This window comes from Lagenorhynchus albirostris, chromosome 2 (assembly GCF_949774975.1).
Source record: "Lagenorhynchus albirostris chromosome 2, mLagAlb1.1, whole genome shotgun sequence".
In the NCBI taxonomy this organism is placed as follows: Eukaryota; Metazoa; Chordata; class Mammalia; order Artiodactyla; family Delphinidae; genus Lagenorhynchus; species Lagenorhynchus albirostris.
This window is the reverse complement of record NC_083096.1, coordinates 1,459,628-1,596,934: the sequence shown is the minus strand read 5'-3', so window position 1 is coordinate 1,596,934 and position 137,307 is coordinate 1,459,628. Positions and strand designations below refer to the sequence as shown.

At 61.6% G+C, this 137,307-nt stretch overlaps 4 protein-coding genes across 8 annotated transcripts in view; all 4 read right to left on the bottom strand.

Annotated features, from left to right (window-relative positions):
- Positions 1–1,831: 1,831 nt before the first annotated feature.
- On the bottom strand, positions 1,832–45,920 carry KIF21B (kinesin family member 21B). Of its 2 annotated transcripts, XM_060126513.1 has the most exons (35): positions 45,256–45,920; positions 32,736–32,958; positions 32,292–32,474; positions 30,430–30,579; positions 30,204–30,338; positions 29,807–29,974; positions 29,400–29,515; positions 28,729–28,924; positions 27,462–27,651; positions 26,568–26,631; positions 26,288–26,488; positions 25,873–25,954; positions 25,501–25,594; positions 24,572–24,763; positions 22,450–22,649; positions 19,260–19,367; positions 18,770–18,838; positions 18,168–18,400; positions 17,910–18,057; positions 17,623–17,817; positions 17,437–17,538; positions 16,199–16,364; positions 15,964–16,015; positions 15,736–15,793; positions 14,814–15,019; positions 14,661–14,735; positions 12,962–13,075; positions 11,285–11,323; positions 9,450–9,586; positions 8,481–8,661; positions 8,197–8,361; positions 7,878–7,995; positions 7,076–7,246; positions 6,339–6,538; positions 1,832–5,368 (listed from the first exon to the last, which is right to left on the bottom strand). In XM_060126513.1, exons 1-35 carry the CDS (start codon positions 45,918–45,920, stop codon positions 5,311–5,313), a joined length of 5,454 nt encoding a protein of 1,817 aa, XP_059982496.1. In that variant the 3' UTR covers positions 1,832–5,310. The 2 variants fall into 2 exon arrangements, with proteins under 2 accessions (XP_059982496.1, XP_059982506.1); XM_060126523.1 differs by lacking the exon at positions 11,285–11,323.
- A 12,792-nt stretch (positions 45,921–58,712) lies between these two features.
- Positions 58,713–119,155, bottom strand: CACNA1S (calcium voltage-gated channel subunit alpha1 S). 2 transcript variants are annotated; one of them, XM_060126491.1, is made up of 44 exons: positions 118,844–119,155; positions 117,178–117,283; positions 104,983–105,122; positions 102,842–102,984; positions 102,552–102,704; positions 99,910–100,115; positions 98,516–98,619; positions 96,728–96,873; positions 96,198–96,279; positions 94,250–94,410; positions 91,996–92,221; positions 91,311–91,518; positions 90,291–90,411; positions 89,868–89,982; positions 89,295–89,388; positions 88,542–88,611; positions 85,770–85,902; positions 85,059–85,188; positions 84,067–84,126; positions 82,749–82,855; positions 82,248–82,335; positions 81,888–81,995; positions 79,759–79,811; positions 79,399–79,545; positions 78,948–79,149; positions 78,400–78,558; positions 77,002–77,112; positions 76,197–76,280; positions 70,430–70,486; positions 69,515–69,643; positions 69,327–69,392; positions 68,580–68,671; positions 67,831–67,990; positions 66,749–66,876; positions 65,650–65,746; positions 65,276–65,378; positions 64,422–64,523; positions 64,055–64,179; positions 62,579–62,707; positions 61,644–61,894; positions 60,430–60,515; positions 59,627–59,718; positions 59,353–59,448; positions 58,713–59,236 (listed from the first exon to the last, which is right to left on the bottom strand). In XM_060126491.1, the coding sequence occupies exons 1-44, from the start codon at positions 118,993–118,995 to the stop codon at positions 58,985–58,987; spliced, it is 5,574 nt and encodes a 1,857-aa protein (XP_059982474.1). In that variant the 5' UTR covers positions 118,996–119,155; the 3' UTR covers positions 58,713–58,984. The 2 variants fall into 2 exon arrangements, with proteins under 2 accessions (XP_059982474.1, XP_059982483.1); XM_060126500.1 differs by lacking the exon at positions 70,430–70,486.
- A 631-nt stretch (positions 119,156–119,786) lies between these two features.
- Positions 119,787–120,988, bottom strand: ASCL5 (achaete-scute family bHLH transcription factor 5). The gene has a single exon (XM_060142007.1). The coding sequence runs from the start codon at positions 120,986–120,988 to the stop codon at positions 120,446–120,448; it is 543 nt and encodes a 180-aa protein (XP_059997990.1). The 3' UTR covers positions 119,787–120,445.
- A 15,382-nt stretch (positions 120,989–136,370) lies between these two features.
- TMEM9 (transmembrane protein 9) overlaps positions 136,371–137,307 on the bottom strand; it is a 14,040-nt gene continuing 13,103 nt past the window's right edge. For all 3 annotated transcript variants that reach the window (XM_060126478.1, XM_060126473.1, XM_060126466.1), the window contains one exon: positions 136,371–137,307. This exon is cut by the window's right edge and continues 302 nt beyond it. The gene's annotated coding sequence lies outside the window, so the exon portion shown is untranslated.

Genomic DNA, 137,307 nt, shown 5'->3' with positions numbered 1-137,307 from the left:
GCTTCCCCACCCCTAAGTGCCTTGGCTTCTTCAAGACTTGAATTTGGAAAAACCACCTTTTGTGGTCAAAGTCTGGGGGCCGAGGGGGAGTCCGCTGGGTGCAGTCAGCTCCGGGTCCTCCGTCTTCTGGTTTCACCCCTCCCCGCGGGTATGCAGCTGGCGATGCCCCGTTGTCACTTCCCGCGGTCGACAGTAGGCTCTGTCCCGAAGGGCAGAATCCTATGTGAAAGATGGCCTGTGGGGAGCAAGGGTGGGGTGAGACCGGGTGGGAGGCGGCGTGGGTGGAGCTGGGTCAACCGGCCAAAAACAACCGGACTCCGGAGCCACCGCTGCTCCCCGGGGCTGGGAGGCTCCCGTGCCCGCCGCGGGGCCGGGGGGATGATCTCCGTCACTGGCTCAGGGTCCCCCAGCTTGCCAAGCCCCTTCCTTGTGAGGACCAGGACCCTCTAGGGAGGAACCTTCCTCCGCCCACGGCGACCCCCTCGGCGCCATCACCTGTCACCAGCCGTGGGTCCGGATCAGCAGCAGGGCCCGTGCGGGCGGAGGAAGCAGCTTGCTTTGGTATTTGGAAAACAAAGCAAAGAGAGACCCAATTGTCTTCTTAATACGGACCTCAGAAAGGAAAGCTTCCGAGTGGTGGGGGAGGGAAGAAGGTGCAGACTGGCCCCCGAGGTGGTGGTGCAGGGGTGGGGGGGCGGGGGGCGGGGCAGGGGGGATGTGTGGTTTTCAAAAGGAAAAGGCAGGTTTAGATAGTTGCTGACAGCTCATCACTCGACCCGCCAGGATGGCTGTTCTTTCTTCATTCACTCCCACTCTCCCTCTTTAAATGTTTGCTCAGCACCTGTGGCCACAAGGCGCTGAGGGAATACAGAAAGAAACAAGATGAAGTCAGGACTGACCTCCCCAAAAAGAGGGTACACTTTATGGTATGGGAATTACATCTCAATAAAACTGTTATGAAAAAGTTTTGATAGAGCTAAACCTGACGAAGCAGAGATTTGCACACACAGCTAGTGCAGAGCATCGGGACTATGGACCCTGAAGTGCCTACACTCCTAAGTTATATGAGCATCACCGATGCCTGGAAAACCGCAGTTAACGAACAGGATCTAGTGAGTTACAAGCACGAGAGCAGCTCCGTTTTACAGCAACAACTCTGTGTCTTCCGGGGTGAAGACCACATTACAGGGTTGCTCGGCGTCTCATAGACGTTTTTATGTTAAAAATGGGGCTTTTATGTTCAAAAGAATGGGACGTCTAGGCAGAGCACAGAGGATTTTTAAGGCAGTGGGAAAAAGAAAAGGGAATACGAGTTTTTAAGACTGAGAAGCCGTGATCTGGAAGCAAACGTCACGCCTTCGGTGGAGCCGTTGGCACGTGTGACCGTTTGTGTTTCTGTCCCCTCCTCCTAAGCTACGAGGAACAGAACCGCATCTGGGGGGCAACCCGCACGGCGCCTCCCGCCCGATGGAGCGAGAGGAACGGGTGTCAACCATGACTGCCCTTAGCAGCTAGGATGCCCGGCAAGCCGCTTCCTCTGAGATGTTTCTCATTTCAGAAAATGCAAACGCCGCCTGTCACACAGGTAGTGAAAACCCGATGGATGACGCCTGGAACAGTGTCTGGAATGGAGCAGGCGCTCAGGAAACACCGGTGCCCTTGCCTCCAGCTGCGCACCTGTCCCAGGAGGGGACACAGGGCCTGGCCCAGATGCCTGGCCCCGCCCGCCACCAGCCCCTTCCCCCAACCCCTGCCCCAGGGAGGACCACCAGCCCAACATCCGTAGCCCTCAGGGTCACACCACACACCATAGACAAGGGTCATTCGCGTTTTATTTATGACAGCTTCTTAGAACACTCACATCTGGTCCGGGAACAGAAATGTACAGCATGAGGTTTAAATAACTTTCATACACTATGTACAGTCATCGGCAGACGTACAAAACATATATACACCTGTGCTGCCACCCAGCGGAGGAGCTGAACCAAACGCAACCCTGCGCCCGGGCAGGGGATAGCTAGAAAAGAGCTGGTGGGCAGGGCAGGGCTTCACGGCAGGGGTCTTCTCTGACCCTCGGCTCTTCCCGGAACTGCCCCTGCTTCCCTGCAAGGCCCTCGGGACAGGAGTTCAAAGGGCTGAACTGGGGTGTGGTGCAGCTGGGAGCTCCTCTGATCACTGGGGGAGGGGGAGTAGAACAAAGATGTCTTAGAAGAATCAGAACTTTCCCTGTCAACTCTATCTTTGCACATCAGAGGGTTGGGAAGGGTTTGGGAGCCAAAAGAGGAGGGATTGTGGGGGGTGGCAGCCAAGCCCTGGCTGCTTGGGGTGCAAAGGGACAGAGGCGCTGGGTTTGCGCCACTTGGCGGGAAGGAGCTCAGCACTCTGGCAGGGCAGGCCCTGGCCACACAACACGGTGGTGAGCACACCGGGCGACGTGGGGATGAACGACCAGGGGGTGTGCCGGCACCCAGCCCAGACCGCTTCAGAGGACGCCCGGGAGCCAGGCCCCGCAACGGTGGGAGAGGCCAGGACTCCCTGACCGTACAGCAGCCCTGCCCGCGTCTCCGCCACCCCGGGTGGCGTGAGCAGGTCCTGGCGACAGTCCTCCCTCCGGTGGTTTGTGCTTTAAACTCCCTCTGCCCGAGCCACCCGGCCCCTGGCGGGCAGCAGGGCCGGACCATGCCTGGACCCACAGATGGCCTCCCAAGGGGTGGAAGGCGGCACCCGGACCGCCTCAAAGGCTCGGGCGTGCTGGCCTCTCTCAGCCTTCCCCTCTCCTTGGCAAGCTCGAGTCAACTCCAGGTGCCTCGGAGGAGCCAGCCCTGCAGATGGAAGCGAACGCTGGCCTGGTTAACGTTGAGCAGAGGCCTGGCCCAGGACCGCGCCGAGAAGGCCGTGGGCAGTGGCCGGAAGACGGTCCCGTCAGGGGCGCTTGCCAGCCAGCTTTGAGAGCTTTCCCGGGGCTCAGCCCCGGGACAGGATACGGGTCAGTGGGGCTGGGATGGACCTGGGATCGAGCATTCAACAATTCGGGATGTCGGGGAAAAAGGGCGCCACTCCGGGGCCCCCAGCCCTGCAAGCCTTTGGGTGGGCACAGCAGGGCGGAAGTAGTAGGATGCGTCCCGGAATCAGGACAGGCCGCGGGCCGAGCCCTGTCGGAGCGAGGGCAGCCCCTGAAGCGGGCGTCCTCGGTCTCCCGCTGGGCAGAGCCTCCTGGGAGGAGCCTCCCGGCCGGGTTTGCCCAGGCCGCCTGCCACCAGCCCTGGCTTGTGCTCAAATCACAACCATTTTGTGCTTCCACATTGAGGATGCTTGTGCATCGAGGGGCGCTGGGGGCCCCCCAACCATGTACCCAGTCCATCCCCGAAGGAGCGGGCAGACTTCAGTGCTCTGGAGCACAGCTGGGAGAGGCTCCCAAGACCTCAAGTTCAGAGTCAGTGCTTCCCGCCAGGACAGCAGAGCCAGCCTGCCGTGAGGTAGCTGACCCACGAGAAGCAGCAGGAAACGGGCAGGGCCTCTGAGCACCTCTCGCGGGCCCAAGGGCCCGTCTGTGCAAGGACAGGCCTGCGGCCGCTGCCCGCTGGCCCCAGGCCGAGGCCTCCAGCCTTGTGTTTCTACAGCTTGTAAACAGTCACGCAGATTCTTCCTTACAGGAGGCAAGGGTGAAGCTTTCTGTTGAGGTGGGGGGAGGGCCGGGGCCCGAGAGGAGAATTGCACCCACTTCTGAGCGGCCGAGGGGGCTCCCGGCACCTCCGCGATGGCCCAGCAGGAGGGATTTCCAGTCCTGAAGACACTGTCCCGGCTCTGGGCGTGTCCCTGCTGCACGTCTGCTCCCCCATCGTCGACCCCAAGTCCAGCAGGGGGCCCTCACAGCAGGACGGCTTTCTGAGCTGGGGGGCAGCTCGGAGCAGTGGGGACAGGGCGAGTTCTGCCCTGGCCACGTGGGGAGGGGCACCGAGGGGAGAGCACAGGGCCACCTCCGGAAGATCCAAAAGTCACTGCGTCTTCTGAACAGAGCTGGGGCTCCCGGCGCTCAGACTGAGTGAGGCCAGGAAGCGCAAGACCAGTTAAGCGTCAGAGAAAGTGTGTAAAAAGAAAAGGAATGCGGATTGAACAACATCCCGGGAGCGGGGAGTCCACGGCCCCCAGGAAAGGAGAAACTCAGTGGAGTCCATCCTCACCGCTGGCCCTACAGGGAGAGACCCTGGCCCGTGCCAGTTAAGGCTTGAACGCAAGTCTCCTGAATAACCAGGGAAAGACGCCAGGGGCTCTGCCTGGCCGGGGCGAGATGCAGGGGGGCTGGGGAGGGGCCAGGCCGGGCGTGCCGTCCAAGCCCCTTCATGGTGGACGGTCTTCCGAGCTGCTTCCTACGTGGCCCACCCGGGGTTCTGGGAGTGGGGACAGCGGGCAGGAGACCCCGCGGGTGAGAAGACACATGTGGCTCTGCGGGCATGGCTGGTGTAAGGCTGCCCGGGGCGGATGCCAGGCCCCGGCGTAGGAAGGCACTGACGCGCCAAGCGGCCGGAGGCGGGGGCACTAGAGCGGCCCCCGGGTGAGGTCGGGGACGGGCCCAGGCTGCAGAGTCAGAGGGGAGCCGCCCTCCTCTGCAAAGCAAATGGAGGGCGGGGGGCGGATCCCCTCCGGGACTGCTGGCCCCTAAGAGCTGAAGGAACAAGCTTGTGGGAAGAAACTTCAAGTCAGTTTCCAGGAGGCAACAGCAAAAATAAAACTAAAAAATAAATTAAATAACTGAAGGACGCTGACCGTCTCCCCAAAGGAATCTTTCTAGCAGCTCCACCGTGGCCCCAGCAGAAAGGGACCCAAAGAATTGCTGGGGTCCACGGGGAGTGGCCACTGGTGGCCGAGGGGCTAAGGTCAGCTGCAGGGCCAGCTGCCTGCACCTGGTTTCCATGGTTACCTGAGGGCTATCTTTCTGGGCTCAGAGGCAGGTGCAGTGGCTGGGCCAGAGGATGTAGGGGAGGCCTGCTGGCCGGAGGGGCACTGAGAGGGCTGCCCCACCTCCCGGACAGGCCCCCCGGGGCCAAGGCTGGAGGAAGGGCGTGGCCAGCGCGGCAAGAGAACCCGGGACAGGTGGGGGGTGGGGGCAGGCTGCGGGGAGAGAAATGAGGGGAATTTGGCTTCACAGCTTAATTAGCTCCCCGACCTCCCTGTCCCCAAGAGGCGGGGCCGGGAGGGGGCAGTGTCCCGTGGGAAGGTCGGGGAGAGGAAGGCGGGCAGGAGGCCCACAGCCTCTGTCCCCCGGGCGCCGCCCCGCTGGGCCGAGGGTCAGGCTGTCCTCTGAGCTCACTCCTAGTGGGGGCCGCTGGGTACCAGGCGCCGGGCACTCCAGAACTTCACTGTCAGGTCACTGGGCGGAGCAAGAGAGGGCTGGTCAATTCCTGAAGAGGCCACGGCGGGCCACATCCCCCAACTTGCCAGGCAGGGCTGGGACCCAGGGGCAAGCGCTGCTTAGGCCGAGGGCGGCTGCAGGGGTGGAGGGGAGCTGGGCAGAGGGAGGGGCCTGCGGTCACCAAGGCCCCACAGGCTTCTGAGCACGGCTGCTCTCCGTTGTTGCTATTTTGTTTTCTTGTCCAGGCCTGAATGCTCCCCCTCTGCTCTCTGCCCCCTGGCACCCCTCTCCTGGGGGCCTGCCCCCCCGTCCATGCTCGGAAAGAAGAGGGGCAGGCGGGGCAATCTCGGGGCAGGCAGGACACGGGGGGAGAGAAGGGAGAGGAGTAAAACAATCTCGTACCGTCAAGAAGCAGCTCAGATCGAAGTGGAGAAAGAGGGGAAAGGCAAGAGGGGGAGGATGGGGGTGGAGAGAGGAGAGCGGAGGGGCGCGGAGGTCAGGGCAGGGTGGTGGCTCGGCCCTTTATGGCCAGGACTCGGCGCGGGAGGCAGGGGGTGAGTCCAGGGACGTAATTCCACAACTTTACCCGGCAGTCACTGTGGGGGGAGAGGCAGGGGGAGGCGGGAAGGGGGAGGCGGAGACAGGGAACGTGGTCGGAACAAGAAGGAAAAAGAAGAGGCCGTCTGAGCAGCTGCCCCTGGGACAGAGGGCCTGGGCGTCCCTGGATGGGACCAGAGCTGGGGCTGAGGGAGGCGGGCTGCTCTGTGGTCTGAGATACCTGCACAGGGGTCCAGGCTGCGGTGTCAGGGGCAGGAAGGGCTGCGACACGGGGGGTGGTCCCAGCCTGGGGCCCAGCACCCCCCGTGGGCGCTCCGTGAAGGCGGGCTCAGGCCAGGGGCGCCGCGGGGTCTGCTCCATGCCCTGGCCGCGGGGACAGCGCCCGGGACAGGGTGGAGAACAGGAGCAGAGCTCTCTGCCCGGCACCCACCTGGAGGCGCTGAAGATGTGCCTGGCGTTGGTGCACATGGCATTGATGGGGCTGTCGTGGCCCTTGATCTCGCCAATGGGCGTGAAGTTGTCGACGTTCCAGACCTTGATGACGCCTGCGCGGCAGGCGCTCAGCAGCATGGGGCGGCCCGGGACGAAGGCCAGGGCGCACACCCAGTCCTTGTGCGCCGTGGGGATTTGCTGCGGGAGGAGCGAGCCGTGAGGGCGAGAAGAGGGGAGCCCTGCCCCAGGCTCTAGAGGTGAGTCCCTCATTCCTGCTCCCATGCTCCACCCTGAGACCCTGCACTGGTACAGAGACCTTTAGCCCTCAGAGGGGTCGGAAGAGAAGGAAGGGGGAGACTGGTCAGACCGGAGGCTGAGAGCAGACCCTTCCTGAGAGCTGCTGCCTGAAGGCAGATGGTGGAGGCAGGAGAGGGTGCCGGCTGGCGGCGGGGGGGGTCACTGGGGGGAAGAGGGTGCCGGCCGGGGGGCACTGGGGGGAAGAAGAGGGTGTAGACCGGGGGGGCACTGGGGGAAAGAGGGTGTCGGCCGGGGAGGGGCACTGGGGGGAAGAAGAGGGTGTAGACCAGGGGGGGCACTGGGGGGAAGAGGGTGCCGGCCGGGGGGGTAAACACAGGTGGGGAAGAGGCTGCAGAACTGGCAGGCTTGGGGGCTCTGGGCCAGGACACAGGGCCCCCAAACCCTGCCCGGGGACCACCTCTTCGCAGCCCACTGCACCTGCATGAGCTCCTGCTGCGCCAGGTCCCACTTCTTGACGCCGTTGTCCCGGGAGCCGCTGAACAGGACGTCCCCCTGGATGGCCAGACACTCGATGCCGTCGTAGTGCGGGGGCTCGAAGTTGTGGGTGGGGCCGACGGTGCCCGTCACACACTCACCCAGCTGGAACATCTGCGGAGGAGGGGCAGGAGGGAGGCTGGGCGCCTCACCAGGCTGTGGGGGGGGGCTTCCCGGGGGACAGGAACTGGGGGCAGGGAGGCGTCAAGGTGGGTTTGGGGTGTGAGCCTCCTACTGAATTTTTTTAATAAATAAATATAACACTACTTGTACTTTAAATAAAACCATTCATCATAACCCCACCGCCCTCTTTCCCTTTTTATCCACTGCTTCCCAGTCTCCGACCCTGTACCTACGTTTGCAATGACACAACCAGGGAGCAAACAGCACCAGGGCTGACTTGTGCTCTTTGTGGGTTTTTCTCTTATTTATCGCGTACTCAGTTGTGCTGCCTCCCGTCCTGGGGGTTTTCCCTAATTTTCTTGCCTGTTGTTCTACCCATAGACACTTAGGTTCTTTCTGATTTTTCAGCACATGTACAAGATCACGCGTCAGTCTTGGCCTCCTGCACAGACCTTGCTCCTTGGGGGTGACTTTTCAGCATAAATCCCCAGGGGTCTCATTATTTCCCATGAGTCCCAAGGCAGTGGAGGGAGAGGGCCAAGGTAAGGAGAGTAGGAGGAGAACAGAGCCGCCACCGAGCCCGGCCTCAAGGTCAAGGTCAAGGTCAAGGACTTCTCCGTACCTTAACGTAGTGGTCCTTGGAGCCGGTCACCACCAGGTCGTGCTGGCTGGCGGTCTGGGCGACCGTCAGGCACATCACAGGGCCGATGTGGCCAGTCAGCTTGCCGACGGGCTGGAACCTGTAGGGGAGGAGAGGCCCAGCCGGGGGTGCGGGGGTTGGATCGGGGGGACCCTGGGGTGGGGTTGGGGGTCTACCCTGGGGTGATACGCCGGCCAGGGGACTATCCCCCCTCAGAGCGAGATGGAGACCCAGGCACGAGCCGCCTGCAGCCTGGGGCCGCCCCGGGGATCCCCCGCCCCTGCCCGGGCCCCTCCCCGACCTGTTGAGCTCCCAGATGCGGACGGCGTTGCCCGAAGCGGCATACAGCATGCTGCCCGAGGGGCTGAGGGCAATCTGGTTGATCTGGTGCTCTCCCTGAGCGCTGGTGATGGTGCGGGTGGACGCAGCCGCACAGGCGTCCCCTGAGACCACCTGGCCTGAGGACCTGCCCGTGAGGAAGAGAGGCAGGGTCAGAGGTAAGGGCTGGGCTGTCCCTCGCGGGTCTCCTGGGCTGGGTCCTGGCTCCTGCCCTGCCCCCAGTGCGAGCCGGGCGAGACGACTTACGTGAGGGTCCGGACGCACTTGGCCGAGTCTCGGATGTCCCACACCTTGATGTAGGAGGTGGACACGGAGAACACGAGCCCAGAGAGGCTGCAGTACTTGATGGAGACCACGTTGCTGGGGTGACCCTTCAGAGCTGCGATCTCCTGCCCCGTCACCAAGTTCCACATCTTACAGCTGCGGTCTGCGAGAGAGCGGGCGTGAGCGGGGGACAGCCATCACAGCCGGGGCCCGGGGAACTCCCGTCCCCACAGCCACCGGGGCTGCCAAGGCCAGGGGAGGTGGTCCAGGGTTGCCCAGCGGATGGGCTCCGGGTCCGGGGGTGGAAACGTGCTCCTGCCTGCTCCCGTGGCGCACGGACGAGCCCGGCACTTCCCACCAGGGCTTCTCGGGCAAACGCCCACCAACGCCAGGTTCATGGAGAATCGCTGCGGCGCCGGGGCTGGAGTAAAGCTCCCGTGCCTGCCAATCGCCGACCAAATTAACGAGCGATGGCAAGCAAGTCTCAGGGGGAGAACTTGGAACCAATGAACCTCACCTCGATTCACAACCCTCTCCCTCCTGCCACGCAGGTGGGTGTATACACACTTCCCACTGTTCTATTAGCTACCTCCTGCACAGCTGCTCTTCCTGCCGGAAGGTAACGTTTTTCTGACTGTCGCTGGGACTAAGGAATCGTAGGAAGTGCGCAGCCCTAAGTGCTGGGGTCGGGGAGGGGCTGAGATGAGCAAAGGCGGGGCACCTGACACGCTTCCTGGAGTTCCGGAGGCAGGTCTGGAAGGAGGTACTGGATGGAGACCCCAGAGCCAGCTAGGAGGGGAGGCCCGGGGTGGGGAGCCCTGAGCCCCGGCAGGAGACCCCACCTCCTCAACCTGGCGGCTGTGATCCCGTCTCCTGGGCAGCCCGCTCTGGCAAAGGGAGCGGGAGGGCGGGAGGCCCTGACCCCACCTGGCTGGCCCGGGTTCCGCCCACCTTTGGACCCTGTGAAGAGCAGCTCATCCGTGGCGTCCAGGCAGAGGATGGGCTTGGTGTGGCCCTCGGCCATGGAGACGCACTGCAGCGGGGCCGTCCGCGCGCCCCTGGCTCCTCCGACCGGGGTGATGATGCCCCTTCCCGGGAGAGAGGGAGAGAGGCGCCCGTCAGCCCGGGACCGCGGCCAGGCTGAGCGAGGCTCCCAGGTGAGGGACAGGCGCAGGGGCACTTGGGCTGTGGCAGGGGCTCCAGCCACAGCCCCCCAGGTCCGAGAGCCGCGCAGACAGGGGACTGTGGTGCAGCCTCTCAGTTGCCATCCTGAGCACTTCTGGGGAGCAAGCCCGGCCGGGCACGGCCAGGGGCCAGGACACGCGGGAGTCTCCTCCGTCGCCTGCCTGACCCAGAACCCAAGACACACACGCCCCCAGGCCCCAGCCGGGTGGGGCAGAGGCCCCAGAGCTGGATGGGCTCCTCCGGCACCTCGGCGTCCACAGGGAGGGTGGAGGAGTGCGGAGAGGGAGGGCGCCCAGGCCGCCACGCCGGGGCAGAGACGCGCGCATGCAGGCGTGCACGTCACCTCCACCTGGGCCCCTTTGGACCAGTGTGGTCAGATCCGTGACTGTCATCTGCAAAGGGCTAAGTCCCTCTGGGGAGCCCTGCTCAGCTCTGTGGGAAGAAAGTGCAGGCCCCTGTGGGGAGCGGAGCTGGCATGGCCCCCTCCTCCCCACAAACACTCAGAGGTGAAGGACGCCTGTCCTGAGCGGACCTGAGGACTTCGCTACACACCAGCCTCCTAGAGGGCCTGAGGAGGAGGATTTTTTTTCCCACTGAGGGTCTCTAGGAAGGAGCCCCTGGCCAAGCCACGTGCACGTCTGAAACACGGCCTATTCTTTCCAAAGACAGCGCCGCCCCTGTGGCCGAGAGCGTCTGACGTGACCAATGTCCCGCCCTGCCCGCAGCTGCTCAAGAGCCGCCGGACTCCACCGGCGCCCCCACGGACGGCGGCTGGACAGGCCCAGCTGTCCCCGGTGTCGCAGGCACACGAACAGCCCTGCCCCCCAGCTCCCCGCTTCTGACGCTGGCTTGGGCCCAGGGGAAGGAGCCGGGGAAGGAGCCCAAGACAGCAGTGGGAAGACCCCAAGTTACAAGGATAACCCTCCGCCCATGGGAGGGGCCAGGGGGTGAGCGGGTGGGTGGCAGCCTTGCAGCCAGGGGCGTCACCCCCGGGGGCAGGAACAGTGAGTGGCGGTTGCCCCGGAAGAGCAGAGGGAGCCCTCAGCCCAGGGTGGCCCTTTCCCAGCCGGGGCTCAGGCCCACCAGGTCCTGGGACTTGCCCCTTGTTACGGGCAGCGGGGGCGGGGGGGTGCGCATGCGCGCGTGTGTGCGTGTGCGCGCACGTGCGCGCGTGTGCGTGTGCGCGGGGCTGGCTGAGGGGAGAAAGGTCTCCTGGTACTCCTGGCCTTCGGGCCAGGAGTCGTGGGCAGGGCCACTTCTCTTTCAGAGCCAAGGTCGGTGAGGGAGCCCCCGACACAGCTGAGTAAAAGCCGGGACGCTGAGCCTGCGCGACCCTCCAGCAGCCTTCTTCCAGGGCTCCGGCCCCCCAGGCTCCCGTGCCCGCCCCTCCCACCCGGTGACAAGCCACCAGAAGCCATGCCCTCCAGAGCCCCCAGCTCCAGCCTGGCGCAGTCAGAGGCCACGAAGCACCCACGAGAGGGGAACCAGGGGTGAGAAGGGCGGGAGGGGGTCTGGGGCAGCCACGGAGAGGAGGGGCCGCATGCTGAGGCCAGGGTGCGGGGAAGGGGGACAGAAAGGGAGCAGCGAGCCATTCTGTGTACCTCAGGACCTCCGACAAAGAGGAGTCGCTGTCATCAGACCTGGGGGCAGAAAATTAGCTGGATTAGGGGGAGAGAGGGACACACACGAGGGAGCAGAGGCGGCAGCAGCGTGGGGAGGTCAGAGGGTGGTTATTCTCTGCAGGGGGAGCGGAGAGAGGAGAGGAAGGAGGGCCTGAGGGCAGCGGAGAGGAGGTGGGGCAGGCCGGGGAGCTTGGGGCGGGGATGGGGGTGCGGAGGGGCAGAGGGGACACGGGCCTTGCTGGTCCCAGGATCGATCTCGGCTGCCTCACTGCACAAGCTGGGGGCCCCCTGCCCCCTGAGCGACGCTGCGCCTCCTCCCACCCCTCCCAGGAGCAGGCCTCTCCCAGCAGAGCTTCAGAGACCTGCTGATCCCCAAGCACGGGCCCCACAGGCCGCTGGACGGTGCCCGGCAGCTGCCTCTGCACACACATGGGCCCGACACCCGGGCCACCGGGCAGGACCGGGGTCTGGAAGCCCCCGGGGCTGGGATGCCAGGGTCCCACCCAGAGCTGCTGAGAGGGACCTGTCAAGGTGTGAAGGGCCCCTGGCCGGCATGGGGGTCCCCTGGCTGGTGTGAAGGGCCCCTGGCTGGCATGGGGGCACCCTGGCTGGCATGGGGGTCCCCTGGCTGGTGTGAAGGGCCCCTGGCTGGCATGGGGGCACCCTGGCTGGCATGGGGGCACCCTGGCTGGCATGGGGGTCCCCTGGCTGGCATGGGGGCACCCTGGCTGGCATGGGGGTCCCCTGGCTGGCGTGGGCTGGGCTCGGTGCCGTCTTCCCGCAAGGGGGGCCACGGCAGGTTTGGAGCAGGAGCGATGTTTTGCCTCTGTGAGGAGAGGCGATGCAGGCAAAGGAGTAGCACTTTGTAGCCTGGGCTCCGTCAAAGGACAGAGGAGCTGTCGGAGCCGAGAGGAGCCCTCCGGGGGCTGCAGAAGGTTGGGTATCGGGGGTGCCCAGCAGTGTGGGGGGCCCGGAGGGGAGCACGGGAGGGCGGGGCCTCTCCCTTCGCCACCGCAGAGGCCCACAGGTCAGAGATCCCAGGTGTGGGCCCAACTCGGCTGCTTTCTAGGTGTCCGGGGGCCTCTGAGCCTCATCTCCTTTGTAAAGCAGGGGAGGCAGTCCTCGCGGCTGGTTTATATACTCCGCGCGGAATCACGTGTGGGCCAGCCGGGGGCGGCGCCCACCGCACTGGGAGGTGAGTGTCCAGCGAGAGCGCTCAGTAGGGGTGAGCTGAAGCCCCACCATGTGACAGAAACGGGGTCTCCTTCTGCAGGGACCCTCCACAAGGGCGCTGGGGCGTGGCCTGAACATTAGCGGGGGTGGGCGTGTGTGTGCGTGACTGAAGCGAAGGGAGGGGCTTCAGAGAAGAATCAGCAACAGCAGAGAAGGCAGGGGCAGCTCTGTCTGGGTAGGCCCTCGGGGTGCCCGACTGCCTGGGCCTGGCCCCGTGGCTTCCTTCGTGCCCTCTCCTGCGGTCCCCACACGCTCAGGGGACGGGAGGGGTCCACGGGCAGCACAGAAAGGGCAGAGGTGCCGGGAGAAGGGCCAGCGCAGCACACCTAGCGTCTCCCCGCTGCCCGCCTGCCTGCGGCCAGGACCCGCCTGCAGCCTCCCTGTCCCCTCTGTGCCCCCCGCCCCCCGGCGCCCGGCTCTTACTTGTCCAGCGCCGACCCCTGGCTCTGGTTACTGGTGAGACGAGAGAAGACGTTTCGGTCGTTCCGGGGCCGAGTGGGAGGGGACGAGGGGGGCGTGAACCCCACGTCTGTGGACCTGGCAGGTGAGCAGGACAGAGCGGCAGCCGTCAGTCACCGCGCCTCTGCCCACGGGCATGCGCACGCGGCGTCGCCTGCACCACCTTCCGTCTGGTTGTGCGGCCGGCAGGGCAGGGGGTCCTACGGCCCAGCTCCTGCTCGGCCCCCAGGGGTTGGTCCTCGTGATCCGTGGGTTCTGCATTTGGGAATTAATTCACCTGCTCGCCAAAGCCTATCTGTCAGCCCCAAACAACACCCGCAGGGTTCCTGGTCATCTGCAGGCATGAGGACCCAAGTGCACATCTTCCCAGCTGAGGTCAAAAGAGGTGGCCCTACTTCCCTCACAGTGTACACAGCGCCCTTTCCAGTCTATTTAGTGCCATGATTTTCAAATGTTTGTGCTTTTGGTTGGTGAGTTCAGTGTTTAAAATGGCCCCGAAGATGGTGCTGCAGGGCCACCTGGTGTCCGGAGCTCAAGGAAGCTGGGACGTGGTTTACAGAGAAGATACGTGTTAGATGAGCTTCGTTCAGGCATGAGCTCTAGGGCTGTTGGCCCTGAGTTCAATATTAATGAGTCAACGGTACATATTGGATTAGGTGTCTTTAAACAGAAACTCACATGACGGGTTGGTGAAAACGCTGGGACCAGAGGCTCCCAGGAGCCCAGCCCTGTATTTCCCGGGAACAACGGCTCAGGATTCGCTAAGTCGTGTTCACGGTGACTTGACAACACAACTGCCACAAACAGCGCGACCTGATCTCCAGGGAAGAGTCCAAGGCCTCGTGACGCCACCCCTTCCAGCACCCACGGCCCTGCTCTTTGGAGGGTGGTCCTCAGGCTCAGCCCATCCTCCCTCCCTTTGGAGGGTCATCACGAGACCAGCCTGCATTCCCCCCAATTGCAACTCAGTGTGTTCTCTCTGTCACGGGGGGGGCGGGACGGTCTGTGGGGCCCCGGGCGCACAGATGCCCTTGCAACTCCTCCCACCAAAGGCCCATCTGCAGCCGCGGGCATGGGCGGCTGGACCGGAGGGAGGGACAGGCGCATGTCCCCCTCCCGACAAGGCAGGTGCATGAGGTCACCCTGAGCCCCTGCCCTTCTACTACTTCGCTGTGTGACCTGGGGAGGCCACCAAACATCTCTGAAAATTAAGGCGACCCTGAGAGGCACCGGGATGCCCAAAGAAGCCCGTGGGGCCCCATGAGTGAGTGGCTGGCCGGCTGGGGACTGTCCTCGGTCCTGCGTCCCCTCCCAGGACTGTCCTCGCTCACCTACACTCCGCCCACAGGACAAGAACTTGAAAGGGGCTGAGGCCTTCCAAGGACCCCTGGCCGTGAACGGGGCTGAAGCCCACTGGCCCCGTGCCCAGGCCAGGCCACTGCAGATCCGCCCACGCTGAGCTCACGGCAGCCGGCAGTTTTTAGCAGCGGCCTTGGCCACCAGCTCCGGTGCTTATGGAGAGACTGTTTCCTGAGCCGCAGCTGACGAAGTGAGGAAGGGGTCGTGGGGGGGGGCGCGAGCGGGGCCGGATGAAAGCGTGCAGGACGGTGTACAGTGGGCCTCCCAGCGATTCCTGCCCCCAGGGTCTAGAACGAGTCCTCACCTGATGGGCTGCCCTCGGTCATATGACTTCCTTCGGGTCAGAGGGGACGTCTCCGCTCCTCGAGACTGCCGGGGGCTGGAATGCAGGGCCCAGTGAGGCCCGGGCCCACCTACCGGGCCCACCCACGCCCCCACCACTCAGCTCCCTCCTTACAAAGTGCTCCCTCTGCTGGGCAGGCTGATGGTCCGAGAGACCTTGTCCCGGTAGTAGGGATCTCGGATGGAGAAGCCCACTCCGTCCTCTTTGATCTCCACGAGGGAGGCCAGGGACTTGGTGATGTTCTTGGTGGACACCTCCAGCGGGGGTCCCAGGCACTCGGCAGACACGGCCTTCATCTGGGCGGACAGCTTGGGCTCACCCTGAGACAGGAAGGGCTGGGTGGACCCACTGCCCAAACACGATGGCACGGGGAGCTGGGGGAACTCCAGCGGGGAGACGCGCCGCCGGCCTGAGGCAGAGGAAGTGATGGAAGGGCCCCGGCAGACATGACCCAGGCACGTCTCCCGAGGCTTCTGGAGAAGCCAGACCGACAGGAAATGCCTCTGCTGCCCTTCTTTGGACTTCGCAAACAGAATGGCAGGCTGACCTCTGCTGCTCACCAGCTAATCAGTTACTCAGAGGCTATGCACAGGGCGCCGCTCCCAGTCTGCAGGGCTCTCCCTTCTCTCTTTACTCAGTCCTGTTTCGTGGTTCCATCTAGTCTAGCAGCTGCTCCCTCAGTGTCAGACAGACTCCCTCCCTGCTGAGTCAGCGATCCGCACGCACAGTAACTAGACATCCAGGGTGGGTCTCTGACTCACATCAGGAGGCAGAGTCTTGGTGGGGAAGTGGGTGAGTTCTGACAGCGAGGCCTCGGGCTATGATGATGTCATTCCACCCACTTCAAAAGGAATGGGCTGTAACGGGTCACACATCTGGGCACCCCGACCCTTTCCAGGTCAGACCCTTCTTGGCCACCGCATCCCAGATGGAGGCAATACTGGGTTGGGGCTGAGGGTAGGGGTAGAGCCCCAGGAAGGTGGGGAGCAGGCTGCGGGGAGCCCCCCGCCCCCAGCCGCCTTCTGGTGGGGCTCACCTTGAACTTGAAGTCGTCATGGCTGGTGGAGCCTTTCATGGTGAATGACTGGGAGAAGCTAAGGAAAAAGCAGAGGAGGGCCAGGATGCCGACCGCTGATGTCCCGGCTCCCTGGGACTTAGGTTCATGGGTCCCAAAGAGCCCCCAAGCCCAGGCTCAGCCCTCGACCCCCCGGCAACCCCCCAACCCAGCCCCAGGCACATGCTCGCTCCCAACCTGGAAACTCACCTCCCCTCCGAGAACTCAGACACCTCCTCATCTGTGCTGGCGTAGCCGTTCTCTGCCGGGGAGGAGGGAACCGAGGGGTGAGGCCCCACCGAGCCCTCCCCCTCCCCCCCACCCCTCACCCTCTGGGATCGGACTGCGGCTTCCGGGGAGCCTAGGGGAGGGAGGGTCTCTGAGGCGGGAGGCAGGGAGCCCCGGGGGTGCCTGGGGGCCCCGAGGCCTGCCCCCCGCCCTGTACCCTGCTGCACGTTGTGGATGAGGGCCTGCAGCTCGGGATGGGCCTCGGCCTTCTCGCGCAGGGCGTCAAGCAGCAGGTGGTTCTGGGAGGGGCCCGCTATGTCTGTCTGCCTCAGCCGTCCCTCCAGCAGCCGGATCTGGGCCTCCTTCTGGGCCACCTGCAGTCCCTGAGGGCAGGGAGCGGGGAGGCCTGGGGTTACCCCTCCCGGCCTGGGGCTGGGGGGGCCCCCGTCACTGCCCTCCCAGGATCTGCTCCCAACCAGACGCCTCCCCGCTGGCTCCCAGGCCCCAGCCTGTGCCCATCGCAGACCTGTGATGCACCCCAGCCCCCCTAATTTCCCCCGCATCCACGCTGGGGGGCACACTCCCCGTCATGGGCAGAATCGTGTCCTCAGAACGCATGTGTAGGTGCTGTAAGCTCCAGGACCTCAGAACGGGACTGCGTTTGGAGACGGGCTCTTCAGGAGAGCATGACGTTAAAATGAAGTCTCGAGAGGGGGCCCTAACCCCTGTGACCGGTGTCCTTATAAGAGGAGGAAATCAGGACACAGACACACACAGAGGGAGGACCTCAGGAAGGGCGAAGCTGAGTCTACAGGCCCAGGAGCGAGGCTCAGAGGGACCCGCCCCGCCTACACCTCGATCTCTGACCCCAGCCTCCAGGACCGGGGGCAGCAGACGTCTGCTGTTTAGGCCCCCTGTCCGCGGTGCGGGCCGCCGCAGCCCCGGCGGAGGAACACGCTCCCGAGTGGCGAAGCAGGGCTGCGAGAGCTCCCTGGGCGGGCGAGGGGTCGAGGAGGCCAGGCCCCTCTGCCCCTTCCCCGAGCTGCCCCGCAGGCAGCGGGGACAGGGGACCGACACAGGCCAAGGGATGCCTTCTGTTCCTGCACGATGCCACTGACCCCACTCCTGGGCGGAGCATGTCTGTTTGTTCCTGTTGCCCCACCGGAAGCGCGCGCGCGCACACACACGCTGCCCCCTCCACCTCCGCGGGCTCAGGCCCGGCCCTACTCTGGACGGGCTCGCACCAGATGCCAGGGTCGCCCCCGCTGGAGGCCCTGCTGTGCGACAGGTGCCACGCCAAGCCTCTGGCCCCGTCATCTCGTTAAAGCCGCGCGCGCAGCAAGCCGTCAGCCCGCTTTGCAGCCTCGGTGCTCGCCGGCGCCTGTGAGGGACGCTGCCGGGCGCTGTATGCTTCGCCTCAAGGGCGGGTCCCGGGGCTGCCCGCCGCCGGCCTACCTTGTCGATGGACGCCTTGAGGAAGTTGTCTAGCAGGAGGCGGGCTTCGGCCAGGGAGCAGGAGCTGATGACCACCGACGTGTCTGTGGAGTCCAGCTCCTCCTGGACCGGGAGGCGGAGGGCCCGCGTCACCAGGGCTGCCGCCCCCGGGCCCCGGCGCCCTCCCGCTGCCCCGCCCACAGGCACCTTGGTCTCCTCCAGCTGCACAATGGTGGCCTGGCAGTCGCCGATGCTGTCGTTGATGTAGTCGATGTTGGCCGCCAGCACCTCGATCTCCTCTGCCAGCTCCTGCAGACCCTTCTCCTCCTCCGGGCTCTCGGCCTGCAGCCGCTCCCGCTTCCTCCTCAAGGCCTCCTGCAGGAGGGACAGCTCCTCCCTTTTCTGGGGGGAGGGAGGAGGCCTCAGGCTGCTGCCCAGGCCCGGCGGCCCTGCCCGCAGGGAGGAGGGACGGGGGGGGCGGAGCTGGGGGGCACCTTGATGAGCCGCTCCATGTCAGCCTCCAGGTTGGCGATGGCCATCCTCTGCATGACGATGTCGACGATCCTCCGCTCCAGCGACTGCCACTTGAGCCTGGCGGCCTTGCTGAAGCTCTGGCCGGCCCCCTTCTTCTGGAACTTCTTTCTAGGGGGGCAGAGGCAAAGGGGCGGGGGCAGGACCACCCTCAGCCGCTGCAGCCGACGGTCGAGGGGACCCTGGCGCTTGCCTCCCCCAGGTGCTCCCGGCCGCCTCACCTGGCAGGGCGGGCGCCAGACACGGGGGGCATGGGGTGGTTCTCCAAGAAGTGGCTGATCTTGTGGTCCCACTGGCGCACGATGGTGGAGACGGAGCGCGCCCCCGACTCGGCCTCGGACGAGGTGGTGCTGGCCGACACCTCGGCGCCCGAGTCCAGCACGGGCGACTTTGGTCCCACTCGGCCCGCCACCCGCTCCGACATGGGCTTGGCCAGACGCCTCAGTGCAGAAACCTGGGGGCCCAGAGGAGCAGGACCCAGTGGACAGGGTGCCCCCAGCCTGCGGAAAGGCCCAGGTTGGGGCGCGGGGCAAGGAGAATACAGGGCCGCTCCGTCCTGGCCTGGGTTTGGGACTGAGAAAGGTCCAAAGGGTCTTCAACGTGAAATGGACACAAAAGAGGCTCCCTGTCCTTTTGAAAAGTTAGCCACTGCGGCAGGCATCTGGACCAGAGCCTGCAGCCCACCTCAGCACTCTAGGTGAGAAAGGCCCTCCCACGGGGGCCACCCCAAGTCAGCACGTGGCCAGAGGGAGCCGGGGCCACAGGGGGGTGCTCTCAGGACAGGGGGGCAGGGCAGGGGCTGTGGGGGAGGGGCCATGCTCACCTCCTGGGTTTTCCTCCTCAGGACCATTTCCTGCTGCCGCTTCTGGGACTCCAGAGCTCGGATCTGAAACTGTGGGTGAGAGGACAGGGTGGGGTCTACACCCGGGCCCTAAGCCCGTTCCACCCGGGCTGGCCCTGGAGGTGAGCGCCTTGTGCAGCTAAAACTCGCCGGTAAAGGGGACCCAGCATTTGGGTCTCTTTCTCCACGAGGACACGTCTCTCGGCCTCTTCTCCCCACCACGGGTGAGGAGGCTGGAGCAGAGGGCTGGAAGCTGTTGGTGATCTGGGCAGGGTCCTACCCAGCGGTGGGCTCGAGGCCTGGCTCGGAAGCCCACAAGGACCGGGCTGGGCTCCTGTGGCTGTCCTGCCCTCCCGCATAGGGCCGCGCCTCTCCTCGAAGCACCACCGTCACCGCTTAGGCCCGCGTGGCCAGGAGGGGCGGCCAGGCATGCGGGGGACCGGGGGCCCGGGGAACCTCGAGGTGCCCTCACCTCCTGCCGCCGCTGCTCCTTCTTGAGCTGTGCGATCTCCCGGTTCCTCTTGGTCTCCGCCAGCCGCCGACGGTGTTGCTCTTCCCGCATCTGCTTCATCAGGGCCACCTGGGACGGGGCGGGGGGTGGGGGGGGTTGAGGGGAGGCCCGAGGCCTGCGTGGAGGGGCTGGCTCGGAGGATGCCAGGCCGGGGTGGAAGCCACCAGGTGGCAGTGCCTCAGGGGGTCTTGCCCCACGTTGTCCACAGGAGTCGGAGGTGTCCCACCACCTGGGCAACCTACCGAAGGAAGCGGCCTTACTGCCGGCCCAGCCACGCAGATGGGACCACTCTGCAGGGTCCAGCCACAGCCCCCAGTGCTCTGCTCACAGCCCCTGGTGGTCCTCACGCAGAGCCGCTGCCAGTGCCCAGACATTCTGGGACCAGCCTAAGTTGCTAGAGGCAAGTGGTCCTGCCTGGACGGAGCAGCGTCCTCTCTCCCACCCGCAGCTGAGCTGCCGACGGGGCGCATTCCCAGGCCAGGTTCTCACGGTGACGGCGATAAAAACCAGCATCATTTACTGAGCCCACACTACATGCCCAGCCCCGTCCTAATGATGATCAAACACGACAGGCATTATCACTCCTATTTTATAAATAAGAAAGGAGCCTCAGAGAGACAAAATGACTTAAAGTCAGAAAATCAGTAAGGGGTGGCCGGACTCCTGGCCCAGGTCGCTTTGCTTCAAAATCCAGCCCTTACCGTGGCCGTGGGGATGGTACCAGGCAAGGTCAGAGCAGAGCCGGCGACCAAGCACAGAGCCTGGAGCCGAGCTCTCGGAGGGCCGGCCAAAGGCTCAGAGAGCATCATCTGGGAGGCCAGAGGGGACCCGGCACAATGGGGAGCCGTGCGCTGGGTCCCTGGAGCACCCACCCCCCTGGCCCCAGAGCACAGAGTGCTAAGTGCACAGGGGTCAGACTCCTTCCATGGGACGGCGCCATGAGAATCGGGTGCGGGCTGTCCCTCCTCTGCCACCGAGGCCTCAGACGCACCAGGAATGTCACCAGCCTGCCCTGAGGACAGTTAAGAGAGGAAACGGCCCGGGAGGGAGGCTGGAAGGACTGCGCTGGCTTCTGCCTAGAAGGCAGGCTGTGTCGGGGGGGGGGGAGCTACAGCGGACCCAAGCCCCGCCCACAGGGAGCTGCATGCACACTGGGACGGCGGCCCTCATGGAGCCGGGGCCAGAGCCTTCCGGGGGAGGAACGTGTCTTTCTGGACAAAGGTCCATCTGTCCAACTCTGCCTGTGTGGCCAAGTCCCAGGGAGGTCACCACAGGGGTGGTGGTCTCAGAACGGGTGGGAACGTTCCAGGCAGGTGACAGCACAGCACCTGAGGCCAGCACTGCTCTGGGTGTCTCCTCTCCTTAGGACAGCTCTGTAAACCGCAGGGCCTGCCCCTGAGCTGTGGTGGCAGGGTCTTGGGCACTGGCTCTCGTGGCATCTGGTTAGAATCCTTGACGGCTGCCTTCGGTGCTTCTGACAGGAGCCCTGGGCCCCTGCTGGGCACCCCGGGACAGCCCAAGGGTGCTCTTTTCAGCCTCTTCCCTAGGCTCACAAGAGCACAGTTAGCCGGGCAGAGCGGGGCCCCCGGCTGAAGGGCTGAGCAAGCTGAGATTGAAACCCGGGAACACGCAGGGACCCTCTGTCCTTCACACAGATCCTGGGCATTATTATATTCTTTTTTCAGGCTTCAGAGCCATAGAAAGCTCCTCCCTCATACGGATCTACAGCAGAGTCACCTCCCGCTAAGATGACGGCCGGCCGGCACCAGCCAGGACCGCCTCGAGAGGTGTTAGCCAGGGAGCCTCCAGGGAGACAGAGTTAGGACGCAGGCAGAGCCCCCAGAACGCTCCAGGAGCTGCAGAGTGTGCAGTGCAGCCTCCAAATGGGGACAACCGAGGCCCTGGTCCCTCCCTCCTACCACCAGAGGGCGCCCGCCGACCCAAGTCCCCCTCTTCCTGCTGCAGCCCGGATCAGCATCTGCTGGTGGAGGTCCCAGGGGCAAACCAGCTCCCTGGGGCCAGTGCAGGACGGACAGTCTGAGCAGAGCGAGACTGCCCCTTCTCCACCCTGGACAGGCTGATGGGCCCTGGATGTGTGGCCCAGGCGTGGCTGGGGACAGAGCCTGCCTAGGGGAGGTGGCTAGCCTGATGGCTGAGGGTCCACCTGTCAGCATCTGCATCATCACAGCATCATCTCTCTCCGCTGCACACCGGTCAACGCCAGCCCAGTCGGGCGGTGAGGACGCAGTTACTACGGCACCGGGTGGTCCCCTCTGTGGGACCTGTTCCCAAGGCCAGCTGTCTGCAGCTCACTGGGGTCCCGTCCCAGGGCCTGGCACAAGGCTGCGGGGAGCTGGGGCACATGGGGGGCTGGGGCCAGGGCAGGAACACGGACCAGGCAGCCAAGGGGACAGAGGACGTAAAGGCAGCACGGATCTGCGGGATCAGGCGGGAATGAGGACCCAGCCGGACGGGGAGGCGTTAGAGACAGGAGCCAGACTTGAGCGCCCCGGACGACGGCAACTGGAAAAGGGTGGCGGCAGAGAACTGAGTCTGAATCCCAGCGCTGCCCCAGGAGGCGGGAGTCACTCTCCGAGGAAGTGGCAGTGACACCTGAGCTGCTTTCTCCAGCTCCACCTCGGGACCCAATGCGGTCGCGGTGCTGGGGGACTGGCGGAGAGCCACATCCAATCATCACTACGTAATTATTATTATTATGAGAATAGGCTGATGTGGCACAGGTGGGAGGCCTCACGTGCACTGCGTGAGGGGCGGGGTCCCTGGGGACCCTCCCCTGCCCCTCCAGGGGTAAAGGTGCTTTCACCCTGGACAACGCACTAAGAGGACCGGGTCCAGGACCAGGATGGGGCTGAAACAGGCAAATCGTGTGTCAAGACAAGCAGCCACGCTGACAGCAATGTTAATGTTTAACATGATAAGTAGGTCTGAAACTACACCCCTGCCCCCCCCAGCCCCCTTTTGACGCCTTCATTTCGGCCCCGCCCCCACTCACCCCAGCCCCGCCCCTACCTAGGCTTTCTTCATCTAGGCCCCGCCCCCGCTCCACCTTGGCCCCGCCCCACGTCCACTGTGGCCCGCCCCGCTCCACCTTGGCCACGCCCCAGCCCCAGCCCCCCGCTCCGGACCCCACCTTGGCCTTCTTCATCTCGGCCACCTCGGCCTGCAGCTTCTTGAGCTCCCTCTCGTAGCGAGACTGGTTCTTGAGCAGCCGCGCGTGCTCCTTCTGCGCAGCCTGCAGCTTCTGCAGGTCCCGGTTCATCTCCCGCAGCCTCTTCTCATAGTCCGCCTTGATCTTGTTGGCCTTCTCCTCCGTGTAGCACTCCATGGTACCTGCGTGCAGCGGGGCAGGGTCTGCGCAGGTCCCTGGGCCCCAGTGCCCGGGCAGCCTGGGCTCCAGTGTCGGCGCGTGACGTGGGCGAGTCACACCCTCCTCCGCCCGTTCCTTCGTGTGAACAAGGAGGGGCTCGGACTAGACACCCAAGGGCATTCTAGGGACCTCGAAAGGGTGATTTCATCCTGAGATCTCTGAGCCCCTGCCTGTCAGCTTGCCATGAGGGGCCTGAGGACCACTCCCGCTGGCTCGGTTCTGACCCGTGATTGGAGGAAAGGGCCGGGACCAGTGGGACGGGGAAGAATTAGCAAGAGAAGACAGAGTGAGTGGGCTCGGGGAGAAGGAGCGACCTGGTTCTCCATCCTTGACCTTTCCTACCTGAACTGCCAACGTCTAAGAGACATGGCAAACTAGCAGGTGCAAACCCACCTCCTCGACCTCCACCCCCTCACCCAGCAGTCCTCCCCATCTCAGTATCTCATCACGTCCTTCCAGAAGCTCCCTCCCTGGAGGCATCTTTGGCTCCCTTCTCTTAATCCCCCACCAACCAATCAACAAAGGCTTTCATTTCCACCTTCAAAATGGATCCGGAATACGACCACTTCTCGCTTCCTCCTGTCCAAATCATCTCTCACCAGGACCTTTATAAGAGTTTCCTAACTGGTCTCAAGCTTCCACTTTTGCTTCCCTGCACAGCAGCCAAAGCGACCTTGCCAGAATACTTTCAAAATTTACATCACAGGGCTTCCCTGGTGGCGCAGTGGTTGAGAGTCCGCCTGCCGATGCAGGGGACGCGGGTTCGTGCCCCGGTCCGGGAAGATCCCACATGCCGCGGAGCGGCTGGGCCCGTGAGCCATGGCCGCTGAGCCTGCACGTCCGGAGCCTGTGCTCCGCAACGGGAGAGGCCACAACAGTGAGAGGCCCGCGTACCGCAAAAAAAAAAAAAAAAAAAAAAAAAAAAAAAATTACATCACACCCCTTAAAACCCCACACTTCCCATGTCCCTCAGAGAATAAGACAAAAATCCTTAAAATGACTGACACACCTGGTCCGACATTTCTCCTCTGATCTCCTTGACTCTAGTGTCCCCTCTCACTGTGCTCCAGCCATCAGGGCCCTCGTCATGCCACCAACACGCCCGGTGCACGCCTGCCTCGGGGCCTTGGTATCTTCTGTTCCCTCTGCCTGCAATGCTCTTCTCCTCACTCATTCTCTCCAGCACTGTCTCACCTCCTTCAAGTCTTTGCTCAGATGCCAGCTTCTCAGCAAAGTCTCCCACGACCATCCTTCTCAATACGCCCACCCCCTCCCCAGCACACCTTGCCCCCTTCCCTGCTGCATTCTTCCATGACATTTATCACCCCCTGCCATGCTATAGGATCTGCCACTTATCTTATTTACGTCCGTCTCTCCCCACTAGAACGTGCGTTCCAAAATCTCTAGCATCTAGAACAAGGACCCTCTGCAAGACGCGCTCAAGGCATGTTTGCTGAGTAAGTGAACGAACGAGTGGATGAGTGCGTGAGTCACGGGATGAAGGGGCTGAGAGCCATGTGAGGAAGATAACATTGTGAGAAGCAGACTTGTAAATGCGATCAAAGGAGACACCCAAGGAGCAAATTCAGGAAGAAAGGCTGAGGGAGTTCACCTTCATGGGCCTGGAGACAGGATTCTAATACTTAAGGCGATGGTAAAAATAATAGAAATGATAAACTGAGAACGCAACAAAGGAACCAGAGTTGGACACAAGGACTTTCTGACTGTGGGTCTAAGTGCACACAGTCCAAGGTCAGAATGCCCCGCCCAGAGGCCAAGGTAACCCGGTGGTGCCCTTCTGACGGGGAGGGGCCCGGGGAGGGGGTGTGTGGCGGGTACGGGGCGGGGCTTCGCGGGGGCGGGGCTTCGTGGGGCGGGGCCTCACTGAGGTTCTGCAGCACGCGGTCCCGCTCCAGCTGCGTGTCCCGGATCTTGTTCTGCAACAGGATCAGCTTCTCCTCGTACTGGTGCTTGAGCGTCTGGAGCCGCCGCTGGCTGTTCTCCAGCTCGTCAATCAGCTTCTGCTTGATTTCGATCTCGCAGGTCAGGTCGGCCAGGTCAGCCTGGTAGTTCACCTCTGTGGGGGCAGAGACAGGCTGGACCGGGGGCCGGGGGCCAGGGGCGTGGTGGAGGGGACGGGCCTTCCCCTGGCCAGCCGTGACCACTCAGTGACCAGTGGCGAGAGGAAGTGACACATCCCATGGTGGGAAGGTGCTGCCAGGTGGCAACACCCTTAAAGAGCTGCCCGGGAAGTGCGGGCCTGGGCCAGGGAGCTGGGGGGTGGGGGGACCAGGCGTCCCACCCACCTCTGCTGTGCCCCAGAGGCTGATGCCCACTCGCCGTGGGCGACCTGGGAGCCAGCAGGGCTGGAGGAGGGAGAGGACCCAGAGCAGCCAGCAGGACTCTGGGTCGGAGCAGAGCTGAGGGACACACGTCCCGTTTAGAGGAGTGGGCTGCAGACCAGCCAGACCTAGGTCCAAGGCCCAGCTCTGCATCTCCCACACGGGGAGGCCACCAACCCTCGTGAGCTTGCTCTTCAGTGGTGACAAAGGGAGGAGACCTAACACCTCCGTCCAGGGCGGTAGTGAGGATGCAGAGGCCAGGCCCGTGAAGGGTACAGCTCACCTCAGTGCCCGGCACCCGCGGGCGCTCAGTGAGAGTTTGCTGCTGCCATCGCGTCCCTGTTGTTTCTGCTACTACTGGTTTCACGTCTCAGTTCGGCCGGGACACCCGCTGCCGCAGCAGTTTCTCTGCGCCTGCGTGGCAGGCAGCCCCGCCCCGGGCAGCCCCACCCAGGAGCACGCACGCACGCACCCTTGTCCTCGGGGTCGGAGTCCGAGTCCACCAGGCTCTCCTCGCTGCCCGAGTCCTCGTCCTCACGGCCGCTCTCCTCCGGCTCCTCGTCCTCCTGGGCACCAGGCGCCGTCAGAAGGGTGGGCAGTGCGGGGTGCGCGGTGCTGGCGGGGCCTCCCACCCACGCCTCCCAACAGCCTGGGCAGAGCCCCTCTATGGAAGCCTCCCGCCCCCATCCCCCAGCTGGGAAGAGGGGCTGAAGGATGGACGTCACGTGGTGACCAGTCAGATACCACGAGGCATAAGGAGCCCCTCCCCGGCGCAAAGACGTCATGGCGACCCGCACCCCGGCAGGGACATGGGGGCGGCCCGAGGTGGGCAGGGGACCCTCACCTCCTCGGCCTCATTGTCATCGGTCTCCTCGCTGTTCTCCTGTTGGAGTTTTGCCCTCTTTTTGAAGGCTTCCTTCTCTGGGCTGCCCAGGAGTGAAGGGTGGACCGGTTAGGGTACTGACCTGCCTTCAGTGTGTGGGTGGGGCGGGGGGATGGGGGGGCAAGAGTGCCTCGTCTCTAGGGCCTTGTATGGGGCTGGGCTCCGGTTCTGCAGGGATCCACTGCTCTTCCCTGGCCCCCAGCTCAGAATGAACCCTGGGGGGACTCCACCCTCCCTCTCCTCGGGGAAAGTCCAGCGTCAGAGGAAGCCGGGAGGCTTCTGCCCACAAATGAGACCGGCCCACTGAGTCCCCAGGCCACCCGGGGTTCGCACAGCCCCTGCTGGACACAGGGTCCTGGGGGGAGCCTCCCCTCACCTCTTTCTCCGCTGCCTGACCTCCTTCTTCTTGAGCCTCTCCAGGTCCTGCTTGGCTCGGCGGATGACCTCAGCGGCATCCTCCATGGAGCCGGTCGGGACGACCGGGGACGCGCCCAGGGAGTAGGGACCCCGGGTCGAGGCCCGAGAGAGGCTGCGACGCAGGGACTCGTTCATGGCCTCGCTCTCCAGGAGCTTGGTCCTGCGGAAGGGAGGGTGGGGGGCGGGTGAGCGGCACTGCCTCGGCCCCAGGGCGCCCAGGTGCGCAGGGGCTCACTCACCGCAGGTCCTCAATCTCCCGGATGTAGTTCTGGATCAGAGCACCGATGGCCTCGCTGCCGTCTCCTGAGGGGGTGGCAGGGAGGAAGAACAGTGAAGATAATAAGTACAGCAAGGACCTTAGCTCCAAGCTGGTGGTCTTATATCACTGTCTCCTCCAACAGGGCCTTTTTCAAGGAGGAATCTATCAAAGAGGGACTTGTCTGTGGGCGCAGAGACACACAGGCGCAGATGCTAACGGCGAGACTGGAAACAGGCAAACATCCATCAATAGAGGCTGTTATGATAAATTATTCGTCGCCATCACATATGGAACACTGTGCAGCTGAAGAGCATTAAGTAGGCTTGTATGTTTTTAGTACGGAAAGATCCCAGGACTTCCCTGGTGGCGCAGTGGTTAAGAATCCGCCTGCCAATGCAGGGGACACGGGTTCGATCCCTGGTCCGAGGAGATCCCACATGCCGCAGAGCAATGAAGCCCGTGCACCACAACTACGGAGCCTGCGCTCTAGAGCCCGCGAGCCACAACTGCTGAGCCCGCGTGCCACAACTACGGAAGCCCGTGCGCCTAGAGCCCATGCTCCACAACAAGAGAAGCCACCGCGATGAGAAGCCCACACACCATAACGAAGCCTAGCCCCCGCTCGCCGCAACTAGAGAAAGCCCGCGCACAGCAACGAAGACCCAACGCAGCCAAAAATAATAATAATTTTAAAAAATATACAGAAAGATCCCTACGGCGTAATGCTAAGTGGAAAGGGAGTCACAGGACAGTACATATGATCACATTTTCAGAGAAAGAAAACGCCGCCCTGCACGCCCCACGTCCCGGGCTGGGTGGGGGGCGGAGGGCCCAGCCCGCCCGCGCCGGAGCCAGCCTGGTGCTCCTGACTCACCGGCCTTGGCCAGGAGCAGGTTGGCCTCCTGGCTCATGAGCTGTGTGACACGGCTGTTGATGGCGTCGATGGCCTCCTGCATGGCCTTGACCCGCAGGCGCAGGGCCCCGTTCTCCTTCTGCAGCATCGCGTTCTCCCGGAACAGGTCACTGTAGCCCTCGGCGCCATCCTCCCCGATCACCCTCTTGCCCTGGGAGGAGGGGCGGGGCGAGGGGTCAGGGGCGGGGAGGTGGGGTGATGATACTCTTCCCCGCCACCCCCGCCCCGGCGCCTCCCTCGGCGAGGCGGCCCTGCCAACCTCCCAGCGCTCAGAAACCTGCCGTGGCCCCAGTGACAACAAAAAGTCCACATTTTGTGACCAGCCACTGCAGGCCACTGTGTTCTCACTCCACCTCCCTCTCTACTGCTCACCTTCCCGCCTCCCCAGACACGAACCCGAGGGTGGGAACCCGAAGGGCCCCGGTGGGTGGCACGAAGGAGGACGGCAGTCTGGGTGTGAGACTACAGGGAGGGGTGGAGATTGGAGCACAGAGTCGCCCTCAGTCTAAAAGGCGCAGCCACTTGGGCCACTCCAGCCAGCTCGGCTCCAGATCGTTACATCTTTCAGAGTTTTAAAGGAAAACGGAAACTCCCTGATTTTCAGAAAGCGTGACAACTACGTTGCATTCTTTTAAAGCAAAGGGCGAGTCAAACCAAAACCCACTTGTGTGCTAGGTTCGGGCCAGGGGCCACAGCTGGCGACTTTTGCCTTAGTCGCACAGAATGGGACGCACCCCCTAAGGCACTCGTTTTTCCTGTCTCTGTTCCTTTGCACGCGGCTTGTTGCCATCCTAGGACACCTGCTCCACTTCCTTTTGCTGGTGTCTCATTCATTCCTCAAGATCCATATAAAAGGTCCCCTCCTCCATGAGGCCCTCCCTGACCACCTGAGCAAGGAGGGCCAACCCTCTCCTGCAGCATCCCCCAGGCACGCTGGACCACTCACGTGGCCCCCATCAACTCTCCTCACTCTGTGCCGCAGCCTAGAGTCTTACCTGGTCCAACACGGCATATTCAGCAGACGGGAAACCCCAGCAGAGCGTCTGCCCTACACATGAGATCTATGCAAGCAGGGGTGTGCTCTCCCTTCTCTCATATTCTAAGCCCTGAGGGCTCCGACGTCGTATGCGCAGGTCACCCACCAGGTGAGCCTGGCACTGGGCGCCGCGGCTGGCACATGGCGATGCCCAGGGCGCGGGGAGGCCGGGTGGGGGGGGGGCCCGCTCACCGCCTTGTACTCCATCAGCTCCATCTGCAGGCGTGCAATCTCGGCCCGCAGCGCACTGATCTGCTGGCTGGTCTTGTCCTGGTTCACCACCACCTTGTTCTTGATGTTGCGGGCTCGGTTGGCGTATTTGAGCGTGTTGAGCGTCTCCATGAAGTCCCGGTCAGAGGGGCTCACGCAGGCGATCATGATGGTCTGGCTGGGGAGCATGGGGGAGTGGGGTGGGGAGTGAGGGAAGAGGGCATGGCCGGCCCAGGAGCATCACTTCAGAGCAGATCCCGCTCCCGCCTGGAAGCCCTAAGGACCTGGGCAGGACCTGGGCAGAACCTGGGACGTGGGGATCCGGACTACCTAGCCCAGGTTTCCACTCCAACAGTGGTGACCACAGCGAGGGAGGCCGTGATGTGTCATCGCCGAAATCATGGCCCTGTGTGTGTCCTTAGCGCCCCCGTCTATTTTCCCCTTTGGGCTCTAACACCTCCTTTAGGACTATCCCTCCCTGCTGTGCAGATGAGAAAGCTGGGTCCGACCGTAGTGGCCGACGGGCACCTCGAGGCCTGCGGCCCACAGGGGCGGGAGGGCCCCCTGTCCACTGGGCCTTCTGCCTCCAACCCTCCCACCAGTGTGCCCCTGCGCCTTCACCCCTGCCCCTCCCTGGAGTGGTGGGCAGGTACCTATTGCCGCCCAGTGAGTCCTGGAGGAGCCGGGTGAGCTTGGAGTCCCTGTAGGGCACGTGCACCACTTTCTTGCTCTGGTCCCCCAAGGCGCTGATCACGTTGCCCAAGGCCAGCTGCGGGAGACCACAGGCGGCGCTGGCTCGAGAGCACCCAGGGAGGGAGGGGGTGGGACCAGCGGCTCGTGAGCCGCAGGACCTGCCCCGCTGACCCCAGCAGCCCTCAGGCTCCCTGAGGGTTTAAAGGCAGATGTGTGATGGTTGGTGACGTCAGGCGGTCGGGGACAGGGGGAGGGGGAAGGTCCAGAGGCCCAACAGCAGTGACACACGGGGCTCCGGCCAGTAGCCGGCCCGAGGGGGGCCTGGGGAGGGTCTGAGGCTGAGCCGGGCTGGCCGCCGCGTGCCTACCAGGCCGCAGTTGATTGAGATGCCCTCCTTGGCCCGCTCGCCTGTGGCCCCCGTCCGCTTCAGCCGCTCTGAGCCCGCCAGGTCCACGAAGTGAAACTTGGCGGTGAGCGTCTCATACTCGCCCGAGGGAGCGGTGCCGTCGGGAAGCCCGGTCACGGCCTCGTTCACCTGCAGGGAAGCGGGGCGTGTGACTCCCGGCCCCCGCCCGCCTTGGGCTCCTCTGCTCTCAGCCCCTGCCCTCGGGATTCGGGGTGCAGCGTGGCTGGGGGGCTCACACACACAGCGCATCTGACTGCGTGCACGTGCCGGTTTTCCCCGCCTGAGAAAAGGAAAGGTCCGCAAGCCGGCAGGCCCCGTCCCCACCCCGCCCTCCGACACGCGGCCGCGGGCTCCTCACCAGGTCGGGCCGGGCGCACAGGCGCATCTGGCACACGTGGATGGTGAAGATGGCGTGGGAGCGGGAGCTCTGCACGTTCATCTGGGTGCTGGCCGTGGTGCGCGACAGGGCGCCCTGCTTCAGGCACTGGATCAGCTGGGGAGCGCAGACGTGAGGACCAGCTGGCTGCAAAGCCCGGCCCCCGGCCCCCAGCCCCCAGCCCCCGGGCGGCTCCTCAGATGCTCACCTCCTCCTGGGAGCTGACGAGGCGGGCGGTGACGCCCGTGGTGTAGATGCCGCCGTTGGCGTCCTCGTGGATCTTGATGTTGGACCTGCGGTGGCGGGCGTCAGGGTCGCGGGCGCTGTCGAAGAGGTCGAGGATCTCCTCGTTGTAGAGCTGTGCGGGCGGAAGACAGCCACTGGGTGCAGGTGGGTGCGGAGGGGCCCCGGGGGCTCTCTCTTGTGTCACAGGCCAGCTCTGCTTTGCAGGTGTGGAAACCAGGCTCTGGGAGGCGACCTGGCCACCCCCGGTCCTCTCTGGGCTCTGGCTCCGGGATCTTTCCCCTGGACAGTGTAGGGCAGCTGGGCCCCGGGGAGGGCTATCCTGAGAGCCCTTCCACTCCCCAAGGAAGTGGCACCCAGCGCTCAGCCCTGGTGGGGGGCTAAGGACCTGGTGGGGACAAGGGGACTCGAGTCCTCACGTGGACGAACAGCATGTGACCGTGGTTGGGGCAGAGCCTGGGATGTTACAGGGCAGGAAAGGGGGGTGGAGGTGTGGCTCCAGGAGGGAGGGGGGTGGAACTCAGTGGAGAGCTGAGCAGCGCCCTGTCCTATCCCTGTGGTCCCTGGGGGCTGAGGAATGCGGGATGGAGAGCAGTCTGGGGACGCCACCACGGGAGGAGGCCTGGCCAGGAGCAGCACCCCATTTCAGAGGGTCTCAGGCTTGCACACTCTTGTGTTTGGAGTTGCTGGCAGGGAAAGTTTCACCTGCTGGCGTTTGCACCATGCAGGGGGCTGGGGCTGGAGAGCAGGAGGGATGGGGCAGCTGGTCAGTGGCCAACAGAATCCCGAGGGGGGAAGGGGCAGGCCACAGCCCTCGGACATCCGAGGCTTTGATGGCTTTAAAGGGACAGAAATACCCCACAGGAAGGGGAAGAGGAAACGGCAGGGACCGGTGCAGACATGGGGGCCTTGGTGTCTGTCTGTCTGCTGGGACAGACGCATGGCATCATTTAACCCCTTGTGGGTCACCCTTTGGCATGGGTTTTCTAGGTACTGAACTGCTCTTTGGGGCTGAGCCCAGGGTGGCCCCACACCCAGCCAACGTCCCAGGGCCGTGGGTCCGTGGGCTGGAGTTCGGACACTGGGAACTGGCGCTGCCCGGTCCAGGTGCGCTAGAGCAGGAGCCTGGGGACACCGGGCCTCACGGGAAGTACCCAGGCCCGGCGGCCTTCCTGGAGACGCTTCTGAGAGGCCCCTTGGCAGGCCAGAGGTCCCCTCCCCACCCCCAAAGCCCCCAGCTGCCACGGTCCCTGGGCTCGGCACCCGGACATCCTCCCAGGGAGAGGCAGGGCCAGATGCCAGAAAGGCCCCTCAGGAGGACCTTCCTGCTCTGGGGTTAGAAAAGGCTCAGAGGGTCAGGAAGGACCTCAACCAGAAAGGGACAGGGCAGGCCGCTCTGAGGCTGGGGAGGGCCCAGCAGAGGCCAGAAGGGGTGAGAACTAGAGTCTCACCGTGTGCTGGGCAGGTGCTTCCTCATCATCCCCTGAAACCCCTAGGAAGTAGGTGTCGTCACCCCCATTTTGCAGAGTGGTGAAACGACTTGCCCAAGGGCACACATCTGGTACGTGTCGGAGCTCTAATCAGTCAGGGTTTGAAGAGATCCTACAGGTTCTCACTGACTCAAGCTCCGTCTGAGGCAGGAAGCCCCTTCAGTGTCCCACCATGTGGCCCCCCGGCTCTGGCGGGGATACTTCCACAGCAGGAACCTCCGTCACATGCAGATGCCTCCCTGGCTCCCCAGGCTCTTCCTGCGGCCCTGGCGGGGAGCCCAGCTTCCAGGTCTTGCTACCCCCGTCTCCCTCCAGCCCACCCACGAGGCCACGGTACCTCCAGGAACTGGGCGCTGACTTTGAACTCGGGCCCGGCCACCCCCTGCTCCTGTGCCCGCCGCTTGCGCTCAGCGATGCCCCCGAAGAGGTGCGCGATGGCCCTCGGGATGATGCCCTGCTCCTCCTCCGCCATCGCCACGTCGAAACCGGTGCCCATAGTGTACGTCTTCCCGGCCCCCGTCTGCGTGGGCAAAGATGGAAGGAGGGTGGCACCCAGCACCCTGGGGGCGCCAGCGAGCCCCGGACCCCGGCTGCGTCCCCTCATTTACCTCCCAGCCTGGGTCCCTGCCCGGCCTGGTCCCAAAGCCGCAGCCAGCAACGCAGCAGCACCCTCGGACCACAAAACCGCAGCTGCGTCTCAGCTGCTCTGAGCGCGGCTCTGCCTCCCATCAGACAGGGAGCCCGGGGCAGCAGTGACTGTGGGTGGGAGGAGGCAGCTTACCTGCCCGTAGGCCAGCACCGTGGCATTGTAGCCCTCGAAGCAGCCCTCCACGAGCCTGCTCACGCAGGTAGAGTAAATCTGCTCCTGCCAGGTGTCCAGGTCGAACACAAAGTCATAGGTGAAGGCCTTGTCCTTCCCCAGGAGGACCTGCGGCTCCCCCGGGGTGACTGACGTGCAGATGTGGCAGCCCTCAATCTTCTCTTTTGACAGCTGGGGCCGGATCCTGCCCGGGGTGGGGGGAGTCCTGGGTCAGACCCAGCTGCGGGGGGACTGCAGCCACCGTCCTCCCCGTCCTGCCACCAAGCCTCCACCCCCCCAGGCCCCTCCTGCCCCACAAGCGGGAGGAGAAGGAAGGAAACCTAGGATGAGGGCAGCTTTGTAATACTACGCTAACAATAACGGCAATAGTAACGTCGACACCCCCCGAAGCAGCAGCTGCTAACATTTTATGAGCACTCTGTGTATCCAATCTACGTTCAAGGTATCTTACCTAAATGAATTCATGTATTCGTTACCATAAACCGGCGAGGGATGTATGATTTGCCTGATTTTACAGAGGAGAAAACAGGGGCTGGGAGAGTTTAAATGACTTGCCCAAGGTTGTGTAACGGACCGTGACAGGTCTGACTGACATGAAAGCACACGCTCCCGACTGGAGCGCGTGAGTCTGTCCCACGGAGCGGGGGAGAGAAGGCAGCGGGCCCCCTTCCGGGGAGGCAAAGCCCAAGACCAGGCAGGGGAAGGAAGGGCGAGGCCTGGCTGCTCCCCCGGGGGCTACGTTCCACAGGAGACCTGCGCCTCTGCCCAGGCCTGCGGGGGCTGCAGGGATCCCGCAGCTCAGGACCCGCCCCCCTCTACCAGATGCCGGAGGAACAGTCACAGGCACAAGCTCTTTCCTCTCAGGGAGCCAAGGGCGCCAGACCAGGCACAGCCCTGCGGAGCAGGTCCAGGCAAAAGTTGGAGAAAGGCAGGGGCACCAGCCACAGAAGGGGCCGCATCCCGGACCCTGGGGGCTCCCCGCTAAAGAGGAAGGCAAGCGGCATCAGGGCTAAGCCGGGGGGGGGGGGGGCGCAGCCTTGGACAGGGCCGTCTCCATGCGCCGCCCCTTCCCCTCTTCCAAGCAGCCACTGCCGGAGGAGGTCCCCATGGCAACCAAGTGTGAGTCAGTGAGCATGCGTGTGTCGGGATTGGCGGGGAGCGCCTCCTGATGCCTAAAGTAAGGCGGGGGGTAGGCTCCGCGCTCATGGGCTCACAAAGCCAGCCCCTCTGCCGGCCTCTCACAATGAGCTACTTGTCAGCATCCCTCTCCCTAAGCCAACATTTACTAAGAGAAGAAAAGAGTGCGAGGGCCAGGCCGGCAGGCGTCCAGGACCTCGGGGCGCCTCGCTGCAGAGGCGGGCCCTCCAAGCCGCCATCCTGTCCCTGTCCCCGGCTGTCCAGCCCCCGAGGCCCCTCAGAACTGCAGGCCAGGTGAGGTGCTCACCTGGGCCTGCTACCTGCACTTTGCTGCGAGGGGGTTAAAGAGGCCGGGGGAGCAGGTGGTTAGAACCCCAGGTCCAGTTCACACCCATGGATGGTGGCCTTCCTTCAGCAGCCTTTCCCCTGAGGTGTGGACAGGTCCTCACACCATGGAGGCTGCCAGGTCCGGACGTCCAAGGAGGCTACCACCCCCTCCCCTCATCCAGCTGTTCCGGACCAGGCTGAAGTGAGAATCTAGCTTCTCAGTCTCCCCCAGACTGGTTTCTGGCTGGGAAGGGAGCTGTGGATTCCACCCATCCTTTCTGCACCTGCAGACCAGAAACCTGACCTGCCAGTAAGACGCCCAGGCTGCAGCGCTCCCACCTGCACCGCCGGTGGTGGCGGCTGACACGCACGACCACACCGAGGGGGACGCTGTGGTCCCCACCATGGACGAGGAAATAGATGGCGCCCGGCCAGTCGCAGGCAGCAGGGGCAGCAGGGTCTGAGCCCGGGCGGTGCATGCTCTGCTGCTTCGATGCTCCCGTGCTTCACGTGGCTGAGGGACAGGACCCAGCATGCCAGGCAGTGACCTCAGAGGGGACCGGGCCTCAGGCAGGAAACCAGGAGCTCGGGCCCGGGGGGCCCAGGGTGTCCAGGGCTCCCAGGGGGACCAGGGGCCTGGCGGGGGGCAGCCTCTGAGGCCCCTCCAGCTCCCACAGACGCCCTCCCTGCCACGTGGGCTGCTTGCGATGGGATTTCTGGATCCAGTTCAAACACCATTTAATTACCACAGGCAGATGGCAATGCTGGTGATTGGAGGAAATTGAATCAGGGTCCCGGGAGCCAGTGGGAGCAGGGGAGGGGAGCAGCAGCCCTGCCGGGCAGAGTCCGTTGACAAGGGGCCAGCTTCTGCCCCACCCACCAGCCCCCAGACCAAGAGGGCGGCCAGAAGAGCAGCCTAGGGGACGGGGCGTAGAGGAGGGACCCCAGGTGTCACGGGGTCAGCCAGCATTCACCCTGGGACCCTCCAGAGCCTGGCACATCCTGGTGTGGGGTGCTCTGCAGTCAGAGAGCCAGCCCCATTCTACGCACCAGTGTGCTTGGCAGGTATGAAGGGTGAGTACTGCTATGCAGAGAATGGGGTACCAGCTGGGGGACAGAGGACACGGGCCCAGGATGAGTCACTAGTTACCAAAGCCACTGACCTGGATGAGGAGGGGAGTGTGTTAGTCCCAGGAATGGGCCTTGAATGAGTAACCGGAGATGGCGGCAGAGAGAATGAAGATTGCATGGATGCTTTCCACGTGCAGGTGCCGGGCCAGGCACCGGCCACGGACCACCTCACTTAAGGGAGGTGATGACCTAGGGAGTTCAACGCCCATTGTCCAGAGAGGAACGTCGAGGCTTGAAGCAGTTGAGTCACACACAGTAAATACAGGGAAGCTGGGCGTCTGAAGCCTGCGGCTTCTCCACTTGTCCAGCTGCCTCCTGCCCGGGAAACTCAATGTCTAGGTGGATATATAAACTCCCTCCACACATCACCATTAGGGGCAGGAGGCAGCCGGGGGGAGTCCTACCACAGCCTCACACATGCGCCAGGCTGGGCTCCGGCACCCAGCCTTCAAGGCACAGTCCAGCAGGGGCGGGCATCCTGGGGTGCCTGCCCACCACACCCTGCCCAGTGGAGAATCTGAACCCAGGCCCTGCAGGCAGGAGATAAAGACGGTCCCTGGACAAGCCCCTGCCCCATCCTCCTGTGGTCCAGGAGCCCCCGCTTCCTCCTGTGTCATCTGGATGACCTCTTCCCAGCTTTAACTTTCTAGGAACTCCATCGCCCTCCCCTCCGGCAGCTCCTGTCCCGGCCCCGCCTGGGGTGAGGTCACTACTGTGGGCTGCCCTGAGAGCTAGTGGCCCTCCGCCAGCATCACCGCCCCAGATGAGGGGAAGGAGGCTGCTTCCGGCTATGCAGGGTGGCAGGATGGCAGGATGACACCACTCCCAGCCCTGTTCCTCCCTTGGGGCGCGGGCGGGAGGTCAGGGGTGGGAACCAGGTTCCAGGGTCTTGCCAGTAAACCATGGACGCTGGGTGCTGTGGGCCAGATGCAGGGCCGGGGTGAGGTGAGTGAGGTATTTGCCTCAAGTGCAAAATTTAAGGGAACATGAAAAAAACTCAGTAATCAATAGAGATCATGATTTAATGCAATGTTTGGAAACTCAAGTTGGCAAACCGTGCTGTCTGTTTTTGTCAAAGTTTTGTGGACCCAACGTCCAGTATCATTTCTGTCCAGAGACCCCCCTGAATGTCACCCATGGGCACCTCACCCCAAGCCCCATCTCCCCCAAACCTCCCCATCCCTTCTCCAGGTCCTGCAGGGGGAGGGCGGGCGGACGGCCCCACTAAGAAAGGCCCGGAATCTCCCAGAACAGAGCCCGGTCTATTCGCCACTCGGCAACCCGCAGAGAGGGCGGTGGGAGGGGCGGGGGCGGGGGCGCGGAGAAAGGGGCGGAGCTAGCTCTTCGGAGGCGGGATCTGGCCCAGGGTCCTCGGTGCGCAACGGGGCGGGGCTGGGGTGCTGTGGTGGGTGATTTTAGTATCTGTCCACACACGCTGGCGCAGAGGGACTGCGGGCGCTCGTGGCCGCCCCCTCAGAGGCTGATGCTCCAGGCGGGGGACAGAGGCCGCCAGCCCGAGCCCAGGCCTGCGGCAGCCGCTGAGCTCAGCGGTCCCTGGGCTCTTCGGGGAGCCGGCACAGGGCGGAAGGGGCGGACAGGGGAGACAGGCAGGCCCGGGAGATGCTGATACCGCCCAGGAGGAAAAGTCCCTCCCTCAAAGGGTAGCCGGCCGGAGCCCCACACCCCACCCAGTCCTCGGCGACATCACACAAAGCCGGCCAATCATTGGCCAGGGCTCCGCCCAGTAACCTTGGGCTGGGGGAGGGGCGGTGGGTGTAGCTCAGCTTCTCAGGTGAAATCCGTCCTGCCCGATCAGCTGCCTCCGGTCCCTCCTCTGATCCCCCATTGGCCTGCCCCCAAATCTTTGCCCAGAATTCCTAGGGATGCGGCCCCCAGGCTCTTTCCCCTCGAAGAAGTCTTACTTTTCTCTAAGAGGTAACAGGCCGTGATATTAAAATAACTAACCAAGAACTGTTCCAGAATCCTAGAAGATTCTTCCAGCTGTGATGTATGGTCTGATTCCTGACACCCTTTTTTGCTGGGACCTGGAACCCCATTACCTCTCTGCTGACTCAATTCCCCAGTAGGTAATAACCCCGCACTTAGGGAGTAAGATGCCTCTTTGCTGGTCGCTGTACCTGCCACACTTTGCACACGTTCTAAGGGGGGTATCCCCCCCGCCCGCCCCAATTTACAAATGAGGGCTCAGAGAGAATTAACGCAGCTCAAGGTCACACAGCTAATTAGTAACAACGTCTTCTAGGAAGACCACCTTTCCTGGCTGTGGGCCTGAAGATTCAGTGCAGAAGGAGGGAGAACCAGCCCGCATGCAGCTGCCCACCCGTGAGTAATGTCACTCTGGGGGCTTCCAGCTGGGAGACACCCTCTCAGGCCTCACCTTGAAGTCTCTGAGAACCACAGACCCGGAATAGAATCTCCCCTCAGATGGCCACGGTCACCCATGTGACTAGTTAGTCCCTTTGGAAAAAGCCCCAGGGATATAAGCCTATCTGCTCTTTTCTCCTTCAGGACCCCCTAACACCTTTCTGGAACCCTGAATAGGAGCCCCTGGGCAAGTGGGTCAGCCCAGGGAGGCCCAGAGAAGTAAGGACACCCAGCGCCCCGTCTTGGGGTGTGCTGCTCCCAAGGTGGCCCAGATTTCACGGCCTCCCCTCCTCAGGCCAGCCCACAGTCGGCGTGCATGGCTTCATCTGGAGCTGGGCTGTCGTGGCCTCCGTCGTGTGTGTGTGTGTGTGTGTGTGTGTGTGTGTGTGTGTGTGTGTGTGTGTGGCAGGGGACACCGAGAGGAGCCCCAGGACCTCCTGTCTGCCTGGCACACCAGATCACTCAGCCATGCCATGACCTGCCAGGGATCACCTCGTCCCCACCAGTGACACAGCCAGACCAAAGGGGAAATCAGCTACAGCGGGAGGGATTCAGATAAGCTGGCAGAAGGAACTTCCCGCCTGCAAAGGCTGTGGAGCCCTGGGAAGGGGAGCCTGGAAGAATGTGCAACCTTCCTCCTCTGGAATCAGGGTCACTGATACCACCCGAGCCTCATCTGATAAGGACAGTGCCTAATATCTTTTGAGAACCTATGCGTGGAGCTCCTTTACTTGCATGAACACATGTCATGTGTAAAGACCCATCTTTACTGAGGCCCAGAAAGGAGAATCTGAACAAGCCCGAAGTCACACACTCCTAATGGTGGAGGTGAAATTCAAACCGAGCCTGACTGTGCCCAGTCTGGCCTCACCCTCTAAGCAGCCCTGGCGCGGAGAGAGGTGGGCTGGAGAAAGATGATCCTGCTGCCAGCTGCCAGCAGGGCTGAGAGCTGTCTGCTGGGGAAGCATTTTCCCATTCCGTAGTGAAGAAAGCCAAGGCCTGGGCCGGGCAGGCAGGGGGCTGAGGACGCAGAAGACTGCTTCCCTGCGTGAGCACGGCGCCCACCTCCCTCCGCGGCACCCACTTTACCAGGCGTCCTCTCCTCTCCCTCCTCCTCCCACCGTGGCAGCCTGCCAGCTCCGGGAAGGCGGCTGGAAGCAAAATCCCTGCTCTCTCTGGGGAGTCTGCCTCCCAGACACCCGCGGGGCTTTAGCCGACTTAGCGCAGAGAAGGCGTCTTCCCGTGGGGGCCAGTCCTCTCTGAAGCAGGGTGGCAGGTCCAGCCTGGGGTGCTGGCCCTTTCAGCTGCAGGGGTGCAGTGTGGGGAGCCCCGGGACAGCCAGAGGGCCCTGGTGTCCCCCCACCGGCCCTTCTCCTGGCCTCCCAGACCCTCCCCAGCCCAGCCATCCTGAGGCTGCCGCAGGGAAAAGACTGGCTCTGAACCCCCAAACAAGAAGGCTTTGTATGGCGGGGTCAAAGGGCATGGGTTTACAGAGCTCAGCCTGGTGAAAGGGGTCTGCAGCCCCCTCTGCCTACTTCTGCCCTCACACATCTTCCCGGGAGCACAGGGAGTGGTGCAGACACTCAGAGGGAACCTACAGGAAACCTGGGGCTCCGCACACCGACCCTCTTCCCTCCTGAGGATGCCCTTAACCTCTCTCTCTCTCTCTCTCTCTGTTCATCCAGGGTTCTGGCCACTGACTTCTGAGGAATGCCCAGACAGGCCGTCCAATGGGGGAGGGCGCAGGGAGTCTTATCCACACCCCCCCAGGGCATCGGGATCTCAGCTGGGCCCAGGCACCCCTAGAACAGCCGAAGCCGGCCCGGGGGAGGAAGCAGGCGGGCGGAGGGGCTGGGAGGGCAGGAGCTGGAGCGAGGAGGGGCCGAGGGCGGCCAGACCCGATCCGGAGCTTCACAGGCCCCTGCCTGCTGTTGGCCACACGAGCCTGCAGGCCTGTGAGCCTATGAGCGGCAGCTCAGGGCCTGGCCAGAGGGCGTTCCCAGCTCAGGGAAGCCCGCTCAGCTGTGCTCCGGCATCCCGGGGCATCTGGCAGGGGTTTCCCATGACCTCCCAGGAGACGCGGCAGAGCCCAGAGCTGTGCCGGCATCTGCATCTGGTGGGGGACAGCTCAGTGGGGACTGGGCCCTGGGGACACTCCCCTGCTGAGGAATGCACAGCAACAGGCGCCTGGCCTGAGCCTCTCCCCACCCCGCTGGCCCTGGTCCCCAGCCGCCCTGCCAGGCTCTCCTCGGGGCACCTTAACTCCAGCCTCAGGAAGGACCAGTCCGGCCTAGAGGAAGGACTGGTGGCCTCTGCCACCACTCTGATGGCGGGCTTCCACCGAGGATGGCAGAGAGGTAGGGGCTCAGGCATCCGGGGGTCTGGGGATGGGGAACCGTGGCCCTCCATCCCTTCCACCCGCAGAGCAGCAAGGGGAGAGAGGGAGTGCTCCAGAGGACAGGACGCTGCAGCCAACAGTGCTGCCACGGGCTGTGGGCTCCGTGGCCCCTGCCACTGAGCTCCACTGCCCCATCCCCCTGGGACAGAGAATTAGCCCCCGGGGTCGAGGCCGAGCATCCCCGCCCCAGCAGGAAGCCCGGCAGCCTCTCAGGGCCCCGCCTCCTCCTAAGGAGCTGCTGGGCTAGAGGTTAAAGGAGACAGGAGCCCACGGACACTTGCGGTGGGGGTGGGTGTAGACTTGGCTGTCCTGGAACTTCCCTAGAGGGCGGAGAGGTGGCACTCAGGCAGGAAAACAAATTCCATGGGCAGCTGCGTGAATCTCAGGACAGGGGAGAAGGGTGGCTCCCACCCAGTGGTGGGGGGGAGGAACTCCCCCAAACTAGGAGCACGTGGGGACAGGCAGCCCACAAAGAAGGCCCAGCCAGCCTCACCTGCCACATCTGCGCAGCCTTGTGTGCCTCCCCGAGTACCTTCCCGCGTTCGCGGTCACGGCCATGACGTGCGGAAAGGGCTGGAGGAAACGGAGGCACAGAGGTGCCCAGAAAGAGCGAATCAGCAGCCGGATGACGAGGCCACGTGGAGCAGGGTGAGGAGCACGTGCTTGGAAGCAAGGGTGCCCCGGGTCCAAATCCAGACGCCTCCATTTACGGCTGTGAGCCTGTGCCCATCTCCACCATGCGCATGACATCCGCCACCTCGCGGGCTTCCGTGGGACAACGCAGGCGTGACACCTGGCGCTCAGTGAGCGTGCAGGAAATGACAGCGCCCAGCCCCGCCCTCCCTGCTCAGTCCTTCCATCACAGCGAGCTTCCTGCAATCAATCATCAATCAATCAATCCAAGGGCTGGAGGTGAATTCCTCTTTTTACCACAGTCACTGTGGCTTAACCTAGAGAGACACCGCTTAGATACGCTTTAAGGGCTTTTTTTGGTTTTTTTTGCGGTACGCGGGCCTCTCACTGTCATGGCCTCTCCCGTTGCGGAGCACAGGCTCCGGACGCGCAGGCTCAGCGGCCATGGCTCACGGGCCCAGCCGCTCCGCGGCACGTGGGATCTTCCCGGACCGGGGCACGAAGCCGTGTCCCCTGCATCGGCAGGCGGACTCTCAACCACTGCGCCACCAGGGAAGCCCAAGGGCTTATTTTTAAAACATTTCATTCGCACTTAGCTTCTCAAGAGTCGCCCTTTAAGGACCGGCCACCTTCTACTGCATCCAAACCTTTCCTCTTCACAAATGGCCAAACCAGCACAAAGCGCTGATCCCATTCTACAGTGGGTAAAACTGAGGCCCAGAAGGAGAAACAGAAATGGGGCCCCACGACCCAGCCAGTAACCGACTTCGTGGGCCCCAGCCCTGCCCTCTGCCCGCAGAGCTGTAGGAATAAGGGCGCCAGGAACATGTCACCTCTGCCACTTCCTCAGCCCCTGCCCCCACCCCCCTTATGAGGTCTTCAAAGGCTGAGAGCCAATCAGGCAGGCTGGCTGGGGCGGGGTGGGGGGCACGCTTCCGGGGCCTGCGGTTACTACACTGCACTTCCTGGTGATGACATAAGCCCTATTTCTGCAGCAGAAGCCCGCCACCAGGACTCTCAGGTCTCCACTGGCCACAGGAGGCCCTGCCTGGGCCTCAGTTTCCCAGGTCTGTGAACTGGACAGGAGGGGCCACAGGCGGCACTGGTTGGCCCTGACTGGCCTTGGACTCCACCAGAGTGGGGGCAGGGGGCGGGGAAGGGGGTTTCTGAGGCACGGCATCCCCACCCTCACTCAGTTTTTTCTGTCTTCAGTGTCTTTGTCCCAAACCACCGATTCTCTTGATTCAAAATTTAGACGGACACTGAGACTTCAGAGGAGCCTGGATCCAGGGGAATAACTGCAGCTACAGAACCCGAGCGAGAGAGCAGGGGTGCCACCTGACTGTCCCGGGGCCCCTGGCTGGTGCGCCCCATGCCCTTTCCAGCACCTGCCTGACCCTGCAGTGTCCAGGGATGGATGTGGAACCGGCAGAGCCCCCATCCCCACCCTAGCAGACTAAGGAAGGAAGCTTAAGGAAACCAGGCAAAGATAAGGGGGAAGGGGGTTAGGCCACCCTGAGGGCTCCCCGAGGGCTGGGGGCTCAGAGCTGGGGGCTTGAAAGGGTCTTAAATAAATGCACCACGTGACTTGGCTTCCTTCCCCAATCTCAACTTTGCCGACTGGCATTTCTTAACAGCCACCCCTTCCCCTTCTCCCCCCACTAGTCAGGCCTATATTTCTGCAGCCTGGGGCAAGTCAGCTGTCCCCAGGGTCCCCCCCAAACCCCGGCCCCAGGTAGAAGCAGGCCCCTAGGCCAGCCTCGGAGCTGAGAGAGTCCTTATCGTACGAGGGGATTTATGGATAAACGTATCACTGGGCAGGCTGGAGGGGCTGGCCTGGGAGTCTCGGTGCAGAGCTCGGGGGCAGATGGGCCAGACTCCAGGGTGGCCTGGGGTGGGGCTTTGGGGTCTGCTCACACGCACACCTTCTCCCCTTATCCCACAGCCCCAGGTCCTGAAAGTCGCCTCCTCTGGCTCTGCACCCCCTTGGCCTTCCCCGTGGCTCCGCAGACAAGCCAGCTTTGATCCTCATCCGGAGAGATTATAGGGCCAAGAGCCCTGGGCCTAGCACCTCTTACCTAGTCTAGCAGCTCCCGGACCTCCACCCTTACACATACACACGACACCCGACCCCCACCCCGCCACCGCCCAGACCAAGTCTGTCTCTTTCCCGGCCTCCCTGTCTCAAGAGTTGGACCCAGGGCTTGCCATTAGTTATTCTCAGTTAGATATAAGAAAGGGTTTCCAAAAAGACAGCTCAGCGCGTGCTGGGCTAGGCTCTTGGCAATTCCAAATCCCTGGGGCTTCCCAGCAATGCTCTACGCTATTCCAGCCCACCACCCAGTCCTTTAAGTGGGACAAGCGATTGCCGAGGGTGGGGATGGGGGGTTGAAGGGGACCCCAAAGCCCGGAGAATTCTCCCCTACAGCCCCCCAGTGGCACCATCTGCTCCCCGTCCCAGCCCCAGCCCAAGCCAGGTCCTGTCCTCAGCTTTGTGATTAGAAACTGGGCTCTGTCCAGGCATTGTCTGCCCTCCACGGCCAGCTGCGCACGGAGGTCTGGCGTGTGCCTGGCTGGGCGCTTGGGCTGGGGTGGGAGGGGGGGAGTGGGTGGGGCCTTCACCTTCCAGGAGGGCCTGCAAGCCCGGCTCTTCTGATGCTCAAATCTCCCCACCCCTCCAACCAGATCAGCAACAGAGGCAAGGAGTGGGGGCGTCCGGCTCCCCCCAAGGCCATCTCCATGGAAGCAGAGATGACGCCTGTCACTGGCAGAAGCTGGAGCAGTGGGCAGGCACGGTGCCCTCTGGGCGGGAAGGGTCCCGGGAACTTCTGGCGGTGGTGGGAAAGGAACACCAGCTCTTCCTCACTCTGCACAAGGTGCCAAGGCCATGGGCTTTCCCACGTCTTACGCTGCCCCAGTCTAGCCTGGGGGCCCTGCTGGGAGGGGGGGGGGCTTTGTTCGGCTCTCTCGGGTAAGATGGAGTCTAAAGGAAAGCCCCCTGGGAGGGGCACCCCCAGTGCCCTCCTTCCCAGGCCCGGTTCAGTTTCCTTTTATGATGCACCCAGACTCTCCCACTCTGCTGCAGCTGTCTTATTTACGTTTCCCACTCCCACACTGCCACCCACACCGTGCCCTCGCCCTCGCCCCTCCAGGGGATCCTGCCACACAGTCAGCCACGCAGCAGCCTGGCCCCGCCCAGCCAGCCCACCGGGCACCTTTGGGGCTCCTCTTTGTCTCAGGCTGTCCGGAGCCAACAAGTCTGTGCCCAATGATGCTCTGAGTGCAGTGGGGGACGTGGGGGGAGGGCACCTCGGTCTCCCTCCCTCAACCCCAGAGCTGTGGTCAGCAGTCCCCGGACCCTCTCCGGGCTGCGGAGGGCTGACCAGGTGGCTGGTGTGTGTGTGGAGGGGGTGGTGGCACCTGCCCTGGGGTGTTTTCCATAGTCATCTCCGAGTGACTGCCCTGGAATCCTGGAATCTGGGTCATCTACAACCCAGGGAAACCAGAGACCTGCTCAGACCCACCCTAGACCCGGTCTCAGACTCCCACCCCCATCACACAGGGCTGAATGATGTCCTCCACCATCCCTTCATTGGTGATCAGTCCCAGACTGGCACTCTCCCACCATCAGACCCCCTCAAAGAGAAAAGCCCAAATCAAAAACGGAGGGGTGACATGGCGTGAAGTGTCCCCACCCAACACAAAGCCCCGCACCTCCAGGTGCCCTGTCCTCTGCCCACCTCACTTCTGCCTCTATGTCCCTTCAAGACCCAGGTAAGTCCATGCGGCCCTGCCCCGCTCAGTTCTGTCTGAAGGCCTGAAGATGGGCATCAGCGTCACAGCATCCTGCCCTCTCAGAGGCAGAACCTCGGAGACACCCCATCCTCCCTTCCCAGCCCCAGCCCCTCTTGGGACAGGGCCGGCAGGGTTCTCTCCAAAGCGGCGGACTCCCCAAGGAGGGCCAAGGCCCCATCCCAGCCCTTCCATTCGTGCAGCACTCGATCTTTGTCTGCGGAACCGGCCCGGGGGCGACGTGCTGCCTCCCCAGCTGGACCATGAGCGCAGGACCAGCCGGCTAGGGTGGATGCAGGGAAATTTCCCCCCATCCACTGTGCCCGCATGAGACAGCAGCCCGTGGGGAGGCGAAGAGGAAACACACAGACGCTCCGGCCTGGGCCAGGGCTGGGTGTGAAATACCGGATTTCCTTGTTTATTCGATTTTCTGATCATTAAGGGCTCCCAAGAGGGGCCCGAAATTACCACCCAAACAAAGCCACCTCCAGCCGCCCGCGGGGCCGCCGATCCCTGCGGGGGCCGGGCCAGCACGCGGCGCCCCCCAGCCTGGCCAGCCCGACCTCCGCGGACGCCGACTGCGGGTCGAGCGGCTCCCCGGGACCCCCGGACCCCCGCCCCGCGCCCACGCGAGACAAAGCCGAGTCCTCCGCGCACGCGCCCCGCCGCCCGTCCTACCTGACGGCCACCTTGACGCAGCAGTCCCCCTGGCCCGCCATGGTGCTTCGGCGCCGGGTCCCGAGTCGATCAGGGGCGGGGGCTTGGGGGCCAATGCCCCGGGCGGCGGCTGCGGCTGCGGCTGCGTCTGCGGCTGCTAGAGGCGAGGGCGCGGGCGCTGCGGACGGAGGCTGCGGCGGCTGGAGGTGACATGCTCGCGGGCGGCCGGCGGAGGGCTCACACGCGGCCGGCGGAGGACCCCCGGGGCCGGGCCCGCGCGCCCCCTCGAGCCATCGGGCGGCGGCGCGGAGCCAGCTGACAGCCCGGGCGCGACCCGCTACCCACGACGCGGCTCCCGCGCGCGCACCTCCAGCCCGCAGCGCCTCCCGCCGCCGCACGAACAAAGGGGGCGGGGGCCGGCCCGGCGGAGGCTCCGCCCCCGAACCAGTCCCGGCTCCGCCCCTAGCTCCGCCCCCGAGGCTGATGCACCAATCGAAAGCCCGAGCCGGCAGCAGGGGCGGGGCGGAAGCCTTTAAAGGAACCCCTCGCCTCATGTCCACGCGTTTGCTGAGGGCCTGGCCGGGTGGCCTGGGGGGCGCGGAGGGACGCGGGCCGAGGAGCTGACCGCGCCGGAGCCTCGGACCCCGGAGCCGCAGACCCTCAGCCTCGGTGGGACCCCAGCCCATTAATGCGGAAGCCGGTACGCAGAGAGGGGAACTACCGAGGTTACACAGGAGTTAGTGGCTAAGCCAGGGTAAGAACCCGGGTCTCTGGGCCCAGCGCTTCTCTGCAAAGGGTCCCACAGCGCCTGGCGGTTTGTATTCTGAAAGCGCCCGGAAAGCCTCCCTTCTGCATTTATTCCAGTGAATTTGCCAGCCTTTATTGAGGGGGATTCTTGCTAGTGTCTAACTAAAATTCCCTCCACCTCCACCCTGCACCCTTCCCTACAACTTTAGGTGAACCCTAAAGTTCATCTTTGGGTTGATCCCCGGCCAGACGGCCCCTCCCTTCTGTGAGACCACGGAGGCTCCAGTGACCTTTGTGACCCACAGATGACCCCTCTCCCCGCCTGGCTCACACTCTGCTTGTTGTGGCCGCGGGGGCAGAGGGTCAATGTGGGAGGCCCGAGCTGCCCCAGGGAGACAGGGAACAAAACGGGCACTCAGCTCCGGGCACCTGGGTAGAGGTTGTGCGGAGGTGAGTGGGAAGGGGGTGTGGAGGGCAGCTGCCTTCGCTTGGGTATAAAGGACAAGGGGAGCCCTGGGAAGTTGAAACACGGGGCAGTGATGGCGGTGGCCAGTGCCGTGGGAAGTCACAGTGGCCTTTCCAGGCCCTCTGCCCTCCATCTGAGCCCAGCCCCATCTCCCTGCCCCCAGCTCCCAACATTGGGGCCATTCACGGGGCCCCTCACCAGCTGCCCTCCCCGCCCCCCCCCCCCGCCCACTTCAACCAGCTCCCTCCCTGGAAAGCGCCCAAGAGGAGGACCCAGCTGCAGCTCCAGATGTGGAAGGAACGCTCTAGGGGGGCGGGGGGGCGGCGGGGGAGGAAGGGGAGTCTGACTCCAAGCCTCTTGCATCACCCACAGATGATGAAACCATGCCAGAGATTTTGGAGAGGGTATGCCTTTCTTTCCCTCCCCCACCCAACCCACAGATAACTGCTCCGTCAGTAGCCCAGATCCCAGTTTGGTTTGACCTACTATGGTCAAACCAAAAAATAAAGATAATTTCTAGGGCACATTTCAAGAGCAAATCAGCGCCCCCGACTCCCTACCCAGTCCTGATGGAAGAGAGCAGCGCCCGCCAGCAGTGCCCCAGGGTGGAGGAGGGGCAGGGGAGTGGGGGAGCCCGGGGGGCTCCTGCCCCTTCCACTAGCATTGGAACCTAGAGGAAGGTCTTTCTGGGGCCAGCAGGTAGGTTCTCCGGCCAGAGCAGGAGGCCAGCAGAGTGCTGAGTGAGATCCTGCACATTCTCTTCCAACCAAGATAAGGTGGGGAGGAGACTGACAGTTAGGGACCAGCTACACAAACGAGGTACTTTACATGCGCGTTCTCATTTCACGCTCATCACCTTGTGAGCTAGGCTTTATTCTTTTGCAGTTTTGCCGACAGGGACACTGCGCCTCACCCAGCGTATAAGCAACGGACCCAGGATTTGACCTCATGTGTCGGGTTCCAGGCTCCCAGATCACCTCCGAGCAGCTGCGCAGGGAGCACAGCTCCCCAGCTTGTGTTCCAGGCTTGTGCTCTCGGATGACAACGTTGCATTTTTTTTTTTTTTTTTTTTTGACAACGTTGCATTTTGCAAAGCTGCTCTCCTGCCCACCAGACTCTGGGCTTCTCCGGGGCCCGACTCTGGTTTCCTGCCTCCAGAGGTCCTCTCTGACTTCCGAGAGTAGGTGACCTTCTGACTCACAGTTTCACTGCTGGGAAATGGCGCCAGAGCCGCTGTCTCCCCAGCCCCCCACCCCCCCCATCCCTCCAGGTCACAGGGTGTCGAGCCAGGAGGAGCAGGGAGGCACATGGGATGGAAAGTCAGGCCTCCTAGAGGTCAGGGCCTCAGGGAGGCTCCCTCCTGGGCCACCAGGGAGCAGCAGGGCAGCTAGATGTCCAGACTCCTGGAGCTGCTGTCCCGAGGCGAGAAGGTCAGATGGGGATCCAAGGGGTAGTAAGGAGGCCTAAACCACAGACTGGGCAGATTTAGTTACAGGGCCAGGGGAAGCCCAGGAGGGCGCCCGCCCTCTTAGTGGGTGTCCAGCCTCAGCACAGCCCTGCTTCCTCCTCAGGTGTGTTCTCAGCCCACCCCCTCCTCCCGCTGCCCCTCTTTCCTCCCCTCCTTCCCAAACCCTGAGGCTTCTCCGCATCAGCTGCCTGCATGCGTTATCTCCCCCCCTCCTACGCGCGTGCGCACGCGCGCACACACACACACACACACACACACACACACACACACACACGCTACCCTGTGTTTGGCCCCATCCTTCCCCCTACTGGACTGCAGTTTGAGCCTCAGCTCTTGTCCCGAGCCGAGGCCCTCCCCCAGGCGTCTTGGACCTCCGTCATCTCTCCTGACGGGAGCGGTGGGCGTCTGGGCAGATGGGACCCTGGGGAGTTGTGAGGGGAGCTCCGCGGCAGGAGGCTCCCGGGCTACTGCGGTGACAATACTCCGGCAGCACCTGGGGGCAGCCATCTGGCCCAGATCTCTCAGGTCGGCCTGGTTCTCAACCCTACAGTAGCAAATCAAAACACCTAAGAGATACCCTCAAGCCCTAGAAAGCTCCCCGACGGTGGCCTTTACTTCAGTCCCGTTCTGTGGTTCTTCTTTAGCATTCGCACCAGGCCCTGGCATTTGGAGGAAGTATCTGAGCGTCGACCTGGAGTTCTGGGCGTGCAGGGTACAGAGCTCCCGGCCTCCAGCTGCAGCCCCCAGCCTTGCCCAGCTGGGTTCCTGGGAGATCAGGCCTTAGCCCACCCTGCTGGCAGGCGGCCCAGCCGGGGACAGAGCCCAGAGTCCTGCTCGCCAGCAGGAGCTCCGAACCCCAGAGAGGGCCTACTGGGGTGCAGACGTGGGGACCTCTGCTCAGCGAGGGCACAGCCTGACTTCCCCTTTTATGGAAGGAGACAGACTTAGCCATAGAGGAAACCAGAGTTTGTTATAAATAGCAAGAAAGAGAGAACTGCTGTGGATTACAAATACCCAACAGTCTCTTTAAAAAACAACACACTACTTTTGGTTTCAGATGTTGATGAGGGTTTAATACACAGCGTAACCTCAAATACCAGGTCTTCGTCCATTCCTCTCTGCAGTGCTTTCTAATACAGTGTTAGAGCCCAAGGCGGGAGCAGGTGCGGGCAGCCTCAGTGTCCCAGAATCCTAGAGTCCCTAAGGTCATCTAGTTCAACAGCCAGTTCCTCATCTTCAGGTGAGGAAACTGAGGCCCAGAGAGGTGAAGAAACCTGTCCAGAGCCACACAGTAAGCCTCTGAGCTGGCGCCAAAAGCCCCAGAGGGGGCAGTTTCCACCACAGCGTGATAGGACCCGAAGGCCGAACGCCCGAGCCTGGGCTGTGTGTGAGCTCACGACTTGTGTAAAAGTAAAGTCTGCACAAAATAGCAGAAGACAGCCTGGAAGCCGGAGTCACAGAGATGTGGGTCAGGTCCAGCTCTGCCACTTGAAGCGGGGTGACCTGGGCAGGTTCCCTAACCTCAAAACGAGGACGCTCACACGCCCCTCATCGTGGTCTATCATGAGGTCAAAAAGGGGTAACCTGGGTGGACCACCCAGCACGAGGCCCTGCACAGCAGAGAAATGAAGTTCCTTCATTTCCCGTAGAATCTCCGTCCCTTCTTTCATGCGCCCCTGTCCTCTGACTGGACAGAGGGCGAATTTGTCACAAAGACTGACAGGAAGTCAGAGATGACTGTGGGTGAGTCTGGGAGCAGGGGGTGTGGCGGTGAGGTCTGGTGAGTCTGGGAGCAGGGGGTGTGGCGGTGAGGTCTGCCCACCCGAGGGGGTCCTTGTTGATCTGGGAGGAGGAGAGTTTCCGGCCTCTGCAGGCTGCTGGGTGGAGGGGCCCCGGTAGCCGGGTACGTGTCTGCAGAGGGGGGAGACCCCTGAAGAGCATGGATGCCCCTGGGCTCAGCCTCCCTGGGGGCCACCTGGAGGAACATCTGAATTTCATTCTACTCGCCCCAGGGCTACCCCGTGCTGAGGGTGTTACGTGTGTTTTTTATAATCCTCACAAGTCTGTGAGGCAAATACTGTCATTGTTCTCAGTTTGCAGAAGAGGAAATGGGCTCACAGGTCACTTGGCTAGTGTCGTGGTCATTAATGCCTCCACCAAATATTTCCGGCCCTCTGCCTGTGGCATAGGGCAGGCCGCATGCCCGCATTCTGGTGTTAGCCGTGGCCCTGGGACGTCCTTTGACCAATGAAATGTGACCAGAGCTCACACGTATTACTTGTAGGTGGAAGCTTTCTGCGCCCCTGGCATGGCACACAAGTTGATGTTATTCAGAGCGTACGCGAGATGTGAACTTTCATTGTGTTCAGCCACTGAAATCACGAGCTTGTGTGTTACCTTGGCAAAGCCCACCCTACCCGAACTGACGTCCTTAGTAAGGCGCAGAGCCAGAATTCTGGTCTGGAAAGATGCCTGAGGGCCCAGAGCCTCCCAGGACTCTAGCTGCCCGCCTCGGACTCACAGACGCCCCTTTGGGCTTCTGGTCTCCGTGCCGCACGGAGCCTTGTGGGCAGGTAGAAGCGGGTAGCAGCCTCTCTGCTCCACCTGTCTCCGCCCCCCGTGATGTTTGCAGGTTGCTGGCTCCTGGGGACTCACCGAAGGAGCGTGGTTTCCCATCCACCTCTGGCCGGCTGTGCTGAGCCTCCCTCAGCGGTCCTCGGGAACCACTAAGAAAAGCAATTAGAAAAACCCCAGGGCCTTTCAGTGCCACTGCCCATTGCCTGCCGAGGAACGGTCGTGGAGGTGGGTGTCAGGACACACCTGTGCTAACCCCCAGCTCAAAGCCTGGCCCTGCTCAAGTCACCCTTTCCCTCAGCCCTCGCTGAAATAGGGCTGCCGCAAAGGGTTGGGTAACTGCCCAGAGACCCCAGACAGATCCAACTTCTCAGAGGCAACGTACCAACAGCTGTCACTTCTGAATGTGGTGCTTGGTGCCGTGCAGAGCGCTTCAGATCTGGGCTGTCCTGTACGGCTCCCGGCTCCCCGAGGAGCTGGGAGCAGCTCTCATCCCTGTAGAACGAAGGACACCGAGAGGTGCCCAAGGTCGCACCACAAGTGGCAGAGTGGGGTTCAAACCCAAGCAAGGGTTTCCTGCTTCCTCCTGAGTCGGATCCCTGTGGAGGAAAAGGGTGGTGGGGCCCCGGCAGCTGCAGAGCTGTCACCTGCTGCAAAGACCCGGATGTGGGTGTCCTAGCAGCTTTTTGCGGCGCCGAACTGGGATGAAAGGGTAAATGTGGAGTATCGCACGACGGACGCTACTCAGCAATGAAAGGGACAGGACCATCGGTACACGATAGGGCGCGGATGAACCGCAGAATAACTGTGCTGAGTGGCGGACGCCAGCCCCAGAAGAGCCCGTGCCTTGTACGTCCACGGAGGTGAAAATCTAGAAAATGCAGCCCGAGCCATCGAGTGGCCCAGAGGGTGCCTGACTGGGGGAGGATCTCGAACAGAGTCGGGAGGAGCAGAGGAGGGGCCACCAACAGGCACCCAGAAATCATGGGGGCGGTGGGCATAGCTATTATCCTGGTGGTGCTGGCAGCTCCACAGGGGTAGACATTTTTCAGAAACAATCCAGCTGTGTACTTTATGTCCAGTTTATTATAAGTTAATTATCGCTCAACAAACTGATTTTAAAAGAGGTCATTTGCTCTAACCTCATTGCTCACACAGAGGTGCAGGGCGGCTGGTGACTTACCCGGGTCACTAGGACAGTCACCTGGAGTCCTGGCCACCTGAAGGTTAGCTGAGCCCTCTGCCTGGCCCCGTGTGGCCTGCGGGCTCCCGGAGGGTCCCCCTCCGCCAGCAGGAGGACAGTGGTGGGGAATTAGGAGCACAGAGAGGGAAGGTGGACGCCAGCCAGGACCCGCGCTGGGGGAGCCAGAGACGAGGTGACGCCACAGGACTGGGGACCCCGAGAGAGGAGGTGTGGGGGTGGAGCCCCCCGCCCCACCTGGTGAGGCGGGGGAGACGGCCCTAGCCAGGGCCCCAGGGGAGCCATCCCCCTCCCGCTTCCTCTCGCGAAATTACAGATAACCCCACCCTGCCCGGGATCTCTTGATTTCTGTCCCGGAGGGAGCATCCTTTCCTTGCGTTTTAATAGCTATTTGCTTCACCCAAAAGCTGCAGAGCCAGTGGCCAGCAAAGGAGCATTTAACACGTTAAAAATAGGAGGAGAGGGAGGCGGTGGAGGGCGATCACGCAGGATTAACCTCTAAAGTGCCGGCTCGCCAAACATGCAGCCAGACTGAAGATTCTGTGGACGGTCTTGAGTGCCGGCACCCCAGGGTGTGTGTGTGCTGAATCTCACGGGACAATTGTAGGGGAATCTCAAAGGCCCTTTGACCGTGACAGCCTGCATCGGCCTGAGGTGAAATTATCTCTTGAGTCCCCGCGGGGGAGGGGGCACCCCCCATCCCTGACTCCGGTACCAGTTGACAGTGGGGACCCTTTGCCTTGAGGGGATTAGGGAGGAGGGAGGGTGTGGAGAGCATGAAAGAACTTTCCTCTTTGACTTCCAAACTGGGTTGGAGGATCCCAGGAGAAGGCCCGCCCTGGGGGGCCTTCGGGGGTCTAAGTCTGGACCTGAACTAGCACGAATGCGGAGGGGAGGGGCGCCCAGGTCTGCCTCCCACCCCCAGGCCAGACTGATGAGTGCCGCTAGGTCCGGCAGAGGAGGGGGTGGGCTCCGGAGAGACAGTTAAACTCACAGTGCCTAGTGCAGAAGCCGCTGGGCCCCCCTGCAGACACTCCTCATGGCCCCCTGTCAGTGGGGGCCCCTCAAGTGGTGACAGGTGCCGGGAGCGCCCCCCACCCCCGCACGCTGCCCGAGAACAGCCCTGACCTGGCGCCCACCTTGTGAGACTCTCTCCCAGCCGACGTGTGTGATCAGGACATCAGGACACATACACAGCCCCCAAACAAAAGGCGGGGCTCTGCTCCCCAGAGGGGCGGGGGTGGGCTTGTGGCGCTGGGCAGTGGGGAAACCCACCCTCATTGTAGTAGGTTAAATATTGTCAGATTGCCTATTTGTAGACAAAAGGGGTAGAATGTTGGCAATTTCAAACGATTCAATGTAATGCCTGTTGTTTAGCGGTTTACTTAGCGTGTCTCTGGCGGTTGCCCTTCCCACCTCCCTCTCTTCCTTTCTTCCTCCCTTCCTTTTCTCCTTGCTGGGGACACAAAGTTGATAAAGAAATCTACTACCTTTGGGAAACACTGTATACTTGCAAAAAACAAGCTGTAGCCTCCTAGGTATGATACAATGTAACAAGTGCTACAGTAAAAGTGAGTGCTAAGAATCATCAACTGAATAAAAAAGCGCACGATGTGAGAGCTGTGACTTCAGTTTTGTTCGGGGACTTACTGAGGACGACAGCCCGGGAGACAGGCTCTGCGTAGCTCTGAAGGGGGGAGTCAGCATGCCTGTGATTTGGAGAAGGGGGGCTGCACTCAGGCACACCTCTCGGTAAGGGGCTGCTCGTCACCAGGAGCGGATGCTTCCAATGATGACTTTAGTGCTTTTCTAGGTGTGAGAAGATGCACGAAATTGGGCTCATCAAGTGTGAAACTATAGAACTCTCTGAAGGCCTGTTCTGCCAGTTTCTCACAAAGCACAGAGAGCCCCATTCCTCGTCCCTCTGACCTTGTTTCAGCGGGAGTCGAAGGTCCGCGACACAGTGTCAGTGACTTCATTCTTGTGGAACTGGGTGGTGAGCGGCCTCCTCTAGCTGGCAGAGTTTCCTGGGGCCATCAGAGGGGCCCGGCTGAGACGGAGGACGGAGGGCTACCGGGTGCAGAGGGGTGCTGAGCGCGTGGGGCTGCGTGGGCTTGGACGGGCGCTTGGCGGGGTGTGGGAAGGGGCTTGGGCCAGATCAGTAGAGGACGAGGTGGGACCGGGTCAGGGATTGTCCTGCGATCCTCCTGATAATACGGGGTGCTGGCAGCTCAAGAGCAGCGTCCAGGCCCCTGTCGGACACCTGGCCTCACTGCTTCTCGGTGGGTGAGTGACTTGGCTTTTCCCGGAATGGGCCCCACAGCAATACCCACTTCCTGGACGGTGTTGCAAAGGCTACATGTGAGATTGCGTCCATCAGGCACCGCGTGAACCGGAACCGGCCTTGATGACGTCAGATGTTATCATTCTCTGCATGACGACACCGCTGGTGGAGATATTTTAGAGGGCCCACGACTGGAAGTGGGCTGGGCTGGGTCTGCAGGTCTCACTGGCCTCCTTCTGGAACCAGGCTCCTCGCACGGACTCGGACGCTGGGCTCCACGGCCCTTTCCTCCTCTGGCTCTTGGTTTCCTTTCTTAACACAGTGGAATCTCCGCTGCTGATCGTTTTATTTAAACAAACAGCCCTCAGCTCTCCCTCCTCTGAATCCTCCACATCCCCGCCTGTGACCCTCAACGTGCTGCTCTGACATCCTAGCGTTTTTGAATTCGTGTTCGACACCAGAATTATTATTTTACCCTATGTATTTATGGCAGGCTTCTTTTAAAACGCTTCTGTTCCCTGGCTTAGTAAACTGGATTTAAGTTCCATTTAGGAGACGGCAGTATGGCACAGGAGAAAGAAGCAATGGGATTAGAAAGCTCGGGGACAAATCCAGCCCTGCCCCTTCCAGCTGGGAGACGCTGCCCCTCAGTCACCTCGTCGGTAAACCGGCAGCAGGAACCTTGGTGCAGTGGGGAGTGTCACTTGCCATCATAAGCTGTCAGTCCCAAGGCAGGAGTGACGTGTTACTGGGATCAGATGCCAGAAAATGGGTCAAGGTTAGCTCTGGGTCGTCAGTGCCTTTTCTAAGTGACCTGTGGAGCCGGCCTCCACACCCGAGGGCTACGGCTAAGAATTGCAGGGCCTGTGGGAGGACCAGGCCCGACGCTGAGATGCTGGGCTGAGAGCCGAGCTGCCCAGCATCCTGTGAGACACTCAGCCTCCTGCCGTCGTAACCTCTGGATTTTCTGCAGCCAGCGTCTGACAGAATCGAAACAGCAGCTGCTCACTGAGGGCCAGCCCCTTCCAAGGTCACTTTCACACCTTCCAGCAGCCTGCACTGTAGGAGTTTATCCCCATTGTACAGGGCGAGGGGCAGAAGCTCGAAAGGGTCTGTGAGCGCCTCGCATCGGAGCATGGAGGCAGGTGGAGGGACTCGGGGCCGCACGGGTGGGCCCAGCTCCAAGGCTGTGCTCCTTCACCCTGCAGAGGGCAGCCATGCCCCTGCTTCAGGGACCTCTCGGCCCCATCCAGAGCTGGGCCTGGAAACGCACTGGGACCACAGCTGGGGCGGGAGCCGCGCCACCCCGCTCTGAGGAGGGCCTGGAACCGAGCCCAGCCTCCTCGGTCCAGAGATACTCCAGCTGAGCTCCGCACCTCCCAGAAGGCAGGGAGGGCTCCCCTGGGTCTCAGCACCCGGCATGAGGCTCAGCGCCCACCACTCCCCCAAGCTGCGCCCCGCCCCCTCTGGCAGATTTCCCCCTGCCCCGCCCCCCAGCAGCGGGATCCCAGGTCTGCAGGGAACTGGCCAAGAGAAGCTAGGCGTGCGGCAGGCGGCGCCCTGGCCAGTGCCCCCAGACGACAGAAGGTGGCCCGCCAGCCCCTCTGGACACCGGCTCTGTCGGACGGCCCGGCTGACAGGAGGGGCCTGCCTGCTCCCCGCAGGGCCCCCGGCCCTCAGCCTTCCACACCCGTGTTCCTTTTGTACTTTACCTGAGTGGCCTGGGGGCCCTCTATGGAGAAACCCAGCGATTATTTGAAGGGGAGCCGGGGAGAGGCAAGAATTTGTACATTCTGACAAATTAGAACGTCCTGCACGTTGCAGAGGAAACTGCCTGAACTTTCGGAAAGGGTGAGAGCTGGAAGGTTCCTCAGAGCCCGTGTGCACGTGTACACCTGTCGCGTGGGCTGGGAGGCCCGGCACAGACGTGCCAAATGGCGCAGGCCTCAGGGCTGTGGGGCTGAATCGGGCCTTGGCCCTCCTACCCGCTGCGGGGCCTTGGGCACGTTACCTGTCCTCTCCGGGTCATACCTGGAAAAGGAGGCTGATACTTCCTCGGTATCAAGAGGATTAAATATTTAATCTACGCAGAAGGCTTGGAGCAGGGCCTGCTGTACTGTTGGTATTCTGTACAGGTTAGGTATTGATATAAGATGCTCCGGTCCCGCTTGTAAATGGAAACGTCCTTCTATAGACCTTTGCAGCGTACGAAGCCCTTTCACGTGTGCCCCAGGTTATTCAGTTTTTCAGCCATGCTGCGAGGGGGATTATTTCAGCTCCCCGCCAAGAGGAGGCATTGGCGGGGACAGTTGGAGCGGCTGGCTGGGTGGGGCTGAAACTGAGGAGTCAGCCTGCACCCCTGGAGGCCGATTCCTGCCCCGCCTCCCCGGGCACTGGGCAGTGAGGGCGCGAGGCTGCAGCCCTGAGCAGGTGGCCCTGGGCGGGCGGGCTGTCAGCCGGGGCAGGGCCACACTTCTCAGCACTTCCCTGCATTGATCTGACAGTGATTGAGCCGCTCGTCTGTGTTGAAAAGTGCTCAGCTCTGGGGTTAAGGGCCAGCCTGGTGGACCTGCTCCTGCTTTCGTGGAACTTGGCCTCAGTCCGGTGTAAAATAAACGTCACAGAGCAGGAGTGACCCCGGCCGCGATGGGGAAACACGTGTCCCGTCGCTGGGCCACCTAGAGCGTTTGGGGTGTTCCGGGGGATGCATTCTGCGGGAAGTATTAGAGAAGCTGAGATGTGGAAGATGATGGCCAAGGGGTCCGTGGCGTTGAGGGTTCGGGAAGTTTCTCCCCAGAACGGCATGTGGCGCTCAGAGGGGCGGGCAGCTGCCCCCGGCTGGGCTGCGGGGGGCTGGGAGGGCAAGCACCCTGGCATGAGGGCCAGGGCTGGGTCGGAGCTGCCTGCAGCCCAGGCAAGGGTTCTGCACCATATTCTGACGCTTTGGGGGCCTTTAAGGGTTTTACGTTGGGGGATAAGACAGCAGGTTTCTCTGTTTAGAAGGGTCAGGGTCAGGCTGGGAGGGAGGGGGGTGGTGCTGGGAGGCTGTTCCGAGGCACAAGAGACAAGGCATGGAACGAGGACTGAGTGTCAGGAAAGTCACCACGCGGAGGGGACAGGTTTGAGAAATACTTGGAGGGGGAGTCCCCAGGGCACAGTGGGGGAAGGTAGGAGTCCAGACAACACTCAGACTCCCGGGTTGAACAGGGGGTAGGGCCCTGAGGTCAGCAGGCTGCGGGGACGGGTGAGGAGGTCGACTTTGGACACGATGTGCTTTGGGCATGAGTGGGACATCCGCAGAGCCGACAAGGAGCGGCACAGGATCGGCGCTTAGAGGAGATGGGCCGGCCGCGCGGTGGGACTGCCAGCACTGCGTCAGGAGAGTGATGGGAGCGTCTGGGGGACTGAGCCAGCGGGAAACAAGGATGCAGGACACAGAACCCTGAGGACGCCCCTCCCCTGAGAGGTGGCTGGCCTGGGGACAGGTGGCAGGGAGGCTGCAGGAGGGAGACGGGAAAGGGGAGGTAACTCGGGAGAGCCAAGGCCACGGGCCTTGCAGGAAGGAGGGAGAGGTGACAGCACCTCACGAGGGCTAGAAACTGGGTGAGCTCGGACTCCCAGGGTCTCAGAGCAGGGGTGGGGCCGAAGGCGGCCCGCCTGGCACCAGGCGAGCGCAGGGGAGGGGAGCCGGCCCAGGTGAGAGGCGTGGTCCTCAGGAATGAACTAACCAGGTGGCAGGGGAGAGACAGGTAGACAGGTGAGAGACGGCAGGTAGACAGCAGGTAGCTGGACGGCAGGGGGACGGCCAGGATGGACGTGCAGGTGGAGGAGGGCAGTGAGGAGGGGCGGACGGTGGCTGGGCTGGCCGAGGGTCGGCTGCAGGAGAGCGGGCTCCTGCTGGGTCGGGGGGCCGGGCAGGGAGCGAGGGGCACAGCGGGCTGTCCGTCAGGCTGGTGACAGGAGCTGTGGGAGGGATCTTCTGGGGGCATCTCTGTGCAGGAGGGAACAAAGCCTTGCTGAGGGTGGAGTGGGGGCGGGTCCCTGGTGCTGAGGTTTGAGGAGGAGACGAGTGGAAATGGCTCCTCTGACGGGGACCCCGGGTCTGCAGGGCACCGGGGGCGTCATCCCCCTGCCCCGTGCGGCTCCCAGTCTGGGCGGCGGGGTTGCCAGGAGGTGCACGGGAGGCCAGTGGGAGAGCTGACGGCGGGGGAAGCGTCTGCCCGGGGAAGAGGGGAGGGCCCTGGTGGGACCCCAGTGCTAACTCTGCCCCTGGCTGGCTGTGTGACACAGGCACGCAAGCCACCTCTCTGGGCCTCCAGTGTGGCATCTTCAACATGGCCTCTCCCGCTGCTGGAGAACGAGCGGGTACCGTGTGCGACGGTGCTCTGGGGCTAGGATGTGTCTGCAGCCGGCATGCAGGAGGGAGTGGGGGCCACAGCCCGTGCTTCACCCTGTTACACACTGCTCCTCGGTGGGTGCGGGAGGGGAGGGGGGCACTGCGGGCCCTGCTCCCCCCGAGGCTCTGGGGCCGGGCGGGCCGTGGACTCTGGCCAGGACAGTGGGGAAGGGTGGCTGCAGGGGACCTGCCCGGGGGGCTGCCCAGCGACGTCCAGGAGCACCGCCTCCTCCACGGTGGCCCCTCTGCTCCTGCAGAAGGACGATGCAGAGGGGCCTCCGTGGAACGGCAGGGGTGTGTGCGTGCGGCGGGTGTAGAAGGGCCCCCAAAGGAGACGACAGAGACGGGTGCCCTGTTGCGGGCCTGGAGACTTTAATGTCCTACTGGCACTGACCAGGCCTCTTTGAATGACCCCAGAAGCTCCATCCCATCACGCCTCTTGCTGGTGAGGAGAAGGGCCTGTCCATCCACCTCCTGACCTTGTGGGTGGTTCCTGTCTGTTTGTCCGTCTAGCTGCTGAGACGGGAGGGGCTGCCGTGCTGGGCCAACCCTCCCGCGCCAGCCCCCCACCCTTGGCCATGCCGGCTCTAAGCCCAGGCTGACGCCCGTGGCCTTCACAGCCGGCGGGGAATGAGGGTCTCCTGGGAGCCCTGATGCTGGTCGAGGCTTCCCAGGGAGGACCCGAGGCTCCAACGCCCCCGGGCACTGGCCACACTCTCCAGGGTCTCTCGTCCCTTCAGAAGCTCAGCGGCTGCCACCTCCACTTCCTGCAGTTCCATCTGGCAGGCTTCCACCAGGGTGTGGCCCGTTGCCATGACGAACTTAGCGTCAGCCGCCAACGTGTCCAGGCCCCCTCGAACCAGAGCCTGCAGACGCGAGAGTGGCCGGGTGGGTCTTCCCGCGGAGCCTCAGCCCCTCTCCACCCCGGGCCATTGCAGGGCCACCCCGGGATGCAGTCCAGGGCCTTCCTAGCCCCCCTCACCTCTCGGATCAGCAGGGCCATGGCTGGGGCCGGGCACCCGGGGGTACCATCCTTGGGGGGCGCTTCCTCGGGCACCAGAGACTGTGTCCCCACAAGCTGTTCCGGGTGCACAGAAGCAAAGACCCCCTCAGGAATGCCGGAGCCCGCTGGGATCAGGAAGCCCCGGCTCTTCAGACGGAGCCCCAGCCAAGACCCCCAGGAAGGGGGGACCAGGGGTCCCGTCCCTCCTGCTGTTGAATTACCACTGCAAGCTCCCCGGCCTGTGGCCCATTACCTGGCAGGGGTTAGCAGGTGCCCGAGCGCCGCGTATCGCCCTCCGGGGCAGCTGTCCCTGCAGCCTCTCCCCATGGGACTTGCTGTGGGGTCCTGTGGGCACGGTGGGCCGAGGGCCAGAGGGACTGCTGACTCCTGCTGGGAGCCCTGGATGGACAGAGCTCCCCTTGGCCAGTCAGCCCCGCCCTGAGATCCTCGGGGTCCTAGAGGGTGACACATGCCGAGGCCCAGCCCACCCCAGGCCTGGCAGGACTCCCCACTGCCCATCTCCCCAACTCTACGTGCCCTGGTCCCTGTCCCTGTGGGTTTGGGAGGGGATCAGGGCCAGAGCCTGACCAGCTCTGGCCAAGCTGATCTTGTGTTTGTGTGCGTGTGACTGTGCATGTGTGTGTGCGCGTGTGCGTCTGTGTTGGGGAACACAGCAAGCACCCTGGTCCCCTGTGAACTCCAGCCTCCTCCGGCCCCTACTGTCACGCACAGCGGTCCAGGACCCACTGAGAGGCTGCCTGGTCATCTGCTGAAAGGCAGAGCTGAGGTGTCAGTGTGTCCAGGGCTGTCTTCAGCCGGGGTGGAGGGGTCCGAGCTTCCTGGTGTGCCAGGGAGGGCCCCTGCACAGTGCACCACCCACCCCCCACTCCCTCCGTCACCTGGGTGGCCCCCTTCCTCTGCCTGGGTGAGGAGCTGGTTCCCATCGCCACAGGCTCCCAGCCCTCCCGGCCACAGGCTCCCCAACTGGACCGAAGAGCGGCTCCCCAGGCCTTCCTGGGAGAAGGTCAGCCCCTCGGGAGCACAGGAGAGACTGACCCAGGGTCCCCTGGGGCCGGGCGGAGGCTCCTCCTCTGGTGGCAGGCGTCTCTGTCTCCCCTGGGAGCTCCCCTTCAGAGTGGACGCTGAAATGGAAGCACGGCTGATGGGGCTACGGGCTCCCCCATCCCTGCCCTCTGTGGTCCCCACACCCTTTCCCTCTGGGTCTAGGCCCATCGCTGTGGAGAGGCCAGCCTCCTCTCCTCCCATCTGCACCCCTTTGCTCTCGGGCCCCTCCCACACCTGCCCAGCTCGGGCCTCACACCCCTGAGGACACTGCATCTCAACCTCGGGTGCACGTGGATCACCCGGGAGCCCTCACATCTGGTCGCGGGGTGTCCCGCCCAGAGCCCACAGTTCTGGAAGCTTCCTCCATGCCCGTAACCAGTTAGGTCCTGGGCCCTCGGCCTGCTCAGGACCTACTCTTTGACATCGTTTGGTCACAGTCGGATCACATGGCACGTTCTCCCGACAAGACTGCAATCCTCTGGGGGCTGGGCCGGGTCTGCACGTCCACAGCACCCAGCACCGCGGTGACCCCACGTGCAGGCGCCCTCCAAGACTTGTGGGCTGAATTTGAGGGGTCTCAGGCCAGAAGGGGGTGCAGGCAGCCCCAGCCTGGGAAGTAGTGGTTCCCCGGGCCTCTGCCCTGTCCCGCCCATTCCTGAGGCAGGGGAACCCAGCCTCTCCGGGCCAAGGAGACGCCCAGTCCCTGGGCCCGCTGTCTAGAATAGAAGCTCTGCTTGGAGCCCAGCCCATAGGCCACGACGGCCGAGACCCTGTCTGCTCATCCTGCTGCTTTTCCTGACACTCATGTAATCACAGATTATATTCAGCCCTGGGTTGGCGACATGGGAACCACCTGGAACCCCAATCCAAGGGCTGAATCTTAATTCTTCAGGTTTCGTAGGATGCGCCCTCTCCTTCTAACCTAACGTGTGCCTTTCCCGGACCCGCCAAGACCACAAAAGGAAAGCACCGCTGGGCACTGCCCGACACCGACCCGAGGCTGCCCCCTACTGGCTACACACGTCTCTGCCGTCCAGGCCCGGCCTCCTGCGCAGCAAGGCGTGGGCTGGACCGCAAAGGGCGCAAGGCAAGCAAAGCACACCCTACACGTTTCGGGGTGCCCCCAAAGGCCCGGAGCCCACTAACCATGTCTGCCCAGTCTCACCCCAGCCCCTACGTGCCGGGCTGACGGTTGCCGCCACTACCTGAAAAATGCCGGGCTGTTGCCATGGTTGCTGTTGCCACCGGCAACATTGGCGTTGGCATTGTTGGTGTTGGCACGGGCAAGGGGGTTGGTGCTTGGATGTTGAGGGAAGTCCTCCAAGAAGACGGGTGACTCCAGCTCCTGCATCTCTATTTCAGTAAACTGGAGGGGTCTCTGGTTGGCCATGTGTGGAGGCAGAGAGTTGGTCCTTTCCAGGAAGCTGTCCACCCGGCCAAACAGGCCTCCGGTCCTCTGGGGGCGAGGAGGACAGGGGAGGGACTGAGACCAGGCACCAGGGATGGATGTGCGGGGGCTGTCACCCTGGACGACAGACGGCGCCGGGAACAAGGCCAGAGGAGAACAGGGCGGGCTGTAAGGCCGGAGAAGAGACCATCGCCCTCGGGGCGTTCTCAGTTTGATGGGGTACGCGGGACACCCGTAAGAACTGTATGGGGACCAGACACCGGGACGGGAAATGCAGGGTGTCGGGGAGCCCGGAACCAGGCAGTCTGGAGGACGGGCTCTAGTCCAACCTCCGAAAGTAAGTTGCTGAGCGGTACTGGACTCAGACGGTCTCTCTGGGCCACCATTTCCTCATGAATAACCCAGAAGGTTCAGCTGGGTGGTCGTGAGGGACCCTCCAGCTCTAGGAGGGAGGACAGTGAGACAGGAAGCAGCTGGGGCATCTGATAACGGGGGCTTCCGATGGATGGACGTTGCCTCAGGCTTGTGGGGAGGGGCGGCCGGGGAGGCTGGGCAGAGGAAGGTGGGAAGGACGTGACACCTCAGGTAGGTGGGTCATTGGTTCAGAGTCCTGGGAGGTGTGGGCGGCGGGTATCCTCAGCTCCCCCCGTTCTGCATGGCGGGGTTCCTGGCCTCCTTTCCGCTCCCTGGCCTGGAACGCGCACGCGCTGGCGTGGCCGGGGCCTCACTCACCCGGAATATCCCTTCCTCCATCGCGGCCTCCACCATGGCTCTCTCCAGCTCTTCCTCGGCCGTCAGGTCTCCCGAGATGGTACGGCGGATCTCAGGGGCTGCCTCTTCCTCAAGGGTCCGCAGTCCGGCCTGGGGACACAGAGGGACTCAGCGGCCCCCCCAGGCCAGGAGGGGAGGACGCACTGCTTCTCACGGCCTCCCCGTGTCTAATCCCGGCAACCAGGGCTTCCCTGAAGGCCCAGCTCCGCCCCACCCCCTCCCGCCCATTCGATCCCCCTGGGCTCCTGCTCTGCCACTGGGCTAATCCTAACCCTGATGGATCCCTGATGGATCCTAACCCAAGGCATCTTCTCTAGGCCTCACAGGGGTCTCATCCCCCGCCCAGGCCTCCAGGCCGGGAAGTCCTCTCCTCAGTGCAGTCTTTTAGACAAACGATCTCTTCCGAGGGCACGCGCCAGTTATACCATTTTTTGAGCTGATCAAAGTTCATATCACCAGCAACGGGACAAAGCAAGATTGGTGTCACCTGACAGTTTGCAGTGACAACGCAGCATCACTTCTGGGACATTGCTGTCCAAGATGCAAGCCCTCAGTCTGTCACGAGGCAACACTGCACAAACCCAGACCGAGGGACGCGCTGGCTGGGAATCTTCAAAGTGTCAAGGTCATTTCAAGGAGAGGCTGAGGGACTACAGACTAAAGAAATATGACAGCTAAACGCACTGTGCGATTCTGGATCCGATCCTTTTGCCATAAAGGACATTATTGGGACCACTGGCGCAACTTGCACGGGGCCTGAGGATTCCGTGGGAATCATGCATCAGTTTCCTGATTTTGGTGGCCACGTCGTGGTTATGTAGGAGGGTTATGGAGGAGAATGCCCTTGCTGGCAGGAAATACACACTGACCTGTTCTGGGTTGATGGGAATGACCCTCAAATGGTTCAGAAAGAAAAATTTTTTGTGTATCATACGTGCAACTTTTAAAATTGTGAGATTGTTTCAAAGTAAAAATTGAGGTACATTTGTGAACGCACAGCCCGAATATGTGAATATTTTTTGAATGTATCCTTTATGTGCGATATACTTAACATAAAAAACTGAAATTAAAAACAGGCAAGATAGCCCAAAGTTCTAGGTTTCTTTGCGCACCCAATGGGTCATTTCAAGCACCTCCCCTCCCCCGGGAAACCTGTTCTCTTTGGAGACCACTGCTCTCATCTAACCCAAATCTCTCCCTTGTGTTCATGGGATAGGACCATGGTTTTGGGTCGTATCATGCAGGGCTGGAAGGGCTCCTGGTTCTTCCCTTGAGGTCGAAGCATCTTCCATCCAGAGCTGTCATCTCTCCCCCTACTCATCCTGGCTCCGTCCTGCCCTGTCTGCCTCCACTGCTACCCCCAAGGACACAGAGAGGGAGCCGGAGTCTCGAAAGCATCGCAGCAGCGGAGCTCCCTGGTGCTCGGGATGGGCTTACCTGGATCTGCACGGTGTCCTTCTTGGGCCGGTACCCATAATATTCCTCCTGGCGCCTCATGAACTTCCGGAAGTGCTCCTGGATGAGAAACGTGGCGTAGAACTTCCCCACCGTCACCTCGTCATCTGCAGGGGGGGCAACAGGGGCCGGTGGGCATCTGAGGCTGGGGTCAGCGTAGCCGGGTCCAGGTGCCCCTCGCGCCCCCCTCCTCTGCTTGCCGATGTGACCCCGATGGCTGCCATGGGGTCCACCCAAGGCATTCACGGAGGGCCAGGCTGCTCTCCGACTCCCGTGGGGCTCCCTGGAAGCGACCTTCTCCCCTGCCCTCGGCCGCCTCTGCTCCCTGGTCTCCCAAAGCGGCGCCCACCTCCTATGGGCGGGATGACCTGGTCCAGCAGCTTCATGCTGGTCCTCTTCCAGATCTTCTTGATGATGGCCCGCAGCTCCTCGTTGGCCTGTTCGAAGTTACCTGGGGGCAAGGGACAGGCCAAGCCAACCGCACTTGACAAAGCCACCTAGCACTCCCCGAACCTCTCGCTCAGCAAACGTTGGCTGGGTTTTCCCTCGTGGCGGCTGCTTTGTGGGGAGGGCATCGCTGTTCCCCCGGGGCCGCCCGACCCTCGGGTCACACACGCACTCCCCACAGGCCTCGGCTTCCAGCACCTGGAGTGGCTGATTGGAGAGGCTGTCGCCCCCCCATCCTCCCCTCTGCCCGCGCAGCAGCCTTCCATCCTCCACACCCCGTGGTCTGTCCCGCCTCCTCCAGGCAGCCGTCCTGCTCCTCTGCTTCATGCCTGCGAAGGCCCTGCTCACCTGGGCGGTAGCTCTGATGCCGCCGGGTCCCTGCGTGAGGGACACCCCCATCGCCTCCCCACTCCCATCCCGTCTGTCCTCCCGGCAGGGGGGACTGCAGGTTCAGTGGGGCCCCGTGCACACCCAGCAGCGGTCCAGCGGACCCCGGGAGGCCCCACCCCCGTGCTCACCCCGCCACTCCCTGGCCCACCCGCATCAGACCCGGCTGTGTGGGAACAGAGCCTTGGTGACCTTTGCCCTGCAGAATGTGGGGGCTCCCGCTGTGCCCTGAGGGGCATGAGAACGTTGTGGCCGTGGCCTGGGTCCTCCCTCTGCTTCTCCCCGTGACTCTTGATTCCGACCTTTAGCTCAGATTCTCGTAGAATCCGCTAGAAAACTCAGCCCCTGAGAGGAGGGGACTGCCCGCACCTTCCGTCTTGATCTTGAGCGCCGTGCGGACCAGGGCGAAGAGAGTGGCGTTGAAGGTGACCGTGCCGTCGCTGTTCAGGGGCATGTTCATGCCCACCAGCCGCTGTGCAGAGAGGGGGCTCACTGCCAGGCCGGGACCACTGAGCCGGGCGGTCATCCTCACCCGGGCTGGGGGCCAGCAGGGGAGGGGACCGGGCACTACGCCCTCCGTGATGGAGGGGAGGATGAATTGGAGACACTGTTGAGAGTTTAGGTCCCAGGCGTGTGGGGACCCAGGAGACGACTGCTCTGCAATGACTCACCCAGTCGGGCCCTCGCCAGTGTCCCTGCCCCAGGGCAGGTGGGGGACACCCCTCGCTGGCAGCTCTGGTTACCTTACATGCTACCCGGTGTGGGCAGAACTTCCCAAAGCCCAGAGGGGGCTGGATCCTCCTCAGCAGGGTCACCACGTCCAGGTGTTTGATTCTGCCCCTGCGGTAGGACACCAGACCTGTGCACCTGGCAGCCCCACCCAGACCTCCCTTCCGGCTCAGAGAACGGCCGAGGACCGGGGAGCCGGGAGACAGGGGGACGCTTCCTGATTTCCAACCGTGCTTAGGGAGTGGAAGCTGAGTGTCCATTTTAAAGAAGAAACGATGTTTGAATTCACTGTTGCCCACCACCAGGAACGGGCTCTCTCTTTTGGGGGGTGTTAAGAGGCCAGAATCCCCTCAGATATGGGATCTCCGGGCTGGAATCTGGACCTCATTTCTCCCATGGTGGAGCCTTCGCTGGGTTTTAGTCAAGCTGCCTGGGGGCTCTTGGGATGTATTAACAGAAGTAGAGGGTATGGATCAAGGGAGGTGGAAGCTCACTTCCAGGGGCTGGTACGGAGCTGGAGACCGTGTCATAGGTTGGGAGATTAAGTGAGATAATGCACGTCGTGGTTGGCACAGCACCTGACACCTGGGAAACAGTCATCGAATGTGAGCTCATTACCTTCTTAGAAAGAAGGTAAGGCAGCTGTGCTTCCCAGCGTTAAAGTGCACCCGAACGCCCCGAGGGCCAGGTTAACGGCAATGCAGATTCTGATTCCGTCATTCTGGGGTGAGGCCGGGGAGGTGGGGGCGGGGTGGGCTCTGCATCTTTATAGAGCTCAGCTTCTTGGTCAGTGGACCACACTCTGAGTAGCCGGGGCCTAAACTGCCTGGGGAGGTAGTGAGTTCCCTGCTCCTAGAAGCATCCAAGCGAAGCTGGATGACCATCTCCCAATAAAGGCGAGGGGGCTTCTGCCCTGGGAGGCTGTAGGATCCCTCCCAACGCTGAGGAACTCCAAGTCTCTGTTCCGGGCCCTCGGATAATAAAGGGAGGGGCAGCCCTCTCCTCGTCGTTAGACTGGAGAATGACTCGCTGTCGGACTCCAGGACGGGGTCTAGACCAGAGGAGTGGATGGTTGAGGGAGGGCCCAGCACAGAGCCTGCAGGAGGGACTCACTTAGCCTCTGGGTCATACTCTGCCCAGATGGCCTTGAATTCGTCCAGGTGATGAGGGCCTAGGATGGACCAGTCCCGTGTGAGGTAGTCAAAGTTGTCCATGATGACAGCCACAAAGAGGTTGATGATCTGCAGGAGGAGAACCGTGGGTTCCCTGCTCGGAAAGGCAGGTGGCACAGGGGGCAGGGCGGGGGGAATGGGGGCATCCACGGGGTCTGGGGTACGTAGCTTCTCCTGCCTGGGCCCTGCCTCCGAGCCCTTCTGGTGACTACATCCCGCACACGAGCAGCCTGTGTCACTGCTCCGGCCCACGCGGTGTCCACTGCCGGGGCTCCTGGGGTTCATCCTTAAAAATCCCAACCTCAGCCTCTCGTCTGCCCCCCAGAGGGACGCTGGTCTCCCCCTGTGCCGCTCTTGTCTGTCCTGTACTGTGGGGTGTCCCTTTGAAATGCAAGGTGGCACTCAGTGAGCGCCTTCAGGGCTAAGGCTGTGTCCTGTTTGCCTTTCTGTCCCCTGCACTGAGCCCAGGGAACGTTAGACGCTCAAGCAAGCGCCTTAGTGAACATAGAAAAGAAAAAGAGTGAAGAGCGAGGGCCTGGGGCTGGGGGCTCTTTGTCCCCCGCGAGTGCAGACAGCAGCCCTGGAGCCTCAAAGCCACCTGTGCTCTGTTTCCGACCCCACTGCTACCTCCTTCGGGACCTCGTTTCAGGAGTCTCAGCCTCCTCACTGGGGGGCAACCGCCTCTTCCAGGGAAGAGAGAGGGGCGAACGGCTTTACTCTGTTTTAGGGTAGAACCTCACTAAATTCTTTTGATTACCAATCGCTAACAACAACAGCAAAAAAGGGCCAAGCTCTTAGCAACTCCTCTGGAGCAGGCAAACGCACTCGGAAAACTCAGCCACGCCCAGGATGACCAGAACAGGGACACCCTAGCCAGAGTCCCGTCTCCTGAGTCCCTGAGCTATAGGTCCCTGGAGAGACAGAGGCGACGGGAGGCGGCGGGTGTGTGTGTGTGCGCGTGTGTGTGTCACCCTGCCTCAGCGCATGTCCCCGCAGCCCGGCCGCCCCGCCCTCGGGCCTCACCAGGAAGGCACAGAGCATATAGAAGCTGATGAAGTAGTAGTAGGCGAAGTCGGTGCCACAGGTGCGCTCCTCCCCCGGGGCGTAGTCCGACTCGGGGTCGCACAGCTGGCCGTAGCTGCAGGCCAGCAGGATCTCCTGCCACGCCTCACCCGTGGCACACCTGGAAGGCAGGGCGCCGTGCGCCTCTCACTCTGGGCAGCGGCGGAGAGCAGGGCGTCGGGGGGAGCGGGCCGAGCGCCCCTGAGGACCCCGGGTTCACGTGCTGCCCAGTGTGAGCCAGGCCGCACTGCCCCCTGTGCTGCGTGCGGTCCCCCCCAACTCTACCCCTCGTAGGGCACCATAGGCAGGAACTGAACAAAGAAAGGGGGCTTCTCGGACAGAGGGACAAAATCAATCCAGGATTCAAGTCACCGCTGGGGCAGCAAGAGAGCAAGAGAGCTGACCCGGGGTCGGCGAGGCCTCCCCTCCCCACAAGGAACATTCGAGCTCCATCGCCCGCCTCAGTGCAATGAGGGTGGGGCGATCTGCGGGACCCCACTCAGGACCGGCTGCCTCGTTTTCGACCCCCAGGGCACAGTGGAGACGAGGGCCACTCGCGCAAAAACGATTTAAACAGCGGCTCTGGCTGTACGGGGTGAGCATCTGAAAAGGACAGCAGAGCCTTGGCGCTCCAGCGCGCTGGGCCCACACACATGAAGCCAGCCTGCCCGCGGACTAGGGGAGGGGTGGGGACAGCTGGGGCCTCTTGCCTGAAGAGCAGAAGCACGGCCTGGGGGAAGGTCTGGAAGTTGTTGTTCCGGTTGATCTGGGTCCCGTCCACCAGGGCAATCTTCCCGAGCATCTGCAGACCAGGAAGCACGCGACGGTGGCACCGGCATAGGTCTCCCCCGGCCCATCTCCCACTGCCCCCTACTTCCTCCAAATCCCCTCCACTTCAGGCCCCGTCAGACCTGAAGCCAGACGAGCTGGGCTGCAGTTGGCCCTCGAGCATCGCAGGGGTATAACTTTACAGTCAGCCCTTGGGCCCTCCGTATCCACGGATTCAAACAACCGCGTGGTACCGTGGTACCACGGTACGTATTTACCAAAAAAATCGCGTATACGTGGACATGCGCAGTTGAAACCTGTGTTGTTCGAGGGTCACCCGTATTATCAAGGTTGGGTGAAGTTCTTCTCCTCAAGCCAAAGAAATCTGGGGAGGTGGGCCAGTTGTCCTAACCAAAAGCTAGTCAGGGACTCAATGTGCTCCAGGAGATCGTAGGCAGAGACCACCCGAACCTCTGACGGGGCCCTGGAGAGCAATCTGGCCCTTGTCCGTCTGCCCACAAAGCCTCCCCCGCCTCCATGCCCCGCACTGCTTCTGCTTGACTATCGCTGCGCCGTCTGGGGACCACCTCCTCCTCTGGCCCTGCAGCTGAGCCCAGGGCTGCCGGGAGGCCAGACGGGGGAAGGGTCCAGCCTGCACGCCGGCCAGAGGCTCCCCTCCCGCCCCTCACCTGCATGCCGATGACGGCGTAGATAAAGAAGAGCATGACGATGAGCAGAGCCACGTAGGGCAGGGCCTGTGGGCGACGAACGGAGGCTCAGGGCGCAGGGCCCAGCCGCCTGCCCCGCAGCCCCGCCCTGCCGCCGTTCACGTTCACCGGGCCCCGCCCCCCGCGGCTGGGTGGGGGGGGCCGCACACCTGGAAGGACTTGATGAAGGTCCAGAGCAGCGTGCGCACGCCCTCGGCGCGGCTCAGCAGCTTGATCAGCCTCAGGACGCGGAACAGGCGGAAGAAGGCGCTGGAGATGCGGGCGCTCTCGTCGGGGTCCTGCGGGGCGCAGCCCCAGGATCAGTCTGGGGCCGGGGCAGGGGGTGAGGGCAGGCAGGCGGGGCGGGGCAGAGTGTGCGTACGAGTCGTGCTGGGGGGACTCCCAGCCCGCCCCGCGGCCCCTGCTGAGCACTCGTGCTGGCCCTCGGGGGCCTGCAACGCTGGTGGTGACGCGGGCTGGGCGCCAAGCAGCGCGCTGAGTGGACGGCGATTCTGCCCCCGGCTCTCCTGGGGCTCCTGCCTCATCCCACCTCCTCCCCGAGCTGCCGCTCAGCCGAGGACCCTGGCAGCTCTCCCGCCCCTCCCCTAGTGTCCACCCAGTGCAAAGTCTCCCAGAAGCTCAGCTGCTCTGCGCCATCAATTCAGTGGCCACACCCTGCCCCGCACAGGGCTGTCCCAAGCCGGGAGGCCTCTGCCCACGTGCCAGCCTTAGACACTGGATGACTCCGGCCAGGGAGAGCCCCCTGCCCGGCGTCCCGTGTCCCCACAGGCTTGGTGCTGGTGACCTGTCACTAAGGTTCTGTATCAGCCAGTTCTCTCTGGATGTTGCCATCAGCACAGAGGCCCTGTTTCCCAGGGCTCCGAGAAAGCCACTGCATCCATGCACATTCGAGTAGCACAGAGCTCCCCCCGCCCGCCGTCCCCACCCGGAGCCTCTGGGGCCTGCCTGGGGCAGGGGGCCCTGAGCGCGTCTGCCCCATGCAGTCCAGCGGCCAGGCCCGAGCATGCATGCTGCAGGGCGGAGCTGGCGGGCGAGCCCTGCAGGCTCATGCAGCCTGGAATTACAACGTCCCCGCAGCTGCCACCCAGGCAATACAGTCCCCCGCTGGAGGCCAGGAAAGTCTGTGGAGAGAGAGAGGAGGGGGCGGGGGGGAGAGGAGGGACACGGTGGGAGGGCGGTGAGGAGAGGCGTCAGACAGGACAGGCCACGTAAGAGCTAAAGAGAGAACGAGGCAGAGAGGCAGGGGGTGGGAGGCCCCTAGTGGCTGCCGGCCAGCGTCGGGCGGGTGGGTGTTGAGGACAGAGCTATGGGGACAGTGAGGCCACAGGCTGGGGGCAACGGAGCCAGGAGAGGAGGGGAGACCGAAGACGGGCAGGTCCCTTCTCGCCCCCAAGATGCAACCTGTGTGTCTGGCGTCTGTGGTGCTGGGGCCGTAGGGGGGTGGCACGTGGGAAAGTACGTGCGCTCATGGTCACGAGGGGAGTCACACCCCTGTCTCCTGAGTCCAGGGGTGCTGGCCAGCTCCCTTGTGCTGCTGAGGCCCTTACCGGGGTCCCATCCTCTGTGGCAAAGGCCCTCTGGGGGAGTCTGAGACCCCCCAGCAGATGCATCTCTGCCCCCCCCAGCCCCCCACCTGGGAGCAGGACCTAGACTTCCATCTCAGGGCCAGGCTCTTAAAGGGTGGGCACGGGGGGCGGGGAGCAGCCTTTGTTCCTGTTTCCTCTGAGCTCCTCCCTTGGGCCACATCTCAGGAGAAGCCCTGTTTCTGGAGTCCTGGGATGGGGAATCATTGCTTTATCTCCTAATGACTTGTGGGGGGACTGGTTCCCAGTATGCTCTTTCCCCACCAAGCAGCATTCTCCGGGGCAACTTTCATCTGGGACACTGGTTCTCAGCCCAGGGTGGGCATCAGAATGCTGGGTCCCCACCCCAGCCGAGTAAGTCAGCTCCTGGGGCCTGGGCCTGGCTTCCGGGTGTGAATGCACCCCAGGTGATCTCACGTGCAGCCCGGGGTGACAAGCCACGTTCCAGGCCCGTGCGGCCAACGTGGTACCACCAGCCACACGTGGCTCTTTGGGTTACAGTGAAAATTACACAGACTTAGAAATTCATCTCCTCAGTTGCACTGGCCACGTTTCAAGCGCCCAGTAGACACTTGCGGCTCATGGCTACTGCACTGGAGAGAGCAGAACCGGGACTGCAGAGAGTGCTAACGGACGCTGCCGCCCTAGTCTGCTCCCTGGTTTATACGACAGGAATATAAATCCGCATTTTAATTCAAAGTCTTAACACGACTTCAAGCAAACAGTCCTGGTTAGGGGCATCTGCTGTCCCTAAAAACCAAAAGGTGAGCAGTGACGCCCTCGGCCCCCCTGCACCAAAGAAACTGCCCTGATTAACCCCAGACTCCCCGGCACAGACCTCAAAACTCCAAGAAGTAATTTGTCATTTGAGCTGAGACTGCGCTGGTGAGAAGAGCTGCTCTCAGACCCTGGGGCCTTTGGGGGGCTATTTCCCAGCAGGTGCCCCGGTTTGCCCGGAAGGCAGCCTGCCCCCCTCGGCCCCACCCCCTCCGGGCCTGCTTGGGTATGGGATGCTGTTCCCCACGCCCCTCCTCCCCGCTGCCCCTGGCAGGCACTCTGGGGGCAGGGGGGAGGGGAATGCCTTGTGACTTCAACCTCTGGCTCCGGGATCTGCCCCTCCCTGTCCCCTGCTCCCCTCCTTCACCCGGCAGCCACCTCAGCTTCAGATCCTCAGCGAGGCCACCTGGAGGGCTCCACCTCTGGGATCCTGCCCTCTGGCAGAACCCTCCCCCCCCACACCCCGCCGCCCACGCCCTGCTGCTTTTCATCCCACCCCCAGGCCTCATCCCCTCCGTCTCTCCTGGGCCAGCTCCTGGGCTCACATACTGGCTACTTGTACTGAGACCCAACGAGCCGGCCCTCAAGACCGCAACGATCCTGGTATCTGACTCCTTGTTCCAGGCCTCAGGGCTGCCAAGCATGACTCCAGGGAGAAACTGGGCACTCGCCACCACCCCCATCCCCCCGCCCAGACTCAGACCCCTGCGTCCTGGCAGTGTGGCAGCCCCATCGGCTTCCTGCCGTGGGTTCATGACAGCAGCTGTCCCTCAGAGGCAAGTCACACTGTCACACCCACCGCCCTCCCTCCCCGAGGACTCTGCCCGCTCCTCAGATGCCCTCAAGGCACCCAGCATGGACGCCGCCTGCCCGCCTCCCCCACACCCTGCCCCCTTTCACACGCTTCTGTCTTACACTCATCTTTTCCCAGGGCTCTGAATCGCATCCTTTCTACCTCCTGTGAGACCCTAACAGTTTCCTCAGCGGTCTCTTCCCTCCTCCATGCTGGCTCCACCCACAGCCTCCGCCTCCTCAAAATGAACGGGAGAAAATATTTGCAAACGAAGCGACTGACAAAGGATTAATCTCCAAAATATACAGGCAGCTCATGCAGCTCAATAACAAAAAAACAAACAACCCAATCCAAAAATGGGCAGAAGACCTAAACAGACATTTCTCCCAAGAAGATATACAGATGGCCAAGAAGCACATGAAAGGATGCTCAACGTCACTAATCATTAGAGAAATGCAAATCAAAACTACAACGAGGTATCTACCTGACACCACTCAGAATGGCCATCATCAAAAAATCTACAAACAGTGAATGCTGGAGAGGGTGTGGAGAGAAGGGAACCCTCTTGCACTGCTGGTGGGAATGTAAATTGATACAGCCACTGTGGAGAACAGTATGGAGGTTCCTTAAAAAACTAAAAATAGAGCTACCATATGACCCAGCAATCCCACTACTGGGCATATACCTGAGAAAACCATAATTCAAAAAGAGTCATGTACCACAATGTTCATTGCAGCTCTATTTACAATAGCCAGGACATGGAAGCAACCTAAGTGTCCATCGACAGATGAGTGGATAAAGAAGATGTGGCACATATATACAATGGAATGTTACTCAGCCCTAAAAAAAACCAAAATTGAGTTATTTGTAGTGAGGTGGATGGACCTCGAGTCTGTCATACAGAGTGAAGTAAGTCAGAAAAAGAAAAACAAATACCATATGCTAACACATATATATGGAACCTTAAAAAAAAAAAAGGTTCTGAAGAACCTAGGGGCAGGACGGGAATAAAGACGCAGACGTAGAGAATGGACTTGAGGACACGGAGAGGGGGAAGTGTAAGCTGGGACGAAGTGAGAGAGTGGCATGGACATATATACACTACCAAATATAAAATAGATAGCTAGTGGGAAGCAGCCGCATAGCACAGGGTGATCAGCTCGGTGCTTTGTGACCACCTAGAGGGGTGGGATAGGGAGGGTGGCGGGGAGACGCAAGAGGGAGGGAATATGGGGATATATGTTTACATATACCTGATTCACTTTGGTATTATCACTTTGTTATATAGCAGAAACTAACACACCACTGTGAAGCAATTATACTCCAACAAAGATGTTAAAAAAGAAAAACACTGAAGGGGGTCTGCTGCCCTCTAGTAACCGCCTCCCCCCAGACTCCGGTGAAGCTGTTTCCTGAACTGGCCGCCGTGATTTCCCGGCCCTGCAGCCCCCGCTCCATCCTTGTAACTGGCTGCAGTTCCCCAGTCTGCTGTCTGTCACCCCGCAGCTCACGGTGGCTCTCTGGTCCCAAGCCCCGTGGCCTCGCCAGCTGGAACCCTGTGGATCCTCAACCCCCCAGGCTTCGGCCACCCGCTCCCTTCCTTGATGGGGCGGCTGCCACGTTCTGGAGTCAGTGACCCTCGGTTCCTAGCCTGCGTTTCCAATGACGCGCGGCTCGTCTGCACGCGCACACCAGCACCCAAACCCCAGCACCAGAGCAGAATCGTGGAGGTGGCCCCCCATCCTTCTTCTCCTCGGGATACTGAGTCTCCTCGACGCCTTCCTTCCCGGGGCCCTGGGCGGCACTCACCTCGCCCCGCTGCACCTCCCAGAGCCGCGAGCTTGTCCTTACGTCCACCCCGACTCTCACGGAACCCCTCGTGCTCGGGGGGCGAACTGCCGTCCCCAGAGCCAGCCCTCCCCGGGACACAGGGTCTCCTGCCCTCTCACCCAAGGGCTTAGCTCCTGCAGTCGCCCCGGTACTGCCTGATCCTCCCAAGAGCCCAGGATGTGCTCTAATTTCTCCCATTTTCAAGAAAACTCTCCTAGGCTGCATGCTCTCCTCCACCTTCTAAGCCATTTCTCTTCGTAGCAAAAAGAGAGAACTGTCCAGGCTCACAGCCTGCCCTGCCTCTCCTCAGCCCACTCCAGCCGGGCGTTCTCCCCCAGAGTCCCGTGAGACTGTCGGGCCGGGCTCCCGGGAGGGACACCACCGGGCGCGGCCTCCGGACCTTCGCTCTCTAAATACCCTCTTCTCTCCGTGGCTGGTCTCACCCCCTCCCATGACTCTAAATGCCAGTTCCTCCAGTAGTCTCCGATTTAGATCTCCAGCCTGAGCAGCCTCTGCGCGCCAGGGTCATGTCTCCATTCGGATGCCCTGCGAGCGTCCTGAGTTGTCACGCCCCAAGCGGGACTCTTGGTTTCCGCCCCACGCCTGCTCCTCTGGGAGTTGGCACGTCACAGCAAATGGAAGCTCCGTTTCTTGGGCAAAATCCTTGTACTCACCGTGGATTCGTTTTCCTCTCACCCTGAATCAAGCTCATCAGCAAATACTATCGGCTCAGTGCTCCAAGCAGCTCCGGTTGCTGGCTACTTCTCCTCTCCTGACCGCCCCCCGCGTGGCCCTTAGTGTCCCCTACAGCTTGCTGTCAGCACAGCAGCCCAAGGGATCCTCTGAGAACTGAGGTCAGACCAGGTGTACACGCCCCCGGGGCTCTCATCACCCCACAGAACAGAACCCAGGATCAGAAGCGTGGCTCTCCAGGGCCGACGCCATCCGGCCCCCGCCCTCTCTCTGAGCTCACCTCGCCGCTCACCCCTCACCCAGCCGCCAGGCCTCCCGCTGGTCCTCAGCCGGCCCACGTGCTCCTAGCTCCCTACCCAGGCCTGCGCACTCCCCACCTCACCCCCCACCCCCCGCACGGCCCACCCTGTGCTCCATGCAGGGCTGTGCTCAGTACCACCGACGCTACCTCCCATTCCCTTCTGTCGAAGGCTCCACCTGCTTGATTTCTCTTCATCACACGCGCTGGCCGCACCGGCCACGCGACAGATCACTTGCACTATCCGTTTGCACCCCGCCCCGGTGCTCTCGTTCTTTGCTGTCCCTCTAGCCCGTGGGAGGCGCTCAGTATTTGAGGAGGAGATGAACCACCGCCCTCCCACACTGTGCCCCCTGCTTGCAGCCGCTCTCACCTCCCGCCCTTCGCCTCCAGGGTAACGCTTTAGAAGCGTAGCTTCATCCTTCCACGGCCCTGTTCAGAGACCTCCAGCGGCGCCCACGCTGCCGGCTACACAAGGTCTGCACGCTCGTGTGCTTCTACCAAGCGACCTCTCCGCGCGCCCCGAACCTTCCGTTCATTCGTCTCCCTCCGGCGCCCTTGCGGCAGCAGCCCTGCCTGTGCCGCGTGCTCCCACCTCCCTTTCCTTCAGGAACCCCTTCACATGACGCCACCCCCACGGAGCCTTCCCTGACCACGCCACCCAGGGACGACCTCTCTCTTCCACCGTGCCGCTTGCTGTGGGCCGCCTGGCACACTCACTGCCTGGAATCTGAGGTGTCTGTCTGCTGTACAGGATTTGTAACCTGGGGTGACGGGCTGCACACGCAGCAGGTACCCCGCAAGGGTCTGTGGCCTCAGCCCCACCCCAGCAATGGCTGTGTCCACCCGGTACTCACGTCAATCTCACTGAGGATGACGTCGATGATGCTGCCGATGACAATCAGGAAGTCAAACACATTCCAGGGGTCCCCAAAATAGCCCTGGGGGAGGGGTCCGGGGTGAGCTGTGGAGGGGAGGGGCTGGGGTCCCCAAAATAGCCCTAGGGGAGGGGCCCGGGGTGAGCTGTGGAGGGGAGGGGCTGGGGTCCCCAAAATAGCCCTGGAGGAGGGGCCCGGGGTGAGCTGTGGAGGGGAGGGGCTCAGAGGCCAGCAGAGTGCAGTGGTCCCTGTCGGGGGGATGCAGAACTGCAGGGCCAGGCAGGGCTGGGCCAAGATGCCACTTCCCACGGGTGTTCCAGGGCCCCACCCACTCCCGCTCCCCTCCCCTTGCCTCCCCTCCCTCCAGAGCATAAAGTGGTCCAAGGGGAGGGCGGTGTGCCTGGGAACTCAGGATTTGGGGTCCTGGTCTGCACGGGGAAGTCCTTCGTCCCCCGCTTGAAGCCCAGTCCAGTCTGGCCTCGCAGGCAGACCTGACACGGGGGTCGCGGGTGGGGAGTGGACGTGGAACCCAGGACACAGCAGGACGCTCCCTGGCCCGGGGGCTGCTCTTCAGAGGCTTAAGGGTAACGGGGCCACGAGACAGGCTCAAGGAAGGGCGGGGCAGGGGCAGCCGCATCTAGTCCTGCCGGCCACTTCTGGCAGCCTGAGCCGCCTGCCTGCCCCGGGCTGAGCAGGCTGGGAGCAGAAATGCCGGAGGTAGGGCGTCCTGTAGGACGGGGTGAGAGGGCTCCATGGGAAGGCCTCATCCTGCCGCGGGACTCACCCTGGCCTTGAAGGCCATGAGCTTGAGGACCATCTCCACCGTGAAGATGGTGGTGAAGGCCACGTTGAGGATGTCTGAGATGTGGTCCATCTGCTCCGACTGGTTGTAGTGCTGCGGAGGCACAGGGAGGGGCTGGGGGCCGGCTCTGCCCCTCGGGGAGACACCCCCAGAGCCCTGCTTTCTTCCTCGGGGCCCCTGCCCACCTTCCTTTAACCTCAGAAAACTAGAGCCCGCTCCGGCAACGTGCAGAATCCTACCAGGTCCACGGCCACGCCCTCTCCCCTCGACGGACCGTGAGGGGAGGCGGAGGGGGCCGACCCTGGTCTTGTGGGCAGGGTCATCCACACATGTCTGTTCCTGGAGGCCAGGAGGGAGGCCCCGCAGCAGGGCTCTGTGAGCGGCTCCCCCGAGCCGTTTGGGCACAGGACCAGGAGGGAAGACCCCTGGTGCGAGGCTGGGACTGCCACCACCTGCAGGTGGCACCTGAGATCACCAGGCTCCCACGCCTGCAAGCTAGCCCGGGACCCCGAGGCACCCCGAGCAACGCCCGCAGCCGGCTTGAGCCTCCCCTGTGACCCTCCTGAAATCGACGTCCTTGTAACATTTCCCAGGAATCTCTCAGCCTTCTTAGAATAGAGTTGACACGACCCCACTTCCTCCACAAAACCTTCCCAGGTAGTAGAAGGATCTGGCGTCTCCCCTGCCCCACCCCGTCTTGGCAAGACTTCCTGACTCTGCTGCCCAGCTCAGGCCCCCACGTGAGCCGCGGCTCGTGGACCCCTGTCCGCGCTGGGCCCGCTGGCTCCGTGACTCCCTCCCCAGACCCTCCCCACCGGCAACGTGGGGTCGTGTGGTTGCCAGTGGCTGGGGCTCCGGGGCCGGGGAGCCTTGCTGTGTGATCCCGTTTACGCGGGGCGCTAGGGATCAGGTGCTTGGTTAAGGCTTGAGAAGGACGCTGCGGATGTGACGCGTCTGTAAAGTGTGTCATCTCCTCGGAGGCACCCGTTCTGTGAATATTACATCCCCTCTTCTCGGGACCGGAGCTGACATTGCGGCCTTCTCCCCCATCAGGGCAACAGCAGAAGCAGAACAGAGGCGGCGCCCTGCGCTTCCCGCACAGCCCCACCCTCCTGCGCAGCCGCCTCCGGGCCCCAGAGCAGCCACAGCCCCGTGTGCGCTTGAGTCACGGACCCGATGAACCGCTGAGGGCCTGGCCCCCGGGCCGGCGTCCAGTCCACCTCCCTGCCCACGTGGCACCTCAGCACGGTGCCTGGCGCAGAGCAGGTGCCAGGAGAGTCTCCTGGGGGTAGTCAGCCTGGAGCCCCGCTCCCCCTGCCCTGCCCAGGCCCTGGCCCGCTGGGCGCTGGTCTCGGGGGACCTGGTCCCCGGGGGCCTTACCTGCATGCCCAGGCAGATGGTGTTGAGCATGATGAGGGCGAACATTAGGTACTCGAAGTAGGAGGAGGTGACGATGTACCACACCTGGTACTGGCATGGGTTTTTGGGGATGTAGCACTTCAGGGGGCGGGCCTTCAGGGCGTACTGCACGCACTGGCGCTGAGACGAGACGCGATGGGCGGGTCAGTGCCCGGGGCCGCCTCCCCCCCTTCCACGTCCACGCCCACAGGCTGGAGGGGCCCTGAATTCAGCAGGCCAAGGGCCTCTGCTGGGCTGTCGAGGGGAAGAGTTCCGCTGGGCCGGATTCCCCTGGAACCATCACAGCCCATTTCTAGCACGGCTCTCACCCAGCCCAGGGGCTCTGGGCATCACGGCGGGTCCACAGGAGACCCCACCCGACCACCGTGTGCTGCTTCAGGTGGGAGATGGGTCGGAGGTGGGACTGGGCACCCAAGGGAGGGTCTGGGATCACCCCCTGCCCAAGGGCCCTTTTCCCTGGCCTGAGCCTCGGCCCGGTGGGCGGGGGGCCTGGAGCAGCGGCCCAGCACCTGGTTCTTGTTCAGCTCGCAGTTCTTGTACTCGGTCTCCCCCTGCTCCTGGAAGGTGACGATGACGAAGCCCACGAAGATGTTCATCATGAAGAAGGCGATGAGGATGATGTAGACGATGAAGAAGACGGCCATCTCCGGGCGCTCGTTGTACACGGGGCCCTTGTCCTCCTCGTGCGAGTCAATGGCTCTGTACAGCAGCCTGGGGTGGGCAGAGGACACAGGGGTGGGTGCTGGGCTGGGCGGGGTGCGCTGGCTTCCCCCAGTCACCGGGACAGAGAGGCCCACCCCGTGCCACCCCTGGTCGGGCTGTCTCTGGAGTGAGCGGTCGGCACCCCAGTCCCGTGCGCGCCCCGCGAGAGCCAGGGTGGCTGCCGAGCCCCGGCGGCGCCCGGCGTGCTGCATGTATACGTGGCCTCTGGCCGCGTGGCTGGGCCCCGCCCTCACTCACTCAGGCCACCCCTCGAAGGTGGACACCGTGAAGAGTGACATCATGGCCGAGAGCACGTTGTCGAAGTGGAAGTTGCTGTGCGTCCACTGGCGGGGGCGCAGCTCCACCTGCGTGGGGTCCCCGTCCTTGTACACATAGTAGTAGCCCCTGAGGCGGGGAGACGCGGTCACCGCACTGTGCTCGCGGGTCCCCCTCCGCGTCCTCTGGGCCCCGGGCGGCGAGTGTGAGGGAGGAGGGCAGGTCTGGACCGGGGACCCCTCCCGAGGTCACTCGAGGAAGGGGCTTCTGTGAGCCTGAGGGGCTCATCTTCCCAGTGGCCCCTGCGGAAGGGCCACCCTGCCACCCCCCGACCCCGCACACCTGCACTCCTCCTCTGTCATCTTGGACAAGTCATTGCAGCTGAAGAATTTCCCCTGCATCCAGGAGGGAGGGAGGGAGACAGGTTGTCATGGAGACAGGATGGAAAGATGGGGTGGAAGGGAGGAGGGAAGGCAGGGCCTGAGGGCAGCCTAACCGCGGGGGCAGGGCCCCAGGGTAGTCTGCATCAGGTCACTGTTCCCTCAGCCACCCGCGGGCTCCCCGCCAGGCGGACAGCTGTGAGGCTGGGAGCCAGCTCCTCAGACCATGAGCTTTGCTGAGTGCCCCAGGCTGGGCCTGAAGAAGGGAAGTACGGAGCCAGCTTGGCCTCTGCTTCCCTTCCCGCTCAGGAGCCCCTGCCCCTGCCCGCACTGCTGGGCTGCCCCACGCACCCCTTCCTTCTCAGGCCCTGGGGCGGTGCAGGGGTGGAGCCCAGCTGGGCCCGGATGACACATCTTCTCTCAAAATTGAGCAGGGGTCCCGGCATGCCCGCTCCCCCCAGGCTGAGTAGGGGAGCTCTGTGACCCCTCTGCTGACTGCAGCCCATGCGGTTTCTCCTTTGATTTACGTCGCATATTGGGCGCCCACGGAAGATTTTGTTTCAACCAAAGGAGTTGATTGCTAGGTCTGACTGTGGCTAAATTGTTTGAATCCATAGATGCTGGTCCGGGTCCCTCAAAGGTCGGGAGAGGGAAATGCCTTGGCCAGGGACACAGGAGCAGCTGAAGACACGGCCACCCTGTCACTGCAGGCTCTTGCCGTCCCTGCCACCTCCCCCTAATGTCACGGAGCAGAGGGTGAAGGTGAGGCAGGGGACGTTGGGGCAGGAGCCGGCAGAGGACGCTGCTGCCACTGGGCAGGCTTTTGGGCACTTGAAACCGAACACCCAATCTAGTACAGAAAGCAAATATAGTACGGATACGTGTGACCGGTGCATTACAAATCTGATGAAAACGCCACCTGTACCTGGCGTTTGACTATGATCCGGGCGGGCACTGGGGGTCTATCGATAAGAGACTCACACACACAGGGGGTGGGGGTGGGGGAGCAGCTGCTCGCTCATTCTTTGGGGGAGCGCGTCTTGGGGGCCCGGATGGGTGCCAGGGTGAGGATGAGTCCTGCAGAGACTCTGCCCTGAGGGGGTCCCAGGGCCCCCAGGCTGCAGAGGCAGAGGCTGGGGATGGGGCGGGGGGCGGCCCTGGCTGGAGCTGTGGGATAGGGCCGAGTGCAGGCCACCGTAAGCACCTGGTTTGGCGGCTAAGCTGTCTCCGTCCAGACACCCCTCCCGCCCCTCCAGGACAGAGACCAACAGGACCCGGTCCCCTATAGGTCCTCTGGGAGCCCCACCCTGATGGCCCTCCCCAAAGCCTGCCCCTGCCCACGGAGAGGGCCTTGTGGGGTTCGCTCCACAGCCCCCTCAAGCCCTAGCAGAGGCCCGGGCCCAGAGGAAATGCTCCATAAATGTTTGTTGAATGAATGAGTGATTGTAAGATGATGCCATTGTATGTCTAAGAATGACTGAGGTTACATAATCGGGATGGTGCTTTGCGGGTGGGAGCAGAGGGTCATGGAAGGAAGTGTCGTGAATGTGGGTGGCGCCCTCAGGTGTCCGTGTCTGTGTCCTGCAGGTGATCTAAGAGCCAGAGGCATCCGGAGGTTGGCCGCACAGAAGATGGCCTGTCGGGCTGATTGCCATGTGGGAACGAATAGCGGAGTTCTCCCAGGAAAGTGAGCACGGAAGCGGGGTGGCTTCCACATGTGAAACGACGGATCCCCACCCGCGGAAGCTTGCGGGAGACACACCTGCTGGCTCAGGGGGTGCGGAGGCTGGGGCGGGCGTGTCCTGGAGGGGGTGGAGAGCATGACAGCGGGCTGGGTGCTGGCAGGCCCGGCGGGGGGCGGGGGGGGGGAGCCAGTAAGACAGCAGGTGGCCCGCAGAGCCCCGGGGGCCAGGTGGCGCGTCACCTAGGAACCAGACTCAGGCTCTCGACGGCTTAGCCTTACCCCTATGCGTTCAGGACATCTGCCGTCACGGTTTGGGGCTCCCCTCCTTTAGAGGGAAACAGACCGGCTCTTGCCTCGGCCCGAGAGCTGGCAGCGGAGCTGGGGGAGTGAGGGCAGGAGGGGCTCACCTTGAAGAGCTGGACGCCGATGCAGGCGAACATGAACTGCAGGAGGGTGGTGACCAGGACGATGTTCCCGATGGTGCGGATGGCCACGAACACGCACTGCACCACGTGCTGGGGAGGGAGGCCGGTCGGCACCTCTCCCCTCCCCTCGCCGGCCCATGCCAGCCAGGGGACCCACAGGGCGCCAGCCTAGTCGCCTCCCGGCTTGTTGGGGGCAGAGAGGGGCCCATGGGGGCACGGCTTCCCAGCCACACCACACCCCCATTGGGCAGAGGGGATGGGACGGGCCCGGCAATGGCCGGGCTGACTGAGTGAGGCCTGGCAGCCCTGTTCTCCCCCCAGGGTCCCGCCGGCCCCTCTCACCTTCAGCCCTTTGGCTCTGTTGATGGCCCGGAGCGGTCGGAGTACCCTCAGCACCCTCAGGATTTTCACCACGGAGATGGTGCTAGACCTGGGGGGCAGCCTGCTCAGCCCTCCGCCTGCCACCGGCTCTCCGCACCCACGCCTGCCTCCCCCAGCTCCCCTTAAGCTCCGCCCCAGGACAGAGGCGCCTCCCGGCCCCTGGGCTGGTTTCCTCCAGGGCTGCCCACAGACCCTGTCTCTCCCATCAGACTGGAGTGCCCTGGGCACCGGGGCTGTGCTCCCCGTGGGGCTGTGGAGGGGACTCCCTGCTCCTGTCCGCATCCCCCCTGGTCTCCAGCACACGCTCTGCCCACCTAGCCTTGTCACTCAGTCCAGTTGGTGACAACCCAAGGGATCCCCCCACCCTGGCCAGTGGTCCCGAGAGACTGTCCCCTTGTGGCTCAGCGCCCACCAACCAACAGTGGCTGGGCTGCCACTCTGGGCCCCGGCTGCCCCGCTCACTCTAGTCCCATGGAGATGAGGGACACGGCCACCACCACCAGGTCCAGGATGTTGAAGTAGTTGCGGCAGAAGGAGCCCTTGTGCAGGAAGGCCCCATAGGTGGTCATCTGGGGAGAGAGGTGGCATCCTGGGTGGGGAGGACCCTGGGGACACTCCTTGCTGGGTCCTTAGGGCATTGCCCTGTTCTCTGCACCCGCCTCTGGGAGCACTGACACCTCTCATGGGCAGTGAGGCCAAGGGAGCCCTGGGTCTCCTTCCTTACCCAGCCACAGGGGGATGCCCTGCCCTCTGCTCTGCAAATTGATACAAATCTTCCTCTCCCTCCTCCCTCGAAAGCATCCTAGGCATGGTTGGGTCAGGCTGAACAGCCCGTCGAGGACTGAAGACCTTGCCCAGGCACCCACCCCTGCACGCGTGCTATATCTCAGCCCAGAGGGGCCACTTTCTCCTCTCTGAGCACATCCCACACATCGCTGTACAATGCGTTTGCATTGTTTTGTCCTCCTTGACTGCCCCTGCTCTCTCTCTAATGAAGTCCTGTCCAATTTCAAGGCCTAACTCTAAAGTCACCACCTCCAGGAAGTCCTCCTGGACCTCAGGGAAGCCACCATCTCCCTCTGATCAATTTCTTTAATAATCGGGGCCCTGAAAGAAAAGACTATCCTCACTTCATACTGCAGCCAGCTCTGGGCCTGCTCTCCCTTCACGGCTCCCCTCTCCCCTCCTGGCTAATGGAGGTGAAGGCTGGAGTTATGGGTTCTAGCCACAGATGGGAGGTCTCTGCCCCCAGACCCCATCCCCCACCAACGATGGTGTGAACCCAGTGTGTCCACCTTGAGAACGGGAGGGCAGTGGTGTGCTACGGACAAGGGGTGGGAGGGCCGTGAGAGGCCGGAGCTGCCAGAAACCCACCCAGGGCGACAGCCGCTTCTCTGGCATCCTAGGGGAGGCCTTTCAGTCACTGGTAACAAAGGTCTGGGAACAGATCACTGCTCCCGGGTCCACGCTTAGGCTAGTTGCGCCTTGACTGTGGAAGAACGTGCCCAAGGCTTCAGAGGCACGCAGGCCGCGGGTTGACTATACCTCATGCCTCCACACCCCTCCCGCTTGCCCGCTCGCACCAACTCGTGAGCTGAGACCATCCGGGCTCCTGGGTCCTGGGACTCTTTCCCTGCTGCTCTCCACCACCTTCTTGCTTTTCCCTCCGCCCTGCAACCCAGCCCCCGTACGGCCTGTGTAAGCAAGAGCCACAGCAGGTCTGGTCCCTGGCCTGGAGATGCCCTTCGCCCAGGCTGTCTGTCTCACAGCCTTCACTCACCTTGAGGACAATCTCCACAGTGAAGACAGAGGTGAACACGATGTCAAAATACCCAAGGATCTGGTGACAGGGCAGAGGTCAGTGAGACGAGGGCAGAGCAGTGATAGCATCATCATCCCCATCACCACCATCACCACTGCCACCACCATCACTGTCATCACCACCAGCATCACTACGGCCAACATCACCACCATCATCACAACCACCACCATCCCCCCCACCATCCCCATCCCCACCATCACCACCACCACCACCATCCCCACCACCACCATCCCCACCACCATCCCCATCCCCACCATCACCACCACCACCACCATCCCCACCACCATCCCCACCACCATCCCCATCCCCACCATCACCACCACCACCACCATCCCCACCACCACCATCCCCACCACCATCCCCATCCCCACCATCACCACCACCACCACCATCCCCATCCCCACCATCACCATCACCACCACAATCCCCACCACCACCATCCCCACCACAATCCCCACCACCACCATCCCCACCACAATCCCCACCACCACCATCCCCACCACCATCCCCATCACCACCATCCCCATCACCACCACAATCCCCACCACCACCATCCCCATCCCCACCACCATCACCACCATCCCCACCACCACCATCCCCACCACCATCACCAATATCTCCACCACCACCATCCCCACCATCCCCACCATCCCCACCACCACCACCACCATCACCATCACCACCACAATCCCCACCACCAACACCACCATCCCCACCATCCCCACCATCCCCGCCACCATCACTGCTAACATCCAGCAACAAGAGCCCGTGTAGGCCGAGCGCTGTGACAACACCGTTCAGGTCGGGCAGTCTTGGCCCTCCAGGGATTTAAACTCTAAGCCACTCTGATGCCTGTAGCCACACAGAGGAGACAGTGAGCTCTGGGCATCAGGGTGAGGTGTGCGGTGACGCAGGCTGGGTGGGGATGGTGCCGAGCTGGCTGCCGTCACCTGGTTCCTCACGGACTCAGTCCGGATGGGGTCCTCAGCGGCCAGTGCGGCGCTGCTCAGCAGGATGAAGAGCAGGATGAAGTTGGTGAACCAGGTGGCGTTGACGATGCGATGGCACAGGACGCGGATCCTGCGGGGGCGGGGTAGGGGCGGAGGCTGTGGCCGGCCTCCGTCGCTGGACCCCTTCCTCCCGGTCAGTGGAGAAGGACAGCGGCAACCGGGTGGTCTCTGACTGGCCTCGCAGGGCCCTGTCCCACCTTCTGTTCCTGCAGCCCCAGTCCCATCCCGCACAAGCCCTCCCCCAACACTCCACCCCATCCCACGGCATCCCCACTAAAACAACGGGGCAGGCCCATCTCCATCCCTGAGGCCGACAGCTGAACCTCCATGGGGACTACAGTCTGTATTTTAAAGGTGTAAAATTGTGAAGCCAGTGAGAACTAGAGCTTAGCCCCTTGTCCTGCTCTTGGAAAGGAACCCAGAGATGTGATCCCTCTTAGGAGTAAGTAACTGATAAGGCTTAAAGCATTACTTCTCCCAGAGATTCCGGCACTTTCAACCGGGCACAAGGTCTTAAGCTAAAGGAGTGACTTTCTCACAGTGTAATTGTAGGCCCAGGGAGTCAGGAGAAGGGGGCCTTCTCAGAGCAGGAAGCAGCCCTCTCTGAGAGCCCCACCAACCACCCTGCCCCGCCACCGAGGGGCCACCCACTTATTGGTGGGGCTGAAGATGAAGAAGGCGCTGGCTTCTGGAATGGGCACCGCCTTCTCCTTCAGCTGCAGCTCGGCCAGCGGGCGCGGCCGTGGGCTTATCGGGATCTCGGGCTCGTCTTCCTCATCATCTCCTGTGGGGGAGGGGAGAGAGAGGTCGGGGTGTCTTTCCACGTTTCACTGCTCCCCTGGCTCCTGTGCTCTGAACCCGACCGTGAACCCCCCGCAGCCAGCAAGCCACACGGGGCACGAGGGCGCCAGCAGAGTCCAGCCAGGCACCTCCCTCCCTGCGGCACACGGGGCTGAACGGTCCAGACAACGGTCAGGCTCAGAACCTCCCAGACGTCGGGCCGGGAGCAAAGGTCTGGGAGCCTTGCCGTTGCACCTCCTGTCTCGGGGCTGGACGCACCACCTCGAATGCTCACCAACTGGGGGTGCCGGGGAGGGGCCCTGCTTGGCACGAGGCCAGAGTGCTGGGCCCGGCTCCGCCCCTGACTCTCAGGCCAGGTGGGCTTCTGTCCCTCCTGAGCGTGAGACCCTCAGCTCGCGACAAGGGGCAGGAGGCCTGTTGAGATAAATGGACTCGGAGCTTCTCTCCTGGGGCCGGGTTCCAAAAACCGTCATTCAGGGCGGAGCTGCCAGCATGAAAAGAAACCAGGATTCTTTCCTTCCGGGGCAGGTGTGGGGTGGGAGGGGCTGGGAGGGGGCCCCTCGGGCTCATTTGCTGAGTCTCAGGGCCTTGTGAGAGGGAGCTGTCCCCCCAAGTCCTCAGCCGCAGACTGGGGGCACTGTGGGAAGTTGGGGTGCCCTTTCCTTTGTCCCCTCGCCCACAGCTGTCTCCTACCAGCCCCCTGGCAGGGTTCTCCCGCTCTCTCCACCACGGCGGCCCCTGCAGGGTCTCCTCCCGAGACCCCACTTCTTCCTGCCAAAGAGTATCCTCACGGGACATTTCCTGCCTCGCCTGGGACCAAGGGCCCCAGAGACACATTTTATGCTTAATGGCAGAGACTGTTAATTCTTAGAACTCGCGTATTTGCTTTCTTTTCCCGCCTTAATTCTGATTTTCTCCGCCCGCGCCCAGTGTTAACTTCGTTGTGCATATCTTTCGTTGTCAGCCATTTCAGATTATTTTTGGAAAGAAGCAAGATAAACACATTCAGCCCCCTTGGTAAGAACGCTCCTCCGCAGCCCACCCCGCAGCCCCTCCCCCACCCTCCCCTTCTCCCCAGCCCCTGCCCCTCCCCCACCTCAGGTTTCCGGGCTCAGCCTCTCCCGCCTGCACAGCGGCCACTCCCATCTACTAGGAGATGGTTATTAGATGAAGCAGATGAAGTCGAATTATTCTAAAACCCAAATGTCCCTTCAGGCAGGTATCTGAAGAATTATCATTAGTCTTATCTATACCAGCTCCATCCTCCCTACATTTTACTTGGCAAAACCCTTGCATTTTTTCCTTTCTTTTTCTTCTTTTTTTTTTTTTTTTTTTGGATTTCTATAAGGCTTTTTTTTCTCAGTTTTAATATTTTTTTATTAAAGTGTAGTTGATTTACAATGTTGTGTTAATTTCTGCTGTACAGCAAAGTGATTCAGTTATACACATATAGACATCCTTTCTTTTTTATATTCTTTCATTATGGTTTATCACAGGATATTGATGAATGGATAAAGAAGATGTGATACACACAGACACACACACACACAATGGAATATTACTCAGCCATAGAAAAGAACACAATAATGCCATTTGCAGCAACACGGATACAACTAGAGATTATCATGCTAAGTGAAGTGAGTCAGAAAGAGAAAGACAAATACCATATGATATCACTTATCTGCGGAATCTAAAATATGACACAAATGAACCTATCTATGAAACAGAAACAGAATCACAGACATAGAAAACAGACGGGTGGTTGCCAAGGGGGAGGGGGCTGGGGGAGGGATGGAGTGGGAATTTGAGGTTAGCAGATGGAAGCTTTTATATATAGAATGGATAAACAACAAGGTTCTACCGTATAGCACAGGGAACTGTAGTCAGTGTCCTACGATAACCCTTCATTCTATCTATTGATTGCCTGTCTGGTGCCAGACACTGCTATTTGGAGCACAAAGGGTCCCGCCGGAGCCTAGAGTCACTGGCGCAAACATGCTAATCAGCTGATTCCACAAATAGGCATGAAATTGCACCAGTGACCCAGAGCTGGAAGGACCCAGGGGTGAGCTAAGAGACATCGCCAGCTCTTGGGCACCAGCCTCTCCCTGGTGGCCTTTTAACCTTGGAGCTCCCCCCAAGTGTTCCCTCCTTGGCACCGACGACGAGGGCTTCTGCCCCACAGGCTGTTTGCACCTACGGGGCGTGTGTAGCGCATTCGTGGCTGTGCGCTATGCATCCCCCTCCCCTCCTGCACCACGCGGGCGGCTACACCCCGCTCTGTGAGCTATTCTGTGTGGCTGGAGGGGCTGGAACAGAAGCCGTGTGTGCCCACGAGTCTCTGGGCTCCTTGAAAACCGGATCCTTAGCCCTGAAGCGCACAGCCAGTACTCAGTAAATACGGGCTGAATTAATTGAAAATAAAATGTGTGCATTTTCCCACTGTGTGTATCATAGGGAGAGGCAGGCTGGCAGACGGCTCACTTGCAATACGAGGTACACGAGGGATGTCTGAGTCCTGATCTCCTCGTGGATGGGTCCAGGCAGGGGACACACAGGAGAGATTTCGTCCCTGGGGAGAAGTCACCCCAGCACACCCGCCCCGGGTCCCAGGACTCTCACCTGGGAAGTCGGCTGACGGGTAGGGGTCCTTCACCTCATTGACGTTGGATTCAAACTCATCGACTTTCAGCTGGAGGAAGGAACACGATGAAGGTGAAAACCCGAGCTGTGGTCCCCACCTAAGGAACATTGACTGGAGGGCCGTGTAGGCGTCAGCTCACCTAAGCCTCCCTGTGGCTCGGGGCGGGGTGAGGCAGTGGGTGCTATTATGGTCATCCCCGTCTTAAAAAGGAGAAGCCGGGAGCAGAAAGGTCACCCAGGCTGCCCAAGCTACCAGGACCCCAGCCTGTCTGAGCCTGAGCCCCTCACCCCTGCTTATTTCTCGAGAAGAGAGTGGACTGCCCCAGGCCACGACCCCTGCTCTGGGGGCCGGTTCCTGCCCCTCTGAGCTCTGCTTCCTTGGCTCCAGGAAGGCTGAGCAGGGCCAGGCTGACAGACGGGGCAGGGTTAGAAACAGGGGGAGGCTGGTCTGGGCGGCTCTGAGGCGAGGGGGACACCCTGACTGGGGTGGAAAGCTGGGACTCAAAGGAAGTCTGGTTCCTGGATCGGGGCGTCTGTGTCCTCAGTACAAAGGATTCCGTGAGACAGAGCTGCCCTCACCTGGCTGGTGCCCTCACCTGGCTGTTACCCAGGCAGACAGCCCCTCTCCTGCCTCCCCCTGCCCCCCGGCATTCTAAGGCACCAGGCGAACAGGGGACGTTCAGAGGCCCCTCCCCGTGCGGCCCCTGAGAGCACCCCCCGTGACGGGCTCACCTTGGCCGTGGTGGGGATGCCCTCCCCCTTGGGTTTCTGCTCCAGCTTCTTGGCCACCATCGACTTCTCCTCCTCTGACTTGTCTGGGAGCCCCCTGGGTTGGAAAACCAAGAAAGCCCAAAGTGGAGGACCAACTGGAAGATTCTGGGGGACGCGCCCAGGCTGAGGACACTGCAGGCTGACCCCGCGCCCAGGGGCCGGGCGCATCGCGTCCTCCCTCTGCAACGAGGAAACAGGACAGGCGTCCACCCGCAGCCCGGCAAACCCAGGGGCCGTTGGCCAGCCCCAGGGGAGGGTCCCAGGCCGCAGAGGGTGAAATGGCAAACTCACAGGTGCCTGAGGCTCAGCAGAGGGAATGGACACCCTCCAGGAAGTGTGGTGACAGGGCGGAGGCCAGCCTGCCTGGCTCTGCCCTCGGGATCCCGCCTGCCGACTGGCCTGCAGTCCTGCCCCGGGGACACCTCAGAGACTCGGCCAGCGGCCGCAGTGGTTTGGCCTCTGCTCCCCAGGGAGCCCCTTGCCCGGAGCGGCCGGAGCCCTGCAGGTCCCTCCCTCTGGGCGCGCCCCGCTCACCTGGACATCTTCCTGCGCCTCCGCTCCTCGGCCTTGGCCTTCTGGGCCGACGTCAGGCTCTCCGCCTCTGCCAGGTTGTCCACCGCGATGGCCAGGAAGACGTTGAGCAGTATGTCTGAGGCGACCCGCTAAGGAGCTCGGGGGGCGGGGAGGGACGCCCGGGGGGCGGGACCTGCCTCCTCCCGTGCTCCAGTCTCCCCGTCTTTCTATGACTGATTCCTCCCGCCTGTCACCAGTCACCCTGTGTTTTCTAACGTCCTGCCGGAAGGAAGTGTCCTACAGCTACACCCGCACTGCCACCAGCTGTGTCCCACCTCCCCACCCCCAGGAGCTCCCCAGCAGCAGGCCTGAGCACCTTGACCCCGCTTTACCCCCAAGCCTCCTCCCCAGGCCCTTTTCTGTGCCCTGCGTCTGGGCGGATACAGTTGCCGCAGACGAACAGGATGATGAAATAGATGCAGACGAGCACCCCGGGGTAGGTCGGGCCGCCGTAGGCCATGATCCCGTCGTACATCACGGAGTTCCAGTCCTCAGCTGTCAGCACCTGGCAGGGGAGGGAGGGTGGGGGACGCAGAGGGACTCGAGGGTCTTCTCTGGGGACTGTGCCGTCCAAAAGTCCCCTTCCAACCCTGCCCCCAGACCGGTCCTCTCTCTTCATCCCGGGTGAAGTCCCTGCCCTCCTGAACCTCTCCCGGGGGTCGAAGACCTCATCGTTGGCTCTTCGGGGCCAAGGAGCTTGATTGTGGCGTCAAGGCTTCCACGAGCTCTGTTCCTAAGGCCCAGGCTTAGCTGTGCTGCCCACACTGGACCCCCTGCCTTTCCAGCCCCCAGAAAGAGTGCGAAATGTCAGGTGCCTTGAAAGACAGGATGCCCGATCAGCCGGTGGGGTGAATGGAAGAACGAGGGTGACACCCTGTGTAGGGCCGGCCGGTTGTCACAACTGCGCTTCCCACTGGCAACACCGAGGTGGCGTCCCCTGAGTACTGGCCCGACAGAGAGGAGCGTGTGTCTGCTCTGCGCTCAGGCAGCTCGCTCTGGAGGCCGGCCGCGGCTTTAGTGAGCGGTGGCTAAGCCATGTCCACACAATGGGAAGTGGTTTGTGTTCCTCTGGGGCTTTTGCAGCCTTGGGGAGGGAGAGCCCACCTTGTCTGACCTTGTGCTCAGAGATTCTAGTAGCACGTGGGAAAGAAAGCTCCCTGCCCACCCAATTCCTTCACTGATTAACCGCTGGCCTACTGTGGGCCGGGGCTCTGCTGGGCGAAGGGATGAAGACACACAGGACACACTGGACACAGCACCCAGCCTCCAGAGCGTGGAGGAGACAGACAGGCGACTGTGGCCTGGAGGGGATGCGGGGGCCCAGAGGGCAACGTCGGATCACGGAAGGCTTCCTGGAGGAGGTGATGCCCAATCTCCAGCGGCAGGCAGCGGGCTTTAGCCTACCTGGAAGACGGTGATGAGGGCCTGCGGGAAGTTGTCGAAGTTGCTGCGCCGCACCTCCGTGTCCTCAAAGTCGTACCTGCCCCCGAAGAGCTGCATGCCCAGGAGGGCGAAGATGACGACGAACAGGGACAGCAGCAGCAGCAGGGACGCGATGCAGTGGATGGAGTTCAGCAGCGAGGCCACCAGGTTGCTCAGGGACGTCCAGTACCTGGAGGAGACGGGCAGCCCCCACCCCCGGCGTCCCTGCAGTCGGCGCGGCTTGGGGGAGGCTGGGGGCTGGTGGGATGCGGGGGGGGTCGGGCAGGGCTGCCTGGATCCGGGCCGCACACCCAGCTTCCCTCCGCCAGAGCACAGGTCTTGGTCTGTCATTTCATGCTGTTAGTAGGACGGCCGTTTAGCTGCTGGCGCCACCACTGGGCTCTGAACCCCACGGGGGTGAGGACCACCCCTTCCTGTGCAGCCCCGGCCCAGGCGGCCGTCCCACCACTGCCCCCTTCTCTGCTCCCCTGCCATCTTCCTTTCCCCCCTCCCGCTCCCAGGTGCTTCTTTTCCCCTTTCTTCCGTCTTTTCCACACCACAGACAATGGTGAGAGGTAGGAAGACAGGAGAGGCCGAGGTGGAAGGGGGAAGGTGCTTTCTGCTGCAGAGGCGCAGGATGGGGCAGTGCGCGCAGGCGGGCGCTCACTTGGTGATCTTGAAAATCCTGAGGAGGCGGATGCAGCGCAGCACGGAGATGCCGAGGGGTGTCATGGCCCCTGACTCCACCAGCAGGATCTCCAGGAGGCCGCTGCACACCACGAAGCAGTCGAAGCGGTTGAAGATGGACATGAAGTACTGGCGCAGGCCCAGCCCGTACATCTTCATCAGCATCTCCACGGTGAACAGGGCCAGCAGCACCCGGTTGGCGATGTCTGCAGGGTGGGTCACGCAGCTCGGTGTCACTCTCCTCCCTGCCCTGCCTGCCTTGGCCAAGCCCTCCACCTTGGACACCCTCCCTGCATTCTCAGGGCATCTTCCTTTCCCTGCCCTCCGGATCCAGGAAAACCTGGTGAATTTTCACCATTGAAGGAACGCAGTCCAGATTTCTAGGAAACTAAACGACACTGTGTTCAGCAGGTCCACCCTCCTCACTCCACCGGTCAACCCGTGAGCATTTTAACCTCATTTCCCTGATCTCCCAGAAGCACTGACACTGTTGCGGGATCTCAGTTCCCTGACCAGGGATCGAACCCGTGCCCCCTGCAGTTGGAAGTGCAGAGTCCTAACCGCTGGACCGCCAGGGAAGTCCCTTCTTGCTTTTTCAAATGTTCCCTTTCCTTGGCTTCCAGGACACCACATCCTTCTGCACTTCTCCTGCTTCTCCTGTTTCTCCTGCACCCTCTCTGCAGATGCACCCCTACCTCAGCCCTGAGTGCTGGACTTGAGCTGTGCGCGTGAGTACACACCGTCCTCTGGGGATCTGGTGATGTCTTCTAAGACCACAGCTTCGATTGCCATGCCTGCCAATGACTCCGGATTTAGACTCTTCAACCCAGACTTCTCCACTGAGTCCCAGACCTACTTTCCATCTGTCTCCTCGACACCTCACTGGGATGTCTCAGAGGCACCTCAAACTCAACGTGCTCAAGTCTAAGCTGATAGGTACTGCCCATCCTCCCCCATCCCCCCAAAAATACCTGGTCACTGCCTGTCTTCCCCATCTCAGCAAGTGGCACTACCATCCATCTATCTGCATGGGCCAGGAACCTCAAATTCATCTCTGACTCCTCTCGGCGGGCACTGTTCACATCTTGTCCACATTTGGTCATTGACAGTGCATTGACAATGCCTGGCACATTCAAGGGGCTCTCAGGAAGACTGGTTGCAAGGAATAAATGGGTGGACGGATGGACGGATGCAGGAATGGTTGCATGGATGGATAGATAGATGAATGGGTGGATGGATGCATGCATGAAGGAAGGAATGGATGGATGGACGGATAGATGTATGCCTGCATGGGTGGATGGATGGATGGATGGACAGATAGATGGATGGATGGATAGATGGATGGATGCATGCATGAAGGAAGGAATGGGTGCATGGGTGGATAGATGTATGCCTGGATGGGTGGATGGATGGATGGATGGACGGATAGATGGACGGATGGATAGATGGAGGGACGGATAGATGGATGGATGGATAGATGGATGGATGCATGCACGCATGAATGCATTTGATCTGTAGCATTGTTTCCTATCTCCTTTCCACAGAAGAAGACAATCTTCTTTTCTATTTTCCTTCTTTTATCTCTTTCATTATTTTATTTTAGGCCACACTGCGTGGCTTGCGGGATCCTAGTTCCCTGACCAGGGACTGAAGCCAGGCTACAGCAGTGAAAGCGCTGAGTCCTAACCACTGGACCGCCAGGGAATTCCCTCTTGCATCATTTTAAACATAGTGTCTTCCTACCATCCAACCTCCCCTCCTCTGTAATCCTCCTCTTGTTACCTTGTATTTACCTCCACTGTTGCCCTCCCTATACTGACCTGACGTCACTTATCAATATCTGTCTTTTCCTCTGGCTCAGGAAGCTCCTTGGCGGCAAGAGAGGTACATTCCTCCTCCGTGTGCCCTGCCTTCTTTACTGGGCCTGACCCAGAGAACGTGTGTAATACACAGTGGGTGAAAGATTGCTGTTTCTGGAGTAGAGCTTGAACTTGGATGCGTGAAGCGCTCAGTTACTGGTCATCTGTACGTCCAGTGTCTGTGATAATTTGCCCAGACATCTGGCGAGCACCTGGAGTGTCCCCAACTTGTTGCTGTTACGGCCCCTGGTAATGCCACGAGGAAACGAGTACCACTGCCTAGAAGTTCTAGAAAACAACGTCGACATCTAACGACTTCTTCTGCAAAACCTGAGGGGCCATTGGCCAGCACTGGCCGCCGGCCGCGTGTCTCACCTTGCAGGTGGGTCAACCAGAGAGGCTGGTGGTGGTGTTCCGAGGCGATCGACAGGGTGTTGAGGGCGACGATCAGGATGACCAGCCAGTAGAAGGCCCTGGACTTCACCGCGTCGTGGCATTTCCAGCGGAAGACGCGGTTCCACCGCCTCCACTGTCGGCTGAGAAGGCGGGGGGCGGGGCCGAGGCTGAGCTCCTCCAGCTCCTCCCCGAGGCCGCCACACTTAAGTCTCACCACCCACTCCCTCCTCCAGCCACATGAGAGGGCCAAGGACCTGAACTGCAGAGACAGATTGCAAATCTTGCCTCTTACAGCAAATGTCTTCACCTTCCAAAGGAGGATAGTGATGATGCCGACCTCAGACGGAAGGAGAGACAAGGTCCGGCGCAGAGCAGGGCTCTGTGCGTTTCCAACTTAATTAAAGCTACCCTGGCATGCCCCGTTTTGCCCGTCATAAAGGCAATGCTTTAACAAATTGGTCATCTCTGGTGTCGGGGAGGGCGCGCAGAAAGGCACCTCCACTGTCAGATCGACCTCTGTGCAGCAATTACCAAGGTTAGAACCTGTGCTCCCTTTGACCCAGCAAGCCTGTTTCTAGGCATCTGCCCGGCAGAAATGTTCACCCTTATGCACAACGGTTCCCTGGGGCACTGTGTGTATTGCCCCAAACTGGACAGCTTACGTAAACAGACTACAACATATGCGCACTGTGGAACATTTTACATTCAAAGGTACATCAAAAGACGGTGTGTGAGCTATCACACCTTGCAGAGATGTGGAGGGACCCGAAATGCATGTCACTAAGTAAGAAAAGCTGATCTGAGAAGACCACACGCTGTGTGAGTCCAATTAAAGACATCCTGAGAAAGGCAACACTATGGAGACAGGAAGATCGGTGGTTGGTTGCCAGGGCTGGGAGGTGGGGTGTGAACAGGCAGAAACAGAGGATTTTTAGGGCAGCGAAAATACTCTATGTGATACTGTAACGGTGGGTACGCGTAATTATACGTTTGCCCAAACCCACAGAACGTCCAACACCAAGAGTGCGCCCCAATGTAAACTCTGCACTTGGATGACGCAGGTTCATCAGTTGTAACAAACGGACCATCTGCTGGGGATGTCGATGGCGGGGGGGGGGGGGGGGGGGGGGGGCGCTGGGCGTGGCTGGGGGAGGGGCGGGCGGGAAATCTCAGCACCATCGGCTCAATTTTGCTGTGAATCTGAAACTGCTCCGAAAAAAAGAAAGTCTTAGAAAAAAAAAAAGAAGGGTTGTGTCTGTATAAAGTTGCCCTCAATAGAAAATTCTAAATTTAAAATGTCAGTTGCCAGTTTATGTGGGGATCGTATTCATTTAGCCAACGAGCCCTCCCGCGTGCTGGGCACTGTGTTTGGTTCTGAGGTGACAGTGGTTAATATGAGAAACCTCATCGTGTAAAAAGTGAAAACAAAACCGAAAAAAGCTGGGGTGTGTGTGTGCGTGCGCGTGTGCGTGTAAGAGAAATGAAAGCGTGCAAGAGGTTTCAGAGGGATACAAATCTAACTGTTACCATGGTTACCTCTTTGAAGGGCAGAGAAGGCCATCTTTTCTTTGATGTATTTCTCTATTGTTGGATCTTTCAAAATCACAGTCACGTATGAATTTGGAAAAGGAAGCAGCCAAACAGAACACACGGTCCTCTCCAGCTTCCTGCCTCCAGCCCCCCCGCCCGCGACACTCATGGTGGTCACAGGCTAACTCCCCGTCTGGAGCAGAGGTTTCCGGGACTAATTATCCTACCGGCTCCCAGTTTCTTCCTTACGTGGTGAGTAAATAGGTCATCTGCCCAGTGCCCTCCAGCTGCGCTAAGGGAAAGAGACCCAAAAGCCACCTAGGGAGGTGACCGGGGTCTAACTACATGTCTCAGGGAGCTGCGGGCTGGGAGGACCCGCAGCTGGGCAGATACTCACATAAACTGGATGACTTTGTTCAAGCCTGCGATTTCATACAGGCTCTCTGTGTCAGAGCCGCCTTCATCCAAAGCCAGCTTCCCTGGGGACAGACAGGTCCAGTTGGCCAGGCTTCCGGGCCCCTCTGGGCTGGACACACCTGGAAAGGGCCCGCTGACTGGGGACACCTGTGACAGCGACCCTGGGTGGGCCTGGACCCCTCCCTCTGCGCTTTCCTGAGCCCTAGAGAGCCTGCATCGGAGGGGAGGGCGGGTCCCCAAGGGGCGGTGCAGCACTTTGGGACCTTGTGCTCCGGGAGGGCCCAGGGCACACCAGGCCGCCTCCACCGCAAGGTGTCAGGCTAGGCCTCTAGGGGCCGGGTTTTCTTATCTGCAAAGTGGTGATGCCTTCCTGCCCGATGGGCCCCCTGGGGCTGCAGCGGGGGGGGGGGGGGGGGGGGGGGGGGGCGGGCGGGTGTGGAGGTGCCCCTGTGGGAGCTGACCGCGAGGGCAGCTCTGGGGGGGCTGCCGACCTCGGCCCGTGGCTCCAACCTTCTCTCAAGTCGTCCACATCCATGACCTCGCCCTGCGTGATCCAGCTCAAGTAGCCCCGGAGGTCCTCATCCAGCTGCTGCTTCTCCCGCAGCTTCTGGAAGGTTCCCCTGGACTTGGCCTTCTCCCGCTCCTTGGTGAATTCCCTGCAGTGGGGCGGGGGAGGGGGAGGAAGAACGCAGCTTCCTGGGGCGAGGGAGCCCGTTCTGCAGCTGGACGTGCCCCCCCGGCCCAGTGTTGCCTGGGGTCCGGGGTCCTTTAGGGAGGCTGAGGGGCGGCCCTCTCCCCCTCACCAGCCCCGCCCTCCAGGCCCCCCCCACCGCCCCGTTCCTTCTTTTCCTCCCATCTCATTTCTCCCGCCTTGTCTTGGGTGACCTTGGACATAGGGGTTAATGACATGACCGTGCATTGCCCTAACAGAATCGCCACGAACCCTCCGATTTTCCATACTGCCCCGACCCTTTAGGCTGCCTGAGTAATTTAGCTCTGCTTACAGACTTAAGACCCTGGGGGACATGCTCCTGGGCCTGGAAGAAACCAGACAGCAGCAGTGGAAGGAAAGGACCCGAGGGTCAGCGAGGGCTCAGAGCGGCAGGGGGAGCCCTGGGCCCCCACGCAGGGTGAGGAGGGGAGTCCAGCCCGGTCCGCCCTCCCTGGGCTCCGAGGGGCGGGCTGGGGGCAGCAGGGTCGGCCCGCACCGCCTGCACCCTCAGCGCTGCCCAGGGCAGGGTCCAGGAGGGGCTCTTGACCATTTTGAGCCCAGGCCCCTTTGGGGGTCCCGCAAACCTATGGGTTGCTCCTCTGAACAGCGTTGTAAAATGCTCCAAATGAAACCATAGCTTGGCAAAGGAACCGAGGAGTTAAAACATAGTTGTTGAACTATAACGTGGTGATAAAGTAACATATATGCTTCTTTATTGAATCATTAAGTAGCAAGGTCAGGCGCGGTCTGATAACTGTCATAATTTTGAAGTAGTGATATTTGCAACACCTGTGCGATGACAAGGGATTCCTGGTGGGACAAGTCATGGGCAGAGCTTGTACCACGTCATGGAAGGAAGCGCTGCATTTCAGTTGGACTCAAAGAAATAAAGGCAAGTTCTTCCTACCCTAGTCCACGGACCCCCTGAATTCTATGTCCAGAGTGCCTGGAGGGAAGCTCTTGCGGTGGGCACAACGGGGCCGATGGCCACTTCCAGGCTGCCCACCGTAGCTGGGTGGAGCCGTCACGGACAAATAAGGACCATGAGTACTTAGCACTTCTGATGTGCTGGCCTCCATTCTAAGTACTTTACGGGTATTAACTCATTTAATCCTCCCAACAGCCCTGTGAAACAGGCACTGAAATTATTCCGATGTGACAGATGTGGCTCATGAGGCACAGAGAGGTTAGGTAATTAGTCAAAGGTCACACAGCCACCAAACAGTAGTGCAAGGGTTTAAACTTGGGCCTCTCGCTCCAGAGTCTGTGTGCTTAGCCTGAAGGCCATGCTCAGTGCCGAGCTTCAGCCCAAGCACCTCCAGGGACAGGAGGCTGGGGTCTCGGGGTTTCACGTGGACAGAAGGAAGCGAGGATGGGAGAAGGCTTGAGGAGAAGGGAGAGAGGTGAAGACTGGAGGGACTCCTGCCTGCATCTGTTCTCTTCCTGGCTAAAGGGGAGCCAGGGATGAGCGGGGGTTCTAAGCCACATCTCCCTGCCCACTGCCTCCCCTCCTTTCCCCGCCCCCCTCCTTTCCCCGCCCCCCCCTTCTTCCTCCCCTCTCTCCCAGCTGTCTTTGAGCCCCTTACCCGCTCAGCACGCCCAGCACCAAGTTGAGGATGAAGAAGGAGCCCAGCAGGATCAGGGTGACAAAGTAGATCCAGGGCCACTCGTTCCCAATGGCATCGTTGACCTGGTCCAGACGCAGGTGTGAGCCCCATCCCCGACGTGAGGGCTTAGGCCCCCTTGTCAAGCTGGCCCACGCACCGCACCCGACGGCGGGGGCAAGGAAAGAGGCCATCTGGGTCCGGAGAGGAGCCTCTTCTAGCCTGAGGACCTGGGACTGGGCCTTGCTGATGGCTACCGGCCGGTGGGACTGAGCCCTGCCTCCCTCCGGTCCCCGGGCTCCCTGCCTGCCCCTGTCATGCCGGCTACCTCCAGTCGGCCTCTTTACAACCGAGATTCCTCACAGTGGAAGAAGCACTAAAAAGCCTTGGCCTGCGCTTGGCCGGCTCCTTCAGGAAGCACGCCTGTGACCCTGGATGAGGCGCCGGCATCTCTGAGCATCGTTCCATCTGCCTCCTGAGCTGCTGATGGGAGCTCGCTCCTCACAGGTTGGTCACGGGTGAAACAACATGCGTGACCGTCCTTGGAAACGTTTAATAACTGGCTCCCGTAATCTGAGTTTACGAGAGCTACTCCCACTAATCCTTTATATGTGCAAAGCATTTGATGGGTTTACAGGCATCCCCCACAGGTAGTGTCAACCCGCGGCTGAGCTCCGGGGTTGGAGCCGGACGGTTAGAGGTCAATTCTTGGCCGTGTCGCTCACTAGTCCAACAGCGGCCAAGTCACCGAACGTCCCTGAGCCTCGGTTTCCTTATCCGGAAAATGGGATCAATGCCTCCCACTGTTGGAGGATCAAAAAAGAAATGCAGCCTAACTCTTGCATCACCAAACAAGTCAACTTCTCCAGCAAGAGAACGTCTACGGCACTAGGTGCCCGCACTGCGGTAATTCAGTTAGTGCCCCCGCTAATCATCGTAACTACCCTGAGACGGAGTTATAGTATTTTTATTTTATAGACGAGGAACCTGATATCCAATCCTATTTTTATGGAAAAGCAATCTTGCCCAGCAGCAAGAAGAGAGACTCAAAGGGCCCTTCCTTCCTCAGGAAATCTGAGATCCCACGCCATTGGCACCAAATCACTCACAGCCAGGATTAGGGACAAGTTAGGACGTGAGACCAGAACCCGCCGAGCTCCGGGTTTCCGTCCCTCACCTGCTCTTGGGACTGCGGACACAGGTGGTACCTCGGCCTCCCCCAAGGATGCTAGGACACACACCTGAGGCCCAGAAGGGCTCCCCGGGGAGGGGCGAGGAGAAGCGGTGAGACCCTCAGCCCGGGACTGGCAGGCCCCACCCGCTCCCGGCGAGCCTGTGCTGGGGGAAACAGCCGGCGGGCTCGGGCCCAGACCCACCCAGTAGAGGACGTCGGTCCAGCCCTCCATGGTGATGCACTGGTACACGGTGAGCATGGAGAAGCCAAAGTTGTCGAAGTGGGTGATGCCGTGGTTGGGGCCTGGCCAGCCGCCCCGGCACTCGCTGCCGTTGATGGTGCAGCGGCGCCCTGACCCCGTCCGGGCACAGGGCGACGGCTTCTCGTTCTCCACCGTGGCCACGATGTCTGTGGGCGGGCGGGGGTGGTAAGCACCGGTGCAGGGGCAGTAAGAGGGGGCAGCAGGGTGCGGGTCTCAACATCAGTTTAAGGTCGGGGAGGAGGCCTTGCTGGGAGAGTGTGGTGCAGACCATAGGGGGCTGGGCCGAGGGCAAGGATACGGATACGGATACGGATACATGGATACGGACAGGGACACAGGCGTCTGCAGGCAGGAGCTCGGGCCCAGGGCCTCACTGGAGGCGCAGCTTCTATGGACTACAACCGATGAAGCAGATGTGATATATCGTTTGTACCCACAGAGCTTTGTAAAAGGAGGCAGCAGCCCAGCGGGGGCGGAGGTGTGGGCCGGGCCTCACGCTCCGGCTTGAGAGCTCTGTCTGGGATACAGAAGTGGGGATGCGCCCCGATGCTGGGATGCGCTGGACTGGGGGGTGGGTCTGCTTTTAGCGGGGTGTCCCCAGCAGGACTTAGCATCCAGGGAGCGCCTGAATGGTGCTCTTATTGTCTCTAAAGCCTGAAATTTGGGTGACGTCTGTGTCCCCTTTTCCCCTGGGTAGGTTTGGTCTCCTCTTGTGTTCAGAGAGGTCAGACCGTGAGAGATCGAGTGGCCTTCCTTAACCTTGTTACCGGGGGGCTCAATCCTCAGGAGTGGGACAGGGGGGCACAGATGGTCCTGAGCTTGGCGTGTGGTCCCCAGCCCCTCGCAGCTACCCCCATCCCAGAGGGGCTTGGGAGCGCTACTGGTCAGCACTGGGCAAGACCTCGTGTGAACACCAGGCGAGACCCTCGAATTTCGTTTGAAGGTTGTGCTAGAAAGCCCCCTCCTCTCTGCCCTGGTAATGCCGACGAGAGGCCAGAGATCGTCATGGGGACAGGAGGAGGCTGAGACGGAGCAAGTTAGGAACAAGCCCAGCGACAACGCCGTGAGAGGTGTCGTTGGAGCTGGGCTGCCGTCCCCTTAGGCGAGCGCAGGGAAGTGGGGAGGGTCCCCCAAGACTCTGCAGGTCTCCACCACCGAGTTAGGGGCTCGTCCTAACAGAGGTCACCTCTGCCTTGTGCTGGGTCCTGTTCCTGCACCCCCAGTGGCAGTGGCACTCGGCCCGGGGAAGCTGAGGACCAGCAAACTGCTGCTACCTGAGAGCGGGGACCCGGGAGTACGGTCCATCCTTTCATCAAAATGCCCAGGGGCTTCCCAGGTGGCGCAGCGGTTGGGAGTCCGCCTGCCGATGCAGGGAACGCGGGTTCGTGCCCCGGTCCAGGAAGATCCCACGTGCCGTGAGCCATGGCCGCTGAGCCTGCGCGTCCGGAGCCTGTGCTCCGCAGCGGGAGAGGCCACAACAGTGAGAGGCCCGCGTACCGCAAAAAAAAAAAAAATGCCCAGACTCTATGTGCCCCCTCGTTTCTCATTCTTTGAACAGATGTAGGGGCGGAGTTTTCCAGATCCATGTGACATGTGATGTCGCAACAGACCGAATGCAGCGATGGGAGAACTCGACCGACATCCACTAAGCCAGGTCAGTAAAGAGGTCCAGAGAACATGTAAAACGGTACCTCTCTTGTCGCCAAACATTTTTGATTTGGTTTGGGAAAATAAAGTTATTTTTCAGTAATTTTTTTCAACTTTGAGAAAGTATATTATTTATGTTGGTATGTAAGTGGTCTATTACTGTTCTTTTTAAAACGAGTTAATAAATTAATACTATGACATTTTTCTCGGTTTTCATTCCCAACACCGTACACATCAACAGACAAAATCTATATAAACAAAAACTCTTTGGGACCCTCAATAATTTTGAAGTGTGCAAAGGGGTCTTTTTTTTTTTTTTAATTAAAAATTTTTTTTTTGGCCACACGGCACGCAGGATCTTAGTTCCCTGACCTGGGATTGAACTCACGCCCTCGGCAGTAAAAATGTGGGGTCTTAACCACTGGACCACCAGGGAAATCCCCCGCAGGGGTCCTGAGAGCAGGCAGTTTGAGAGATGCTGGTTTAGAAGGTGTAGCTGAAGTTCATCCAGGCCCCAAGGTAGCTCATCTCTGACCAGGGGCCATTCGGCCGTCGGGTGCTTCCTGAGTCCCATTCAGACCCCACCCTGTGGGCCCTGGACGAAAAGCTAAGACTCGAGCTACAAGGCAAGTACAGACAGAAATTCGGGCTGATCCTAGCCTCCATGTCCATCCACAAGTGGCCAGAAAGCCCAAGGGCACCAGCCTTATGTGGGGCAGGGGTGCTCAGAGGAAGAACCTGACCGTTCACCCCCCTTGCCCCCTGACCCCAACAGAGCTGTTTCCCGCCCAATCTCCCTTGTCCAGGAGAAAGCCATCCCCAAGGTCAGTGGATGGGGGAAGCTACGACCCGGTCCTGGGGCTTCTTCACGGCTGGGTGAATCCCCCTCTCGAGACATCCCCAGACCTTCCCGACACCCCGGCCCGGAAGCTCACCCGTCCCGATGAAGTAGCAGGTCTTGTGCATCTTGCCCTTGAAGAGCTCCAGCCCGATGATGGCATAGATGATGGCCATGAAGAGCACAAGCAGGGCGATGTGGAACAGGGGCTGCATGGCCTTGAAGACGGAGTTGAGGACCACCTGCAGGCCTGGGGGGCGTGAGGGCAGGGGGAGAAGGACGACTCAGCCCCCCTCTTGGTCTCCTGGCCCTCCCTCGGAGCCTCCTCCACACCAGGGTAGGAGGGGACCCAGGACTGGGGCAAGGGGGAGGGGCTCTGCCACCCACTGGGCACCCCGGACACCAGCCGGAGCGGTCTGAGCACGCGGAAGGCCCGCAGAGCCTTGACGTCCAAGCCGGCGCCTTTGCTGCTCATCGGGGCCGTGTTGGTCTGGATGACGTTGACCTGCTCCAGGATCACGGTGAAGACCCTGGGGAGGACGAGAGGGAGAGAAGGTGGCCCAGCGGTCCACTAAGCCTCTGGCCCGGGGCTCAGGGGCCCCGTGTCCCATCCACGCTCAGGGTACCGGTGGAAAGACTGGGGGCAGGTGGCAAGGTACAGTTCGTCAGCCGCTAGCAGCCTGTCTGGGGAATTTTAGAAAAAATCCTGAGGCCACGTTCAGGCTCAGTAAGAAGAGCATCGGGTCCATGTGTGATGGCCACTCTGGGTCCTGGAGGGGGCAGCTACGGCCAGGCCGGGGGCTGAGCACAGCCCGTGGTGGGTGGAGGGTTCCAGCAGCCCACACTCGCGCTCGGAGGAAGCGGGAACGCGGAGGAGAGAGCCCGCAGCTGGTTCTCCGTCGAGCTCTCCTGCTCTGCATTTCTGACAAAGCCCCTTTATGGTCCTTCCTGCTCTCAGTGTACTCCGATTGCCACTATCCTTTGAGGTCCATCTCAAGTCCTTCTTTAGGAACGCTTCCGTTGATATCTGAACCCCCTGGGCGGCACCGCGTGTGGAACAACGGTGTGCTGCGTGGCCTTGTTCTGCACAGACTCGTGGCCTCCGCCAGGCAGTCCGTCAAGGCAGAATCTGACTCACAGAAGTCTCTGTGTCCTGTTGTACCTAAAGCAGCACTCGGCAATTAGCAGAGAAGGAATGTGATTTTTAGTGAGTGGAAGGGCAGCCTAGTGGTTAAGGGCAGGCTCTGGGGCAAGAGTGCCTTGGTTTAAATCCCGGCACCGCCACTGGCTGGCCGTGTGACTTCGGGTGGGTTGCTTGACTTCTCTGCGCCTTACCTTCCTTAAATGGAGAAAATAAGAGGATTGTTGGGAGCATCAAACGAGATGGTCCATGTAAAGCACAGAGTAAGTGTATGACAAACGCTGCTGTTATAATTAGGTTGTGGCTACCAAATCGTATGTCATGGGCTCAACCACGCCCCCCCCCACTCCAAATTCATACGTTCAAGTCCTAACTTGTGGGGCCTCAGAATGTGGCAGTATTTGGAGATAGGACCTTTAACGCGGTGATTCAGTGAAAACGAGGCTGTTCAGGCGGGCCCTAACTCAGCCTCCCATCCTGGCCCTTGGAAGAAGAGGGAACTTGGGCACACACCAAGGGTGCGTGTGGATGGAGGAAAGACCACGTGGGGACACAGCGAGAAGGCGGCCGTCAGCAAGCCAAGGAGGGAGGCCTCAGGAGAATGCAGACCTGGCCACACCTTGATCTTGGACTTCCAGCCTCTAGAACAGTCAGAAGATACATTTTTGTGGTCTCAGCCCCCAGTCTGTGGCATCTTGTTACAGCAGCCCAAGCAGGCTCATACGGGTTATTAAACATCTGTTCTCATGGACCCAAATAACAGGTGCTCAGCACAGGCCCATGGAATAAATGAATAGATGATAGTAAAGCATGAGAAGTTTATGAACGTCCAGAAACTGCTGGGCACTGGAGCCACTCACACGGTTCCAGTTTTGTGTGAAGAGAATAAGGAGGGCTTCCCTGGTGGCGCCGTGGTTAAGAATCCACCTGCCAATGCAGGAGACGCGGGTTCGAGCCCTGGTCCTGGAAGATCCCACAGCCGCGGAGCACCTAAGCCCATGCGCCACAACTACTGAGCCTGTGCTCTAGAGCCCGCGAGCCACAACTACTGAAGCCTGTGCGCCTAGAGTCCGTGCTCCACAACAAGAGAAGCCACCGTGATGAGAAGCCTCTGCACCTCGACAAAGAGCAGTCCCCGCTCGCCGCAACTAGAGAAAGGCCGCGCGCAGCAACAGAGACCCAACCGCAGCCAAAAATAAATAAATAAATAAACTTATTTTTTAAAGAGAGAGAGAAAATAAGGAGACTGGCGGTGCCTGGCTGGGGAGGGTGTGAGCCATGGGCGCCCCCCCCCTCCGTCCCCGGCCCACACCCCTGCACTGCTGCACCTGCCTCTGGGCCCTTGGGCAGCCGGCTGAGCCCAACCGCACCCCCGGGCCTCACTCACCCCAGGAAGACGATGATAAAGTCCAGCACGTTCCAGCCGCTGCGCAGGTAGGCGTCCTGGTGGAACAGGAAGCCGTAGGCAATGATCTTCATGGCGGCCTCAATGGAGAAGACGATGAGGAAGAAGTACTCCAGCTTCTCCTGCAGGGCGAGGCAGTCACACCACGGCTCCCCTACCTCTGCACCCTGTTCCGCCGCTCTGCGGCCCGGTCCACGGCGTCCCGCGCCGCCAGCTCCCTCCCTCCCTCCCCCCTCCCCCCGCGGGTGGTCCCTCCCCAGGGGGCCTCTGCTATGTTGTGTTCCTCCTCCCACTTTGTCTTCTTAGCTGATCCCTAGCTGGAAATGCCACATATATTTCCGTCTGGTTCATTTCCTATCTTACGCACTACAGTATAAACTGCATGAGGTGTGGGGGTTTTTGTTATTTTTTTTTTAATGACTTCACTTCTCAGGCCTAGAACTGGACGAATGAATGAACGGTCAGGGCAGCCCCCAGAGGGAAGGCCCCCAGATGGCTCTTGTTTGGGCGGCTTTCTCCTCCCTCGTCCCGACGGCTCACAGTAGGAGGTGGGGGACAGTCCTCGGGACTCCAGCTGGGCCTCCCGGCTGCTCAAGGTCTTACCTCTCATGTACTTTTCGGTAACCCCCGGCCCGCCCCAGCTGCCCACACCTGCTGCGGCCTGCAGGCAGCCACTTAAAGGGCACAAGCACCGATGCGCCAGGCGGGTGTCGGGGGTCCCTGTGCCTGGACGAGGCCCCACAGCTCGGAGGCCAAGGGCTTCGGCTTAGTGCCCCCTGCAGAAGGCCTTGCCCGCTCCCCCAGACCCTCCCCTGTAGGCCGGCTCTCTCAGCCTCCCATCCTGGCCCGGTCACCCTGCCCCGTCCTCTGGGCCCAGGAGAGAGCTATTTCCGGAGAAGCAGGTCACTCTGTCAGAGCTCCAGGCTGACGCCGCTGTCCTTGCAGCCATCCCAGCCAGGCTGGTGGCTTCTGAGAGCTCTGCACACGCGCCCCCACCAGCGAGCCGCCCCCCAAGCCCGCCCCGCCCCGGACCGGGCTGCAGCCCTGCAGGACCACAGGAGCACATAGAAAGAACTGGACCACCGTCCTCTGGACCTCACAACCCAAGCCCATGTCACCGTCAGTCACCCACACCCACCACTGGGCCAGCACACTACAGAGCCATCACTGTATTGGGGCCACCCCACTACTGACCTGGAAGAGAATTTAACTTCCGAGTGGGTAGATGTGGAAAGCAAGGGAAGAGGGCGCCAATGGCTCGTTACTATGGATCTGTTCCCAGAACCCTCCCAACTTGGTATTCAGAGCATTTTCCTGAAAGCAAGGTCTCCCTTTGTATGTTGAGGGGGAAACTGAGGCATATATGGGCTAGGCCTGCTTTCCTTAACCTGGACCCTAGTCCCTTCCACCCATTTGTAATTCCAAAGCTTTCTCCTTCCTCCGGAAAACAGTAAGGCAGGGTTAGAATGCAAAGCAACACCGATCAATTCAAGGGCCTGTGTAGGGCCACCGGTGGGAATTGGGGCAATCGCTCCGCGGAGAGGTCCTGCCAAGGGCGTCCGGGCGGCCCCTGCCAGGGGGTGGGTGCAGCACGGCCACGGCAGGGCTGAGGGGGGCGGGGGTCCATTCCCCCGCAGGGCAGGCTGCCCGGGAGGCAGATGCAGCATCAGGAGAGAGGCAGGAGGCGCAGAGTGAAGTGGAGTCAGTGTGTAAATGCCCAAGTGGCTGCCACCCCAGGGGCAAGGCAGAAGTGGGCTTGAGGGGAGGGAAAACAGGGCCCAAAATAGCTGCTGTGCTCACAGGCCGGGCGGCCGGCCATGTACCCGGAGGGCTGCCTGCACCTGCCCCTGCCTGTCCGGCTGCTGCCTGGCTCCCAGGGGGCTTGTCGAGGGCCCTGGGGTCCCGCAGGTTCCGCGGCCCGATAGCTCCCCCCGGCCCGACCCTGGAGCTCCTGGAATTAGAGCACACTGCGTGGGAGCCCTGCGTACGCACACCCCCAGCCCCCGCCCTAGGAGAGGCAGGGGGACGTGTTCCTTCCTGTGTCACAGAAACTGCCACGGATGTCACCTTGGGTGGCCCCCGAGCCCCTCTGACCTGGGCTCTTTCCCTGGCTGCCGCGGGCGGCGCTGGCTGTCTGTCCGAGATCCACGTCCTCAGCCTTCCCAGCCCCCCACCTCCCATCCCCGCTTCCTTAGGCTCCCCACTCCAGCGGGCAGAGAGGAGCAGGGGGTTTCGAGCATAGCGGTTCTCCCGGCAGCTCTGTTTCCCTGGGTGAGTTCCTAAGCCTCCGTGAACCTCAGTTTCCTCGTCTGTAAAACAGAGATGACGATTGCTCCCTGCCTGAATCAGCGGAGGACAGGAGACCGTCGTGTGGGAGCCTCCGCCTCGCCGGGCCCCTCCCGACGCTCAGGGGGTGACAGCCTTTCCGCACCGCGTGCTCTGGTTCTCGCAGAGCTGTGGTCTGAGGTCTTGTCTGGGGGCGGCTCACGGGCCTGGGCTCCGTCCGGCCCACCTCTAACCCAACCAGACACTCCCTGCCCCAGAGCCTGCTCCTCCGAGGGGTCTCTGTCTTGTCCAATGGCCCTGAGTTGCCCAGTGGGGACACCCGGGGTCTTTCCGGACCCCTCCCGTTGCTCTGCCCTGGGTACCTCCACCCACCCAGCCCAGGCCTTTCTGCACCCTAACATTTGCTGGATCCACCTGCACTCCGCACCGGCCGGCCTGTCCCCCAAACTCGCACAGCCTGTGTCCCCACGCCTCCCCGCCTGCACGACCCCCTGACAGCCCCCGTGTGATGTCCAGGCCCCGGCTCTCCCGCTGCCCCGGTCACGGCGCCCCTGTCCACAGCGGCCCCTCTGCCTGTGTCCCCAGGTCCGTCACCCAGCCGACCTGTCATCTGCCCAGATCCCTCTGAGCCCCCAGGATGAGCTCCCCCTGTGTGGCCCGCAGTCCCCGTACCACTGTGCTGCTCTCCACCACCCTCTGCCAAACTGCAGACCCCCGAGACCACGAGCGGGGGCCCCAAGAGCGGGGATGTCCCTGGTTTCTCTGCCACAGGACGGAAGAGGTGACATTCCCTCAACGGCAATGGGAGCTGGGTGGGGGCCAGGGGCACCCGCGGGCAGCTTCCCTGAGTCTCTGATGGTGGTGGCTAAGGTGGGGCTGGTGGCGGGACTCCCCCAGCCCACCAGGCATCATTGCCCATCACCCTGGGCACGGCTCCCCTCCCACCCCCAAAGACCTCTGGGGCTCAGGGCTTTCACCCTTGCCATTCCCTCTGCCTAGAAGGTCCTTCCCAGACAGCCCCACGGCTGCTGTCTTCTTTCCTTAGGACCCCAACCCCAAAGTTGCCAGAGGCCCTCCGGACCCCTCCTCCCCTCCCCCAGCTGTCTTCTTCCCCTGCTTGGGTTCTTTGTCAGCAGCTGTCACTGCTTGCCGTGCTGTTTCTCTCCTTCCTTTGACTGTCCCCCCCGACCTGAATGTACAGTCTAGAGCCTTTGCTGTGTCACCGGCATCTAGAACCACGCCGGCCACGTGGGTGTCTGATGTGTCAGTGTCCCTGGCGCTGACCCACTGTCGTCACCCTGGGATGAGCGACGTAGAGGCTCTGAGAAGCAGCATTTGGGAGCCATCAGAGCGACGTGCCACACCCTCCAAGCACGTGGGTGCGTCACAGACCAACGTGGGCTGTGAGTCCCACACGGCACAGGCTGTGACACGGTCCCGCGTGGGAGGACGGCTGGTCAGCCCACGGCTGGATGAGATTTAACAGCGACAAAGTGGGCTTTCCTCACAGATTGGCTGTGGAGCTCTGCTCTGGGGCACACAGTACTGCCTGGCGCACAGTAGGTGCTCCGGAAGCGTTTGTTGAATGAATACACAACGGAAAATTTAACCTCTGCCGCCACATGCCTCCAAAGCAGGTGTGGCCTCACGATCTCTATTCCCGAGAAGGGATGCTAGACCCCGGGCTCTGGCTCCAGAGCAGGGAAGACGTTCCTGCACCGGCCCCCCCGCCCCCCCGCCCTCGAGGGAGGACCATAAACCTGTCTGTCTCTGAGGCGAGGACTCCGATACCAGCTCCCTAGAAGGAAGGACCTTAACTACCAAACGTCCCTCCACAAACAGGCCTCTCACTGGGCCCCTGGGGCCACGCTTGGCCGGAGGTGGACCTGGAACGTGACCCTGACCCACAGGCCTTGCACCTGCTTCTGGGGGCGCTGGAGCCAGACCCTCCCAAAGTCCTGGGCTGGAAACAGCAGGGCTCAGGCTGCATCCGCCCCGCTCACTGCCTCTATTTTCGGGCTGAGTCCTCTCTCTCCAAGGGTCAGCCACCCTGGCCCGACGGCTCACCCGCCCTGGCAGGCCCCGGGCTCTGTGGGGAGGGGGTGGCAGTGGGCTGGCCTCAGTCTCCCTGTCTGACTGCAGAGGGGCCGCACTCCTGCCCCGGGCACTGGGGCTTGCCCGACAGCTGGCCTGGACCCCAGCCTCCCCGCCCCCCGCAGCCCCTTGGAGGGCTCTGGGATCTGCAGGGTCCACAGAAAGACCCTAACAGGCTGGTCGGGGCAGGGCTGCAGAGAAGCCACGGGTAGCTGTGGTCACAGGTCCTGGGAAGGCGGCCGGCCCATCCCAGGGCTGAGGCTCCTTCCTCAGGGTCAAGGCACTGTGACCTGTTAGGACACAAATCTTACCGCGGGGCGAGGGGAGTGGCATTCCACTCTATCTGTTAACTCTTTAAGGCACGTCTGCTTCAATGAGCCAAAGTGGGTTTGTTTGAGGGTCGGGGAGCTGGTGCCTGTAGGGGGGTGGCCCGTGGTGGTCCCCAGAGCCAGCGCTCGGGGCAGGCTGGTGGGCACGGCTGCCACGAGATGCTTTTGCCAGTCAGGGACCGCTTCCCTCCTGGCGTCATCCCCTGTCTCGCCCCTTAGGCAGATGCTGGGCCCTGTGCCTCGGGAGAGGTTTGGAGGCAGGTCCCGGATGGTGGTTTGCTGAGGCCCGACCCTGGTGTGGGAGGCATGGTGGAGGCGTCTCCCCAGCAAAACAGAGACTCACCCCAGGGTTTGGAGGTTCAAGGGTAGATCGACCTCGGGCCTGCTTCCCCACAGCACCCTGAAGATGTGGCTGGGTCTGGGAGAGGGGCCCTGAGGACCCCTGAGAAAGCAGGGTACGGGCTTGCCAAGGCCTCCTGCTTCCTGAACGTGGAGACAGCGAACGGCGGCCTGGGGAACCGTATGGCCAGAACAACACGGCCTCGGCCCGGCTGGGCGAGGCCCTACAGCCCCTGCTTCTTGGTGCTGCCTGAGACCCGGGGCTGGGGCCGCAGGATGACCAGAGAACAGCCCTGACTGAAGAGGGATGTGGGCGTAGGACCCAAACAAAGTTGGTTTCTAGGAATAAAGATGGTACTTCTTGGGCACCCCAGTGGTGGGTTGAGCTTCACCCCTGCTCTGCTGCTTTTCCTACGTGCAGCTGAGGGAGGTGGGGCTTGGAGGGCAGTGGGGCTCCAGCCCACCTGCCCCGACTCGGCCAACAGCGTCTCGGGGAAGCCGGCCTGGCGTCCTGTGACCGCACCGCCCGCAGGTGTCCCGGGCCCTGGCATCTGTCTGCATGACCACCTGAGCCTCCAGGTCTGGAAAATGACCTGTTGGAGTGAGGGAAGTGGCTATATTTATCCCAGTGAACTCTCACCCAAAAGGGCGCGGTCTGAGCGGGCTTCTCCACCACCCTGCCTTCCCCCTGTCTTCCCGCATGGAGACCAGCTCCCATGGGTCCGGGAGGGTCAGGCGTGTGGGACAGTCCAGAAAAGGGAGCCAGCGGAGCTGAGGGTCAACAGAGGAGGAGCCTCTTCGCCTGGGGCGGGGTGGTGATGGCGGAGGAGGGAAAGCGGGGAGCCCACCTGGGAGAGGGTGGGAGGTGGTACTGTCTTGGGTAATCGTGGTGACAACAGCTCTGGGTCATTAAGCTTGTGTGCCAGGCCCTGTTCTAGCCACACACACACACAGTTCATCCTCACAGGGACCCTGAAGGGGAGCACTCTTACCCCCATTTAACAGATGAGGAAACTGAACCACAGAGAGGTTAAGTAATTTCTCCAGGATCGCTGAGGGGCAGGGCCATAATGTGAATCCAGGGTCCGTGGCCTCAACCACGCCGTGCTAGGAGGGGGAGAAAGGGCACCCAGGGACCCCTGGAGGGGCTCATCGGAGCCTGTCCCTCGCCCCCCAGGCCTGGGCTCGGAGGGGCTTGGCTGTGGGCTAGGAGTACTGTGAGGGCAGAGAGGGGACAGAACGGCCACCTACTCCGCCTTCCCCATGTGCCTGCCAGACACTCGTCACCACGACGGTCCTGGGGGGACTCTGAGTCCCCTCGGTGGGAGAGGGCAGGCTCCGAGCGGGGCCTAAAAGCCAGGCTCTCCTGTCATTTTGCCAGAAGCTTGTCCGGTGGCCCCGGCTTGGACGCCTGCAAGTCCAGGGTCTCTGACGGGCCAGGCCAGAACTGGGGTCCTTCCGAGGGGAGGTGGAGTGGGCTGTGGCCTCAGCAGACACATTCCAGACCCTAAAAAAAGACAGCGCCCTGGATGCCAGAGGCTTAGCCAGCAGCAACCGGAGCCCCAGGAATGTGCAGGGGCTGCGGTCTGAGGGCAGGCGGCCTTGGGAGGGAGGGAGGGAGGGAGGCCCCGGAGGAGAGACAGGCCCATCCAGTCCCGCCGCCGGCCTCCCCGCGCCTGCAGCACCGAGGCTAGCGTGACCGTGCTACCAAAAATCGTTTAGAACTCGGAAATCAGGCACCGCGTCCTTGTTGGAACCTTTGCTCACAGGTCCGGCCGGGGAGTCTTTCGTTGTCTAGGGCGGGTTTCTCAGCCTCAGCACTCCCCGCATTTGGGGTGGACAGCCCTTTGTTGGCAGGCGCGGGGCTGTCCTGTGAGTTGCAGGGGGGGGCGTGTAGCAGCATCCAGGCCTCTGCCCTCTAGACGTTAGCGGAGCTCAGGACACAGGCTCCTCCCCAAGCTCCAGGCGCCGCCCAACGCCCCTCCCTGAAAACCACTGACCCGGGGGCTGTACCTTTGCTTGAGTCTCAGGATTCTGCCCAGGAGAAGCACAAATGGTTTCTGCCTGATAGAAACCGGCATCCCACGGCCACACTTCCATGGCCCTGTAGCTAGCCCAGTGTGCCACCCGGCAGGCAATCCTAGCCTATCACTTTTTCTCCGATAGCATGGATTCCTGTTTCTCAAATTCTCTTTGAGCCAACTCTACCCCCCCTCCTTGTTCCGTTACCCGTTGAATTAACCTCTGACATGCGTTCCTTCTATATTTTAATCAGTTTTTACTTTTAGTTTGTGGGCGGAGTGATAGATCGTTTCTAGCCTGTCCCCAGAACTGGTAACTCTGATCACGGCTCTTGTTTTTCCACGTGGGTCCCCTCAGGCTGGCCCAGGCTGGAATGGAGACCCTCCCAAAGGTTTCCTTTAATTGATTCAGTCAGGGAGTCCCCCAGGAGCAGGGCTCCTTCTGGCCTCAGGGAGCAGGGAGCCCTTCGAGGGGCAGAGCTGGACCTGCAGGGTCCTGGTCTGGTGCTGGTCTCAGCCTTCACCTCCCTGCCCTTCCTTCGCTGGCCCTGGGGCAGCTCAGGGTCTATTCCATCCTCCTGCTTCCCTGACCCACGGTGCCCCTTTGTGACCGGAGTCCCCAGCCTCCACCCGGCTGGCAGAACCCTGGGACAGCCGTGTTAGCCACTGGCCCTGCAGGCCTAAAGCAGCCTGCTCTCTGGGGCAAGGAGGGGTGGGGCTGGATCTCAGCATCTGTCCTGGCCTGGACGGGCAGCACCTCCACAGTGGGGAGAAAGTGGGGTCTCACGCAGGGAGGGGCCGGGGCCTGCTGTCCTGGGACCCGGCCCCCGCAGGCCACTCCCCAGGGAAGCAGAGACCCCTCTCCTCCTGTGTCCCCTTCTGATGTCCAGGGAGCCACGCCCAATGCCCCACCGAGGGTACAGGTCTGCCCGCGGCGTCCACTGGGCATGCGCTGTGCCTCAGTTTATTCCTCTGTAAAAGTGAGAAATATAATAGTGCTGCCTTGTGAGGCCGTGGTGGGCACTCAGGGGGACAATGCACTGAGAGCCGTCAGAGCAGCGCCTGGCGTGGGGCAGGTGCCCGACAGCCGAGGATGAAGATGATGATGGCGATGATGACGATGGTGATGATTGGCTAGAGGATGGGGCTGGGGGCGGGGTCAGGAAAGCCGTTCAGAGGACTTGGATGTTGGAAGGAGAGGAGAAGGGTTAAAGAGATTGGGGACAGATGGTGGATTGGGTGAAGAAGAATTTTTTTGTCTGAAATAATCCTTTGGTCATAGCTGCTAGGGATTATACCCTTTGACTCTGGAACAACCTGGGGTCTCTGTGACCAGGGGCTTTGTGGCTGGGGAGCCCACGCTGAGGCACTGTGCCCCCCGCATAATAAAGATTCCTTGTGTCGTTAGACAACGTGGCACAATTTATAAGGGCTTGACTCATCCAGAACCTTCTCTGAACTTTACGGTGTTATCCCCATTTTACAAGTGAGGGAACTGAGGGCACAGAGAAGTTAAGTAACTTGCCCAAGATCACACAGCTGCAGCTCCAGAGCCCATCGTCTGAACCACCGTCAGCTTCTCCAGCCCGGCTGGTGCAGTTTTCAGCCTCAGTGAGAGCTGGGGCAGGGGGCGGGGGGAGAAGGAGGAAAAAGCTCCCGGAGGGGCCCCCTGCCTCCCGGGGGAGATTGTTCCCAGGACAGGTGTCGAGGCTTCCCTCCCATGAGCGAGGGCGCCAGCTGCCTGGAGTCTGCACGCCAGGCCCCTGTGGGAAGCCTTTCTTGCCCCCTGACCTTTCCCCCTTCACCCCAGCTAGTCTGCAGTCACCAGACGTGAGGGAGCTTCTGTCGCCCAGTGCTCAGACCTGCAAATCTCCGTGCTGGGCGGACGCAGGCCTCTGCACCTGCACCGTCGGGGGTTGACCTCGCCGTCGCCCTCCCCCAGTCCAGCCTGCTCCTCCCCCAGGAACGCCTGTCTCGGAAAGCGACACCACCATCTGCTCCGTCACCCTCTCTGAAACCCGAGTGTCACCCTCGCCTTCTTCCTCCCCTCCCCCATGCTGTGTCCCCACGCCCATCAGGCCCCGAGTCCACAGATCCCCCGTCCTGAATCTCCCACTTCTCCATCTTCACCGTCACCTGGGCCTCAGCTCCACTGGACACCACTTTCCCTGCTTCCGCCCCCCCCGCACCCCGTTCTACCTGATGGCCTGAGAGATGTTCCAAATGCCAGCCCGTCTCTCCACCTCGTGCCTCCAGCCCTTTGCCCACGTGCCCCCTCACCCAGAGCGCTCCTCCTGCGGGGCTGCCACAGCCTCTCCTCCATGCCCCACACTCATGTGGGATCTGCTCCAGGACTGGCCGGCCCAGCGCAAGAGGCAAGCGCGCGGCGCTTGTTCACAACCTGTGCCGCTAAAGGTGCGGAAATGCCTTCCTTCCACGCTCCCTTTGTCAGCCTATCATGGTGGGGTTTATGGCCTATTTAGTGTTTTGAGGAGGGTGCAGACCCTCCCAGGCACCTCCTCTCCGTGACCCAGCGCACATGCCGCCACCAGCCATGCCCTGGCCCTTCACACGGGCCCAGTGCCTCCACCCAAGGTGGACAGGCCTCCCCCAAGGAGACTCAGAGCACCGGGGGGGAGGAGGGCCAGAAGCCGGACCCTGCAGGGCCCTCTCTGAATGGGCCATGGTGCTGTCAGCCCAGGCTGGGGACAGCCACCTCCATGGCTGTCCTGACACACCGAAGGGCACGTGTGCCAACCCTGACGCTCCCGGGACCACGCCCAGGCTCTGCCAGGTGGCCTCCCAGGGGACTGAGCTGAGAGTCTGCTCTCAGAGACAGGGGAGGGGTGGAAAGTGACAGAGGCAGGACCACGAGTGAGCCACGGCCCTGTGCCCCATCCCCGTTGAACTTCACTTACAAAACATGGACTCAAAGATGAAATTATCAGATGTTTCGATGCCATGACCCCAGAGCATCACCCCCTGAGCCCTCCCGAGTGCAGGTCACACCCCGTGAAGCCGGCCCTGCCCTCCAGGCTCAGGTCAGACATGCCATCCGTCTCACTCAGGTTCTCCTCCCGGACAACGTCTAAGTGCACCCAGACCTTGCATGTTTACCATCTCATTTTAACTGCTTGTTTGATTGATTGGATAAATTAATCTCTGTCAAGATGGGAATTATGTCTGTTTGGTTCACAAGTAGGTCCCCTGTACGTGCCAGGGATGTAACAGGCACATGACAAATATCTGTTAAATAAGAAAGTTAGCGCAGAGTGGGTCCTTGGGCCTCCCTTCTCCCAACCACGGTTCTGTTGGATGACTGGGGGGGTCCCAGACCTTCCTCAGATTCCTACAAAGTGGCCAATAGGGCGACGAAGAGAGGAAGCCCCCATCTCCCTCCCTCCTGCTCTAACTGCCCTCCCTTCCCTCTTGCTGGCTTTTGTGGAGATCAGCATATAACTACAAGAAGAAGCGGGGAGGCCTCAGCTAGGAGCTGGCTGTGTGACCTTGAGTATCACCCGCCCTCTCTGGGCTTCACAACAAAGGGTCCCTCACCGATGAGCAACGACCCACCCAGCTCTGACCTTTGACGTGATGGTCGTTACTTTGGGAAGGTTTCCGGTCCGGTTCTGCCGGAACTCAACAGAGAACTCATCACCCTGTCTCTACGAACCCTAGAACTTACCCAAGACTCCATCACTCAGCCCACAGGCCAAAGGCAAGCACACAGCACCGTGTGAACTTTTTAGGGTAGCCGTTTTGTTTCAAGATGGCAGGCGACATACCCGCTAAAGTCTGATTCTGCACCTTCAAGGAGGGTGGAGTTTCTTTCCAAAATAGTCAATTTCTTAAGGAGTTGAAATGGAACCGAGGCCCCCTGATATGAAGTCCTAAAGGGTGAAGTGGATGCAGGCCCCCCCTGGATTCCAGAGCAGAGACAAGGGACCGGCCTCAGGGGGCCCAGCCTCCGAGGAGCACCGCCCCCGCCTGCCTCACCGCAGGGCCTGCCTGCTCCGGCTCCCACTCTCCGAGCTTTTCCGCTTATAGCCAAGCACACACTTAGAATCCCAGCTTCTCCCCAGCTCAAGATAGATTCCTATGGAAACCAGCGCAAAGCAGAGGCAGAAACAGATGCCATCCTTCCAGGCCCTGGACGCATGCGTGACAGTTCTCCTTCCGCCCACCCCGCAGAGTTAGTGCAGGAAAAGCGCGCTGAAAGGGCGTGTCCGTCGGCCTGTCCCCTCAGGGGCCTGGTAAATGCCCAACACCTCCAGGGGCTTCCCCAGGGACCCTCCTACCGTCACCACACTGGTGGCACAGCTATCCAGGCCGGGTCTGAAAGTCAGAGCCCCGCGTCTGAGACCCTGGGAGAAGACGCGTGCATGGGGGTGACCCCCTGAGCCTCAGTTTCCTTGTCTTATACTGGGTCTAATAACGTTACTGACTTCATGGGGGCAGTTACAGGAAGTGATTAGCACAGAACCTGGCATCCGATAAGCACTTAATAAACACCGAGCATTTTATTGTGATCTAGCTCTTGGGTAAGTCCGTCTTTTACCCCCCCCAAGCCTCAGTTTTCTCATCCGTAAACAGAGTGAGCTGGGGAGGAGCCAGGACAGCCTGGCTCTGGAAAGCCCCTTCCAGCCGCGGCCTTTTCTGGCCTGTGGACTTGTCACTGGTGCCGGCGTGAGGAGAGTGTGGCTCTAACACATGTGCTCTCTCGCCGTCAGGCCATCCCGGAAAGGCAAGCCCCACAGAAGCACGGTCCCTCCGGGTTACAACCAGGGAAGGGAACTCGGCATTCAGCCCCCATCGCTGGCCCTACAAAGCCTCAGTTTCCACATCTGTCAGATGAGCCTAGTTTAGGGGCCACGGGGAGGAGGACGTGGCTTACTGGCGCAAGGAGCTCAGCACAGCGCCCCGGCACAGTACTGATATCATGGAACCCAGCCCGGCCAGGTTTCCCTGCAAAGCTCTGAGCCCCTCAGCCAGTCCTGCAGGTGGTGGGGACGTGGGGTCTGTATCCTTGGGGGCTGCAGCTCCAGTATCATCTAGCAGCGCGCAGCCTGGGCAGCAGGCCGGCAGGAGGAAGGGAAGACCGCTCTTACCAGGCCGAGGTTCAGAGCGCTGCTGTCGTCCTCCGGCATGGGCAGGTAGGCGGCCAGGGCCACACAGTTGGCAAAGATGGTGAGTAAGATGATGGTCTCGAAGGGTCTGGTGCAGGGTTAAGGAGAGCCCTCGAGTGAGGCGTGGGATTCGTGGGATTAAGGGGAAGGGCGCACTGGGGGTCTGTCTGGACTGACTACAAGGCCAGGCTGATGGGCCCACGTTGCCCTCCTGCAGGGCACAGACGGGGCCAGGCTCCTGTGGGGCACCCGCCTCCCTCTCCTCCAACAGGGAGCGTCCACTGAGACGCTTTGGGACCACGAGGCTCTGGCTCCTGGCTGGGGGCTACTCAGCCTCAAGGCCCGGGGAGTCTTAAGCCCCCGTCTCAGTACCCATCCCCCCAACCCCCCAGCTCCACCGACCACGGCTCTCCCCGCTCCGCGGAGCCTCGGCCAGACACGCCGTGGCGTCCTTGCAGAATCAGCAAGGGAGGCTGGGGCTGCTGCGGCCTGGGCTAAGCACCCCCGGGAAGCGGGCCGGGAGGGATGAAACCTGGACTCTGCAGCCTGAGGAGGGGACGGTAACCGACGGTAACCGACGGCATCCGTGGCCCCAGGGCCATGCACCCACCCACACAGGCCCTGCCAGCCATTTTCCGGAGGGCACTCCCACCAGGCTCCCTGGATTTGCTGGTGAGTAGCACAGCCTCCGGGGAGGCTGACCGTTACAGGGCGGCTGTGGAGGGCACTGAGGGGGAGAAGCGGGGAGGCCCGAGCTCTTCGTGTGTGGTTGGGGGATGCCCTGTACAGATGGCTAGAGGGAGACCCCACGCCCTTCCCAGCCACCCTCCTCTGCCGTTTGAAGAGAGGCGGCCTCGGGGCAGAGGACTGGAGAGGGGACAGGATGCAGGCGAGAGACACGGGTGGGGAAGTCTGCCCCCGACCCCCAGTCAGGAGGGCACGAGGCTCCTGGGTGCCGCGTAGGGGCAGGGCTGACTCCTACCCAGACCTTCCAGCTCCGCCTGGGTTCTCCTTGTCCCTGCGGCTCCCTTACTCTCCTTTCTTCTAGGGAACAGCTGGTGGGAGCCTGGTCTTCCAAAACCCTTCAGAAGTATTTCAAATATGCCCGAGCAGCTCACTCAGCCCCCACTTGACAGTGGCCTCCCCCCTCTGCATCTCCTTCCTCTCTGCCCCAAATAAGCTGGAAATTTTCATCGTTCTTCCTCGCAGAGCTAATGCCAACGTAGAAGGGGGCTCATGTCCCTGTGCCCACGTGGTGCCTCCCACCCAGGCCTGCTGTCGCAGCAGAGCTCGGTGCAGGCCCATCTCTCCTCCCCGCCCTGCCCGCTGTCGCCTCCCCCCACCCCAGCCCTGTCCCATAACCCAGGGAGGCTGAGAGGAGCCCTCGACGCTGGGGACTGGGGATTTGGGCGCGCCTTCCAGCACCTTCCAGAGCCACTACAGAGGCACTCAGGCTGCCTGAGGACCTGGGCCTCAGCCCCGGGGGCCCCTGCTCCTCGGTTGAGGGCTTCCTTCGCAAAGGCTCCCTGCTCCACCGCCAGGCCCCGGTCTCCGGCCCCCCAAGCCCGTGATCTGTGAGCCCCGCTCCTCGCCTCCCCTGACACACACACACACACACCCCGTGCAGCCCCTTGGCCCTGAAGGCTACCTCCATTCCACGATGCTGATGCAGGCCCTCCTCACAGGGTTCTGGAGAGTCAAGCAGAACAAGGCCCGCGGCGGCCTGGGCAGGACCTCGGGAACCGGCTTCTTGGGCTGCTTCTTCCTCAGGCCCTCATCCTGGGGCAAGGACGGCTCCATGGCTCCCGGAGCCTCAGCCTCTCCTGCTCTCCACCCGCTGCCCTCTCCTCCCCGAGTCCCCAGTGCCCCTGCCTTGGGGACTGGGCGGCTGAGCCCCTGGGCGAGCCTGCCCTGCTGAGCCAGCCGGGGCGGGCCGGGGATCGCTCTCCCTGCTCCCAGCGAGTAAAATTAGCCTCCACGGGCTCTCTGCTGCCCAGCCGAGCTCCCGCGGCCAGGCAGCTGTCATTCCTCCCCAGTCCAGCCAGTGACAGCCCAGTATGTCCCCAGGGAGGCTGGGGGTGGGGCTGGGGGCTCACACATGGGTCTGGGCTGGGGCAGAGGGAGACAGGATGGAAGGCTCGAGGCTGGGGCGACGGAGAGCTCACGAAGTGCTATGAAGCCTCAGGCTTCAGACTAGCCCCTTGGTGTCAACGTTCAACCCACCCCTCCCCGCAGGCCCAGGACACTGTCCAGAAAGGGTGCTGGGTGGTCCAGCTCCGTAGGAGTCCACAGCCCTCCCTCACATGTCTACCTGCAGCCGTCAGGCCAAGCTCCTCCACCCTATGCCCCGTGGGGGGGGCTCCTGGCTGTGCCCACCTTCCTCCCCGCCCCCCCCCCAGCCTGTCCCTAGCTGTGCAAGGGGCGGTGTCTATCTCTGGGACTCTGTGCCCTCCCCACACTGCCCCTGGCATGTACTAAGCTCTCTGTAAATGTTAGTTGAATGCATGAGCTAACAGAACACCCCACACAAGTGCTTGAGTGGGAAGGAGACAGGGGCGCCAGGGAAGGGAAGGCGGACAACCACCCGGGAATCACAAAACCCAACGTCTTTATTTAGCCCCGTCGTGCAAACACAGCGCCGGTACACCCATGCGGTCCCCATGCCCACAGAGTACAGTCTGAGGGGGGAACACGCAGTCCTCACCCACCCCAGGGGCGGGGGGAGGGGGGAAGGAAAGGCCCACACTGGGGCGTGGGGTGGGTAAGGCCCTCCATTAAGGAAGCCGGAGGGCACCACCAACGCACACACTCCGCCGCCTCCTGGGCTGAGTGCACGCTGAATCTGGCCTGCGCCTCTCCCTCTGGGCTCCTCTGGGGGGCGGGGGGTGGGGGAGGTGACAAGCAAGTCCTCGAAGCGGACGCTGGCATCTGAGGCCATCTCGTGGAGAGCAGGGGCGTGGCGTGCGGACCAGAGCAGACTCGCCTCCTGGGCTGCGCCCGTGGCCACGGAGGGCGGAGCAGGACCTCCACGACCGGGGCACCTCCGACCTTCCCTGCGCGGGGCTGAGGCCCAGTCGGAGCCCGACCCGGGGGTGGCCGGCATGGACGGGGCGCGCGCCCTCGCCGCCCCCCGACAGCCGCTCTGGCCTCTCTCGTGCCCCCGCTGGAAGGGACGGGGCCGTGGTGGCGCTGGCGGAGGGAGGGTGCCGCGGACGCTTGAGCACCCCGACCCCGGGCGGCCTCAGCCCGGTCAGTGGCTGCAGTCCTCCGACTCGAAGAAGGGCGAGGAAGAGCAGCACGACGGCTCGGACGAGTCGGGCGCCAGTGGGGCGCGGCCGCGGGGCTCGCGGTGCCCAGGGCCGTCGGGGGCGACGCGCAGCAGTTCCTGCAGGTGCTTGATGTAGCGGATGGCGGCGCGCAGGGTCTCCACCTTGCTGAGCCGCTTCTCGGCCAGGGCGCCAGGCAGGTGGCCGCGGAGGCGCGCGTAGCCCTCGTTGACGCAGCGGACGCGCTGGCGCTCGCGCTCGTTGCGCTTCTGGAGGAAGGCGGGCTCGAAGGGGTAGTGGCAGGCGCCCAGGGCGCCCGGGAAGGGCACGCCGGGGAACGCGGCCGCGTAGGCGTCGCAGTAGGGCGGTCGGGCGGCGCCCGGGTACAGCAGGAAGGGCACGGCGCCCAGAGGCTCGGCGCGGGCCGGGGTCGCCGGTCGGGGAGGGGGCCCGATGCCCAGCGGCAGGCAACCGGGGGGCGCCGCGGGCCGGCGGGCCGCCAGCGCCCGGCAGAAGTCGTCGTTCATGGTGCCGCGCGGAGCCGGACCCGGAGCGTGCCCCGAATCGCCCCGACTCGGGGTCTGCGCGCCCTGCCCTCGGAGCGAGTCACATCGCCAGCCGCGGCTCCGGGCGGCCGGACTGGTCAGGGCTTCTTTTCGCTCTGGGAGCAGGCTCCGAGGTCCCCCTAAGACGAGCCATCGCGGCGGACCATGAGGCCTCTGCAGAGGCTCCGCGGGCACGTCTCAGAGCAGCCGGCAGAGATGTGGGGTGGGCGCGGGCCTTCCCAGGGCGCAGCCCTGCAGCTCCAGCGGGCCCCGCGCCAGGGTCTTGGTCCTCGCGGCCCTCGGGGTCCCCGGGCTGTGCGCCGGGCAGGAGAGGGTCCCGGGTGCCGTCTCTAAAGAAGAGGGTGAACATATCAATTAGGAGAGGCCTTGTTGCATCGTGGGCCGCTTTGTGTCACCCCGCCCTCCAACGCGATGGTAAGCATCACGAGGGGAGGCAGTGGGATGCAGAAGACATACGCGCAGAGCAGGGTTCAAATCCCGGTTCACCCCTTGATGCTTGGGTGCCCTCTCTGAGCCAGTTTCCAGTATGGAGATAATTAAAACATCCCTCCCAGGAGATGAATACTGAATGAGGATCAAATGAGAAAAAAATACACCCAAAGACGCCTCCTCCAGGGCCTGCCTTATAAAAGGTGCCCAGCGACGTCATTTCCTTGGAGGAACACGTCTGGTCACTCGCTCCTGCCAGGGCCTCACATCTGGAGGCTCTGAGCCTGCTTACGGAGTTGGCAGTGGAAACCCCAGCGGCAGCCGTAAGGCAAGTAAGGGTGGGACTCTATTGAAGGCAATGCATCTTTGGTTCAGAGGAGCCCGCATGTGGTCAGGACTTTCAAAGCCCTCCCGTGTGGAGTGGTACCACCAGAGCTCTCTGTGCCTCAGTCCCCGGGGGGGGGGGGGGCTGGGATGTGCCCCCTCAGCCCTCCTGGGTTTGTCCTTTCTGCCACTCAACACAAGTGCCTGTGATTTCAGCTCCGTGTGGGCAATGCTTGTTGCATAAATGAGAGGGAGGGTGAGACAGGAAGCTGGGCTGGTAGGGGGTGGGCCTAAGTCACACGCAGCCCCTTTCCCAGACTCCAGGATGCTGTTACTTCAGAAATAATTGGCCTGGTTTGCATTTAAGTCATCAACTCCTCTCACCCGCGGTTATCAGATTCCACTTCGTTGTCATGTCCTCTAGGCATTCTCTCTGACCCGCCCCCTCCCCGTGTGTCCAGTGTCCTGCCGATGCCATCCTGCACTTGTCACACTGCCCTCCACGGGAGATCTCGGGGTTCCCTGAATGAGCAAGTGAGCGGGTGCTGCAGCCCACGTAGCAGTGATGGGGCAGCAGGGCCTCAGATGCGGGCCAAGGCTTCGACCTGACAGAAGGCCCAGCTCTGTCCCTGACAGGGGAAGGTCGCTGCCACACTCGGGCTCCCGGGAGTCCCCTGCACCTTCTCGCCTTTGTCCTTTATCCGGGTCCCAGTCTGTTCCCAGCTAGCTCTGCCCTCCTGAACGGAAACCGGGAAGATTCAACAGCGTTCAAAGCACAGCCCTCGAGAGACCGTGTGAGGCTGCAGTGCAAAGTCACGCGCCCCTCCCCCGCCCCGCAGCCTCCCAGGGCTCCCCTTGGAAGGGAAGTGTCCTTCAAGGGACGGTTCCAGAAAATCTCTTCCAAACACCCCTCGGCTCCGACGCTCTGCTCATTCCTGGCCTCACCCTCGGCTGACACGGACCAGGCGGGTCATGGGGGCCTCTCTGCTGCCCCCGGCCCTGCCCCAGGCTGATTGCCTGAGTTCTCCAGCCCCCGACACAGACTCTCCAGGCTGTGCGTTCTGAGTCTGCAACCAGATAGTAAACCGCCGGAAGGCAGGGCTTTCTCCCATTCTTAGGTGGTGCCCCTCAGTCCCTCGCCCAGTGCTGGGCACGTAACCAAAATTATTTGCTATCAGTGCTTTTGTTTTATAAAACTACGGGGTCCAGGGCTTCCCTGGTGGCGCAGTGGTTGAGAGTCCGCCTGCCGATGCAGGGGATAGGGGTTCGTGCCCCAGTCCAGGAAGATCCCACGTGCCGCGGAGCGGCTGGGCCCGTGAGCCATGGCCGCTGAGCCTGCGCGTCCGGAGCCTGTGCTCCGCAACGGGAGAGGCCACAACAGTGAGAGGCCCGTGCACCGAAAAAAAAAAAAATATATATATATATATATATATATATATATATGGGATCTAGACTCTCCTCTCCTGCATGATCCCTGTCTATTCATATTTGACTTAATTATTTAAATATAATTTGATTGAGGTCAGAAGCTCATTTACATCTAATGACAATTTTAATAAATACAACTTAATATCTATTTGTGTCAATTCAATACCTATTCATTTTCCTCACATGCTGTTTATATTTTTTATGACTCTTCAGAAAAGTCACTCAAGCAAGAAACCTCGCAGCTGACCATGTATTTCTTGAACTAGTTCTCTTTTTACTGTTAGAATAGGACCGATAACCTGGCAGCGAGCTCAGGTGAGGGCACAGCTGCAGGCGAAGTGTGATCTGCATTTTCCTCCGCGGAATGCTCTGAGGAGCGGAAGGACACCGGGTATAGCAGGCTATCCTCAAGCGGCCTGAGAGCACGTACTTCCCGAGAACATCTGTGCGTGGGACTGCCCTCGGCTCTGGGATGGAGCGGTGGACAAAACCCATGGTGAAATAATAATAATAGTAATAATAAAATAATAATGATAATAATAGCGATCGTTTATTACTCTTGCTGTGCAAGACTTCGTGCCAAGTGCTTTACGTGAAACATCGCACTTAATTCCTACATAATTCTTGTGAGGTAGGTGCTAATTTCACCCGGTTGTACAGGTGAGAAAACGGAGGATTGTAAAGGTTAAGTTACTTGCCCAAGGTTCCACAGTTAGTGATCTCATGAACTAGTAATTGCTAGTCAGCTCTACCCTTCTCCCCCTCCCCCCGATTCTCTCTCTATTTCTCCTAGAGCTTCACGTTTGAACCAGAAGTTCAGAGGGGCTTGTGCTGACCTAACACGAGTACCTTACTAAACTATGACTCCTGTTGAAGGGGATGTTCCACTGCAGATTCTGATGATCACGCTGTTTGAGCTTCTGCCCGGGTAAGAGTGGTACCACAGCTCACCTAGGTGGTCCTTGGGAAGGTAATGGCCCCTTGCAGACGCTCTTAGGAGGATGGCCACTGACTTCTGTCGTTGGGAGGGGAGGACCGAGTTTAACCAGAGTCAAGTACCGGGAGCCGTACTCCTGGGAACGTGGTGAGGAATCTCCTCGCCTGAGCTTAAAAACACGAATACTGGGATCTTCCTTAACCTGCAGTACCTGGACAGGATCTGACCAGCAACGGAGAACCAGCCCATGGGCTCAGCGCCCAGACTGGGCCGAACCAGTTGTCGACAGCGGCACCGTGTGGCTGTGAGGAGAAATGACAGTAGCAGGTTGCTGAAATTCCAGGTCCCGACTCCGTCATAACTACCCGCCCCGGGGACTGAGTCCCCAGGTCTTTTGGAAAATTCGGGGTACTGGAGGACTCCCAAGAAGAGCCATGGGGTCTCCCGTTAACATCGACTACTTTCCTCCCTGAGTGGGTGGATCAGTTCACGTCACTTAAACGTTCACTATACAAATACGTAAAAGACGCATCATTAAACATATTTTGTTTTCTGCAATTTACTTGTAACAGTATGAAGCAACTTACTAGCTAAAAGCCTGCTTCTGAAATAGCGCGTGGGGGGCTGGCCCCGCCCACGTGAGCCGGAGGAGACCACTGTCCTGGAGGGAGGGGTTGAAGCAATACTCTCCACCTTTCTAGGACCCTTGTTCCTCCCGGGCGGGGGCTCTCGCCCTCTGCGCCTCAGGTGTACTTTCCCGGGCCTGGGGGCAGATGTGCTCGGTGGGAGAAGCCTGATCGTCCACGAAGCTCACTGCCCGATGGAGCTGTCCCGGCTGCCCTTTTATGACCAGGACCTGTTCACAGTCATGCCCGGCACGGTCATATATTGTACAAGGAACGTGGTGACACCCAGTCCAACTTGCAGCAGAGAGAGTCAGGAAGCCCCAGGTGGGGTCTCCTGGGCCTCCTTCCCCATTCCTTGCTGTTCCTAATTCTGCATCAGGTGGCATTTGCCCCCCCCCCAGCCCCAACAGCTATTAGCTACTTGTGGTCACATCCTGCCAGAGGCTCTCCCTACCACCCCCCATGGTACATCATTACAACTTCTTGTTGACGGCTTCATGAGCACGGCCTGCCCACCCCAGGCCGTCCCTGTCCTAGGAGTCCGGCGTCACCCGCCCCCACCTCCCCCTTTCCCCAGCCCTACACTCTTCGTGGCCAGCGGGCAGACAGAGAACACTCTCCCCGGAGCCCATCCTGACCCCATCTCCCGCCCCAAGTTGTAAACTCCAAGTGCAAGAACTCCTGTCTCGGGCTTCATCTTTGAAACACACAGTCTCCGTTGCATAAATGTTTGTTGATTGACACTGGGTATCCCTGCGGAGGGCTGAACCATCTTGATGGAGCAAAGGGGGCTGTGACCCCTGAGTGGGCTGGACCATCTAGAGAGCAGGTAACATAATTCTCCCTTTCCAGGTTTTCTCACTGTCTTCACCGCGACTGGAGCCAGAGGTGGGGGACTGAGGCCAGAAATTGGCTGAAAATGTCACTTCAAACTCGGAGCAGGGCTCGGGAAGTGGCTTTGGGAGAGGTGAGTTCACTGTCCTCTGCCTCTCCTTCCACTCAGGGGTTCCTACAGCGGATTGTGTGTGGTGGAGCTTATCGGCACCTTCATGAAGACATCTTCCAGAGCCTCTCCTACCCCTGCCATCCCAAACTGGGAGAATTTGTAAGGAAACCAAGGACTCGGAATGACAGCACGCATGGGCTTCATCCATCCCCTGCCTCCAGGCAAGGTAGCCGCTGAAACCTTTCCCCAAAGGGCTCCACGAATACGTTGAGAAATGCAGCCCCTTTATTCAGTCCCTGGAGATCCCCGGGGCGCATCCCAGAGAAAGCCCCGCAGTAACGAAAGCTGCTTGCGTTTAACCCAGAAATCCCCAGTGGACCTCAGAACGGTTTGTTGTTTTCTTTTCCTCAGGCCTCCTAACATCCAGTAGAATACATTTCAGGGAATTCTACCTCAAAATCTCCAGAATAAGCAAATGTTTTTTTCTTTTTAAAATAAGAAATGTCACCATCTCCCTTAGGAGTCTATCTTATAGCCTGTAATTACTCCTAGGAGGATAACCTCACCACTCCCTCCTTATATATCCAACACACCCAACCAAACGATCAGAATCTCCTCGATACCACGCTGGATCTGACCAAGGAGGAGGGCAGCCAGGCCCGGCAACCAGGACCCCACAGAGGGCCCTTGAGGGCTAGAAACCAACGCCTCCTCTTCTGGGCAGCGGAAGGGCTTGGCCGGCTGGTCTCGGCCTCTGTGCCCCTCTGGTCCCGTGATGAATGCGGCAGCGCTATTCACGCACGGACCTCAGCCCAGAGCCCGCCTAGCCCTCCTCATGCCCTCCACGCTGTGTTTCCTGCCACGGGGTTTGCCCCAGGCCACTGCCTGCAGCGACTTCCCGAGAGGAGCCGTGCAGAGCTCTGAGGCGGTGATGGAACCAGGTGCCCAAACACGGGGACGCTCAGCTGGGACTCTGGAAGGAGGGGAAAGGGGTGGGGAAGGAAGGCTGCCATGGATTAGGTGGCTTTCGATGCCTGGCCTTGCTGGGTGCCCTGCTCTCCTGTCTCCTGTGACCCTCAGCCTGTTTACAGAAGAGGAACTGGCTCAGAGAGGCTGGGACAGCTGCTCAGGGTCACACAGCCGGGGTGCAGCTCACCAGGGTCTGTTTAAGGTGATACACGAGGACCTTCTTAGCCAGGCAGGTGTGCCCAACTTTTTGGCAGGAGTCCTGACCTTTATAGGATTTCTTGGGGGCCAGAGTCGGGGGAGGGGCTCGTCCTCTTCCTAATTCCCTTGAATGTACCCGGCATTTACGACGCTGGGGAGTCACAGGAAGGTGTTTGGGGAGGTGGCTGCCCCGAGTCCCCAGGAAGAATATCGGGCTCCCCGGAGCGCCTCACAGGCCCAGGAGCCCCGCGTGAGAGGCAGCCCCACAAGCAGAAAGCACGCTTTAGGCCAGACTCTCCTAGACTGGATCCCGGCTCTGCTTTCACTGGCAGAGGCGCTAATTCTACAGACCTCAGTTTCCTCACCTGCAGAATGGGGGCAGTGACACTTCAGAGGTTATTGTAAAGATAAGAGGAACCTACGTGGGTCACCTGGCACCTAATAGGAACTGAATCACTGGCAGCCGGTATTGCCAGCACGGCTGGGGCGGCCCTGGAAAGAGCCCCTGAAGCTCTAAGATCCCGGGATGTGGCTCTGACAGGCCTGAGTCCACAGATGCCACCCCCGACACTGCAACTGGACACAGCACCAACGCCCGCGTCCAGCGGCTCCCCAGAGCCACGTCTGTCCTAGTAGACGTCCGGAGGGAAAATTCTGTACATGAGGGCCTGACCCTTTTCTCAAGTCTTTGAAGGACTAGGGTAACACCATTCTCTCAATAAGGTGAATGTATTCACTGTGCGTCCTACCGCCTACCTGCGGATTCACCCGCCAAACCTCTCCTGAGCCCCTTCCGGAACCCCATGGAGGGCGGGGTTCAGCAGAGGACCACCCAGATTGCTGTGCCCAGGTGGGTGGGCAAGGCAGCACTGCACCTCACACTTCCGCTCTGAGTGCACTCACTACAGCCCTGGGAGGTCATCGTCCCCATGTTCCAGACGAGGAGATGGGGGCACAGAGAGGTTAAGCAACGTGCCCAAGGTCACACAGCTGGTACAGGGCAGAGCTGGGATTCATACCCAGGCACTGGGGCTCCTGAGTAAGTGAGAGTTAGGAGCCAAAGGAGGTGAGGAGAACGTGAAGACAGCAGCGTGATATTCTCCGTGTCAGGCACTCGTCTCAGTGACACCTGTGCGTGCACACGCTCACACACGCATGCACAGTCACTGAGTCCTCACTACAAGGTAGGGACCACCATCACCCTTGTTTTACAGATAGGAAAGCTGAGGCACAGAGAGGTAAAGGAACTTTCCCAGGGTCACACAGCTGATGAATTTTGAACTTGGCATTCGAGGCAAATTGGTGTACACCTTGGGACTGGCCAGGCATCCTCGTCCTGTCCAGGAACGAGTCTTTCTTAACAGCCCAAGAGAATGAATAAACCTGAGACTCGGAAGAAAGTCTGCTCCAGACGGCGTTCCTACAGCCTCACCCCCCCACCCTTGCCCCCTGCTGTCAGTTACACCTCAAGGGGGAGGAAGGGGCTACAGCTTAGGTGCCAGGACATCTGAACTCTTGGCCCAAAGCCACCAATAAGTGCTAATGTGACTCGGTGGACAAGCCTTACCCAGAAAAACGGCCTCTCACCGGACTTCAGAGAGGGTGTGTGTAGGAAGAGCTCAAAGGGGTCCAAAGCCTCGTGGGAGTGGCGCTGGGGGCGCAGGACGGGGGCTGGGGAAGGGAGAGCAAAGGCGGGACCCTGACCAAAGTGTCCACGGGAGCCCAGCATCCAGCCCGCCTCCTGGCCAGAAGGATGCACACTGCTGTCAAGTGCACCTCCGGTGAGGCCCTTCCGATCACTGCCTGCACACGCACGCCCTCCAGGGAAGTTCTGAGCCCTTGAGATTAGTCAGTCCTAACTTCAAGGGAAAAAAAGAGGAAGGGAAATCATCCCATGGGCGCCGAGAAGGCACCAGCAGCCTAGACCAGGTGATTCTGCGGAGGACAGCGGCTCTGACGGGAAATGGGGCTATGCCTGAGGCTCCCTTGGTGATGACCGGTCCCCTGGGGCGGGGTTCACGGGCCGAGGGGGCAGTGCGGAAGCCTCCGCCCCCTGCCGCGACCCCGCTGGGCCATCAGCGTGGCCATCTCCCCACCACCCCCGGGCCTGCTGCCAGCTGTAGCACCGACATCAGACAGAGAACCGTGCTTGGGGCCCAGGTCATCGCTGACTCAGGGATGGAGGAAAGGGGCTCCCTTTGCCACAAAAGGGAGCCTCCCTTCTAGGTGACTCGCGGGGGGAAAAAACCCTGGGTCCACAGAATAAATGTTTGCGGTTTCCCAAGGCCCCTCCCGACCGTCGATTTGGGGCGTTTATAGGTGGGAAGTGACCCTGGCTCCGGGGCTCCCGGAACGCAGTGACACCTCGGTCTGCAGGAGTGGGGAAGCTACTCTCACTGCTCACACACAGGTCTCGTTGGGTCGTCAGCGCGTCCTACAAGGAAGGGGTCTTCAGTCCCGTGTCACAGGGAGGAAGTGGCTGGCAGGACCGGGGCAGGCGCCAGGTGGGCCCCCAGGTCCCTCTCCTGTGCGTGCGGGATGCCCAGGACCCTCCCGGCTGTCTCATCCGTGCAGTTCCCACGTTTTAGAGAGAATCGGAGCTCTCTGCATCTTGTGGAAAACGTGGCTTACGACAGGGGCTCTGGGTCCACTTCCCAGCCGGGACCTTGAGCAAGCCCATCTGTCCTCAGCAGGGCGGGGGACGATCAGCACGGTCCTGGGGGAGAGCCCACCGGAAAGCATCCTCGCCAGCACCTGCCTGGCTCCCGGCGGCGGCCCCGACCTCACAGCCGCTCTGGACGTGCACATCGCCACGCTCATCTCCCAAAGCATGGCTCTGACCGCGTGGCTCCCAGGGACAGTCCATCGCTCCCTGGACCTGCACCCCCTCGCTGGGCGCTGAGGGGCCTCAGCTCTCTGCGCCCCCAGCCCAGTCCTCAGAACCACCCGCCTTTCCTCTGGCGCCTCCCCTCCCCGCCTGGGGCTGCTCCCCTCCTGGGGCACCAGCCCCGCTTCCCAATGCCCATCCACGTCCTGCGCCTCCTTCCAGAACAGTCTGGGTCTCTTCTTGTCCACAGTACTCCCCGGCCTCTCCTGTTTGGTTCTTCCTCTTTCTCCCCCAAATGCTCAGGCCTGTGCATTTGGGGATGTTCTCCCAGGGGCCCCCGGCCTGCTGTTCCCCCACCACCACCTGTGTGCCTCGTGCTCCCTCAGAAGAAGGGCAGGCCCATGCCTCCTGCATCCCAGCCTGAGGCAGGGTGGGCCCTGCTCCCGGCACCCAGGGGGTGCCCACACGTGTGGTCACCTGCGAGTATCCCAGGCTGATCGGAGAGCGTCACCGTGAGGCAGGTGCCCTCACGGGCCACATCTGGTATCTAAGGTCTGCGTGGAGCATCTCTGCAGAGGTTGTGGGCCTGAAAATGTGTAACTTTTCTATCTAGATGCTTCCTTTGGGAGTGGGGTAAAAAGCACAGGCCCTAAATGGGGGAAACATGGAGTCTTAACAGGAACAGACCTCGGCTGACCTGACAAGGAGGCAGGGCACCCTTCCCTGGGCACCTGCCAGGTGCTCGCAGCTATTCAATCCCCTCGAGATGACTTTTCACCCCCCATTTTGCAGATGGAGAAACCAAGGCTTGGAGAGTTTAAGTGAGCTCATGTTTCCATAAATGGCAGGACAGAAAAAACAACAAAGATATTTCCCCAGCCCTTGCCCTGTGCTGGGCACTAGCGTGACCTCTTGGCCTATGTGACCCTCACAATGGTGTGACGAGGCAGGTACCGTGTAACAGGTGGGGGGGGAGACCAGCCAAGCCGGAGGCCTGTGGTCACACAGCTGCTAAGGGACGGGGCTGGGATCTGACCCTGGCGGCCTGCTCCAGAGGCAGTGCCCCGAACCGCTGCCCTGCACACCCAGGCCCGCTCCCACGCCAGACACGGGAAGGCTCTCCCCTGCCCTCACCCCTCACATTCAGTTCCTCTCCAGGACGCCCCCCCCCCCGAGCTGATCCCCAACCAGAAAATCCACACTTTTAGTCTCTGGATACTGGCAGGTGGCAGGCATCCAGCCCAATCCAGAAAGACGCCCCGCTGGTGGCGATGCCCTGGGCAGCTCGGCTAACCTCCCCTGCTCCCCGCAGAGGTGGGTGCTGGCCCCCACCAGCAGGTGGCCGGCTGCTTTCTCTCCCAGGGCAAGTGACCGAGCCCTGCCTAGCTGTGCTCCAGGCCAGCGGAGGCTTCACGATGCCCGTTACCTCTGGGGCTGCTCCTCACGCAGCGTGGCTCCACTCCGGGCCGGTGACCGGGGCCTCCCGGAGGACCAGCCAGGGTCCCGCCGTCGCCCGCGGCGTCCTCGGCCGCCTCTGGCCGGCTTCCCGCCCCGGCACAGGAACCAGGTACACGTTACCTGATTAAGCTTCAAACGGTGACACACCCAGAAGGGGAGGGGGAAGGGCGGGGTGGGGGCACCTGTGATCTGGGATCAGCTCCGAGGAGGAGAGAGGGCCACCCTAGCCTCCGCTGATTGGCTCCTGAGTCCCCCAGCAAGACTCACGAAGCTCCGGCCGGAGCCCAGGGCCGGTGGAGATGCTGTCCTCCAGGGCTGCCCGGCCCAGGGCCAAGGGAGGGCTGGTACACCCGGCCCGGGGGCGGGAAGCTCCGGAGCCTCTAAGACAGGCGTCTGTGCAGCAGGAGGGCTTGAGTGGGCGCTCGGGCAGTGCACGGGGTCCGCAGTGAGGAAATCCCAACCTTGGGGGAAGACTGCCCTGTCTCCAGACTGGCTTTGATGATACCATTTTGGGTGTTGGGTGATCACCGCGCACCCCTGGGGCTGAACCGGGAGCTAGGATGCCAGCCTCTGCGGGGACGCAGCTCCAGGACCACCTGGCAGCCGAGCCAGAGGGGCCCTTGGAGCTCACCCAGGCCACCCTCCTCGGTGGTCAGCGGACGAAGCTGGCATCCCGAGCGGGCAGGGCTGGCCCAGGACACACAGTCGGCTGGTGTGGCCTGTGGAGCGGCGGCCCAGCTCTGTCTGGCAAAGCCTGCTGACCTGGGGGAGTCAGCAGGAAGGGGGCACCTGTGTCCCGGCCCCTGGCTTGTCACCCTGTCGCATGTTGAGTCCCATGCGGCTTCCTCGCGGGCAGAAGGAGAGTGGGGAGTGGGCTGAGGGGCCCCCAGCAGCAGCAGCGGGGAGACGCCCCTGCCACGCAGACACAAACCACACCCAGCAGACACTTACACATCACCCCGTGAGGTGAGTTACTATTCCCGCTTTTCAGCTGCGGAAACAAAGACAGATTAACGTGCCCAAGGCCACACAGCTGGAAGGGTCAGCGCTGGGCCTGGACTCAGGCAGTCTGGCCAGTGTCGCCATGCTTGGCTGCTACACCATGAATCCTTTCTGGTAAAGTCCAGGGTTTCCAGCCCGGGGTCTGTTTGGAGCCTGGTCTGAGCCGCCCTGCACCATCGGGCCAGCAGAGCCTTGTCAAAACCCCCTCTCAGTACTCTGTCACCCTATTAGGCCAACGGGGGCACTGGAATCTCAAGTTGTCCACAGGTGTCAGAGCTGATGGTGGCCCAGAAACCAGCTGGCCTCACCAAACCAGCACCATTGGCACGCGGCTCCTTCCAAAATTTCTCCCCCAATTCTGCCGTTTCTGCCATGTCTGAGGACCCCTTGTACTCGGTGTCTTCCTGATAGTTTTCCTTACGTGTACCCACTTCCCTCCTTTCACTTGCCCTTCACTTTAACATTCACAAAATCATGCAGTTCTCGTGCTGGTTACATTTTGATCCAATGCACAGTAAGATAATCACATGACTACTAGAAGAAAAAGCGCTCTTCTGGGCACCACCCGAAGTCGCCTTGCACACGTGGGCCGCCCTTGGGGAACCACGGGCTGGCTTCAGGTCTTCCCTCTCCATCTGGAGAAGCTGACGCTCGGACAGATCGTCTGCGCCCGGTCGCACGGCGACGGACAGCAGGGCCGGGGCAAGGCCAGGCTCCGGACGCCCGGTGGAGCCTTACCCTGCGCGTCCGCCCTGATGCAAGAGGCCGAAGAGGCCAGGGGCCTCGGGTCAGCCGGCCCCCGGCTGCTTGACCCACACCGGGGACAGGGGGCCACGGGACTCATCGTCCCCCGGGAAGTTCGGGGATCTGGCTGAGGGCTCAGGGTTTCGGATGTCACAGCGCAGGAAGTCCCCCCGGCATCTACAGACCCTGGCTGGCAGCTGGGGGTTATGCTGTCACAGTGATGATGTGAGTCAGAAGACCCAGCACCCCGCAGGGCTGTTCTAAGCGCCTTAGACACAGTAACGACATGTTCCTTACACCCCCTGTGAGGTGCTGCGGGCCTGTCGTGAGAGGCAGAGCTGGGGTCTGCACCCGGCTGCTGGCCCAGAGCTCACGCTCTTAACGCCCCACCCGCTTTACTGGATGAAGGACCAGCCTTCTGGGGTTTTGGTCCCTGCCCCTCGTCTGACGAGCACTTACTACAGGCCAGGCCCCGGGCCGCAGTATCATTACGGAAAAGGAGACTGCCTCGGACAGGAGGGATTGGAAGGGCCGAGCGGGCTCAGGAAGCCAGGTCCGTCCCGCTTCCAGGCCCGGGCATCCCCCGGGCACTCCTGGCCCGTGGGAGTTGCGTGGCACGGAATGCAGGTGCCCAGGGATGGACAGAGAAGCCGGGCCCGGGCATCCCTCTTCCGGCCCTCAGGCACCTCTTCAAGCTCTGCCCCTGCTCCAGCATGCCCAGGGCAGGGCTTGGGAGCGGAGGGACGCAGAGCCTCCTGGGCACCTATGGCTGGCACCCCCTCCACCCCAGGTGAGCGTGTGTCTGGGGGGCCGTCAACGCCCCTCCAAGGGTCTCAGAGTCCCCACCAGTAACTCCCGCCAATTTGTCTGGGGTTGGTGATCAGAGGGGCTGGTGGACGATGGCCTCAGAAAAGCACTCAGGCCCTAGGGGAGCTCCCTGGTGGCCCAGTGGTTAGGATTCTGGGCTTTCGCTGCCGTGGCCCGGGTTCAATCCCTGGTTGGTGAACTGAGATCCCACAAGCCGCGAGGCATGGCCAAAAACAAACAAAATACCCCCTCCGGCCATAGGCCACGGGGAGCCCTGGAGAGTCTTGAAGGAGTGAAGTGACGTGATCGGAGTAATGCGAGCTCCCCGGTGCTCCCCACGAGAACCCCAGGAGAAATAATGAACTGGGCGGTGGTTGTCGGGCAGAGGGAGGAAACAGGTGCCCCAGCTGCCAGGACTTCGTGAGTGACCGGAAGTGGGACCTGCAGCCCAGGGAGACTCAAGTCTCCAACGAGCCCCTGGTTTCCGGCTTGAGCACCTTGGCGACGGGTGGCACCACCGACGCAGATAAAGGAACTAAAAGCAGCCGATTTCCAGGCAAGGATGCATTTATTTTTGGACGTGCTGATTTTGACAGGCTCTGTGGGCCCCAGCGGAGAGGGTCCGGCTGAGAGCCAGGCAGAAGATCCGGAGCTGGGGGTCAGGTCAGGGCTAGAGTCGGAGATTCTAGAATTAACGTCACGACCCGAGAGAAAAGCCTCGGAGAAAACTTCCACGTTAAATTGTACATTGAGCTGAGCGGTCTGAGCAGGGAGGCCCGGGAAGCCGCATATCTGGGGAGCAGGATCCAGTGTCAGCACAGCATAAGGGCTGGGAGGGCGCGAGCCGAGGACGCGCTCTGGGTCCAGCAGTTACACTCACCAGCACCTCCACCTGTGGAGGGCTCGGGGGAGGGACTGAGTGGGGACAGGGAAGGGACCCCCATAGCCAGAGCTGAGCGTGGAGCCCACAGATGGGCCTTTCAGGACGGGAGACTTGAGTGTGTTGATAGGCTGGACGGCACCGGGCAACAGGACGAGCTTGGAGGTGATGGCGGTCCCAGGGAGAAGGGACGGGTGGGTTGGCCTGGAACAGGAAGCAATCTCCAAGGTCAAAGCAGTCGAGATCAATAGGAAGGAAAATTGCAGGTGGGGTGAGGAAATTGTGAGATCACCCCTGACGGCCTTGCTTTTCCCCAAGCAGTGAGGCAAGATTTCCCACGTTAGGGAGAAGGGGACAGAAACGCAGGAAGCTTGCCTAGGGTTAATGCCAAATGCAGGGGCGGGGGCAGCGGGAGGGCGCTGGGAACGGGACAGGCTGGGCTGGAGACCCGTGGTTGGGGATTCGCAGGGTTAAGAATGATGCAAGGAAGCCAGAGAATGAAGGAGCTGGTCCGGGTTAGGGGTGGAGGGGGGAGCCCAGGAGCGGGATGGCCCCTCGCTCCCCGTTCCCCGCACGTGTCGCTTGACCAATTCCAAGGCTCGGTCCCCAGGGCCAAACCCAACAAGTTCTTCCCAGGTGGGAACAGACCCTTGCGGAACAGTGTGGCTGTTTGATGGGAGACAAACAGGACTTCTGAACACAACACAAGCACTTATTTCTCAGGTGAGGCGGGGAACAGCTCCTTCTGGCCTCTGCTGCGCTGGCCGCAGGGACCCTGCTCCAAGGTCACTCATAGGAAGGCACCGAGGCACACCTGGGAGCAGTTGTCCGAAACCAGCGTGTGTGCGAAGTCAAAGCACATCGAGAGGCTAGTTACTGGCTAAGTCCTTAAGACACTGAAGAATCATTCCTAACCTTTTACGTTAATTTATTTTCACATACTGGGCTTATTTACAGATAACAACAGCTACGTGCTACAGACCAGATCCTTAAGACTACCCGACGGGTCAGATCACCTGCAGGACTCAACCAACACGCAGAGAAACAACAGCACTCGAGGTCTCCCCTGGGCAGGGTGGTTTAGAGGAGTACCTGGCAATCTGAGACACCAAGTCCTGGACTGGTGATTGATAAGCCGACACACCCATCTACCCACTGTTGGAAAGCATCCCCATCGTGGAAGAACTCGCGGCCCACCGAGGCCTCTGAAGCAGCGGGTGGCCTGCCCGGCACCAAGCGTACGCCGGGCAAACGAGGGCGGAGGCGCAGCCGGCAGCGTGTCCTCTGCGCGGCCACCTGCGGCCCACGTACCTCCCGCTAACCCGCCGCAAGCCTCACACTGGCCCAGGACCCGTCAACCTCGCCCCTCCACTGTGTTCCTCGCTCACTTCCAATGCCAACCCCAAGTCTCTGCTCCTCCGGAGCCCCGCCCGTGCCCTTCAGTACCTGTATATGGCTCTGAACTTGGGCACATCTTTGCAAACTGAAATGCCCACCCCACCAAGACCCTGGCTCAGGGCTCCACAAGGAGCCTTCTCGACACGTTGACTTGGACAAACCCTGCGGGAAGAAATTCCATCAGACGCAGCTGGGCCGCCAAGCCCGTTTCTGCCTGGGTCCCGGACGCACCCCTGCCACACTTCCGGGACGGACGGATGGATGTGACTCAGCCCTGGCGGCCCCTGGAAGCTTCTCCTGGCAGCACCCTTCCTCTGGCTGCCCCCACCCCTGAGTACCTGCTGGTTTTTATTGGGGGAAACATACGGGCTTTTCAGTGAGCGCCACGTACTGTATCTGTAAGATACTGCCACCAGACACTGTTCAGAGTCTCAGGGGGCTCTCCCACAAAGGTGAAACACAAACTCAGGGTAGTTCCTAAGGGCCAGTTCACCCACTGCCCCCTGCAGGGAATGGAGCCTGAAAGGAGCAGCGAACCCGCCCAGGCCCCCCGTGGGCTCCGTCCGCCACAGCCACCTGGACTGTGCGGGCCCTGCCTCTCTGCCTGGACCCCTCAAGGACAATGCTCCTGTCCCCTCTCTGGGTCCACTTGTGAAACACTCGTAGTCCTTGAAGTCTCTTGAGATCCACAAAGTGAGACAAGACAATTTCAGGAGGCTTCCTTGATTTACAGGTAACAGAAGGATGACATTCCTCTCCATGCACTGGTACAATGAAATTCAGGGACAAGTGTCAATCTGTGGATAGGAGCCCAGGTGCTCAGAGCCACCACTCGGCCTCGGGGTCCTGTGGTCCCACCAACGGCTCAGCAATTGCAGACCGGGGCGGGAGGTGGCGGGGGCACTGCCTGGCTTCCGAAGTGGGAGCGGGGGCCAGGAGGCAGAGCGAGCAGGGTCCTTGGTTCTCCCTGCATTGATGGGAGAAGAGGAAGGGGGAGAGAAGCCGCAACAGCGTCCAGGTGTGCCCTGAGGACGACGGCCGCGCTGTGGCATCAGCCTTCCCAGCAGAGCCGTCCCGAGGGCTGGAGTGAGGCCGGGCCAGGGCCGAGGAGTCGGGCCGGGAGGAAGCCGGCCGTGCCTTCCTGTCCCACACTCAGCTCCTGATGACCGAGCTCCCAAGGTCTGGAGCCAGGAGGGTGGCGAGGAGGGAGCGAGGTGACAGGGTCGCTCCAGTCCCGAGGCCCCCAGCCCTCCCCCCCGAAGACCACCTGTGCAGGCAAACCGAGACCATGGGCCCAGTGCTCTTCC

Coding starts and splice junctions, on each gene's coding strand:
- KIF21B (XM_060126513.1), bottom strand. CDS start 45,920: ATGGGCTGGGGTCCCACCGAGGCTGAGGGTCTGCGGCTCCGGGGTCCG. Junction 22,650..24,571: donor CCGCGTGCTGCAGAACCTCA/GTGAGGCCCCGC, acceptor CGCTGCACGCAG/GTACCATGGAGTGCTACACG. Junction 6,539..7,075: donor CGCAGCAGGAGCTCATGCAG/GTGCAGTGGGCT, acceptor CTCCTCCCGCAG/CAAATCCCCACGGCGCACAA.
- CACNA1S (XM_060126491.1), bottom strand. CDS start 118,995: ATGGAGCCGTCCTTGCCCCAGGATGAGGGCCTGAGGAAGAAGCAGCCC. Junction 79,812..81,887: donor TCGGCGTCCAGCTCTTCAAG/GTGAGCCCCTCC, acceptor TCCTGGATGCAG/GGGAAATTCTTCAGCTGCAA. Junction 59,237..59,352: donor TGGCCCTGCTGATCCGAGAG/GTGAGGGGGGCT, acceptor TCGCGTCTGCAG/GCTCTGGTTCGAGGGGGCCT.
- ASCL5 (XM_060142007.1), bottom strand. CDS start 120,988: ATGAACGACGACTTCTGCCGGGCGCTGGCGGCCCGCCGGCCCGCGGCG.